The sequence below is a fragment of the Lytechinus variegatus genome, chromosome 11 (assembly GCF_018143015.1).
Source record: "Lytechinus variegatus isolate NC3 chromosome 11, Lvar_3.0, whole genome shotgun sequence".
NCBI classification, from domain to species: domain Eukaryota; kingdom Metazoa; phylum Echinodermata; class Echinoidea; order Temnopleuroida; family Toxopneustidae; genus Lytechinus; species Lytechinus variegatus.
The window spans coordinates 18,921,526-19,065,704 of NC_054750.1; the positions used below are offsets into that span (position 1 = coordinate 18,921,526).

General features: G+C 35.4%; 4 protein-coding genes across 6 annotated transcripts; 2 read left to right on the plus strand and 2 right to left on the minus strand.

The window, feature by feature from the left end:
* The first annotated feature begins 13,667 nt into the window (after positions 1-13,667).
* LOC121423743 (thioredoxin-1-like) lies at positions 13,668-30,289 on the plus strand. The gene is made up of 5 exons (XM_041619222.1): positions 13,668-13,826; positions 19,235-19,333; positions 20,871-20,930; positions 24,226-24,291; positions 28,018-30,289. Exons 1-5 carry the CDS (start codon positions 13,797-13,799, stop codon positions 28,081-28,083), a joined length of 321 nt encoding a protein of 106 aa, XP_041475156.1. The 5' UTR covers positions 13,668-13,796; the 3' UTR covers positions 28,084-30,289.
* A 10,039-nt stretch (positions 30,290-40,328) lies between these two features.
* Positions 40,329-93,878, minus strand: LOC121423618 (thioredoxin-like). Its single transcript, XM_041619004.1, has 5 exons — positions 93,702-93,878; positions 63,744-63,848; positions 63,272-63,340; positions 62,415-62,480; positions 40,329-41,681 (listed from the first exon to the last, which is right to left on the minus strand). The coding sequence occupies exons 1-5, from the start codon at positions 93,753-93,755 to the stop codon at positions 41,619-41,621; spliced, it is 357 nt and encodes a 118-aa protein (XP_041474938.1). The 5' UTR covers positions 93,756-93,878; the 3' UTR covers positions 40,329-41,618.
* Positions 48,315-54,732, minus strand: LOC121423617 (putative protein TPRXL). 3 transcript variants are annotated; one of them, XM_041619003.1, is made up of 3 exons: positions 54,655-54,732; positions 51,997-52,585; positions 48,315-48,592 (listed from the first exon to the last, which is right to left on the minus strand). In XM_041619003.1, the coding sequence occupies exons 2-3, from the start codon at positions 52,472-52,474 to the stop codon at positions 48,510-48,512; spliced, it is 561 nt and encodes a 186-aa protein (XP_041474937.1). In that variant the 5' UTR covers positions 52,475-52,585; positions 54,655-54,732; the 3' UTR covers positions 48,315-48,509. The 3 variants fall into 3 exon arrangements, 1 of the variants encoding a protein (XP_041474937.1); XR_005971299.1 differs by lacking the exon at positions 48,315-48,592 and having other exon boundaries at positions 51,172-52,568; positions 54,655-54,731; XR_005971300.1 differs by lacking the exons at positions 48,315-48,592; positions 54,655-54,732 and adding an exon at positions 52,754-53,021 and having other exon boundaries at positions 51,172-52,585.
* Positions 93,879-113,133: 19,255 nt separating the features above from the next.
* Positions 113,134-116,636, plus strand: LOC121424526. The gene is made up of 2 exons (XM_041620240.1): positions 113,134-113,449; positions 115,079-116,636. Exon 2 carries the CDS (start codon positions 115,135-115,137, stop codon positions 115,924-115,926), a length of 792 nt encoding a protein of 263 aa, XP_041476174.1. The 5' UTR covers positions 113,134-113,449; positions 115,079-115,134; the 3' UTR covers positions 115,927-116,636.
* The last annotated feature ends 27,543 nt before the right edge of the window (positions 116,637-144,179 follow it).

Here is a 144,179-nt window from a genome sequence, read left to right on the forward strand (position 1 = left end):
GAAACTGCATTCTTGAAAATATCTTGCTTTTATGTTTCCATACATCTCCTTTTGAAAAGTTTTGAGGTGTAAGAAATAAATTGTGTGTACCTGTGGTGCTATATTTCATCATTATAAGAATGATAATGGAATGTTGATTAATGTTTATTTTTAAAGCAATTAAAAACACAGTAATTAAAAGCTGGTTCTTGCCTTCTAATCTCTCTATACTTTCTTTAAATTGATATAATCCATGAATAGATTTAAACCATTCTTGAAAAATTGATAGAGAGATAGTAATTTTTTTTTAAATGGTAAAGAACATGAATGAAAGGAATAGCCAAGTATTAATGAATAGATAGGTAATGAATGTGCAAATAGATTAATGAATAGAGAAATAAAGAAATAGGTAACACTTTAAGGCTTGAAGTTCAACTAGTGATCTCAATAATACTTTCAGGGTTATTATTATTTTATGGTTGATTTATTTATATTATTTGAAAGAAATTGAATAAAAATGTTGAATTTCAGTTTTATAGCTAAATCATTTCAGTAATTGATGTGTTGGCTCAGTTGGTAGAGCGTCTGTCTCACAACCGGGAGGTCGGGGGTTCAAAGCCCCGCTGCGTCAGACCAAAAGACGTTAAAAGGTGGGAGTTGCTGCTACCCTGTTTAGCATTCAACAATTAAAGGGATAGAGCCTCGTTGATCTATAAAATAATAAAATATGGATTTTAAGATTTTTTTTTTTTTATAAAAGGGGATCTGTATGTCAAAGGCCAATTGCCATATTTATTTGAAATAATGATAATAATACAGGGTATTTGTATGGTGCACATATCCAACTTGTTAGCTGCTCAAGGCGCTCCTATATTTCTTTTCCTTTTATCAGAGAACAATATGGTTTTATATGTTTTATTTGTTAAGGATATATTATATCATTGTTTTTACTTTGTTTTGCCTCTGAAATAAGGTGAATGTGATTATGAAATTGACATGTGACTAATTTTTTTTTTTTTGTTAATGCTTTGTCAATACCTTGATACAATAGAGGCTTATTTTCCATTACCTCATTGACACAATGGACTGCTATGCTGCGACATACTTTTCCAAGCATGTCCGATGTTTTGGTATTGGTTCAGCGATTCACTTTACGCTTTAAACAGGCTTAATGTGTGTCGTGCGACAGAACCCCTCACCGTCATTTTAATTTTAAGTGAAAAGAAAAGAAGGAAATCATTCATTTTCTGTACTGAATAATGTGTCAATGAATATAACAGTATACTCCAGAGTCTTACCAGATATGTTGCATCATTCTTGCATTAAAGCATCTTGCCCCTATCTTGTATGTATGCAACTCTAAAGAACAATGTTGGTGAATAATTTGATATTCATTTGTATTATAGATTTTTGTTCAGTATTGTTCAGTCTTCCCAATTTTGTTAAGCAATTCTTTTACCTTTTTACATAGCACTATGGTTTTGTGATGTTATGTTTGTCTGTTAACAAAATATCAAGACCATTTCATTGTATTTGTTTTGTTTTTGATGTTGCAAAACCTTTTACCCGGTTCTGGATTCACAGAAAGAGCTCTGTAATTTAAATATCATTGTGCAATTTTTTTTTAAAAACATAATTTAAATATTCCTTTTCTAAACCAAATGCTGCTTTTCCTTTCCAACAAAACATTCAGAACGATGTTATTTTTTGTTTGTTTGATTCTCAGTGATACCATATTCTGAGTATAAGACCTTTATCATCGGTATCAGTGTCGCAGGAAATTTGAGCACATTAATGATTGGATGGGTAGGTCGTAAAGCACTAGCAAAGACAGAATCTGGCCTCTTATGTATCTATAAACAATGCAGTTGCTGTGATCTGACCTTTGTTTGATTTTACAGGCACATTCTCTGCTTTTATTATGCTATGTGGTGTGTGCTTGTAGATGAGAAGCAAGGAATTTGAATAGCTTACTGTAGTTGCTCTGATGCAGTTAAAACTTTTTTAATGCCCAGTTGACACTTGCACGCATAGTGGATCACGCATAGTTTGTGGACGTCGTGAATGTTTTCGGGGCGATGCGGCACTGATTTAGGCAAGTCATCACATGCCGTTAATTGTCCCGCACTAGCCAGCCTGCATCGATGCGGCAAGTGTTAACGGGTCAATAGGCTTCATTCAAGACCCACCTGTGAATTGAAGTGTCACATGGGGTCTGTACCTGCAGACTAACTTGACTTCACCTTGTACATGGCCATGCGTTTTGAGTTGGGCCCATTTCCGTTACAACTCAAATTTTCCTCCAAAATCGCACCATTTTATACAATTGTATTTTTTTCTTATATTTGACAACCTATACCCATAAAAGTATATATATTCTGAAAGGAAATTGTCTGAGGAATTCAAAAATGCAATCAGAAAAGGCATAGGGTAATGTCATAAAAAGTTAAAGGTCAAAATATGTGGAAAACTGTGAAAAAAACATACTTCCCAATAAATCTGAGAATCAGATAAACTTTACACCCTATAGGGAAATAACATGCATATTTCAACTCTTTAGAATGAGACCTTTCCAGTGATATATAACTTGTTGGGGATAACTCTACCAAAATAACTGGGCGCAACCCTCTTTTAAGACCAAATTTCACATCACAATTTTTCGGGTAAATATGTATCAATGCTTGATTTACCCCTAAAATATTGATTAGTCTTGCCTTTAGTTGCATAAATACACTTGCAAACACTAACCAGTATATTATGATATATTTACTGTGGTTATTATGAATAAAACATGATTTCATTTGACTCAAATGGTGGGATTTTTCACCTCTTGGCTCAAAGACCGGTGGACCACAGGTTGACAACTGAGTCAGGTTTAACATATAGATATAAGAAAAATGTGAATGCACAATGAAAAGTTCTCATTACTGCTTTAGCTTATTTAAACTTAGTGTGAACAAAAACAACTAACATCATATGAATACATCCATACACCTTGCAAAAATACTTTGATTATGTTATTTTAGAGTTTTATATTTTAATATACCCTCTTGCTCAACATTCTGCAGGACATGGTCTCTTGGTACTGGGTCAATTGAATGTCAATGCACAGAACATATTCTATGGGTACATTTGCCTCTGTAATAGTTTTATCTTTGTGCCAGTTTCATTCTCAAGTACTTTTTTGTTTAGTTTTTTTTATAATTTGGAAAAATATTCTCTGAACACTTTTGTACCAGCCAAGTATGTGTCATCTACTGATTTATAGACGCAGTGTGATGTAACATTAAGAAAAAAAGAGTAAATGGCATCAGATGAGGGCTTTATTGCAACAAACAAGTTTTCATCAATTAAAATTGCATAAAAGGTGTATTTGCTATATGTTATAACCAGAATAATCTGAAGATTAGGACACATCAAAGTTATCACTATCAGTCTACGTTGTCAATATTGAAACCATGGGGTCATAATTATTCAAACAATAAATTGATTTATCTCTGGAAAGCCTTTAATTAGTTTGTGCTTTTCTTTTTTTAATTTTTGCAGCTTCTAAATTTTATTGAAGGTGTAACCCACAAGTATATTTTATCTCTCCTCATTTCCTATACATCAGACAGTCACAATTTCAATCATGTTAATTTCATGATTTACATCAATTAATTATACTAATTAGCTTAATTAGGTATCCTTTAAACTTAAAAGTTCAAATTTGACCCACTTATGATTGAAGAATAAGCCAGTGAGCCCAAAAACTATTACATATTCAGGTACTGTGATGTTACACATTTAGTTTCTTAATGAAATGAAAATTTATGCTCCCCTCGTCTACCACCATGCAAAAATGGCCAATTGATGTTACATAATTGCCAATTACTGGTAAATGAAGTAATCTCAAGTATTTCTTTTTCTTTCAAGTAATTGGTATAAAGATTCCCTTTAATATGATACCAAATATACCCATGTAGCACATGTATTTCAAGTTTTATACCATTAATTATTTTTTGCTTGTCGTGCAAATGTAACGATACCACCTATTTGCGGGCCCAACATAAAACGCATGGCCACATATGTACTGAATGTAAGAGTGGAGTGTCCTTATGTATCCCTTCCCCTCCAGTCATTTATGTGCTCAAAGTATTCCTTTTCCACTGATTAGTACATACCTTGTTTATTGTATTCAATTTTCTGTTTTGTTTTTGAAATATATCTTTTGTTATGTTACTTGGAAAATCTAGTATTTCTTTCTTAAATCGCATGTACTTACAGCAGGGTAGAAATGATTTATTGTGTATTTGTAACACCCAAGTGTATGGTGTCGTTTTTTTATTAACACTGAAGTGTTAACAGTAAAGTGACCTTAATGATAGCCCATTCGAGTTCAAAGTAGAGTGCTGACTTCCTTGTTATTAGTATTTAAAACCAAGATGAATAATCAATGGCCAGTTTTGTAAAGTATCAGCGCTCCTCTTTCTGTCTGGTCAATATTTATTTATATCTGAAGTTACCTATAATGTTGAGTTCTGGGCTTGGTGACAAGTAACTAGTGACAAATTTGCTTGATGCATGCACAGTTTTAGTCTTTTTTTAGACAAAAACAAATATTTTAGATATACTGTTCATAGAATGAAGTTATCTTCTATTAACACTTCCCATTAAAATTGAAAAGATTGTGACTTACATGTTAAGGGATATACAGTACAAGTACTGTAGTTTCCCGTATCATAGGGCATTTGTAAATGGTATATAATGTCCACCTCCCACCCTAAACCTCCTCTCTTCTGCTCCCCTCCCTGTCTCCATCCCCCTTCCCATCCTCCCTCCCTCCCTCCTGCTCCCCTCCACTCCTCCATTTCCCCTCACCATCTCATTCAATCCAATGAAATTAAAATGTAATTAATGTCTATATCTATTGCTTATGAATGCTATGAAGTAAAAACTTTGTAAATAGGATATATAGAAGACGTCTGTATATTTGTAAATAAGACAAACATTTTATATGGAAACTGGATTACAATACAAGAGTTTGTCTGGTATTCCTTTAATTTGTGATCAAATCATTTACTTTCATATCGAAAGTTGTTGAATTCATGTGCAATTTATGAGGCAAGACTTTGGTTGAAAATTATCGCAATTTATTCTTTGTCTGTCAAATAATTTCTCTTATTTCTCAAATTCATGTCGCCTTAATGTTGGTTATCATCAGGGAAATGTTCTATTTCTTTCAAAAGCCTTCAAATCAATCTGAAGTCATTGAAATCTATTTAATTGAAATCCAAACCCAAGAAGAAAATCAATCTGAGAAGAAAGAGTAAAGTGAAAAGAGCAACTTAAAACTAGTTTCATCAAAATCAGTTGTAAAATAAGAGAGTTATTGCCATTTGAGAAGTCTCACTGTACTATAAAATATAGGTTGAAATCTAAAAATTTGTGTACACAACAAATGGAGAGTGGTCAATGAAACCAGCCATTTTTAAGTATGTTTGCCAATTTTGACCATCCCTTTACCAAGTGTTGCAAGTATTTTCAAACTTCCATTACTCTCTTATTTTACAATCGATTTAGATTGAATTTTTGATATTTTTTTGCCCTTCTGATATTACTCTTTCCAGTTAGATCGCCTCTCATCTTAGGTTTTGGTTTTCTTTAATGATTTTTATTGGTGATAATTCATTCACAAGAATCAAGTTACAATTAATTGAATATTTAACTTTAATTTGAATGCATATTTGTTAGAATTGTATTGAAGATCTACAAAAACAAAGGTTGTGCAGAAATTGAACAGAGCTTTCTACAGAAAGCTTTGCATAAAATTACATTCCAACTACACCATAAATGACACAACTGTACAGAAATGGATGGGATCCTGAATATACACAGGATTTTTTTTTTCCTTAGGAGCAAAGAAATGCTCAAAGATAAATTCAACCAAGAGAGTGAAGCAAGTGAGCTTAATTTTAGGTCATGTTCATGTTTTGTATTCTTACATTCAGACTGAAGGATCTGATACAGTGGAATTTTGTGAAAAATTTTAATAGAAGAATGTAGTTGGGCTTTTTTTTTTTGGGGGGGGGGCAAAAGGTCCCACTCTGCCTAGCCCCTCCGCCTCCCATGTCATGAACAAGTTTAGGTAGTTTGATTATTAATTCTCTCCCTATTTTAAAGTGTTGGTAGTCCTGATAGTAGTAGGTTACACTTCGCAATTCCAAAGGTTCGTAATTCCGAAACACGTAAATTGCCTATACCTCGATGTTCGTTAATCTGAAAACGTAGAAGGGTTCGTTAATCCGAAAACAAAATAAGGTTCGATGTTCCGAAGGTTCATTAGTCCGAAAACGAAATAAGGTTCGTTAATCATTACGTTTTCAGACTAACGAACCTTCGGAATGATGAACCTTATTTCGTTTACGGATTGACGAACCTTATTTTGTTTTCGGATTAACGAACCTTATTTCGTTTTCGGATTAACGAACCTTCGGAAATACGATCCTTGGGAATAAACGAACCTTGGGAATAACGAACCTTCGGAATTACGAATGTATGCAAAAAAGTCTACCATTACATATTTTACATATTAATTTTTTGTCTCACCTGCGAAGCAGAGTGAGACTATAGGCGCCGCTTTTCCGACGGCGGCGGCGTCAACATCAAATCTTAACCTGAGGTTAAGTTTTAGAAATGAAGTCATAACTTAGAAAGTATATGGACCTAGTTAATAAAACTTGGCCATAAGGTTAATCAAGTATTACTGAACATCCTATTAGAGTTTCATGTCACATGACCAAGGTCAAAGGTCATTTAGGGTCAATGAACTTAGACCATGTTGGAGGGATCAACATCGAAATCTTAACCTGAGGTTAAGTTTTTGAAATGTCATCATAACTTAGAAAATATATGGACCTAGTTCATGAAACTTGGACATAAGGTTAATCAAGTATCACTGAACATCCTGCACGAGTTTCACGTCACATGACCAAGGTCAAAGGTCATTTAGGGTCAATGAACTTTGGTCGAATTGCGGATATCTGTTGAATTCCCATCATAACTTTGAAAGTTTATGGATCTGACTCATGAAACTTGGACATAAAAGTAATCAAGCATCACTGAACATTTTGTGCAAGTTTCAGGTCTCATGATTAAGGTCAAAGGTCATTTAGGGTCAATGAACTTTGGCCGAATTGGGGGTATCTGTTGAATTACCATCATAACTTTGAAAGTTTATTGGTCTAGTTCATTAAACTTGGATATTATAGTAATCAAGTATCTCTGAACATCCTGTGCGCATTTCAGGTCACATGACCAAGGTCAAAGGTCAATGAACTTTGGCCGAACTGGGTGTATCTGTTGAATTACCATCATAACTTTGAAAGTTTATGGATCTGATTCATGAAACTTGTACATAAGAGTAATCAAGTATCACTGAACATCCTGTGCGAGTTTCAGGTCACATGATCAAGGTCACAGGTCACATGATCAAGGTCACAGGTCATGTAAGGTCAATGAACTTTGGCCATGTTGGGTTTTTTTGTTGAATAACCATCATATCTCTGTAAGTTTATTGGTCTAGTTCATAAAAAGTGGACATAATAACCATGTATCACTGAACATCTTGTGCGAGTTAGAGTAGTATTCAAAGTCAGCACTGCTGCTATATTGAACCGCGTGGTGCAGGTGAGACGGCCAGAGGCATTCCACTTGTTTGTTATGTATGCCCTACTTTGCCAATTCACTCAGTATTATCACAAAAGGTGTTGGACTGTGGATGAGGGAGAGACTCACAGTCTCGTGTATTTAACTGATCAAAGTATAATTTAAATTTAATTTAACATTTCTTTTTAGTGTAGAGAGTAATCATGTAGTGATCATAGACGGGGGGTGGGGGGGGGGACAGGTCCCCCCTAAATTTTTAGTTGATAACCTTTTTTTTTTTTGCTTGTCAATTTTGTTTCATGTGCCCCCCCCCTAAATTCTGGTGGACCCCCTTCAAATGTGTCTTGTCTCCCCTAAAATTTAGGTTGACAACTTTTTTTGGGGGGGCTTGTCAAATTTGTTTACATGTGTCCATCACAAAAATTTCAGGTAGACCCCCTCTAATTTGGGGGGCTTCCGCTGCCAATGGTAGCGATTCATGATTTTCATGAATCTATCTGAAATGGTGTTAGATTTTCTTGGGGCCCATTTCTGACAGAGTCACAATCAAATGCCCCTCCCAAAAGTCAAAAAGCAACTTCATTTTGAACCAATCAGAAGCAGACATTTAGGACTTGCGCTTAATTCGAGTCTTTTCTGCAATGGGTTCCAGGATCACTGAGAAACCATTCACTTTAGAAGGTTTGTGACATCACATCAGGGCCCCGTCTTCCAAAGAGTTATGATTTATCTGATCAATCGTAACTATGGAAATCCATCATTGTCATAATTTTTTATACGAAAAATATGCACAATGACCTTTGTATGTAAAGAGAAGTGCAGTGAATTTTCAAGAAAACAATGAATGCATGAATTTACATCATAGCTAGAAATATTTTGAACAAACATGCACAATAGATGTTGACGTTGCTGGCCGTCCATAGTTGCGATTGACCGGATCAATCGTAACTCTTTGTAAGACGGGGCCCAGGTGTTCACGTCGGGTCCGGCGATCGCATAACCCAACCATTTGAGAGAAGGGCCCCCGTAAATCCTGAAACGCCAGGTCCAGTTTACCCTATGTTTTGTAGCAGTATTATAGCAAAACAATCCGATGGTTGGGTAAACTGGATCCAACGATGTGGGAATTTAGGGGGCCCATTTGTCCATTGGTCTGGTATACGTGATTGCCAGACCTGATGCAACAGCCTGATGGGATGACACCAGCCCTTATAAAAGCACCTACCCCAGACTTCACTTTGGACTTAAACCCATAGAACACACCCTTAGAAATTGAAGTTTCAATCAAGGTATTTTTTAACTTCATGTCATGCTCTGTGAATGGAGCTTTACTTTCCTACTATTGTTTGCATATTCAATTGGGGGGGGGGAATCTGAAAGTTTAGCACTGCTTTGCAAGATGATATGCATGATACATTCATGATATGCCTGCTATGCCTCAGACCAACAAATGTACATTTAAGTCATGTAAAATTAATTGAAATGAATATTCGCCAGGAAGGAGAGGTTGATTACAGTGTATGTAATTAGGCACTTCATGTTTAGGGCCTGTGATGCTTCAAGGAGGGGGGGGGGGGTAAAATCTTGAAATCCTACATCTGGGCTTCAAAATTGATGGTGTTAACAGGCAAAAACCTCAACTATTATCTGCTGCACCTGTAGAGTACTCCCCATGGAGAGGAGGAAGCAGGCAAGAGTGATTGAATCACAGACCCAGATGATAGTGATTAGTTTGTCGTTAGCCCCTTTAAATACCTTTATTATCATAATTAATATTATTGTTAAATAATGTGTAATTACTAAAAATGATTTGAGAAAAGGGTGACTGTTTGCTAATACTGTACTGTAATGTTGAAAATGATACAGTATATGAATGTAATTTGTGCAGAATGCATGATGATTAAAATACATCAAATGCTGAATTTATATTCTTCGTTGTATTAGGCTTGCATTTATTTTAGCGTGTCATCACATTTGTGCTGAAGAAGGAGAAGGGTTTGTGGAGCTGGAGGGGATGTTTGTGGTAAGAAAAATGTTAAGGAAGTTAAAGAAAACATATATCTTCTAAGCTAGAATGCACATTTTCTTTTATCCGTGTAACTTGTATAATTTTTATCAATTTTTATTTTATTTTTTCTTCCGCATTTATCAGTGTTCACATCATTTGTATGATACCTTTTTATTACATAACAAACATGAGTATATTGATGACTGTTTTTTTTTTATTCAATTTAATTCAATTTGGTTTATTGTTAAACCGTCCAGAGACTGACATATACAAAGCTTATAGAATATAGAAAAAATGAAATGAATATATACTTGCAAATAAACAAAATACAATCGAATGGGTATTATAAAATTTATGAAAAAGATGACATAAGACTGTTGCATTAAAGGAGTACATACTTGCACATCATTAAATAAAAGGAGAAATACAAATTTAGGCTATAAAAATAAAAAGTGAAAGCAAAAAGGCTGTGAAATAGGCGGTAGTTGTAGTGTGCACTGGTATGATAGAGTGGACAATTAAAAATGATAATATATTTCATTGTAATGAAAAACAATTCTAAATCGGCAGAAATAAATTGGTAACCCTAAGATAATTGAAGAGAAAACAACATTACACAGTGAAGTGCCCCCTCACTAAAATAATATTAACAAAATAAATGTGAATTAATAATTGAATGGATAATGAATGAATGAACAAATAAATAAATGAAATTATATGAATAAATATATTGGATATACTGTATGAATAAAATAGATTAAAAAAAACTGATCTATTGATTTTGCCAAGTTACCACTTAGATAAAAGAAAATACTGCATCAGAATATATTTTGAATGATTATAGATATGTCGGATTTGGCCGTCATAAGACATGGCGGTGGTGTTGGTTTTGGTATTAAAAAAAATTGATTTTGTGAACAGATGTGATCCTAATATTTTTTGTGATAGCTGCTTTATTGAAATTCCTAAGCTGGGTAGAAACCTAATAATTGGAGTATTGTATAGACCCCCTGAAAAATCCATCAATTAATTTATTATTTTATTATCTTTTTATGGAATATGAGGTATTGTCCTCAAAATTAATACACAATTATTTAAGTAATAGAAAGCAATGTGTTCTCTATAATACATGTCATTCTGAGTTCAAAAAGTATCAATATGTGCACCGCAGGGTTCAATCATTGGTCCTCTTCTTTTCCTTATGTATTCATCTCTGTTCTAATTTATTAAAATTTGTTATTTTTGCTGACGACAAATATATTTTCTAGCCACAATGACATAGGTTATTACAACAAAATATGAATATTGAACTTAATAAAGTAGGCCCTGTAGGAATGGTTCTCTGTTAATAATTTAGCTTTGAATATTCAGAAAACAAATTTTATGATCATCAGTAGAAAAAATGTATATATAAAATCTGTTAAATAATATGTTAATGATATTGAAGTAGAAAGGGTGGACAGTGTAAAATTTCTTGGAATTTACATTGATGATAATTTAAAATGGAAAAGTCATGTTAACAAGATAAACTCCTTCATTTCTAGAAATAGGTGTTTTAAATCGATTACGCAATTCTGTCCCACAAAATATTTGCTTAATGCTTTATAACACTTTGATATTATATCTCAGTTATGAAATTATTGTTTGGGGCATGTGGGTGTCGATCGGTATTCTTGGTTGGGGGATGATTAACACAAATGTTCTTGTGGATGGGGATATTTCAACATTACCCCCACTAAAATCACAAGTTAGGACATTTGGGAGTGGTTGATATGCATGGTGTTCTTGGAAATTCCTTCATTGTTGTAGTGTACTATACTTGTATAATTTTTTTTGAAAATTCAATTTGTGTTACAAGTAAGCCTATTCTAAACTCATACCGAGAAGAAAATGACAAAAATTGACTGGACCATGTACATAGTGATCTGTTTATTGAGCATGATGTATATACAGGGGCGTCGATCCATTTTTCAGATGGGGGGGGGGCAAAATTATGATACAACGTTCCAAAGGCGCTCAATCACAATATATATATATATATATATATACATATATAAAACTCATGAGAAAGAGACACATATCTCACCTTCACCAACAATGCGAGCGCGAAGCACGAGCTAAATTTTTTTAGTATGTCATGAAAACAGGAAAAATGTACCTGTTTAGGTTTGTTTGTAGTAACTCATGAGGAGGGTCGATACATGTATCTCACTAGAGAGCGAGCTGAAATTTCTTTATATTCTGACCTGAAAGCTTGATATTCTAAGCATTTTTGGTACCAATGATTAAGATGGGTATCTAGAAGAACAATAGAAGCGAGCGCGAGCTGAAAATTTTGATATTTTAATCTGGAAAAAATGACACTTTAATGGAAGATATATATCCAACAAAAGATTATTGCAAAATCAAAGATCTTTTGAGGTTTAGAATATTGAAAACGGGACATTATATTCACCTATATAATCATGAAAAGTATGGGTTTTTGGTACATGATGCAAGCGCGAAGCGCGAGCTGAAAATTTTTATATTCCAATCTGAAAAGCAGACATTTTGAGCACGATTTTAAATCAAAATCGTGTTGGTATCTCAATCTCGCTTGCTGATTTCAGTGTAGCATTACAATCTTACTTTATTTTTTAGTTGCACATGCGGAATTATTGGGGGGGGGGGGCAAAACGATATGTTTGCCCCCAATATTTTCATTGGTGGGGTGACCGCCCCCAACCCCCCCCCACCCAGGATCGACGCCTCTGTGTATACAACTTCTCTCTTAAATCTAACCTGACTGGCAATATCTTTATTCTTCTGCAGATTCGGACCAATTAAGACTAGCACAAATTACAACCTGTGTGGCTTCTTGTGCGCCATCGGGCTTACCGTCATTCCTTTATTTATCTTGCCACCCTCTTACTCCCGTTTATTTTTCCACCCTTTTGAGTTAATGATTTATTTAAATTAATTTATTCACCACTGGTGGGATGGAACACCCTATCAACAAAAGTTGATTTTCGTTTGGGTCCTTGTGTTAAGAAATATCAGATACATAAACATATCATTCTTTTTCATCTTGAGCCTCCACCCATCTGTTTCATAGTCCTGAAAAAGAATGTTTTTATTTAATAACAATATACACAAATTGCGAGGGAAACAAACTGATTGATGGCTTACTATAATCATCATGATCAAACTTTTCATTTTTTCATCATCATTATTATAATTTTTCTACCCTAAATTATTGGGGGGGGGGTGATAATACAGGCCATCCCCCCCACTTGAAATATTGGGGGGATATATCCCCCCATCCCCCCCCCCCCCCCCCCCCCCGTGATCGACACCCATGGTTTGGGGGTCTTCAAATAAATATTTATTAGAAAGAACTTTAATTTTACGGTATCTTATTCTGGTTTCAGAGCCCACACTGCTCCACACTTCTTTAAGTTTAAACGATTGCCTGTGTATGAATTATATAGTTACAGTCTTGGTATCTTCATGTATTTTATACTACAAAAACATTATTTCCAATAAATTTTGATTCTCTAATTTGTAAAAATTCTGATATTCACAATTATACTATAAGAAAATCGGATTACTGTGTTTCATGTGGAAAATTATCCCTATCCCGAAAGTCAATAATTCATAATTGTCCTGTAGCTGGAACAGTCTCCCTGAAGATGGAAAAAGTTCATTATCCCTTAATGTATAAACATAAAACATTTCTTCTACAAAAACTTTAATTTCCTAGACTAAGTTACCTCAATCATTTTTTTTCCCTCATCTTTCGCTGCAAAACTCAAACTTTTATTGACAAAAATTTGGATTATGTTGTAAGTTTTGAAGTTTTACAGGGCAGTTATATTCCTTGCTGTACATACGGTACTCCAGGCTGTAATCAAACGAACTACAACCTAATGGAGGGGCATTTTTTTTCAATTTATATGAGTAAAAAGTAGACTGTCTTGAACAAAAAATATATATATATATTTTGTTCAAGACAGTCTGGAAGATTGGTCCTGTACGTCGCCCTCTACGTGCGTCTATTTCGTGCATCGCATGCATGCGGAAATTCTTGTTCGATCGATCGAGGGTGCTGAATTCGTCTCGTCTTTAATATTTTTGTAAATTCATTATCGTTAGGATTACAACTAGACACATTTCTTCCATCATGGGCGAGGTTAAACAAATTGAGAGCGTGGTATGTATAACACTGTCATACTTCCTTCCAACTAGGATGGATACAAAAAATTATTTCGGCTAGACTAGAGCCGAGCTCAGTCGGACAGCCACAGCTTCACTGCAGCTCGGCAGAATTCAGACTTCAGAACAACGTGACGCCGCTGCGTGGCCGTGCGTGGGGCCTTTCCGTTGCCGGTGTAGGCCCTAGCCTGAATTAGAAATCTGATCTGGGGGTGTTTTCCAGGGTGACCAGACGTCCCGTATTTCCCGGGATCCTGCCCGGGATTGTCCCGTATTTTGCTTGTTTGTTCCGGCGTCCCGACAAACCCTTCCCGGGATGCCTATTTGTCCCGTATTTCAGAATATTGGCAAGCAGGAGCTAACAAAATGTATGATGGTGGGCCCCAAGTCTGCGCACCTAACGATTTGAGTTAAGATTTAAAGTGAATTTCTTTTTATTTCACAAAATCTTTCAGTTGATAATGTTCCTTAAATCATAATGAGTTAGTGTGCCAAATATCTCATAAAAATTTGAAAGAAATATATGATTTTCCTGGAAAAACCCTCGGGCTGTCATTTCCAGATTGAAAAAAAAATGGTACCCCATGTCTGCGCACTCATTCACTTTGCACACGTTTCGGGGATTTTGATGACAAAGGCTACATTTTGAGGCTTTCGAATGAAATGCCCTGAATTCATTATTTTTCCACCATTTTGAGTCGGATTTTTTTATGAATACCCGTCTATGTATTGCATGTGTAAAGTTCGTGCTCATTGCGTATCTTTTTTTACTAGAATCGCGCAGATACGCGGGTGCGCAGACTTGGGAGACCGCGCAGACATGGGGGAACTGACCATACCAAATATCAAAGTGACGAATTTTCATCAAAATAACCAACAGATGACGAAGCAGAGACAACAATAAAATCGATAAATAAATTTTGCAAGTTCTGCGGTGATTTTCTTGCTAACCCAATACATCGCAAACGAACTGGCCTCCTGCCATCATGTGGCAGGCTACTACTATAGCTAGGCATGTAGCCAGGATCGGAGCAGATTCTCTCCACCAAACATGCCAAAATAATAAAATAAATCGGCAGGAAATTTGTATGACTATATTATTGGTTCTCAGATTACTGATTTGGAGATGTAATCTCGGAGGAACAAGTTATTTAGTTTTCATAACTAGATCTAGTTTCAGCTTTCGTTTTGAGTCTTGTTGTGGATGATGCCGCGATGTTTCATCTAATTTTTAAGTAAAAAAAATCACTATTATTCATTTCTAAAATATTTTTTTTTTATTTTAAAGATTTATTTGAAAAACACCAAATATTATTACGATTTTTGTTATATGATTGGCTTTTTTTGCTTGAAGTTTGAACTTTTTCCTCTTTCTTTTTTTTCTATCCTTCCCGCTTGCCAGTTTTTGTTCCATCTATCTCTATTTCGTCTTTGTCTTTCCTGATCCTTTCTCTCTGTTTATTTTTCTTTCTTTCCTCCTTTTTCTTACCCGTCTTCTTTATCAAAATTCCCTTTTTTATATTCTTTCTTTCTTAAAACTTTCCCCCCCCTCCCTTCCTCTCATTTTTCTTTTAATTCTTTCTCTTCTTCCATTATGTTTTCATTCCCTCCTCACTTCAATTCTTTCTCCCTTTCCTCCTTTCTTTAATTCTTCATTTTCCTTTTTTTCTAATTCTTTCCCTTATTCTTCCTCTCCCTAGAGCTCCCTCCCTTAATTTCTTCCTTCCCTCCTCCCTTACTGCTTTCCTTCTTTTCTTTCAAAGAATGAAGGAAACATTTTTCTTTCCTCCTCCTTTTTCTTACTTTTTTTCTTTCTCTCCTTTTTATAGTCTTTCACACATTGTATTCTTCTTCCATTCCTTTCTTTTTCTTTCTTTCTGTATTCAATTCAAATAATGACGGAAACATTTTTCTCTCTTTTATTCTTTCTTTCATCCTTTTATTCTAACTTTCTTTTATTCTTTTTTTTATTTTTGCCTTCATTTTCCCCTTAATTTTTTCTTACTTTCTTCTCAATTCATCTCTTTTCTTTCGTCTTTTCTTCATTCTTTCGTTCACCCTCCCTTCCAATTCTTTATAATTTTTCACAGGTGTAACACTGTGTAGCCTTCTTTGTTGATCTTTTTTGTCGATTGTCCCGTATTTCATTTTCTGGTCTGGTCACCCTGGAGTTTTCTGAAAATTGTTTTTAGAGAAATAGACCTAGACCTACTCTTGTTAGGGTGTCTGAATTGAAACTACACTGAAAAGCGTCATCATATGATAAAAATTTAAAAGTGACACTGACAGACATTGACAGAGTCAGAGGCGCTGGTCATGCATGCTGGTCCCAAAATTCCGGGGCGGGGGGTGGGGGGTGCAGTAATATTGCAGTACACGCGTGACCAGGGAATTTCAAAACACCCCCTAATTTCTAAATGTGTTTTTCTGTGTGCAAAATAAGTTTTTCGCTGGCTTTATTGACACATTTTGGCCCCTAAACAAACAAGACTGTCGCCAAAATTTGACCTCAGGGGAAAAGCTTGGCCTGGGGAAAAAATATACCCTAAACACGTTTGGCTAGTCTTTTAAAAATGCTTTGGGTAAAAACGCGTGTACACCCAAATTATGTTTGACCCCATGATTGACCATTGACCAGCATGACCAGATACCCTTAACTAGTCCATGTGCAGACCTCGTCCAAAACTGAAAAAACACCCCTTTAAACATGTTTTTTGGTCACGCGTGTGTACAGCAAGGCTCGACATTAGCCGTGGCCCGGGGCAGCCAGAAATTCACCTCAGGCAACCATTATTGAAAAAATGTTAAGTTTTGGTGGCCTGATTTGGGCAACCAATAATTTTCAAAATAGCGCAATATATTTGACTGCCCCCCCCCCCCCCGGCCAAAATTGGGATCCCGGCCCGGAGCAAGGGGGGGGGGTTAGCTTTAAGGACTCCATGATGATATTTAAAAATTTTTGACATATACTTCTTCATCCTGGAGCCTTGAAACTCTTTCCATACATGCGTAAGGGAGACCTACGCACCAGGATGGATTTCCCTAGGTCAGGAAATACTGGGGGAGATCTGTTTGTACGGGTGGATTTTATTGATCTTTGAACCTTCAAACGCCTTTGTATGAAGGGATAAAAATTATTTCACTATGAATGGCAAAAATGAGAGGTTTCTCACCAGACCAATCTTGTGTAGATCTCTTGATCCGTTTGTCAACAAAGCAAATACAGGAATAGGCCTGACCCTTGAACCGTTTCGTTATGACGTACCTTCGATTAGCGATGTTACAAAATGCCGTTTTTAAGAACTTTGTATACCACAGATAAAAATTATTTAACAAATACTAAAATTTGATATGTGATTATAGATTATTAAATATATTATAATGATTTATGATTACATATTTTAATTTAAATCAATTTTATGAATTGGAGAAGGTTACATCTAGACCTGATATAGATCTAGAACATATGATAGGGGAGTGGAAGCCTGAGAAAACCTTGTTTAGGTGTTTATTTTACAAGTTACATGTTAAGGAGATGTTTGGAAATCATTTTGCCACGCGTGTGTACAATACATTTGTCTGCCCCCCCCCCCACCTCGAAACCTCTGAAAACTGAGACAGTCCCTGTAAACTGGGACAATTCCAATTTTCTGACTAGCGCCTCTAATTGTTACTAATAAAATGGGCTGATTTTAAGGGAGAATGGCACAATTTAGGGGGCAAATTCAAACTGAACAGCGAAAAAATGTGATCTGACTCCTTGATTTTTAACTCATTTAAGATTTAAGATGTAATGTTAGGCCTATGCCCTATGGAAAGTGATAATTCAGGGTCTTTTGATGCTATTAAAGCAAGGATAGGTTTCATATAGGATCATTGGATATGCATGTTGCAAACCCTTATTTTTTAGTGTTGAGATTGCCATTTTTGCGTTTAGGCTGTCTAACGATTTAACTAGGCCTAGATTAGTTAGGACCACAACATTTAGAAAGCTCTTAATTTGTCATTAAAAAAAAACACACATAGATATCGTGCATTACTACTATGCAGACCTTGCACATCCAACATCCTGTGACATGAGATATGATGATCGACCAGTATCAAGTTCCAGCGTCTGCTAGTCAAAAGGGACGCTCATAAATACAGCTTCTTCCCTTGAACTACCAAAGATTGGAATGAGTTAAACATCGACACAACATTGATAACCTCATTGGGCTCTTTCAAATCCAAAGTCACTCAAAAACCTAGCAAGTGACCTGCTTACTTGGTGATCTCACACACATCAATAAAGTTGGCGGACTACAGCAAGTCTGCATTTATGCCGACTTAACCCAAGACAAGACAAGCAACACCAACACTGTTGAGGCTTGTGTTTGGATTGACCTCATAAGATATTGCATGTATGTTTTTCCTGCTGTTCATGTTGGTGCTTGTGCATGTGAATGGCATCTGGTGAAATGAGTATGATGCTGGCGTTAGTGATCTGTGTGTACATGTAATTTCCCTATTTATCAACATTAATCCTCATGGTTTGTAAAGATGAATCTTTACGGAAAAACTACCTTAAATTATCACATTAAGAAAGATATGTTCAAATCAGGAGAGCTCTGTACATTTTATTGAGCAATAATATTTACATACTTGGATTTTTGTAGTGATTTTAGCCGAGGTTGCATTCTGTTGCAGATGGTTTGCAGCGCAGTGCAGAATCGTGACATTGTTATCAATATTGAGCCTGTATTTCTCAACACAGTATCCATGTTTAGATTTTTGGTTCAGCAGACTTTTTCATGCTCTAACATCGACACCTACACCGAACTTAAAACCACCTGTTCACTGCTACCACCCTGCCTGTGGGGTATCTACAGATAGGACTATGGTATGCCAAAGTTGTACAGAGCACACACTTTAAAAAATCATTAAAATATCAGTTTTGTAACCAAAATTACTAATTTCCATACAGTTGCAATTTATTTTTCATTAGTAACTTGGGAATAATTTTTGTATTCACCAGAGCGCTCAAAAACTTGAATTTTTGGCATATTTTTGTGTACGCCCTCTATTGGTGGAAAGTAATATGGCAAGAAAATTTTCATTTTTTGATCTCTATTTTTAATCAAGAAAAAAATGATTTAAAGAATCAAATTTAAATAAGAGCCAAGATGTATCAATGATAGGTGTAATAAAAACTGTCAGTGTAAAAAAATCAAGCATTTGCCCCAAAGAAAAAGAGAAAATAAGCCAAACATTGCCACCCTTATTTTGCCACACATGGAGATATAATTGAGAACAAGGTTATATCATAACCTTGTTCATTGAATGAGTGCTTAAAACCACCCATTGTACATGTACACATTGTGCATCTAAATAAAGCAAACCTATTTATTTATCTATTTTTTTTTACAGGAGGACTGTGCCTCTTTCTTGGAACACAATAGCTTAGCGGTTATAGATTTCTATGCAGATTGGTGTGGACCTTGTAAGATGATTGCACCAAAGGTTAAGGTAAGCTCAGGAAAAAAAATACAGAGGAGGAACAAGCGATTTGGCTCTCGTCTGCTCTGGGATAGCTCTTGCAGCTGCCTAAAACTGCTATAGGGGCAGTTCCACGGGTACGGAGTGACATTCAGAAACAAGTTTTTAGCATTCAAACAAAAATATCACCCATATTTGAATAGTTATTTGCAAAGAAATGGTACCTAACGTTAGCTGCTGAAACCCAATTTTCAAATTGATAACATGTTATTTTGATCCACTGAATTAATGATATATGAATATTCATACTCGTGGTTACCGAGTGACGTAAAATGGACATGCATATTTGAGGAGAAAATATATTGCTCAAACTCTGTGAACTTTAAATGGCTATCACAATGTTGAGTTATTGATTGGATTCTATGTTGTTCTAGCTTTAATATGCTGCATATCATTAAAAAATTTGTGAATTTTTTTCATTAATTACAACTTACATGTAAAACATGAACCCATACCCGGTTACAGAGTGACATCTGAAATATTCAGACACGCAATGTAAAATGAACTTAATTTTCTTTTGATATGATGTAAAACGATGACCTGCAGATTAAGGCCTGGTCACACTGCCCGAGCGTTGTTGGAGCGGTCGTGGAGCTGGGAGAAAAAAAATCATCACCGCTCGCTACCGTTCACCATTTTCGATTTTGATTGGATTTTTTTTTTCCGATTTTTGTTTTCAATTTTTTCCCCAATTTTGTGAGCAAAATTCAACCCTCTCTCCCTACCGCTCCAACAACGCTCGGGCGGTGTGACCAGGCCTTTATCCAAAAGAAAATTTTACAAAACAAGCAATAGTTTTTTTCTGTTATTTGAAATTAAGTACAAAACAATATCTAGTCCCATGTATAGAATTTTTTGTATGGTTTCGGTTCTCCTATTTAAGGAGATGCATAAGAAAAAAATTGTTGCTAATAGTGTTCCCCCTTTGTATTATTGAAATCCCATGTGAGTTTTAATAGAAAAATATGATCCAGATTTGAAATGGAGTCAATAAAAGTTTTTGGATAATGTTCACTTTTGCTTGGAATTGCCCATAGACATTACAACTGATCGTCTGCACTTGGGCTGCTTTTATTACCTGGTGCTGTGTTAATTGTGATTAGTCAAAATTACATGTTAATCACGCTTTGAGGTTAAGGCGTTAACCCCAGCTAATCAAATATTATGGGGTTAAGAAAGACAGTGTGAAACCCCCCCCCCCAAAAAAAAAAGATAGTATGGGGTTAAAGATATTCCAGGGTTAAGAATAGTTTTGGCTTAAGGAAATGGAGTGTGAAAAGCATGTAAGATCCTCCCATTGGTGATGCAGCTCGGATCTGTGATGTCATAGTTTTCAGCAAACATTGCTATTTGTTTCACTATATACTCTCCAGGTGTTTATAGTTCTTTATCTAGAGAAAGATTGGCAGATACACCGGAGTCCTACATGTTGTCCAAACTTTGGGTGGAAAGAGGCGGACAAAGATATTCATTACTGATTTTCCTTTCGTCTTTGTATTTTATACAGGAACTTGCACTTGCAAATGCTAGTGTGAAATTTGGCAAAGTGAATGTAGATGATGCAGAGGTAAGTACATGCCCGACTTCATACATTGTAGAATGTATTAAGAACAAATACATTGTAGGGGAGAGTGGGGTCCTGGGTTAAATAAGGCCCCTAGTTACATGTAGTTTTAAGCGTATTGCTCAAGTATACCAGTGCCAAATGGATTGTGTGGTATTTGAGACAGTTCTTTTGCACAGATTTTTAGCATAGACAGTGTGTCATAGCCTAATGCACATGGCCAGGAGGAGCACAAACCTTGTAGCACCTCGAAATAAGAATTTCAAAAATAGCATCACTACTCGGAGACGAGTATTGTACTCACCCAGTGTATTGAAGAACAAGTCCACCCCAGGAAAAATGTTGATTTTGATAAATTTATAGAGAAAAATCAAACGAGCATAATGCTGAAAATTCATCAAAATTGGAAGTAAAATAAGAAAGTTATGACATTTTAAACTTTTGCTTTAACTTCACAAAACAGTGATATTGATAATATTGATAATCATAATAAGATGGGGGGGGGGGCTCATTCAGCCCCCCCCCTCCTTTACATTTTTCATGATAAATCTGCCACGCAAATTTTTTTGATCGTGTTGCCCTCTGACTATTTACTTTCAAGTCTCATGCAACTTTTGAGACCGTTATTGTGACCCCTGCTACATTTACACTACATTTCGTAAGTGCATGCAGACCCAAAATTGCTCATAAATTATGTGAATTCATGTACAAATCCAATGCAAATAGTGCTTTAAACGAATATTCATAAATGTTTCATTATTTTTCCTTTTACCAATCAATTATTTCATCTATTGAATGGATAAATTACAGTCCCAGACAATTTCCATTGAAAAAATACTAAAGACAACTAGTTGAAAACAAAGAAATACAAGTAAATTTAGAAAACAATAAAATACATTAGAAGATAATGTGATGTACGATATTTTTTTAAAGTACATTTTATCAAATTTCTATAAAGAGTCTGTGAACCAAAAAGTAGCATTTTGTTTTTTATTGTCTGGATTCATTGTGTACAGATTTGACAATAGGGACCAACTTGACTCATATACATGTAGTAATGCTAATTCCACATCTTAAAACAGAATTTAATCTTAGTTCACTTGACAATAAGGAGAAAATTACATTAATTTGTTGCTTTTAAATAGAACTCTCATGTATTACATTCAATGGGCCTGTGTATTTTTTTTTTTTACTGAATTAAGTGGTTCAAATGTTAGTGATTTTTTTTTTCTCGAGAATTTTAGAAATAATGAGGTACTGAACAGTACATCATTTTTTTTTTATTTATGCATGAGGGTTATGTTTAGAATAACTCACTAAAGAGTTGGACAAACTTGGATTGTGTTTTGAATTTGAAAAGAGGTAGTGTTTACATGTACTCTATCAAAACTTTCGAAATTCAGTTTGTTAAAAAAATTGTATGAAAGTTTGAAAATCTGCAGTTTTCTGATAAATAGTGTCCAAATTTCTACAAAGTACTAGTAAAGGAATTCTTTCTCCCCACTCACACTTGAGCTATGATCTTCATCTCTCTACCGGTATTTATATTTTTATTTCCTCACTTTCTCCATCTATTTATCCTTGGCTACTACATGTATATTGTTATTATTCTTTAGTATTGTGTACATGTACATGTAGATCAACAGGATTGTATTGTATCTACATTATTTACATATTTGGATTATGAATCATACTGATATAATTACAAGTATCTTCATACTTTCTATCACTTGGTGGTTTTTGTCTTACCTGCAAAGCAGAGTGAGACTACATGTACATGTATAGGTGCCGACAACGGCGGCGTCAACATCAAATCTTAACCTGAGGTTAAGTTTTTGAAATGACATCATAACTTAGAAAGTATATGGACCTAGTTCATGAAACTTGGCCATAAGGTTAATCAAGTATTACTGAACATCCTATTAGAGTTTCATGTCACATGACCAAGGTCAAAGGTCATTTAGGGTCAATGAACTTTGACCATGTTGGAGGAATCAACATCAAAATCTTAACCTGAGGTTAAGTTTTTGAAATGTCATCATAACTTGGAAAATATATGGACCTAGTTCATGAAACTTGGACATAAGGTTAATCAAGTATCACTGAACATCCTGCATGAGTTTTATGTCAAATGACCAAGGTCAAAGGTCATTTAGGGTCAATGAACTTTGGCCGAATTGGGGGTATCTGTTGAATTCCCATCATAACTTTGAAAGTTTATGGATCTGATTCATGAAACTTGGACATAATAGTAATCAAGCATCACTGAACATTTTGTGCAAGTTTCAGGTCTCATGATTAAGGTCAAAGGTTATTAAGGGTCAATGAACTTTGGCCGAATTGGGGGTATCTGTTGAATTATCATAATAACTTTGAAAGTTTATTGGTCTACATGTAGTTCGTTAAACTTGGACATTTGAGTAATCAAGTATCACTGAACATCCTGTGCGCATTTCAGGTCACATGACCAAGGTCAAAGGTCAATGAACTTTGGCCGAATTGGGTGTATCTGTTGAATTACATGTACCATCATAACTTTGAAAGTTTATGGTTCTGATTTATAAAACTTGGACATAAGAGTAATCAAGCATCACTGAACATTTTGTGCAAGTTTCAGGTCTCATGATTAAGGTCAAAGGTTATTAAGGGTCAATGAACTTTGGCCGAATTGGGGGTATCTGTTGAATTACCATAATAACTTTGAAAGTTTATTGGTCTAGTTCGTTAAACTTGGACATTTGAGTAATCAAGTATCACTGAACATCCTGTGCGCATTTCAGGTCACATGACCAAGGTCAAAGGTCAATGAACTTTGGCCGAATTGGGTGTATCTGTTGAATTACATGTACCATCATAACTTTGAAAGTTTATGGTTCTGATTTATGAAACTTGGACATAAGAGTAATCAAGTATCACTGAACATCCTGTGCGAGTTTCAGGTCACATGATCAAGGTCAAAGGTCATGTAAGGTCAATGAACTTTGGCCATGTTGGGGTTTTTTGTTGAATAACCATCATTTCTCTGTAAGTTTATTGGTCTAGTTCATAAAAAGTGGACAGAAGAGTAACCATGTATCACTGAACATCTTGTGCGTGTTAGAGTAGTTTTCAAAGTCAGCACTGCTGCTATATTGAACTGCGTGATGCAGGTGAGACGGCCAGAGGCATTCCACTTGTTATCTTAAGAGAATCTGCAATTTGAATTAGCCAAGATTAAGCTGTCATGAATAATTGTTTAAAATATTACTTTTGATTCAAATGATTGATTTTTTTTTTATGCATTTTAATTTTTGTGCAGGAAGTAGCCCAAAAGTATGAAGTCAGTGCCATGCCTACATTTATATTGTTCAAGGATGGAAAGAAGGTGAGTGAATGTTGTGATACTGCTTTTGCTGCAAGGTGTGGTAAATACTGCGGGCTGTATTTTTTTATCATGTGTGGGTGCGTCGTCTATTGAGCTGGGACTAAAACCCGGGTACCCAGGTCCAGCCCGGAAGCCTCGGGTACCCGGGTATAAAAATCAATACCCGATACCCGAAAATTGCTCACCAGTATAATACATTTGATTTGTATTGCGTAGTGTAAGACATGATTGTAACTCATCACAAAAGTACACAAGTCTCATTTTGAATCTCACCAATTACCCTCGAAATATCCATAAATATACTAGATTTTCAAGTGATGATAATGTGACTGAGATCGTTCGATCGTCGCCATGTTTCTTTTGCAGCGCAGTGACGTCATCCAGCCACTGTGACGCAAGCCAGTTTATGAATAAAAATATAGTAAGCATGCGCATTGCAAGCCTCAGCCCCACGCAGTATTCTGTCAAAACAAGTCTGCAATACTCTGTCACCTCGTACAAAAATCGACCTAGAATTCTACTTTCCTTTATTTCATATGAATTATGAGGGATATTCTCAGAGGATCTGTTTTCTCACCGATACCACGCAGGTAAGCAAATTTTTATTACTTCTTGCTTTTCCGTCAAAATCTTACGAAGTAGCGACGATATTGCATCGTGTTTGTGAGTTTGTAGAATCTATCGCTACATGAACAAAGTCAATTGATTTCCGGGTTTCGGAGCATACAAGGCGCCAGCTAATCACGTTCTTGATACCATTTTCAGTTCATCATAAACCGAAAATGGTAACATGATCGTGGTTGGCTGGCGCATTTGATGCTCCGAAACCCGGCCGGAAATCATTTGACTTTGTTCACGTAGCGATAGATTCTAAAAACTCACGAACACGATGTAATATCGACGCGAATTCGTAAGATTTTGACAGAAAAGCAAAAAGTAATAAAAATTTGCTTACCTGTGCGGTATCGGTGAGAAAACAGATCCTCTGAGATTACCTTTTATAATTCACATGAAATATAGAAACGTGGAATTCTAGGTCGATTTTGGTACGAGGTGACAGAGAATTGCAGACTTGTTTCCATGGAATACTGCGTGGGGCACGGGAGGCTTGCAATGCGCATGCTTACTATGTTTTCATTCATAAATTGGCTTGCATCACATTGGCTTGATGACGTCACCTGTGGGGGTTTTCCACCAGTCATATTTCGAGCGACATGATATTCGGGTACCCGCCCGAAAAATTACCACGGGTACCCGAAGAGAAAAAACCCGAAAGTCCCGGGCCTAGTCGTCTAGTGGTTCTTACCCGACTTTCAAACAGAGGGTCGTGGGTTCGAATCCTAGCCACGGTGTGTTTTCCTTCAGCAAGAAATTTAGCAGTTCCGAGGTAACGGAGTGACTTTAGCATTTTAAAAAATATATTTGAATCGTTATTTGCAAAGAAATGGTACCTGACAGTACATGTAGTATCTGAAACCCACTTCTAAAAATTTATAACACTTGTTTCAGTGATCCACTTCATTGATTAGATATGAATATTCATAAACATGGTTAAAGAGTGACAGAGTTTGGACATGCATTTTTTAGTTTAAAACATATTGCTCAAACTCTGAAGTTCGTCTGAACTTTAAATGTTCATCATGAGTTTGAGTTATTGATTGGATTCTCTTATGTTCTAGACTTCTAGAAGCTCTGTAATATGCTGCATTACATCCAAAAATTGTTTTGTTAATTGCGACCTTAAACATAAACCCATACCTGGTTACGGAGTGATGGTTACAGAGTGACATCTGAAAGATCCACACACAGGCCATGTAAAATGAACTTATATTTGAAAATTTTCTTTTTTTCTGATGTAAAATTATGACCTTCAGATTATCCAAAAGAAAATTTTACAAAACAAGCAATAGTTTTTTTTATGTAAAAAAATAAATATGTAGTCCCATGTATAGAATTTTTGGTTTGGTTTGGATTCTTCTCTAAGGAGATTCATAAAAAAAAATTGTGGCTAATTATGTGCCCCTTTTGTATTTATGAAATTCCATATGAGTTTTGAACATGAAATTTGATCCAAATGTGAAATAGAGCCAATATAATTTTTTTTAGAAATGTGCACTTTTGCTTGGAATTGTTCATTTGTCTACACTGTCCTGCACTTGACCTAGGTGAAGTGAATGGGTACCCAGCAGGATGAATTCCTTGAATGTACGAGTGCTGAAAGGCAGCTCGAGCTAAAGCCGGGGTAATAATAAGAATAATATAATGCGCCTCGGAATAGATTATTATTATTATCATGTTGGCTTTATAGGATTGCCATAGAGTAATAATGTAGGTTTAAGGATATAGCTTGGGGTAGGGTCTGGCGTTACAATGACGTTTGAAGGTTTCAATTAAAATAGCACAGCAAATATCACGGGACAAAAGTGATGGGACCGAATATATAAAGCTCACAGCACGCTAGACGATTCCATAGCCACCAGACTTAAAAAAAAAATCACATTTTACATGTACATTAATCATGAAAATTCATACAAGTTAAAAATCATCCAATTTGAAACTCGAAGCGATGCTTAGAATATTTAAACATCTGCAATATTGCAAGCCTTGTTGTTGGTGTTGTTGTGGCCTAAATCGGCATCAAATGATAACCAATGGCAAGATTGCTATGTTAATACTATGTTATGATCTGGCATCAGATTTGCTCTAATTTGTACAGAGAGACTCGCAACAGATTGGAAATTTGACCTTCGTATTCGTATCACTATTCGGAACATTAATCGTTTTAATTTCATTAGATTTTTTTGGTCGGAATGCTAATTTCAAATGCTATGACGATTTTTGTTGGATATGCGTTTCATCCCCCATGTATTTAAGTGTTCCGATTAGCACTGCAGAGTTTAATTATGATTGAAATAGAGATAAAATGTAGCAATTTTATTGCATTTTATTATTAAAAGCAAAAACATTTTACATTCATTTGTCTGAATATATGTGTTGTTGGTCTACAGGAATGTATGTACCTGTAGTAGAAAAAGGAAATATGTGCACCCCCAGAAAAAAAAATTATAAAAACTGAGGTGATTGAACTGCATTCATTGGAGTGTGTGTACTGTAAATATAATATATACTTTTTGTTTGGATGTACATGTAATGCATATTGTACATAAGTTACTAAATAACTTTTTAAGTACTATAAAGTACAAGATTGTCTTCAATGTTATAACTGCATTGTTATAGATTTGTTATACATTGTACATGTACATAGCCCATGTGGTATTAGGGTGTGTTTAATGTTGGCTTCAATTTTTTTTTATAGCAACATGAATCATGATTGAAAACATGACTACAAAATGCAGATATAATGAGAAACAAAGGATGTGTTCGATGTCCTACATTCATTGCGTAAAAAGTAAACGTCTTTCAAATCATGATTCGGAGGAAAATTAAAAAGTTGAAAAGATTCCTTTTTTTCGTCAGATTTTATAACCTTTTAGTATCGGAATAAGACATTGAACCATTCTCATTGCACGTTTAACTACATGTAGTTTCCACGATAAGATAGTTTCCGGGCAATAATGAGAATGGGGTCTTTGACTGTTTTAATAGGAAAGTAGACCAATTATATGAACCATATTTGTACAGTACAACCAGGGTTATGGGTTAATGCTAGATGTCTTGAATATAATTTTTTGTATTTTTGTTTTTACGTTTTCATTGACTCTGCAGTTCGATACCATAGTAGGAGCAAACGAGGCAAAACTGAGGGAAGGAGTTGAAAAACTCCTTAAATAGCTGGATCCCAGATCATAGACCGTGCTGCAACACACGTTCAATTTGCCTTTCCTTTCACGTGAAGCCATGTGTTTTTTCTATCTCCCCAATTTCATGGAGTCCTTGTCGTCAAATGGTCTAAGCTACATAAAGCCGACTGATGATTGTGGCCGCAAATAAGTACGTTTTAATCTGCTTCAAGTCCAGAAAATGTATGATCTTGTAGTATCTTCTACATGTAATTTAGAAAAAAAATAGATTGAACATAATAATGGTAGACTTCAAGAAGGTTTTTGACATTTGTTGCTTCTATTTATGAGTAAGGGACTCGAGTTGTTTGTGTGATTTGTCTTATTATTTTCTGGAAGCACAAGTGATAGCTGGCATCCTTCTCATGCACTTTGTGATGAGTCACCTTCATAAAATAGTGGAGTTTGACAGAGGTTCGCACTATGTGAGGTCTCTCTCACAATTGCATCTCGAAAAGTAATCAGTGACAAATCACACAGTCACCATATCTCGTCCCTGTAACTTGGCATATATTTAACTTAAATTGTACTTTCATCTTTTATAGTGTGATTTCCTGTCACTTGTTGTGAGATGTGTATTTGACTTGTTTCGTACATTTACGTTTTCTCATGCATCCCCCCTCCCCTTCATTAATCCACTCACAATACATGTATAACAAAAACATCGATAAAATACGATTTTGAAAATGAACAATATTAAAGTGCCTTTTGAGTCGCTTGATTGATTTTAGTTGCATTGTTGTTCATGAATAAGTTTTGCTTTCATGTAGGAAAAATAAAATTTCATTTTCTGGAATGTAAATTTGAGAGCCTAGTATAAATCAAGATGGGTAATTATTTTCTTCACTCAGCATGACTTTAATAGTCTTTATCATGTTGTTTTAAGAGTGATGAGGCATACAGTTTATATCCTTGGTTAATAAAGTCCTGGGGCTGATTGCACGAAAGGATCTTTCCAAGGACCGTCTTTCGTGTCGCCCATCTTTTATGATACGCTATAAGCGGGGGTGTTTCTGAAATTTATGATAAGAATACGATTCGTTAGCTTGCTTTTAAATCAAATTTTATACAATTTCATGATAAATCACATCATCTTATAAACAAATATTTCGTTTATTTTAACGGACGAATGAAATATGTTTGCAGATGATTTATTTAAAATGCGTTTCACATGGCGCATCATAAAAGATGGGCGACACGAAAGACGGTCCTTGCAAAGACCCTTTCGTGCAATTGGTCCCAGCGCACAAGGGTCTTACTATTAAATTCTTTTCCATTGCATTGAGTGAGCAGCATTACACACACAAATTGTGCAGCTGTACCGTAATTGAGTAAATTTTATTGAAGCTATCTCAGGTTATGATGTAATAATGAAAAAGACAGAAACTTAGTGACTACATGTCTATTCTGTTTCTCTCTTGTATTTTTGTTTTTGTTTTGTTTTGACGTGTATTTCAATGTGTGATATCTTTTGACTCACAAGACCCTCAATTTTTTCCATTTTCATTCTAACATGTAGAATGCAGCATTGATCTATATACAGGGATTTGATACCAGCATTACCTACATGTATGAAAAAAGGACATGTCCAAAGGATGTTCTATCCAGTTCATTTTCCAAAATCTTTATTGCTGATTGTGTATCACAATTTATTGATAAAATAACAAATTGTTCATATAAACTTTTAATAAAGAGGTGAAGTACATAAAAAGTGAAATAGCTAGAAATCTTCATAAAACCATTGTCAGATTTGTATATCATTTTTACTGTTATAGTAATCTGATCTACAGTGTATATCTCCATATCAAATGCAGTTAATATTTATATTATTACATGTATAGCCAATATAAAAAGAATAGAACTATTCAGTAGCAACTTTACACATTTGTGCCATCCACAAAATCAATGTTTGTAACAATCCTCGATAAAAGTCCTTGTGAATTTGGCATTAATTTATTGTAATTATGTTTTGTACATGTAACTTTCGTTTTGATATCCTATTCCTAACATTGCAAATCACAAGCCAAATTTCATATTTCAATTGCTTTCAAATAGTGTGTTGGTGATTTTGTTTAGATTCACGCGATGTTCTATTTTTTTATATGTCACTTGATTATCTATTCCAGTGAATGATCCTCTCAAACATGAAAAATGGGATTTGTTGTGAGTGTAGTAAATGTAGGCAATTTCTAACATAACACATTATGCAGTTTCTTCTGGCTATCATTTCCGAGTACTGTAGAAATTTTAAAAATGATTTTTTTTTTTTTACTCTAGTTTGAGTTTCCCTTTGACATACATGTACATGTACTCGTACATGCACAAGGGGGGGGGGGGTTAATTGTAAACTCCATTCATGACGGGAGAGAGGGAGAGAGGCATTGTACAAACATCTAGAAGAGAGAGGGGGGGGGGAGAGAAAATGAAAAGAATAGGGTCAAGGTACATGGATATTGATGAGTGAAAAAAGGGGAAATTAAGAGACAGAGATCTATTGAAAGAGGGATAGGAAAAGAAATAGGGACACAAGGAGCAAGAGATAAGCATGAGAGAGAGAGACACCCCGCCCCAATTACTCATGATACAGTACTTATATTTATTTGTAAATTATTTTTAAAGTAGAAATATATGAATTGAAACATGAGAGAAAGGGGGCAAGAGAAAGAGTGTCAAGGTTGCATACATGCTTCCCATTATCGGGCCAGTATTCGATGTTATTGAAATCATTTCCAAACACCCCCTAAACGAGTTTTTCTCTGTGTGCAAAATAATCTCAGGCTTTATTTACACATTTTGGCCCCCAAACGAGTTGTCGCCAGGATATGACCCTGGGGAAAAAGCTTGGGGGAAAAAACCATACCCTAAACACATTTTGCTAGTATTGAAAAAAAGCTTTGAAAAATAACATACCCTAAATACGTTTGACCCTGGGATTGGCCATTGACCAGTCTTTCAAAACCACCATTTTTTTAAATCAGTGTTTTTGATAACAATGAGTGCACACGTGGCCCGCATCCAAAACTAAAAAAACACCCTTAAATGCATTTTTTTGTCACATGTGTGTACAGCAATATAATAGACTGCCCCCCCCCCCCCCCCGGGTTAAATCATGATTTTGTTCATTTTCTTTCAATAAAATACTGATTGTAACCCCCATAAAAATGTGCATTATGATCCATATTTCTTTAAGTACTCTGTTATTGGGGAAGCAAAAAAAAAGAAAATCAAGCACAAATCCTTTGATCAAATACATATAATTGCAGTTGATTTGCATTCAGTTGTAACTCAACTCTCTTACATATGCTCATTATACTTGATTAGCAATTGATGGAACGTTACTTGCAAGACCCCTGTTAAGATAAATATATATACAAATAAGAGTGGAAGAGAAGAATAAGAGGGGGAGGGGAGAAATATGGATGAAAGAGGATGGGGTATTAGAAAATGGGATGGTTCAACACAGGCGAGTTAAAGGTAAATGCCAGTTGTGGTAACGATATCAAAATGAGTTCGTACAGAATCCAATGAAATGACCACAAAAGTGTCTGTTTGTATAAATAAAAAATATGTGCCAAAGGACTCTGGAAGAAATTGTGTAATTGCAGATAAATTAGCAAATAAGCACAGGATTCAGGTCAAGTGTCGGGCCGATATTCAAAGCAATAATAATACACTGTCCCAAGTGCGCTTATCTGTGTTGGTGATCTTCAGTGTGAACATTTTTCAGCGTAGATTTCAAGATTTCACAAAGTTCAGTTTATGTAACTGTACCAGATCTAGATCCTTGATGATATACTGACAATTAAGCCTGGTTTTACAGACTTTCTCATGAAATCAAGTGTTTACTGCAACTACTGGCATTTCTCTTTAAGCTACATGTATAGGGAGGAGTGGTCTAGTTTGCATCTATGTACATACAATATTTTCACAGTATCCTATAAAGAGAAAATATCAAGCAAAAGAAATTTGGCGAAATATAATTTTGCCCTTGAGAAAATATACATAGGAACTCGTGTTATTAACTGCACCAATTTTATCACTGAAACATACATCTCCATCAACAGAGCAGATAACTGCAATGATAAACAAAAAACAAACGTTTTCTCTATTGACATTCTATAAATATTTTATTCCTTTTACAAGTGCAAAACCACAACTATCCAGCACCGGTGCTCAAAAGGTTCAGACATATATATTTTTCAAAATACACGCAAAATACATAGATATACTGTATGCATACAGTATACTTCTCCATTACGGTTAGCATACCATCAATTTAAATTTATCAACTTAAGCATTGCTCCAAGTATTGCACTATACACATCTAATTGCTAACATCTGTAAGTTTCCATGGCAGAGAATGATCAATGCTGCCTCTTTACAGTACATCAAGTATTGTTTCTTGGGCACAGGTTTGCTCATAAAAAAACATACCGCCCAAATTGGTCTTTTCACAGTTTGTTCTTCAGATGGATCAAGAAGTGTCTTGTGGGAACGTCTGATTAGGGTGGTCCACATGCCCAAGCTAGAAAGAATACATGGTCTACCCAGAGCCTTCTTTACTCCATTTTGTAATCAAAATACTCTTTGATATATATACTTAAACTACGAGAAAGGGATAATACAATCTAAGAAAATATTGTTGCTTTAAAAATATTCTCCAAATTGATTTCTCTTAAAATCCATAACCTTTGATAAAAAGAAACAAGAATATATATCCGGAAAAAATACACATATTCCCCTTAGTCCCATGAACACATTTTGACGTAGTCCTCTGACACATATGCACAAAATCTTTGTAATTACAACCAATGTAAAATTTAATTCATGTTTTTTTTTTTCATTCTTAAAAGAAAAAGAATTCATCATTTGATAACAAGAATATTTTTGATGTCATAAACTTCTTACTTTGGGATTTCAAATTCTGACTTTGAACCTTTACCCACAATACAAAAGAATGCCCCGGGGGGGGGGGGGGGCAGTCAAATGTATTGCTGCACACACGCGCGGCCAAATTATTTCCAAACAACCCCTAAACAAGTTTTTCTCTGTGTGCAAAATAACCCCCTAAACACGTTTGGCTAGTAGTCTTAAAAAAAAGCTTTTGGAAAATAAAACACCCTAAATACGTTTGACCCTGCGATTGACCATTGACCAGTCTTTCAAAACTACCCCTTTTTTCAAAATCTGTGTTTTTGATACCCTTAACAAGTGCAAGTGCAGCCCGCATCCAAAACTGAAAAAAAAACCACCCCTTTAAATGCGTTTTTTGTTCACGCGTGCGTGTGTACATTAACATATTAGACCCCCCCCCCCAGAAAGAATGCATCCAAAATACCATGAATGTTATTGATACATGGAGAAATGGAATGGAAAATTTGGGTCAAAACAAGCCACTTCAACCATCCGGGCTGAAATCTGCATACTATAACATATGGCACAATCTGTCAATGCATCCTACCTTGGGAAACTTTAAAGATAAATTCCAGTTCTGGTAACGATCTCAAAATGACTTTTTACAGAATCTAATATAATGACCACCCAAGTGTCTGTTTGTATGAATAAAAAATATGTGCCAAAGAATTCTGGAAGAAATTGTGTAATTGCTGAGAAATAAGCGCGGATTCGGTCACTTCCGTCGGGTCTTTATTCCAGCAATAATAATACACTGTCCCACGTGTGCCTATCTGTGTTGGTGATCTTCAGTGTGAACATTTTTCAGCGTAGATTTCAAGATTTCACAAAGTTCAGTTTATGTAATTGCACCAGATCTAGATCCTCGATGATATACTGACAATTAAGACTGATTTTACAGACTTTCTCATGAAATCGGTGTTTACTGCAACTACTGGCATTTCTCTTTAAAGGGGTATTCAACCCTAAAATTGAATTCTATCTGAGGAAAATTCCCCCACTTCAAATTGGTTTTAATTAAAGCAGAAACAAAATAATATAGGAGAGAATCATATTAAAGTTTAACAGAATCCATCAAAGATAGAGGCTAATTTTTTTTACATGACATGTACAAGTCAGCAGCTCACCCATAGATGATTTCATCTTTTGTCATAAATTGAAAATTATTTCACATTCAATCAATTACGTAAGTTCATATATGTTTATTCCTTGCTAAGAAATATCAGGGGTGTGAGTGGTCACAAATAAAAAGATCTGGGAAAAAAGCTCAAGAGTGTTGAAAAACTCCCATAGTTTTTGTACAGAAGAAAGCCCAAAATAAGCTGAAATTAAGCTAAAAATCAAAACAAACAAAAAATGAAATCAGCTAAAAATCTGAAAACTCACACCCCTGAAATATATCCAATCACAATGGGTGATTTTAAGTTCGGTGTTGGCCTTGGTGTTGGTGTTAGTGTTGAAATTTCAATTGCTTCCCCTAGCTCCAAAACTTATTCAGAGTTTGTAAAACTGATCCAGATCACATTATTGACATCTCAACAACTAGTGAGTGACTTTTCGGGACCATCCTCATTATATGTTTGGTGTTATGATCGTGTAAAAATTGACCCAACACCAACACCAAAAGGTCAACACTGAACTTGAAATCACCCAAGGAATCATTAAGAGAGGAGGAGCTACTTGCATGTGACATCACAAAATATTATATTATGCATGATTATTAAAGTTGAGGTATGGGCCTGTGAGCCCTGTATGCGTGAAGCGTTTTTTTACTTTCAAAGTACTATCCAAAGTAGGAAAAGTAGCTATTGCAGCAAAGTATAGCCTCATGAGGTGGAAATAGTCTGTATCCGTTGCATAATAATACATAACTTGACAATGGCCAAATCGGTTCAGGATTCAGTAGGCACCTTTACTGGTAAATAATCACTATACAGGAAACAGTCGGAATGAACTTTATTTCCTTGTGGCTTTTTGAGTAATCCGAACTAGCATGCCATGTTTTTAAACAGACACAAAAAAATCCAAATTTAATCGGATGAGGCTCATGCATGAGATCACAAATTTCTTTCTTGTTTATACATATAAATAGATATTTTCTAAGCTTTTTTTCATACCAATTAAAACTACTTTACTACTAAATATATAGAAGCAAGACAAAGGCAAAATTTGAAACAATATGTACAGTTTGCTCAAGTATCTACTTGAATAATATACAAATAGAGACAAAATATTGATACCCATTTTAGATTAAATATAGCTTGCCCTTGGCCTTTTGATGTATCCTCACTGTGATACACCTACACATCATATGAAGCTAATTAATACATCCTTTTTGCCTGCAGTGATAGTGCGAAAGGGGCAGGGTATCACATATGATATATAATATTAGGTGTATACTGAACATACACAGCAAAAACTGTGGTGTTAACCGGTGTACATAGAGGACCACACCAGTTATTTTACACCGGTGTTAAATTGGTGGTGTTAGTTTTACACCTATAGGTGTTATTAAAACATCTACGGTTGTTACATTTACACTCTTTGGTGTTATGAACAATCTCTAGGGTGTTATTTTAACACCCCAGGGTGTGGTCCTCTATTAACACCAATTGGTGTCAGTTTTAACACCACAGTTTTTACAGTGTAGAAATACAAAGTTCTACTGAGTAATTAGTATACATGTATATCTATATAATACTGACATAGTGTATACATGTAGTTCCAGTCAAATCTAACCTTGTCAGCATCCATATAAGTACATTGATATTCACCAGAAACCATTAATGAAATGTCAGATGACACAGGTATAGCTTTGTGAAGGTAGGCTACACGTAGTTTGACATTGCATTTAATTAGTTTCCAATCAATATTCTCGCGGCCATAACACTGGTCACAAGCGAGCTATAGCAACTGATGAAAAACAAAAAAATAGCAGAAATCCGAGACAAAGAAATTGTCTTGAGGATTTATTCAAATAGTTTAATTGGTGAGAGATATCATTAAAATCATCTGTGCAACTGTTTGATTATTAAAATTTGCATACCTATATTTTTGGGTTACTTTGGATTAATTTCATGATTCGCTGTGCTTTTAACAAAAATGGTGCGGGCATAAAACTGAATAGAATGTAATTTTAAAGGAAGTGAAAGTGAATGTATTCCACTTAAATCGTTCAGTATCCGACAAAGCAATATCTTCTTTTTCTTTTTGATATAAACAGTTCTAAATTTAGAAGTAACACAAATTTGAAATTATGAACACAATATTTAAGCATGATTTTGAAACATATTCCAAGCTAGTTCACTATCAGAGAGGGGGGGGGGGCTCTCCTCCAGTCTTAGAAAATAAATGAATATAACAAGAATTCTCTTCTCCCATCAAATGAAAGAATCAACAGGCATATTAACAAAAATAATCCAAGAAATTACCATTTTGTAAGACAGTTATGACAATTATTGAAGAGAAAAGAAAGCCTCCAATGTCAATATTTCATTCTGTTATCAACTGCATGAAAAGAGCTGTTACCTGCTGCATATGTATTACTTTGGATGGTGTATCTTACAATTCAAAAATATTCTCTCCAGTAAAAATAACCTCAAAACTGGTATATTTGACCACCATGCACTCACTGCTTACCATTAACGGCTAACCTTAGGCAAACAAAATTATGCTGGGAGATACCCTTCATTTTGATTACTCTTGCACAATTATCGGATCTACCGTGTCATACATGCTCAGCACTAGCACTAGCACTGCCAATGCAGTAAGCTTAGATAACTAACAATTACACTTCTCATCAGTGGATGCATGCAGACAATGATGCAGTTGAAAAATCAATCAATCATAATAGCGGTTGCAGCTAAGGAAAAGGAAAAGACTATTAGATATCGGCAATCAATCGCTTCGCTTCACTAGTAGAGCGCATGCATGGCTCCAATATTCCTCTCAAATGGGATTCTTAATGAGCAACCTGTAAATGAGTATGAGAGGTGTGTTTGTGTTGTGGGGGGCTTTACTTATATTTCCTTTCCATTTTCCAGGCTTGCAGCCAATTACAAAGTACAAGGTCTATTCTTGAATACTTGATGTTGGGATCTGTAACATGTTGGCTTATTGCTAATTGATGGAGGGCCTGCATCAGATGTGTTCATGACATGCAATCCCGGGGGGGGGGGCACTCGACCAAAAAAGTGGTAGGGGTGTGCCGCGGGCGAGACAAAAAACGGGGGCCCCGGAGCGGGCTTATTGTAAAAAGGAGGGTCCTCGGAACGGGCTTCGGAACTACAATTTTGTGAAAACGGGGGTCCTTGGAACGGATCGCAAGCAAATGAGTATGTGCATTGTGCACCCCTATGGAATGGGCAAGCGTGCATGATGCAGCTAGCGCGGCCTCCGCCGGGTGCGCTCGCACAGAGACGATGGTCGGACAGCGCTCGGCGGCCGCTTTTCACCAAAATCGCAGCAGATCAATGCGACCGGAACGGCGTAACGAAAAATATGCGAAGCTTTGGAGCGGATTTCTGTCTTATTTTTTTCTCGATAAGAAGAAAATGGTATGCCTTGGAGCGGCTTTCTTTGTTCTTTTCTCAATAAGACAAAAATGCTATGCCTTGGAACGGAAATTTGAGTGTAAAAATGGGGGTCCCCTCCGCGGCACATACCCACTATGCATTATATACTGAGTGCCCCCCCCCGGGCATGCAATAGAGATGGAGAAGAGTCAATGGGAGAAATACAAAGATGAGTAGAAGCTAAAGAGAGAGGGAGAGAGAGATGGGAAGAAAGAGGAAATGGAGAGTAATGGACTGATACTAGGCCTATACTCATCCAAATAAATCATTAATATTCATAGGGAATTGGATGGCCTTGAGTGGGATGCATAGAAATATTGTACGAGCTGAAAAACAACATTGGATGAGTCGGAGACAAATCCAGTATTGTTCTTCAGCGAGTAACAATGTTTCTAAGCATCCCATGAAAATTGGCCATCCTATATCATCATTATCATTTATACCCCTTTCATAAACCCATCCTCCAATTATCCGCCTAAGAGTAATGCGGATAATTCAATAAAAATTGCATTCACAAACTCCGAAAATAATCCACACTATTTTTTTACGAGCGCCCGACCTGAAAAAGGCGGATAATTGTCATGGCAACTGCACATGCCCCCTCCGATGGGGTTGCGTTGGAAAAATGTGACCTTGTGACCGCACCATGGCAATTATCCACATTACTTTGAAAATGCGTTCATAAAGTAAAAATCTGGTCCAGATGATGCTATTATACGGATAATAGCAGCATCAAAATAATGCGGATAACTTTGGTCCTCCTCTGATTTTACGACCAAATTATGCGGCTATTATCCGCATAATTGGGTTTATGAAAGGGGTATAGATACCCCCAAGTTAAACATGAATTAATAAAGTAAAAACAAAAGCTTTTACTCGGCATTTTATGTCAATCCTGTAAATCATGAGCATGGCAACTGATTATTGTCATTAAAAAAAAAGAGATCTATGTAAAGATGCACTAGCGTATAGTGCAAGTGCATTTCAATTCAATAAATTGCCACACCTGGCACCTAATATACAATCCAATTTGGTTGTAACGTAACAATAGCTCATGTGCACAATAAATCATTAACCAATGATAATCTTGTAGGCAGGGCAAAATATTAATTTGAATCCAATATGGAAAATATTGGATGGTTTACATAAGCATACACGTTAAAAATCAGTTTTAATATTTTGTCTCTTTGACACAACCTCGCACGACGTCGAAAAATATCTGCGCCTCTAAAACACTATACATCTAAATAATAATACATTATAGCTAGGCTAATGAATATTGCACTATCCGAAAATATCTATTAATTAATAACCACCCACAAATCTTTATTTAATACTATGGAACAACAGGAAAATCTCAGTCTTGACTGTCAGCTACACGACTTTCATGTATACAGTTGGCAAAGTATATTGAAATGCCATCTCCTGCACGCAGCAGCAACCTCTGACAATAAAAAAGTAGTATTATTTACCAATCATTTGTTGTATAAGTTCACTGATCGTAAAATAAAGTCACAATGTAATATTACTTGTAAAATCAAATGTTTAGGGATGTCTTTCTCAAATTAATGACGTGAATGATTTTAAAAACAACTATTGAAATCGAGGCAAACTTGCCCCAATTTCTGATATATAAGATCATTTAACTTGTAAGATTTTGATTGGCAGATTGTAGATTACATGAAAAATTACACAGGACATACTTCTCTGAAATGTACACATAAGATAGAATACAAGAATATGAAATAGACACACAAATATTTTCTATCCCGCTAATCTGTAAACAATATGCAAGTCATTCACAAGGCACAATGACTTGCATTTTTCATTAGAAGGTAGACCTACAAGTATATATAACAATTTTTTTTTCTTATTCTTCTTTCTTGTTATACTAAATTTAATCTATTTAATTTCTCAATACAATTTTCACATTCATAATAAGGGCTTGGAGTTTTGAGAAGGGAGAATCTGTGATTTCAGGCAAGTTTCATTAGCTCTTGTACTTCATCTGTCTCAGAATCTAAATGCAATGCAATATTCTCTACACTTCCTCCATGAGAAGAGAATAAACAGAGCAGTCTACCGCCCTCTTCTGACAATTTACCATACAATGTCTTAGAGAGTCATGAGCTTTATATTTTAATCTCCTCATTCCTGGTTAATATTCCACACACCTTTTAAGACTTTTTAAAGTCAAGAAATAATGATAAGTTTCAGGTTTTCATTATTAGGATTTTCTTTTTAGGATATAAGTAACTTTATAGCAGGCATACTAGATTTGAATAATTGTTATCATCAATAACTTTGAAAACTATTCATACATTACAAATAATGTATGGAAGATCATCCCTTAGATTCAGAGTCTACTGTATGTTAAACCCAACGGCCCCTAGATGTAAATCTAAAGATGGCAGCCACACACTACACTTACCTACTTTCTCCCAGCACCAGTAAGCACCAATTCCAACCAAAAAAAAAAGAAGAAAAAAACCCCCCAAATCATTGTGAGCATGCAAGGCAAGGGGTGGGTGGATACGGGAAGGGGGCAGTTTCCCACTCAAAGCTCCCAAAACTTCCTTAATGATAGTATGAATTATTTCACACTAACTATATTGAGTCCAATTCAGGGGAAAAAAACAGGTGGCTTGCGGTATGGTGAGCGTCCTGCATTATAAAAGAAGCCCCACACCCTCCAGGCTATACACCTGTCTAAAAAGTCCACAAATTAAAAAAAACCCCCCCCAAAACAATAGCATATTGTTTTCAAATAAAAATGTAGATACATGCAAATGATACAAATGAAACCAAATATATACAATACACCAGTCAGGATACACTATTTTCCTTTAAGGAAATAAAAGTAGTCTGCATCAATCAGCTAACATGATCAAAATGTATACCGTGCAAATATATATCACCATGTTTTCAATTCTAATAATACATTTTAATTTCACTCAAAAGGGCATGGGCCTTGTTTATGATTCCAATAATTTTAACTATGGAAAGCCAAAAGAGCTTCATCTAGATACCAATTTATACTTTTAAAAAATTACTTAAGATACCTCCTCGATGAAGAATTGACATTCACAGCTTTCCAAAGTAAACACTGATTGAATTGATCACAGTTATTTGTATTGCAGGGCCCAGGCCAGAAAATCCTGAAATTTAATGATCAAAGATCATAACATAGAAACATGGATAAATAGCAAGTCATTTTGCTTTTTACCAGAGTAAAAAATCAGCATTTCTCAGGCTGCAAAAAAAAAATTTTTACAAGCTTTTAAAAAGTGGGCAGTGCTCACTCAAGCATAATATTCTGTCAACAACTGACATACTGACATCTAATATGTGAAAAAAAATCATCCCCATGTTTTTAATTCTTATTTTTCGAAAGACTTTTTCATCAAAGTGTAAACTTTTTTATTGATATGCACTGTATAATGAAAAAGGAATTCCCTGAAAACAACTGATTCAGTTGACAACTTCAAAACAGCCCTTAAACCTACTTATTCAAATTGCACCTGAGCTCCATAAAGAGAACTTGTCGACACATCGTTTTGTCTTCTTTATTTTTGAAGCGTTTAGAGACGTATTCATCATGTTTTATACGCTATATAAAAACTGACTATTATTATTATTAATAAAAATATGCAATGTCACCAGGTTTGAAGCATACTACAACAAGGTACATGTAGGGTGGCACAAATTTTGTTTATAATTGTTCGTGCAGAACTAATGTACATGAAGCATTCATTCAACAGTACTGATATAATGTATAGTATTTATACTAATTTATGTTTATCGAGTTATTAAAAGCATCTACATCGCAATCTAGATGCCATTTAAATTGCTCTCTCAACATGTGTTACAGCATATAATGACCAGTCAGTGTGCCCTATTTCTAAAAAAAAAAAAACATTTAACTCACAATCCGTGCATTGATATTGGAATACACACTAGCCCAAAAATATCACTTATACATGTATATTCTATACTTCTCACAAAAAAATAGATGTCATCATCAACTGTGTTGACATGGTTACTTGTGTTTTGTGATGTATTCTCTCAGCCTTCCCTTGCAGGAACCAGAAAAGTAGTCAATCTGAGAGAGAGAAAAAAGACAAAATATGGGTACATTAGTTATAAACAAGTAGTATTCCACATAGACACTGTTTTGCCTGCAAAATTCATATAGTGTTCATATAAACTTGGGTTATTTTCACCCGGTCTAGGTAAGCAGTGTTTCTACTTCTCAGATAGATAACTCAAGGGCTCATTTGGCAACTATTAACTTAATCTCATTGCCATTTGGTGTACAGGGCTCCACACTAACCCATTTTTTCTACTGGTCCAACCTATTCATGTCGGACCAGTAGATACCCAGTTTTTCAAATTTTTACTGGTCCGAACCTAAAATCTACTGGTCCCAAAAAGTAAAGAAAACATTTAAAAAAAGGCGCAAGTTTATTTTTCTAGCCTTTCGTGTCCCCCCCCCCCCCCCCCCCCGTAAAACGAAGGACAAAAAGAAAGCAAGACAGAAACGAAGAGAGTAAGAAAGAAAGAAAGAAGGAAAGAAGGAAGGAAAGTCAGAAAGAAAGGATGGAAGGAAAGAAGGAAGGAAGGAAAGAAAGAAGGAAGGAAGGAAAGAAGTAAGGAAAGAAGGAAGGAAAGAAGGACAGTAAGAAAGAAAGAAAGGATGGAAGGAAGGAAAGTAAGAAAGAAAGGATGGAAGGAAGGAGGGAGGAAGGAAGGAGGGAGGAAAGAAGGGAGGAAAGAAGGAAGGAAAGAAGGAAGGAAAGTAAGAAAGGATGGAAGGAAGGAAAGGAGGAAGGAAGGAAGGAAAGAAGGAAGGAAAGAAAGAAGGAAGGAAAGTCAGAAAGAAAGGATGGAAGGAAGGAAGAAAAGAAGGAAGAAAGGATGGAAGGAAAGAAGGGAGGAAAGAAGGAAGGAAAGAAGGAAGGAAAGTAAGAAAGGATGGAAGGAAGGAAAGGAGGAAGGAAAGAAGGAAGGAAAGAAAGAAGGAAGGAAAGTCAGAAAGAAAGGATGGAAGGAAGGAAGAAAAGAAGGAAGGAAGAAAGGATGGAAGGAAAGAAGGAAGGAAGGAAAGTAAGAAAGAAAGAAAGGATGGAAGGAAGGAGGGAGGAAGGAAGGGAGGAAAGAAGGGAGGAAAGAAGGAAGGAAAGTAAGAAAAAAGAAAGGATGGAAGGAAGGAAAGAAGGGAGGAAAGGAGGAAGGAAGGAAGGAAGGAAAGAAGGAAGGAAAGAAGGAAGGAAGGAAAGAAGGAAGGAAAGAAGGAAGGAAGGAAAGAAGGAAGGAAAGAAGGAAGGAAAGAAGGATGGAAATAAGGAAGGAAAGAAGGAAGGAAAGAAGGAAGGAAGGAAAGAAAGGATGGAAGGGAGGAAAGAAGGGAGGAAAGAAGGAAGGAAAGAAGGAAGGAAAGTAAGAAAGGATGGAAGGAAAGAAGGAATGAAAGAAGGAAGGAAAGGAGGAAGGAAGGAAAGAAATAGAGAAAAAAAAATAAAAGAAAGATTGAAAAGAAAGAAGGAAAGACAAGTGGAATGCCTCTGGCCGTCTCACCTGCATCACGCGGTTCAATATAGCAGCAGTGCTGACTTTGCATACTACTCTAACTCGCACAAGATGTTCAGTGATACATGGTTACTCTTATGTCCTCTTTTTATGAAAGGCCCCATGTCACAATGGAAATTGACAGAAGTTGCCTTAAATTGACAAAATTGACAAAGATTGCGCAACATTATGCAAAGTTGACATGCAAGTTTAGGCAACTTTGCATTTGCTTGGGCAACTTTGCGCCATTTCCGGCAATTTTGCGCCCATTTCTGGCAATTTTGCGCAACTTCCGGCAATTTTGCGCAACCTTGCGCCATTTCCGGCAATTTTGCGCAACCTTGCGCCATTTCCGGCAATTTTGCGCCCATTTCTGGCAATTTTCCGCAACTTCCGGCAATTTTGTGCCCATTTCTGACAATTTTCCGCAACTTCCGGCAATTTTGCGCAACTTTGCGCCATGTCCAGCAATTTTACGCAACTTCGCGCCATTTTCCGGCATTTTTGTGCAATTTTGCGCCATTTCGGGCAATTTTGCGCAACTTTGCACCATTTCAGGCAATTTTGTACAACTTTGCGCCATTTCCAGCAATTTTGTGCAACTTAGCACATTTTCAGGAAACTTTGGAAAAGTTTGCACAACTTAAGGGAACTTTGCACAACTTAATGTAATTTAGAGAAACTTGGTGCATCTATGAGAAAGTTTTTGAAACTCTGTGCAATATCAAACATTTTTTAGCAATTTTTAGCACCTGCACACAATACAATGCCACTTTGAGCAGGTTTTCAAAATATATATATATTGACTTTTGGTGCCTGCTCTCTTTCATTCGTCTCAAAATCTTATCTTGGCATATGATTTCAAATATCAGGACTTTATAATAATACTATTGCATCATTCCTGTGGTCATGCACTTCTGCCAAACAATCACATAGTTGAACATCATCTTTGAAACTCTGTATTCATACATGTACTTCAGTCACAGAGTATGAGGACACCAAGAATGGTGCAATGTCAGATGTGCATGTATATAAAAGATTTCTTTAAATTTTTTTTATTAATTTTTTAATCCTCTAGCCCTCTATAATATTTTGTTCATATCTAAAGGGATCATGGAGAAAATATTAACATTCATGTGGTGCCAAAATCTCCATATATGCAATACGGTAAAGTGGGGGATGATGCTGTGGAACGGATCACCCACCTTTTAAATTCTTTGGGAGATAATTACATGGAACTCTAGCATTAACTAATTAAATATACTATCGCAAATCTAACGATGACATGCAATGCCAGGAGTATTTTATGTGGTACTAGTGAACAAAATAAAAAGACCTGCTTGCAAAAATATTTTGTAATGGAAGAAACAATTTATTATACTTAAAAATGTGATACATGTGATATGACTGCTGGATTTTGTTTACTACCCTTCCTCTAACTGTATTGAACAGTTCGTCGGCATTGTCTCTTAATGACATAAACCAGTTTTGGCAAAATTGATCATGAAGTATAGTGGGGGGGGGGGTCAGGAAAAAGCATTTATCATAGTGAGATATAACTTCCATAATTACACACATTAAGAAGATTTTTGTGGCACTGAAAATGGAGAATTAAATATTGCTGACTTAGAAGGAACTTTTGTCCTGTGGCCATTTTCACCATTAACACTTGTGTAATAAAACACTCGCCATGAGTCCCTTAAACTATGTGCTTCCTTTAACTTAATCATGGTTAAGAGATTCCCTTAAGGGTACAGGATGCTTTCTTTGTAGCGCAGCTACAAAAAGATAATTTTCATGGTTTAGAATAGGAGATTAATGACAAATAAACCCTGAATGCTTTTCTTGGTCATGGAATACAAGTCGTACATTTTGTACACTTTACATGTAAATAATTTCTTAATGTATTGTGGTTTTTTAGTTATGTGTCATTTTATGAAGATGTTCCATTTCAACTCTTTTTACATCATAATTGAAGAACCACAAGACCCACAAAATTGTAACTGGATATTTGGATTCAGCATCACACCTGATTTAAAATCTTTACAAATTTCACTATAGCCGATTAGGACTCGCAAGTTACGACGAACGACCAAATCTCCTATGTCAAAAGGTCCTGTAGCCTTAAGTTTACCTCAAATTTAATTTTTTTCCATTGTCTTAAGTTATAATAAGCATATTTAGAGCTGGATTTTGCTGTAAACCCAACTAAAATTATTTGAGTTACTGTTGTAATGGTATGGCCAATTTAGTGCAGCTGAAAATAACAAAATACAAAGGGATTTGAACACTGTAACTGGCTATATCTCAAAATCAACACATCTGACAAATTACTGAATTCATTTGATCACATCACCTATTAATGCCTTTATAACCTAAATAAATAGTACAAATGAGTTATTACTGTAAACAGGTACAGGCATGTGACAAATATTGAAACACTTTTGCATTATATCCTAAATTTTCCAGTAGGGATTAACGCACAAAATCTAGTTTAGATCATTAAATCCCCACTCATGTACTTCAGGGTAGGGAAAACAAAACAAACAAAAAAACATTCCAAAGCTTGTATGTCCCACAGAATTCAAAACTGGCATTGAACTAGTTGTGAATGACCCTAAAGGTCGAATATTGATTCATATGTAGAGTACAAATGCCACTTTTAGGTGCTTTTGGACATAACTTTTTATTATATATATATATACAGTGCATCCCAAAAAGAACTATACACTTTTGAAATGGCTACCAAATAAAGGTAATAAGATTCTTGGGTAAAATGTTTATATTTATATAAAGCTCATATCCTTAACTATCATTATGACACCAAAAATTCTGAAAAAAACGCATGCTTCAGTGAGTAATGCCCACTTTTGTAAAGGACACAAAAATTACCCTGCGCAGGAATTCACTATTCATTTTGCACGTGGTTATGAAACGCCATGAAGGAGTCAAAATTAATGATGGAATAAATCAGCAAACAGAGTCAAAAATAAACCAAGAGTTAAAAAAACAATCAATATTATGCAAAAATGTAATATTTTACTGTTTTGTTTTCATATCATTGATTTTTGCCTGTACTTCAATTTATTTTTGTCTTTGTTGGCCGATTGATTCCATCATTAATTTTGACTTATCATGGCGTTCCATAACAAGGTGCAAAATGAATAGTGAATTCCTGCGCAGGGTAATTTTTGTGTCCTATACAAAAGTGGGCATTACTCACTGAAGCATGCGTTATTTTTGGAATTTTTTGTATCATATTGATAGTTGAGGATATGAGCTTTATATATTTATAAATTTTTTCCCCAATAATCATATATATTCCTATTTGGTAGCTATTTAAAAAGTGTATAGATCTTTTTGGGACGCACTGTATATATATATATATATATATATACACCTATAATACATAAGATTATTGTTCACTGGTCATATTTACTATCAATCTCACAAACTTGTCACAGGGAAAAAGTTACTAAGCTGAAATGATAGTGCCCTTTTTCTCTTTTTTATTTATTCATTTTCCAACACATGGGCTGGATAGCCCTCTTCAGCCTAGCGGCTGTTCTTCTGAGGGGTCCAGAAATGATAGAACAATTTTTCCCTGTGCATGTTACCATGGCACACGACACTTATGCTTGAAGGGACAGTTGACACTAGAGATGAGTTCATGACACATCAGTCTATCATCACCAACTTTGCATTGACACGTTGAATGGCGGACTAGAAATTCCATACAGCCAAAGATTTATAAACATTTAACAATTAAATTTGAAGTGGGTATGTGCAGGAATACATTTCAGTAAGTTAAGTTTCATTTACTCATTCCAGAAAAATACAGCAATAAATTTCCTAAATAAAATAAATACTAAATCGTTGTGCGATGAAACACCTGTATATTGCAATCCTTTAATTAGCACTATAATCTGTCGCAACAAGGCTTGGCAGTGATGTCAGTGTGTGCTTTATTGCACACAGCTACAAATTACAAGCGTTCACACAATGCACTTGTGCATAATTATATGCGTGTGTTTAAGGATATCGCCTAGATTCACGCAAATATAACTGTCTTTTATTCCAGATTGGGTGGTTTGCTTCCGTTTGTACGTGATCAAATCATTAGCAGGTTCAATCAATGTATTCAAATTGAGCACCCAAAGCAGATAAGGTGACACTTGTATGTATTGAAGGTTAAAGATTGTTTTGCTTGCCTGTGTGCTTAGAAAGAAACATTGGGTGCTTCTCCAAACAATGGTCCCACAAACTCTTAAGCAAGTTTGCTTCATCACGTGCATGTTAGCATTTGTAAACTATTCATGGAAGTTGTAGATAAAATGGCGAGACCCTTTCCTCTGTCACAGTTGTCCCACTTTTATGAATAGCCTGTTGGCAAATCTAAGATCCTTGGTCATACTCATCCACATTGTGAGTCACTTCATTGTGCTGCCACTCAATCATTAAATCTGATAAGTTATAAATGGAGTTTTTAAAGACCCATCTCTTGGCTTTCTTGCTAATTAACAGAATGGTGTTTACTGTGAAATACACTAAATGTGTCCATTCTCAACATCATTAAAATTCACACTGATGTTGAATATGCTGATGCCAATTCTTCTTTCCTGAAATCAGTAAGAGTAGCACTTCAAGTTCAAAGGAAGGAAGGGAGGGATAGATTTCATGCTCTAATGCTTGCACAGTGACGTCAGTCCATTCAAATTATGTGAACATGACATCACTATGCTTGCTGCACTAAAGCATGAATAATGATAACATGGTGATGGTAGACACAAATTGTGTCTGAGTAGATCACATGGTGAGGGTAGACACTGATTTTGGGTGTTTAATAACTACATTTGTTTGATTTTATGTCTATGATTAATACCATTCTCTTGTTTGCTGTTTTCTTTTCAATGATCGAGGGATGAGTGTTTAATAGTTACATTTATAAAATATAAAGTTCAATTTTATGAGTTACACAGCTCTCTGTTAAATGTCCAATTTCAATTGTGACTTTCATTCATTGTTATCTTCTGCTTCACCTTCATTATGTTCTTCACTTGCTTCACCTTCATTATGTTCTTCACTTGCTTCACCTTCATTATGTTCTTCACTTGCTTCACCTTCATTATGTTCTTCACTTGCTTCGCCTTCATTATGTTCTTCACTTGCTTCGCCTTTATTATGTTCTTCACTTGGTTCGCCTTCATTATGTTCTTCACTTGGTTCGCTTTCATTATGTTCTTCACCTCCTTCGCCTTCATTATGTTCTCCTGGCGTGCCTTTTTCATTCTGCCCTGTTTGTACCTCTCTCTCTCCACCTTCCATATCTTCCACTCTGTCTTCATCAGTAAAATTGTAAATGTCATTCTGATCCTGCAGGTTGCCAGTTACTACTGCAGGCAACTCTGTATATACTGACCTGCATGCTGTATCTGGGCTGCGTATCTGCAATGTGGTAGAAAAATAGATGCGATATTAAAACAGAGTACATTAAAATAAAAGTTTGCCATTGTGACATTTACCTTGCTTCTCCCCATTCCAGAAAAATAACAAAAACATTTATACCATAAATAGGCCTACATGACACATGTCTCTCCCCCAATAATTCAATTAGCAGTTATTGGGAATAAAACTTGACATTTCAAATGTCATCAATTTCTAGGTGTTTTTGCACACTGGAACCAGCTGCAAGACTTGGAACGAGACATAATTTCAATTATGTTTGTTGTTGTTGTTGGTTTTATTTTCCAATGTTATAAAAAATAATGATAAAAATCCGGCCAACCCTATTGGACAACGCTGGATCCGCCCCTGTATAATACTCGGGATGCTTACAATATAATTACTGTTATCAGTGGTAGATATGAACACACCTAACTTATTCTGGGGTCTCCTCCCCCTGACCCGTCCCCACCACTGTGCTTCTTGTGCTTCAGAAATTTTGAAAATGAATAAAACCATAATGTCCATAGGAGAAATCTATAAGAGTATAAGATTGGGCCTCCAAATACACATGAGCAAATAGAACATTGATTCTTGCCAAACGAAATAAGCTAGTGCGGGCATGGTAGCAGTTAACTCATTCGGTACAAAGTGACCACATCTTGTGATTTGGCCCACTGACAGCCTTACATTAGAAGAAAGAGTAAATACCACACAAATGCCCAATTTTATTGGTGCATCAGTACCCTTCGTTCACGGAAAAGGAAAAAAATCACTAAAATCCTAAAGTTGGCAACGTGATAGAAATATCCGAATTGCTCTTTTCCCACGCAAATTGGGGGAAAAAATAAACTTTTAAAGACATTCCTGAAACCTCAACTTAAAAAGGAAAAAAAAATGCAGCAAAGCTAAGCAACTAATCAATTGTCACGAATGAGAGTATTCAATGTATATGATAAAGATTTGTTCTCTTATCGTATCCCATGAAATCCGTTTTGTTTGCCTGCGCTCTTAAAAGCCACAAGAACGTAAAGACATGGGTGGCGTAAAGACATTTTATGGCTTTTTTGCCGAGAACCAGCTCTAAATTTACGCATGTACACGAAAAGGAAATAAAAAAATGTATATACCACGCTAAATAGAACTGGGTCATTTTTTAATCATGCCCCTTTTGGATGTATTGAGTACATTCCTTCAGCGCCTTCATCCCGGGGGGTTACATATATCTGATAATCATCAAGCATTTTGAAAAGGATGATTATACCTTTGATAACTATGTCTTGCACCAGTCTTCGCACTCATTCAAGATGCCATTTTAAGATCAGCGTTCATAGCTCCACTCAAACAGCATCCCAAATCTTAAGATAGAAGACAATATTTATGATAACAAGACGTTTAATGGCTTTTTTTGCAGAGGACCAGCTCTCAATTTACCCAAGTACACAAAAAGGAAACCAAACAGTGTATTATACCACGCTAAATAGAACTGGGTCATTTTTTAATCATGTCCCTTTTGGATGTATTGAGTACATTCCTTCAGCCCAGGTCAATTTCCTGTATGTCACCGCAAAAGGAATGTATGATAGAAATTAACAGCTGTACTCTCTCAATTAAATATTCTATCAGGAATTGATAATTATCTTCAGATTTGGATTCTTGTCAGATTTGGATTCTTGTACACGAAAATGAAACCAAACAGTGTGTATATACCATGCTAAATAGAACTGGGTCATATTCTCAATCATGCCCCTTTTGGCTGTATCGAGTATATTCCTTCAGCCAAGGTCAATATCCTGTAAGTCTGTTACCGCGAAAGGAATGTATGTTAGAAATTAACACCTGTACTCTCTCAATATAATACTCTATCAGACTATCAGGAATTGTTAATTTCTCAGATTTTGATTTTTTTAAATTTCTAATGTCCCTTTGACCAGAGTGAATTTGTATACGCTATTTTCAAAATCTGAGCTTAAGGCAAGGAACAGAGAATTCTGCGGGATTAAGGATTATGAAGCATGAAATTTCACACAGCTTTTCATAAGGGAAGGTTACTATCTGATAATCATCAAGCGTTTTGAAAAGGATGATTATACCTTTGATAACTATGTCTTGCACCAGTCTTCGCACTCATTCAAGATGCCATTTTAAGATCAGCGTTCATAGCTCCACTCAAACAGCATCCCAAATCTTAAGATAGAAGACGATATTTATGATAACAAGACGTTTAATGGCTTTTTTTGCAGAGGACCAGCTCTCAATTTACCCAAGTACACAAAAAAGGAAACCAAACAGTGTATTATACCATGCTAAATAGAACTGGGTCATTTTTTAATCATGCCCCTTTTGGCTGTATTTGAGTACATTCCTTCAGTCAAGGTCAATTTCCTGTAAGTATGTTACCGCGATTGGAATGTATACATGCCTGTACTCTCTCAATTTAATACTCAATCAGGAATCATTAATTTTTCAAATTTGGATTCTTAAAAAAAAAAATGTCCTTTTGACCCGAGTGAAATTGCATACTTCACTTCTCTAACTTCAAAATCTGAGCTTATAGGCAAAGAACAGAACATAATGGGGGTTAGCATTTTAGCAATTAATAAGTCTAATAATTGTTTTTTAAAAATCATATTTTCTGACCAAACTAAAGGATTAAGAATCATGGAATTACACACCGCTTTCTATATTGGAAGATTACATGTAACTGATGAACATCAAGTATTTTGAAAGGGATGATAATACATGTACCTTTTATCTTCTTGCATACATCTTCGCACTCATTCAAAATCCCATTTTAAGATAAGCGTTTATATACATGTAACTACACTATTACAGTGTCCCAAATTCAAAGAAAAAAAAATGATAACAGGATGTTCGCTGTCACATGATTTTGATATCAAGGCATCAAGAACATCTTTCAAATTCTAACCTGGTCTACTGTAAGACCAACTACAGTAGATAATCACCAGCCCAATAGAATACTGTAGGCCTACAAATGCAATAGGCTAAAGCCTAATTCATCTATGGTCAGTGCTCAAGATAGCCGGTATTGCATCAGTTTGCTCTAGTTTTGCAGTATTGCTGTAAAATAGGCTACTACATTTATAGACATATTCAACATCCCAGACCAATTAAATTTAGCCCCTTATACATGTACTTGCCTTAAGCAATCAATGTTGTTTATTTCACATCAAGTACCAATCAATTTAAACTTCCACCCCCCTCTCCATGCTCTATAACATTTAGGCGTCTTTTGATTAGAGTAAACTGTTTATATAACAGTCTGTACTCATTCCACTTTGTGAAAAGACAGTCATTTAGCACTTTCCTTGGAATACTTCTTCTTAAAAGTGCAACTGTTGAAGATGATGACATTGATGATGATGATAGCAGTGCTGATGACTTACATGTAGATGTATTTGACAATGATGGTAGCAGTGCTGATGACTTTGACGTATTTGACGACGATGCTAGCAGTGCTGATGACTTAGATGTATTTGACGATGATGGTAGCAGCGCTGATGACTTCAACGTACTTGACGACGATGGTAGCAGTGCTGATGAATTCGACGTATTTGATGATGGCAGCAGTGCTGATGAATTTGACATATTTGATGATGGTAGCAGTGCTGATGATGACTTTGACGATGATGGTAGCAGTGCTGATGATGACTTTGACTTTGGCGGCGTACAGAATAAAGGGGTGTGTTTTTCAGTCATTTTGGTTTGGATGCAATGGCTGTTATCTTCATTAGCTGGGCTATCAATTTTCATGTGACTCATTTGGGTATCATCCAAATCATTCCCAGCTAATTTTGTTTCTCTCATTGCTGATCTTCTTCTTTTCAAATATGCCCTTCTTGCTTCTTTTCTGTGCTTACCCATGAAGTTGTAAATGGACAGTAACTGCAGGCTATTCAATATGACATCTGGAGATGAAGTAACTAAAGCTGTTTTCTCCTTCTCTCAGTTCCATCATCTGTAACAGAAACATTTCTGAAACAGAACATGCACAATTAATAAACTAATTGATGAATTTCAAATTTTGATTTGCTTATAAGTTTGAACACAGCTAATTTTTCTTTGAAAATCATGTAAAAGATAGATTGAGTTTTCTTATTGTTCTAATAATAATAATATTTGATATTTGAATAGCGCACATACCGGTATCCATCATTATGATGCTCAAGGCGCTACAATATTACCCCAGCTAAGCTAGGCGTCATAAGCGCTCACAGCATTGAAGGAATTCATTCCTACACCCATTTACACCTGGGTGGAGAGTTGCAAACGTAGATTCATGTTTTGCCAATGGACATTACTTAGTGCTGCGGTGGGATTTGAACCCTGAACCTCGTGGTTCATAGTCCGGGGAGGTGGGATTGATCCACAACACCTAGATATATTCTCTGTAGAGGTTTTTCTCTGTAAGCAAGTACAACCCAACAAAAAGTGGAATTGTATGAACAAAGAAAACTCAAACAAGCATACATGTTGATTATTTCATCAAAATCGTACGTGAAAGGAGAAAGTTTAGAAAATTTCATATATTTTCACAAATCTGTCGTGCACAACATGGGTGATAGGCAAATGGTCGAGACAGCCGATGATATCACACACTCACTATTTCTTTTGTTTGTTATTATATAAAATATAGAATATATCAATTTTAGCACTTTTGACAATAAGGAAGGTTTTTTTGATGTTGCAAAAATTGATTTTCCAAATGTTCAGGGAGGTATCAAACCTAATTGTTTAAAGTTTTATGAGAAAAGAAATATGATATTCCATATTTCATACAATAAACTACAAAAGAGATAGTGACGTCATCGGACCCCCTCAATTCTAAACTGACCAGAATGTGGACATATAGGTCTAAGTGTTTTGTGGAATTAAGCAAGACTTTAAACTGTCATAACTTTATCATTTTACATCCTATTTGATGTAATTTTCAGCATTGTCCTTTACATAAAACAGGCCCTTCACCGAGCAGCTCACAGATTCGATCGAAATTTGATGAACTTCGCCAAATTCGCGCATGCGCCCAACAGTGCACGTTCAATCGGCCGATTGAGACTTGTACCTGCGCTGTTGGGCGCATGCGCGAATTTGGCGAAGTTCATCAAATTTCGATCGAATCTGTTTTCTTTGCGCACGCGCCCTTGTCTCGATCTCTCTCTCAATCGGTAATCTGCCATTTTGTAGGCCCTATAGAATTTTGAAAGATGGAGTGGTAGGATGGGGGGTCGGGTGTCCGGACACTTTATCTTTTTGAAGCCTTCTTTTTTGTCTATGGAATTACACTAAAAATATGAATTTATTACTTGTAATCATTATCGATTTTGTTCTTTATAATATTTCCTAACATTTTGTACTAAAAATTGATGAAACTTCGCTTGTACATTTTTCCAAATGACATTCTTAGTAAAATTGATCGTCCGGACACACAACCCGTCCGGATACACAACAACTGGGTATGCCGCGACAGAACTTATCGGGTTTTTTTAGGTTCGAGCCTTTGACCCGATGTCTGGATGCTGTCCTTAGTAAGACCATCATCCATATACATGTAAGTGCTTAATTTATGTTTCCACCTTTTACTTGACTCGTATTGATAAAATACCCCTGTTACGGTCGGAGTGTGAATGAGCGATGGGCTGGGCTCTGGCTAGTCCACGTCCTGGACGATTTTTACTGATTGGGCACCATAACCAACACACACACGCCCGGGCCCGCGCCCTCCACTGATTCACTTACCCCCAGTGATTCACCTTACCCACTGATTCACTTTCCCCGAATATGACTATTCAGGGTGTGTGTATGCGTGTACTGTTATGGGGTTGAAGTGTGCTGGGTGTTTGGTAGTCGTGTCGTACAAAATAACAACAGTCCAGGAGGTGGACTAGGCTCCGGCCCGCGAAGCGGGCCGGAGCTCCCTGGGTTACATAGGGTCTAACTAAAATTATAAAGCCAATACTCTATACCGGTCTGGGCCCCTAAGGCTGAGATGTAGATCTAGCCCATTTACAGCCTTTGATGATTAAATAATGTCAAACAAAACTTACCGAAATAAAGTCAATGCAGCTCATTTCAGGTCTCTGATAATGCATTCAAAGCCCAGCTCTAGAATTGTTTCCTGCGATTTGAAGGTGTGTTTTCGTAAAGCTGTCCGCGGTTGACGTAACCCAACAGGGCTCCGCCGCGAAGCTTCGCGGCGGAGCCCTGTAGGGTTACGGTTGACGGTGAACACGCACGCATGTACTCGAGCAGTTGCGATGCATGTTTAATTGTGCACGATTACGTTAATGCACACGTGCAAAGCTTTGCATTGCAACTTCGCACAAGTGTTTTCAATGGTGCAGCTAGAATTCAAGTTTTAATTCATTTTGGGGTAGGGAGCAGAAAGTGGAATTTTGTGAGAAGTTAATGGAACTTAGTACAATTTTATGTGACTTTGTGAACCTTTGCGCAATTTTGCATAACTTTGTGAAAAGTTAATGTAACTTTGCATTGGCGGCGGAAGCAAAAAATTTTAGGAGGGGACAACCAAAAATTTTTTGACAAGCAAAAAAAAAAAGGTTCTCAACCCAAAAATTTAGGGGGGACGTAGGAAAATAAATTGACAAGCAAAAAAAAAAAAAAAAAAAAAAAAAAAAAAAAGGTCATTAACAAAAAATGTAGGGGGGGGGGGGGGACCGTCCCTCCGTCCCCCCCCCCCGCTTCCGCCGCCTATGTAACTTTGTACAACTTTGCGCAATTTTTTGCAACTTTGTGAGAAGGTCATGCAACTTTGTACAACTTTGCACATTTTTGTGCAACTTCGTGAGAAGTTTATGCAACTTTGTACAACTTTACGCAATTTTTGCAACTTTGTGACAAATTTGTACAATTTTGCGCAATTTAGTGCAACTTTGAGAAAAGTTTGTGCAACTTTGTACAATTTTGCGCAATTTAGTGCAACTTTGAGAAAAGTTTGTGCAACTTTGTACAATTTTGCGCAATTTAGTGCAACTTTGAGAAAAGTTTGTGCAACTTAGTACAATTTTGCGCAATTTAGTGCAACTTTGAGAAAAGTTTGTGCAACTTTGTACAATTTTGCGCAATTTTGTGCAACTTTGTGAAAAGTTTATGCAACTTTGTACAACTTTGCGCAATTTTGAGCAACTTTGTGAAAAGTTTACGCAATTTTGTACAATTTTGTGCAACTTTGGTCAATTTTGTCGATTTTTGGCAACTTTTGTCAATTTCCACTGTGACATGGGGCCTTATGAACTAGACCAATAAACTTACAGAGATATGATGGTTATTCAACAAAAAACCCCAACATGGCCAAAGTTCATTGACCTTACATGACCTTTGACCTTGATCATGTGACCTGAAACTGGAACAGGATGTTCAGTGATACTTGATTACTCTTATGTACAAGTTTCATGAATCAGATCCATAAACTTTCAAAGTTATGATGGTAATTCAACAGATACACCCAATTCGGCTAAAGTTCATTGACCTTTGACCTTGGACATGTGACCTGAAACACGCACAGGATGTTCAGTGATACTTGGTTACTCTAATGTCCAAGTTTAACGAACTAGACCAATAAACTTTCAAAGTTATGATGGTAATTCAACAGATACCCCCGATTCGGCCAAAGTTCATTGACCCTAAATGACCTTTGACCTTAATCATGAGACCTGAAACTTGCACAAAATGTTCAGTGATGCTTGATTACTATTATGTCCAAGTTTCATGAATCAGATCCATAAACTTTCAAAGTTATGATGGGAATTCAACAGATATCCCCAATTCGGCCAAAGTTCATTGACCCTAAATGACCTTTGACCTTGATCATGTGACCTGAAACTTGCACAAAATGTTCAGTGATGCTTGATTACTATTATGTCCAAGTTTCATGAATCAGATCCATAAACTTTCAAAGTTATGATGGGAATTCAACAGATATCCCCAATTCGTCCAAAGTTCATTGACCCTAAATGACCTTTGACCTTGGTCATGTGACGTGAAACTCATGCAGGATGTTCATTGATACTTGATTAACCTTATGTCCAAGTTTCATGAACTAGGTCCATATATTTTCTAAGTTATGATGACATTTCAAAAACTTAACCTCAGGTTAAGATTTCGATGTTGATTCCTCCAACATGGTCTAAGTTCATTGACCCTAAATGACCTCTGACCTTGGTCATGTGACATGAAACTTTAATAGGATGTTCAGTAATACTTGATTAACCTTATGGCCAAGTTTTATTAACTAGGTCCATATACTTTCTAAGTTATGATGTCATTTCAAAAACTTAACCTCAGGTTAAGATTTGATGTTGACGCCGCCGCCGCCGTCGCCGTCGGAAAAGCGGCGCCTATAGTCTCACTTTGCTTCGCAGGTGAGACAAAAACAGGAAGAAAACAGAGGAAGAAAGCTAAAACTATTATCATAAATAATTTGTTTCTTTTTTGGCTCAATTAAAATAGCTACGAAAGAAAGTCAGAAACCAAGTGTATCAACACACACATAAATGCATATGTGGGGCTATATGTATTCAGACGATACCACCCGAGACCCGATCTGTTTGAACCAAACAGAAGTGAAAATTTACCCTTTTACTGCTTACAGATGACAGAGTTACTCCAATTTTTAGGAAATATGGACATTATAAGAGCCTTTCATAAGTATGAACCGTGAATTTTGACAGTTCTGTGAGAGATTTCTGCCAGAGTTTAGCCAGGCTTCGTTCGTGCGGCCAGTGGAGAATTCACCATGTGGATTGTGTGGCCGACTACATGTACACTGTACGCATGCTGTATAGTACTCTAGTAACACGTGCGATTCATTCTGTGTGTATTCTGTGTGTGAATTGCAGAATTGAACGGGGGGAAATGGTTTGCTGTGAATTTGACCATTTCTGGAAAAGTTATTGGCCCAACAATGGTTTTTATTACTGGTCATGTCGGACCCTTAAATCTTGCTATTTTTGGAAAAATTACTGGCCCGACAATGATATTTTTTACTGGTCATGTCGGACCAGTAAATCTTCCAATTTCTGAAAATCTACTGGCCCAACAGCGATTTTTACTGGTCTGGGACCGTCGGACCGCCGCTAGTGTCGAGCCCTGCATTTGGTGTATAGGGCCTACTGCATTTGGTGTATAGGGCCTACTACAATTGGTCTAATACCAACTTTGCCACTTTGCCACTCTTGACCCAGGTGCTAAATGGGATGTGACAGTCATTGTAGCTTGTCCGGTACTGTGTGTGCCTCACCAGCGACCGACTGGAATACTCCCCAGGGAGTGGAGGATGTGCACACATTGTGTGTGGGAATGACTGATTGAATCTGATGACAGGGGTAATGATATATCTGTTAAGTGCTTAGACACGTTGCGATGTATTAAGCGCTAACCATATAATTATTATAATTCTTAACTTTGGCTTATATCCAAAGATTTTTTTATTGACCTCTTATAGAATTGTACCCAGTTATTACGGTACAAAATATCATGAAACTGCATTTCCGATGAATAATGATTTTGAATTGATCATGAAAAGACAAACTAGTTGTAGACGAACTTGAGCTTACAGACCATATGGAATCTGACTAAATGCACAGAACAAGAAGTTACAGTCAACAGAAGAATATACCTTGATATAATTTAGTATAGTATAATTTTGTCACACAGGTAAGATAAAAATCAACGATTGTGACCGGTCATCCCCAAACCACCAATAACTTGCCAGTGAAGGTTTTCTATAAATAGCCAAAATATTTTAAATTGTTTTGTTTTCAAAAAATAAAAATTAGAATATTGGCTTTATTGGCAAAAATTAGAATATTGCCTCTTTCCCCATCTGTGTGTCATAAATATGTGTATTCAAGGAATCTAAAGAAAATGAATATAAGCGATTTTAAGAACGATTTAAGCGATGTATGTTGGCAAGATGTTCTTTCTGAAACAGACGCTAATATTGCCTACGAAATTTGGTCACGTAAATTTTGTTCAGTTTTGAATAAACAAGCACCTCTTAGGAAAAAAAGAGTGCGACAAAAAGAAACTCCATGGATAAATAGTGACATATTGACCAAGATAAAGGAAAGGAATGAAATAAAAAACCGTGCTAAATCTTCGAAATCTGACAGTGACTGGATATTATACAGAAAACTTAGAAATACTGTCACAGATATGATACGAAAGGCAAAAAAGCAATATATTTCAGAGATAATTTTGATCAACAAAGGGAATTGTTCTGCTATGTGGAAATCTTTACGATGTATGCTTCCTCATAAAAAACACAAGAAGTTAATTCAGAAACTGTCTTTTAATGGTAAAGATATTTTGGGATTTAAGGAAATTGCCACACGCTTAAATGATCACTTCGTTGACCTGGCAGCTAAACGCAAAGAAAGGTTTACCTTCGAAGACAATATGGATCAATACTTAAACAAAGCATCAACCACTTTCAGTTTTAAGCCGATCTCAAGTCGAGATGTTAAAAAACACATCAATGAAATTGCAAGTAATAAGGCCACTGGCCTGGATCAAATTCCAGCACATGTAATTAAAGAAGGTATTGACTACATCATTGCGCCATTGACACATATTGTCAATACTTCTCTGTCCACAGGGAGGATTCCTGATGCATGGAAAAGGGCTCGTGTAACGCCAATCTTCAAAAGTGGTGACAATACTAATCCGTCAAACTATAGACCAATCTCAGTACTCCCGGTTTTGTCTAAAGTCTTAGAAAAGATTGTGTTTAATCAAGTGTATAACTACCTGTCAAACAATAGTTTGCTTGATCCATGCCAGCATGGTTTTCGTCCAGGCCACTCAACAACCACTGCCTTGTTAAATATTACTGATGATTTTGCTAACAAAATTGATCAAGGTTACGTTATTGGTATGGTCACTATAGACCTGGAGAAGGCATTTGATTTAATATCGTCTGAATTACTGTTAAAGAAATTATTTTACTTTGGATTTGATCAGGATGCAGTAAAATGGTTTCGCAATTATTTGTATGGTAGGCAGCAATCAACGGTTGTCAATGGTAATATGTCAGGTTTTCGTACTGTTGAAAGCGGAGTGCCTCAGGGGAGTATCCTAGGCCCCCTCCTCTTTATAATCACTCTAAATGATTTGGTCAGATCTGTAGAACAATGCTCCCTCTCTTTATATGCAGACGACACATGCATTTACTTTGCATCTAAAGAGCCCAGAAATTTAGAAATGACTATTAATAGAGATTTGAAGTTAATTTCTAAATGGTTTTCTAATACTGAACTATCAATTAACATCGATAAGTGTCAATTAATGTTATTAGGATCTAAAGCAAAACTCCGTCTATTTGATAATATAAAAATACAAATGCAAAATTACGAATTGCAAAGGGTAAGCCAATGTAAATATCTTGGTGTAATAATAGACAGCTCCCTAACCTGGACCCCCCAAATTGACAGTGTTCGGAAGAAAGTTTTACAGACATTTTATTCTTTAAAACGCATTCGATGTTATATACCCCAAAACACAGCTCTTATGTTGTATAAGGCTTTAATCCAACCGATATTTGACTATTGTTGTACAATCTGGAGAAATGGCAATAAAAGCCAACTAAATCGTCTCCAAGTTCTACAAAACAGGGCACTGAAATCTGTATTAGAAGTAAACAGTAGATTTAGTACAGCGAATATATATGCCATTTTAAAGGTTGATCAACTCAACAAGAGATGGAACAATCAGTCAATTTTCACCATTTTTAAATTGGTCAATAATCTAGCTCCATCTATCCTTTGTTCTCGAATCACACTTAAATCACGAAAATATCTTTTAAGAAACATAGACCGACAAATTCAATTACCGAAGCCTCATTCTAATTATCTAAAGAACAGTCCCATTTATTCAGCTTCTAAATTATTCAATAACTTACCCGCAACAACCCGATTAGAAAAAAACCCGGCTACATTTGCACGTCTCATATCACTTTCTTAATTTAATTCTCCACCCCGATTCACCCTTGATGATACCGCATTATATATCTTCATTTTTTATGTTTAATTTTGACATAACTTTGTATATTATTTTCGTCTATTTATTTTTCATTTTTGTTTACTCCAATTTTACTTTTGCCAATTGTATTTTACCTATGCTTTGATATATTTTTGTTTTTCGTTTTTATTTGTGTATGCTTGTTTTATGTTAATATTATTTGTTATTATCATTTGTCCACGGCCTTGCTGAAAAGCAGCTTCTAGCTGAAAGCAGGCTTTTTAACCATGATTAAATAAATAAAATACAATACAAAAAAACCTGAGGGTACTTCGTCTTCTGCATACAAGAATTTGTAATTGTAAAGTTGAATAAAAGATACAACAGTCTCTTCAGGTGTGTACGCAGGGGGGGGGGTACAGGGGTTTAACCCCCCCCCCCTTCAGATGTTTTTGAAAACTTTTTTGCTTGTCAAATTTTCATCAGGTGAAAACCCCCTTCTTCTTGAACGCCAAATAGGGTTGCAGCAAATCCCATCTTTTAATGTCTTTTAGGTCTGACACGGCCGGGTTTGAACCCCCGACCTCCTGGTTGTGAGACAGACGCTCTACCAACTGAGCCAATTTGACAGGTTATACTTTAACGCCTAGGATGTGCAGTTTGTGGGTGACTTACAGGGGAAGTTCACCCTGACAAAAAGTTTATTGTAAAAATAGCAGAAAAAAATAATAAAAATATTGCCGAAGGTTTGAGAAAAATTCATCAAATAATTAAAAAGTTATTAGAATTTAAATTATTTGATTTGTGACGTCATTTGCGAGCAGCATCCCTACATAGCGAACGGTAAAAAAATCAATGAAATGTCATTTTCTCAGAAAATTGATAATTGTTTTCACTGTACTTTTGTATATCAATAGACAAATCATTTAACACCCGATCATTAATAGAAAACAAAATTAAGTCATCAGGAACCACACAAAATTTGAAATTCATCCATTTGATATTACATAACACATGGGGCAGCTGCTAGTTTATGACGTCACAAATCCAAAACTTCGAACTCTAATAACTTTCTTACTCTAACAGATTTTCCTCAAACCTTCACCAATATTTTTTACTATTTTTTCTGCTATTTTTACAACAAATTTTTCTTCAGGGTAAACTTCCCCTTTAAATTATTTTTGGCTTTGGGTGTGACAGGTCATAAAGTGAACCCTTATTGCACTTGCAAACATATGCTGTAAAAATGCGGTTTAAGTTTGTTTTAGCCTCCAATCCTAACAACAAGTTGTTAAAACTTTTACACAAATGTTAATAATTTTTGACATTGTTTAAACTTCTCTTGACATTGTTAAAACTTTTTAAAAGGACGTGTTAAAACTTGAAACAACAGTTGTTTGACTGACAGGCTTAAGCAATGCATGCTTAAGCAAATTTTACAGTGCAATGCACATGTGCCAAATTTTCATTTATATTTTTTTTTGGGGGGGGGGGGGGTGTTGTTGTTTTCCCCAATTTATTGCAGATATCTAGTGCCTAAATTGGGAAACACTCATAAATGTACAAAATCTGAATAAAATTTGAAATAATGCAAGAAAAAGGATTTAGTAATAACAAGTTAAAGGCAACTTCATATTTACAGCCAAATAAAATAAGCCCTCAGCTGCAAAGCTTAGAAATTCATTGTAAAACAACCTTTTAAGACTGATTGCTTGGAATATAATGCATAATAAATGGTATGATCACTCATTTATAAAGCTATGTGTTAAATGGGACATTGGATACACCTTCCGAAATATCCATAAATAAGATTTTATCAACATCATACCTTTTCTTGGTCTCTGAAGAAGCAGAATGTTGGCATACACTGGACTTCACATTCTTCTGCTATTTCCTGGAAAATAAATTAAAAAAGGAAAGAACAATATGTCACAAAAGATTTCAGAACGAGGCTTAAAACTATCATACTAAATGGGTTTTTTTTATTTGAAACATTGATTTGTAAAAATATAAACACACCATATTTGTCAAAACCCAAAATCATCCCCTCACTTTAAACAAGTGATTTTTATGATTTTTGGCAATTTTTGACACTCTGCCCGTAAAAACATCCCGTTTCCAGCCCCCCCCCCATGTATGCTGTCCTTTCTTCAACAGCAGTGACCCCCTGGGTAGTACGCTAGCTGAAAAATTTCCTGATGTACTAGGACAAACATACGCTGCAAAAACTCTGATGTTGATTTACCACTAGCCACTGGCGTACCTAGAGCTTATTAGGTCTTCAACCCCCCAAAAGGATTTCTTACCAAGTCCCCTGGATCAGTTGTTGTGACTCGTCAGGGGGGGGGGGGCAGGGATATGTCCCCTGCATGAGTTGTGACTCTTCAGGGGGAGCAGTCTGCCCCCACCCCTTAGGTATGCTAGTGCCACTAGCCCGAAATCTATAAAAATCCACACCAGTTTGGTTTTGGTCTAACACCAATTAGTATCAAAACTGCATCGGTTTGATTCCAAACTGGTGTTGTTTCAATACTTCTCTGGTGTGGACATTTATAGATACAGCTGTTTATGCAGTGAATCAGTATGTAACACTCAGCTTCATGGACCCTCCACCCCCCCCCCCCCCACACCTGTAAAATAGAGCAACATTGATTACCATCACAATTAGTTGGGTGGTATACTTACTGACACTTCGTCGACATCACATTTACAGAACACAACATCGACAGAGAAATCCGGATCTTTCGAAACAGACTGCATAAAAATAAATAAAATGATATCAGTGATAATGTTCCCGTATTAGAAATACCTCTTTTTAAATCAGGCAGTTATTCCAATCTCTTTTGACAAAACCCATGTATCTATCCAATATCATACAAATGAATTTATTTTAAGATAACTGCAGTGGATTCCAATCTAATATGAGTATGAGCTTGTGTGAAAGCAATAATCAATTAACTAAATGATATGAATACATAAATTGGACAAAAAAGGAAAAAATACTTTTCAAATTCGATACCATGTATGCTGTATGGTATTTTTCCACTCATCATTACAAAGCAAATATATCCGACAATTCCATATTGCTAATTATGTAATAACATGTTCAATCACTCTATGGTAAAGATATTTAAAAGTGACCAAATCTCATTCTTACTTTAAACTCCGGGAGTGCAGAACGACATGGCCCACACCAAAGTGCGCTGAAGTATATTACAACCAGTTTGTTTGCAGAGGTTGAGAGTACATTGTCAAACTCTTGCTATAAAATAAGAGTGAAGAGAGAAAGAATAAGTTGAACACAAGTCCATCTTCAACAAACAGATGGTTTGATAAAAAGAGAAAAATCAAACGAGCATAACATTAAAAATTTCATAAAAATTAGTTGGAAAATAAAGTTATGACATTTCAAGCTTTCGCTTCATTTCACAAAGAGTTTTATTCACATCCTGGTCAAATAAGATGACCAATGACATCATCCACTATTTCTTTTGTATCTCATTACATAAAATATGAATCATTCTAATTTTCTCCTCATTGTCATGTGAAACAATGAAAGTTTATTCTTCCCTGAACATGTGGAAATTACCATTGTTTTAACATTCTGTGGTTCAAACAAGAGGTCCTTGTTGTAAAATAAGAATTGAAATTATAATTCAAACAATAATTGAATAAAAAATAGTGAGTGGGAGACATCATCGATTCTCTCATTTGCATATCATTGAGTTGTGCATGGAACTATTTTGTGAAAAATAAGCTAAACTTAAAAATGTCAATTTATTCCACTTCTTTTCATATTTCTCTTTTGATTCAAATCAACTTTCTTCTGGGGTGAACTTGACCATTAATAGAAATATTTTTATTTTCTTCTCTTTTTGGTGGCACATAATTATATTTTGGGAACTAGAGTTTCCACAAAGCCGAGGGTCCAAAGTCTTTTTCCTTCAGCCAGATATCAGAAATGGCTAGTAACGTCTTCCAAAGTAAAGGAGGATAATTCATCTTAATGCAACAGTGCCATCTATTGACCTAAGACGGTGTATGTGTGTATTAAAGGGGAAGTTCACCCTGAAGAAAACTTTGTTGTAAAAATAGCAGAAAAAATAGTAAAGAATATTGGTGAAGGTTTGAGGTAAAACCGTTAAAGAGTAAGAAAGTTATTAGAGTTCAAAGTTTTGGATTTGTGACGTCATAAACGAGCAGCTGCCCCATGTGTTATGTAATATAAAATGCAAGAGTTTCAAATTTTGTATGGTTCCTGATGGCTTAATTTTGTTTTTTATTCATGATTGGGTGTGAAATGATTTGTCTATTGATATACAAAAGGTACAGTGAAAACCATTTTCAATTTTCAGAGAAAATTACATTTCATTGATTTTTTACCATTCGCTATGTAGGAATGCTGCTCGCATATGACGTCACAAATCGAATGATTAAAATTCTAATAACTTTTTAATCATTTGATGAATTTTTCTCAAATCTTCGGCAATTTTTCAATGATTTTTTCTGCTATTTTCACAATTAACTTTTTGTCAGGGTGAACTTCCCCTTTAACAGTGCTGTGCTTCTTCTTTACAAATTTAGGTATTGTGGTGTGTGCGTGTAATCCGAATGGGGGGGGGGTAATAACATATAGGGGGAGCACGACATGGGAGGGGGGTGACCAACCTCCCCCGCCCCCCAAGATTTTTCAGGTAGGCCTAGTATAATTATAAAACATAGTAACGTTAGATACAAAGAAAAGGAGGGAGAAAAAAAAGGAGTCGAAGAAAGGGAGATGTGGGTCATGTAACTCTCTATATTTTTTTTATTTACAGTGTAAGATAAAAGAATATTGTTGGTTGTCTCAATATGCCCTCCCCATCCCATTATGTCCTAGTTATTTGAGTGTCTGTCAGTCTAATGGGGGGGGGGTTGTACTTATACGTAATCACTCAGGTTTACAGCCTACAGGGATATCACTTTTTACAATACAGTGGTGGAAAAAAACTCTTAGCAACAAAATATGAATTCCCATCATATGAATGTGCTTTTATTTCCATTTTTAATTCCAAACCCGGGTATCTACAGAAGCAGAAATGAATTATGAATTCCTCCACAATAAACTCATCAATTACTTCCATACACTTTAATTCTTGAATGCATTTCATGAAAATACATATTTTAATGAACTTGCTGTGTTCTAAGTACACATCACACAATAGCAGGCCTGTGGTTAACTGCGGAATATGAGACCTAAGTAGGGCACGCAGGCTTTTTATACCGCAGTCGCCTGGTTATTAATGCTTGAAAAGGGAATTAACTTACCCCGGAGCTAGATCAAAATTACATTACAGTGACGTTCACCATTCCAATACTGGAGAGTAATGTACATATATATAAGAGCTAACATGCATGGAGAAGATGCTTGTCAAAATTGAATTGAATTGAATTTATTTTCATACTTCACAAGATAACAAAATAATAACATAATACAAGAAATACATTTGATTACATAGAAAATACAAAGATAATGGCAGTAAATAAAGTGAAATATGAAGGAACCTGCATGAAAAGCAGAGCTTGTAATGTCTGCAGGTTCCTTAAAGTAATTATGAAGTTCGTAAGATCAGACACTAAAGAAAAAATTAGACTACAAAGGAAAAGCCAAAGATTAGCGCAAAATCACGGGGTAAAGAATTAGAGGAAAAGTGGACAATGTGAAATATAGGAGGGGAATGAGCAAAGAATGAAAAAAAAAAAACTATACATCATACCTTTAAAAAGGTACAAATCAAATACATTATATATATTCAGCCAGTGCGTCTTAACGGTGTCCATAACTGGACAAAAGAAATGATTTCAGTTTACATTTAAACATACTTAGGGATAAACAGCTATTTCGTTTGGAAGATTATTCCAAAGCCTTGGTCCTTCGAATACAATTGTTCTTTGAGCAAATAACGTACGAGTACGTACAAAATGGCAACAAAAGCATTCAAGGATTCCTTCAAATGAAATATTCACATTCAACAAATGAAGTTTACTTCCATTAAATTTTATCTGTTGGCTGAAAGAGGCACAATGAAGTTTGATGCCATGTTATGATATTGATGGAGACGATTGACTTAATGGTAACAAGTAAAATGTAGTAGGCCTAACAGACAATATCACAATCTAAAATCCAAATTATCTTTGTCCAAAATAGTACACATATAGAGTATTATCAGTATAATATGGAATCCTCTCCGCCACTAGATGTATAATGAAATGTTGACAATTAACATTGAATTTCCAGAATTTCCCATGAAATTAGAGTTTACCGCAAGAATTTTCATAATTTATCTTTCTTCTTCTTATTATTATTTGTTTTGGCATCATCTGTGCCTGGGAAGCAAAAAGTTGAACTGAAACACTATGACCCACGGGTCTCTCTTCCTGATATAACAGTACTGATTGAGGGAGTGCAGGTGGACCACTACACCAGGTTGCACGGGCCTAATCACTAGTGGCAGGCCATAGATATTCATTCGAGCCAACCCATTGCTATTTTTTTTATTTTGATATGGCTGATTGACAAAGTGTATGCATATGATTGTCCATCTAACACTGATTCTATTTTTGGTAATTACTGAACTTCCTTTTCCCAAATTGGGAAGAAATATCCCCAATTTTGGACTATATTTTGACTGGCAGAAGGATTAGGGCTATTTTGCTGTTTGAGTGATGAATCTGCTCTCCCCGACGATGTCTTCAAACACGCCAATTTATTTTTAAAATGAGCCGGTCGACGGACCCTTTTCTGGTCAGATATGGATTGCCAGATATATATCCTATCCACTGGTAGTAAACATTCGACCCCCGAATTTCATCCTTATTTTTTATGAATTTTTTAAAGTGCCAATTTAACACATGAGTCTATGGGGAATGAATTAGGCCTGTGATACTACCAGGATTTCCCTCTATTCTTATATCAACATTGCAGTGGGTTCTTAACGCGCAAAGGTGTTGACCATACTCTACATGGAGCCTCCATTTAACAGCCTATCCGAGGGACGGAGTGCTTTCCATAGCATGCATACTGTGGAACAGGGGATAGACATAAATTTACACACAATGCATGCTTCAGTCATCCGCCCAGGGTGGACTTGAACTTATGACCTTTTAAGTGTCATTTTATGTCATAGAAAACAGTTTTGAGACGATCAACATTAGATCTGAAATAACTGGCCTTATAAACTACATATTCAGAGTTCTTTTTTTCAAAAAACCCTACCTTTTATGTCACTATATTAGAGACCAACAAACTGTAGTCAGGTATCTGAATTAGATATAGTTTTTAATCTGTTTGTGTTTCATGCATTTTTTAACAATGTGACTGAGAAATTTCCATACACAATTGTTTATCATTAATTAAGTAAGAATTCTAAGGAGATCTAACCCTTTGTGGGGTGAAAGATTTTTGTCTACATTATGAAAAGTAATACTGGCCTAATATTTGAAGTTTTCAAAACTGTAAAAAAATATGTACTTTCACTTTTGATTTGTTAAAGATAAATTCCAGTTTTGGTAACAATCTCAAAATGACTTTTTACAGAATCTAATATAATGACCATCCAAGTGTCTGTTTGTATGAATAAGAAATATGTGCCAAAAGATTCTGGAAGAAATTGTGTAATTGCTGAGAAATAAGCAAAATAAGCGCGGATTCAGTCACTTCCGTCGGGTCTTTATTCCAGCAATAATAATACACCGTCCCACATGTGCCTATCTGTGTTGGTGATCTTCAGTGTGAATGTTTTTCAGCGTAGATTTCAAGATTTCACAAAGTTCGGTTTATGTAACTGTACCAGTTCTAGATCCTCGATGATATTCTGACAATTAAGCCTGGTTTTACAGACTTTCTCATGAAATCAGTATTAACTGCAAATACTGGCATTTCTCTTTAATTAGAGCTATAAAAATTCTCCATGACATGTATACCAATACACAAAATATCAGCTTTTTCAAGACTTGTACTAAGAAAGAATGATATTACTTTTCATGAGCACATAAAAATCAAATTTTACTAATTTACCTTCAAATTGCTCAGAACATATTGAGGAATCCCCATATCCTGTTTTACTTGGACACACTATACACACGAATCAATGCATCACATCTACAGAGCTGTCAATTTGATTCAACAAATTGATCTCGAGGGGGATCAGGACAAATGCCAAACATAATTTTGAAAAGCCTTGGTTCATATTGTATTATGCCTCCCCTACCCATCATACAAAGATGTTCTTATTTTCAACTCTTGAGTTTAAAGTTCTTGGTTCATATTGTATTATCCCTCTCCTACCCATCATACAAAGATGTTCTTATTTTCAACTCTTGAGTTTAAAGTTCTTGCATACTTTCAATTTTGATTTGTTAATTAGAGCTATAAAAATTCTCCATGACATGTATACCAATACACAAAATATCATCTTTTTCAAGATTTGTACTAACAAAGAATGATAATACTTTTCATGAGCACATGAAAAAGGAAAAAACCTCTATATCAAACTTTACTATTAAATTCAACTACAAATTGCTTAGAAAATATTGAGGAATCCCCATATATTGGACACAATACACACAAGAATCTATGCATCACATATAGCTGTCAGATTGATTCAACAAATTGATCTCGAGGGGGATCAGGATAAATGCCAAACATAATTTGGAAAAGCCTTGGTTCATATTGTCTTATTTCTCCCCGACCATGCCTACCCAACATACACAAATACCCTTTTTAGACAGGCCAAAATTTCCTTAACCCCGTACTATTGGTGGGGCTAAATGGCAATTTAGCCCCACCTATAGTACGGGGTTAAGCTTAGCCCACTTTCGTTTTACACAGCGTTTTTGCAAAGTGGGCTAACCCCACCTATAGTACGGGATTATTTGGCCCTGCAAAAAAGCAGGGTTATCCCACCAATTGCGGTGCTAAGAGCAATAGTACGGGGTTAAGATCGCATGTGTAAAACGAAAGTGGGCTAAGCTTAACCCCGTACTATAGGTGGGGCTAAATGGCAATTTGGCCCTACCTATAGTACGGGGAGCGTGTGTAAAAAGTGTACGAGTGAAGCACTTGTACTACGAATGATCGACAAAAACCACTAGTCCGGGGTTAGCGAGTTTCGTGTGTAAAAAGCAAGCATTCCTTATCCGGGGTTAGCAATAACAATTTGGCATGTGTGAAAAGGAAAAAAAATAGTACGGGGTTAAGGATAGTACGGGGTTAGCGATAGTCTGGGGTTAAGAAAATCCTGTGTAAAAAGGGCAAAAGATGTTCTTATTTTCAACCCTTGAGTTTAAAGTTCTTGGTTTATATTGTATTATCTCTCTCCTACCCAGCATACAAAGATGTTCTTATTTTCAATCCTTGAGTTTAAAGTTCTTGGTTTATATTGTATTATCTCTCTCCTACCCAACATACAAAGATGTTCTTATTTTCAACCCTTGAGTTTAAAGTTCTTGGTTTATATTGTATTATCTCTCTCCTACCCAACATACAAAGATGTTCTTATTTTCAACTCTTGAGTTTAAAGTTCTTGGTTCATATTGTATTATCTCTCTCCTACCCAACATACAAAGATGTTCTTATTTTCAACCCTTGAGTTTAAAGTTCTTGGTTTATATTGTATTATCTCTCTCCTACCCAGCATACAAAGATGTTCTTATTTTCAACCCTTGAGTTTAAAGTTCTTGGTTTATATTGTATTATCTCTCCCCTACCCAACATACAAAGATGTTCTTATTTTCAACCCTTGAGTTTAAAGTTCTTGGTTTATTATCTCTCTCCTACCCAACATACAAAGATGTTCTTATTTTCAACCCTTGAGTTTAAAGTTCTTGGTTCATATTGTATTATCTCTCTCCTACCCAACATACAAAGATGTTCTTATTTTCAACCCTTGAGTTTAAAGTTCTTGGTTCATATTGTATTATCTCTCTCCTACCCAACATACAAAGATGTTCTTATTTTCAACCCTTGAGTTTAAAGTTCTTGGTTTATTATCTCTCTCCTACCCAACATACAAAGATGTTCTTATTTTCAACCCTTGAGTTTAAAGTTCTTGGTTTATATTGTATTATGTCTCTCCTACCCAGCATACAAAGATGTTATTATTTTCAACCCTTGAGTTTAAAGTTCTTGGTTCATATTGTATTATCTCTCTCCTACCCAGCATACAAAGATGTTCTTATTTTCAACCCTTGAGTTTAAAGTTCTTGGTTCATATTGTATTATCTCTCTCCTACCCAACATACAAAGATGTTCTTATTTTCAACCCTTGAGTTTAAAGTTCTTGGTTTATATTGTATTATCTCTCCCCTACCCAACATACAAAGATGTTCTTATTTTCAACCCTTGAGTTCAAAGTTCTTGGTTCATATTGTATTATCTCTCTCCTACCCAACATACAAAGATGTTCTTATTTTCAACCCTTGAGTTTAAAGTTCTTGGTTCATATTGTATTATCTCTCTCCTACCCAGCATACAAAGATGTTCTTATTTTCAACCCTTGAGTTTAAAGTTCTTGGTTCATATTGTATTATCTCTCTCCTACCCAACATACAAAGATGTTCTTATTTTCAACCCTTGAGTTTAAAGTTCTTGGTTTATTATCTCTCTCCTACCCAACATACAAAGATGTTCTTATTTTCAACCCTTGAGTTTAAAGTTCTTGGTTTATATTGTATTATCTCTCTCCTACCCAGCATACAAAGATGTTCTTATTTTCAATCCTTGAGTTTAAAGTTCTTGGTTTATATTGTATTATCTCTCTCCTACCCAGCATACAAAGATGTTCTTATTTTCAACCCTTGAGTTTAAAGTTCTTGGTTTATATTGTATTATCTCTCTCCTACCCAGCATACAAAGATGTTCTTATTTTCAACCCTTGAGTTTAAAGTTCTTGGTTTATATTGTATTATCTCTCTCCTACCCAACATACAAAGATGTTCTTATTTTCAACTCTTGAGTTTAAAGTTCTTGGTTCATATTGTATTATCTCTCTCCTACCCAACATACAAAGATGTTCTTATTTTCAACCCTTGAGTTTAAAGTTCTTGGTTTATATTGTATTATCTCTCTCCTACCCAGCATACAAAGATGTTCTTATTTTCAACCCTTGAGTTTAAAGTTCTTGGTTTATATTGTATTATCTCTCCCCTACCCAACATACAAAGATGTTCTTATTTTCAACCCTTGAGTTTAAAGTTCTTGGTTTATTATCTCTCTCCTACCCAACATACAAAGATGTTCTTATTTTCAACCCTTGAGTTTAAAGTTCTTGGTTCATATTGTATTATCTCTCTCCTACCCAGCATACAAAGATGTTATTATTTTCAACCCTTGAGTTTAAAGTTCTTGGTTCATATTGTATTATCTCTCTCCTACCCAACATACAAAGATGTTCTTATTTTCAACCCTTGAGTTTAAAGTTCTTGGTTTATTATCTCTCTCCTACCCAACATACAAAGATGTTCTTATTTTCAACCCTTGAGTTTAAAGTTCTTGGTTTATATTGTATTATCTCTCTCCTACCCAACATACAAAGATGCTATTATTTTCAACCCTTGAGTTTAAAGTTCTTGGTTCATATTGTATTATCTCTCTCCTACCCAGCATACAAAGATGTTCTTATTTTCAACCCTTGAGTTTAAAGTTCTTGGTTCATATTGTATTATCTCTCTCCTACCCATCATACAAAGATGTTCTTATTTTCAACCCTTGAGTTTAAAGTTCTTGGTTTATATTGTATTATCTCTCCCCTACCCAACATACAAAGATGTTCTTATTTTCAACTCTTGAGTTTGAAGTTCTTGATTCATATTGTATTATCTCTCTCCTACCCAACATACAAAGATGTTCTTATTTTCAACCCTTGAGTTTAAAGTTCTTGGTTCATATTGTATTATCTCTCTCCTACCCAACATACAAAGATGTTCTTATTTTCAACCCTTGAGTTTAAAGTTCTTGGTTCATATTGTATTATCTCTCTCCTACCCAGCATACAAAGATGTTCTTATTTTCAACCCTTGAGTTTAAAGTTCTTGGTTCATATTGTATTATCTCTCTCCTACCCAACATACAAAGATGTTCTTATTTTCAATCCTTGAGTTTAAAGTTCTTGGTTTATTATCTCTCTCCTACCCAACATACACAAAGATGTTCTTATTTTCAACCCTTGAGTTTAAAGTTCTTGGTTTATATTGTATTATCTCTCCCCTACCCAACATACAAAGATGTTCTTATTTTCAACCCTTGAGTTTAAAGTTCTTGGTTTATTATCTCTCTCCTACCCAACATACAAAGATGTTCTTATTTTCAACCCTTGAGTTTAAAGTTCTTGGTTTATATTGTATTATCTCTCCCCTACCCAACATACAAAGATGTTCTTATTTTCAACCCTTGAGTTTAAAGTTCTTGGTTTATATTGTATTATCTCTCTCCTACCCAACATACAAAGATGTTCTTATTTTCAACCCTTGAATTTAAATTTCTTGGTTCATATCGGATTATCTCTTCCCTACCCAACATACAAAGATGTTATTTTCAACCCTTGAGTTTAAAGTTCTTGGTTTATTTTCTCTTCCCTACCCAGCATACAAAGATGTTCTTATTTTCAATCCTTGAGTTTAAAGTTCTTGGTTCATATCGGATTATCTCTTCCCTACCCAACATACAAAGATGTTATTTTCAACTCTTGAGTTTAAAGTTCTTGGTTCATATCGGATTATCTCTTCCCTACCCAACATACAAAGATGTTATTTTCAACCCTTGAGTTTAAAGTTCTTGGTTTATTTTCTCTTCCCTACCCAACATACAAAGATGTTCTTATTTTCAACCCTTCAGTTTAAAGTTCTTGGTTTATATTGTATTATCTCTCTCCTACCCAGCATACAAAGATGTTCTTATTTTCAACCCTTGAGTTTAAATTTTTGGTTCATATTGTATGATCTCTCTCCTACCCAGTGGCGTAACTACGGGGGGGCATGGGGGGCACGTGCCCCCCCAATCGGCTGGCCAAAAAAAAAAAAAAAAACTGGAGAAAAGGGAGAAAAAGAGGGAGAAGAAAGAAACGTAGTGGGAAAGAAGAATTTATTGTACATTATAATGTTATATTATATTATATGTTGTGTTATATTACAGAATTATTTTTTTTCATAACTTTATGAAACATAATGTGCTCAGGGCCTATTTGTTCATTATTCCTGGTACTAGCATTGCCTGTTTAACGAGATATACATGTACAATCATGTTGTACCAAAACGTCCTGTTTTCAAGTCAATATGCACCAAATATATATCATCGCACTTCGAGTTATTATTGTTTTATGTAGTGACATTTGCTTCTTTTCATGACTACTTAAAGTGATAGCCCCATTTTAAGGTCTACATATAAAAAAATCGTGTTCGTGCTTACGTTCGAATTAGTGGATTGATGAGATAATGTCTGCTCTTCATGAATTCCTGAAATCGGTCCTTAAAATGTCTCTTTTTGTAATGTAAATATAAAAAAATTTCAGCTCGCGCTTCGCGCTCGCATCATTTGTTTAGTGAAATACGTATGGTCATAGTCGATTCCTACAAACAAGCCTTAGAATGCCCCTCTTCAGATCTGAATTTCCTATATTTTCAGCTCGCACTTTGCGCTACTGAGATGCGTATGATAATCATGATTACTATGACTATAAAAAGCTCTTCATGTGTTTGAATGTGATTCTAACAAAATCAGCAATCGCTTGGCACTCGCATTGGAGGACTATGGTGAGATATGTATACTCTTAATGGATTCAAAAAAAGAAAGTCCTTAAAATGTCCCTGTTTGGGGTCAATGTATACAAAATTTTCAGCTCGCGCTTCGTGCTCGCATTATTTTGTACGTGAAATACGTATGGTCTCCATAAATTCCTACAAACAAGCCTTAAAATGCTTCTCTTCAGGTCTGAATTTCCTAAATTTTTAGCTCGCGCTTCGCGCTCGCAACATTTGATTAGTGAGATGCGTATTTTAATCATGATAACAATGACTACAAAAGGTGTTTCATGTTTTCTAACAAAATCAGCAAGTGCTTGGCACTCAAATTAGATGAGTATGGTGAGATATGTATTCTCTTATTTGATTTCTAAAAATAGTCCTTAAACTGTCTCTGTTTGGGGTCAATAAATACAAAAAATTTCAGCTCGCGCTTCGCGCTCGCATTGTTTGTTTAGCGAGACAAATACGTATTTTTTTTTTAATTTTTATTAGATAGCTTATTTTGACCCTTTTTAGGTATGAATTTCAAAAATTTTCAGCTCGCGCTTCGCGCTCGCATCATTTGATCATTGAGATACATTACATATCCGTTTAATGGCACAGTCCTTAAAATGTCTCTATATAAGGTCAATAGGCCTAAACCTGATAATTGAGCGCGCTTTGCGCGCTCACTGAGCGACTCAATTTTTTTGCTGGTGCCCCCCCAATGCCGTGACCCACGGTACGCCACTGCTCCTACCCAACATACAAAGATGTTCTTATTTTCAACCCTTGAGTTTAAAGTTCTTGGTTTATATTGTATTATCTCTCCCCTACCCAACATACAAAGATGTTCTTATTTTCAATCCTTGAGTTTAAAGTTCTTGGTTCATATTGTTTATCTCTCTCCTACCCAACATACAAAGATGTTCTTATTTTCAACCCTTGAGTTTAAAGTTCTTGGTTTATATTGTATTATCTCTCTCCTACCCAACATACAAAGATGTTCTTATTTTCAACCCTTGAGTTTAAAGTTCTTGGTTTATATTGTATTATCTCTCTCCTACCCAACATACAAAGATGTTCTTATTTTCAACTCTTGAGTTTAAAGTTCTTGGTTCATATTGTATTATCTCTCTCCTACCCAACATACAAAGATGTTCTTATTTTCAACCCTTGAGTTTAAAGTTCTTGGTTTATATTGTATTATCTCTCTCCTACCCAGCATACAAAGATGTTCTTATTTTCAACCCTTGAGTTTAAAGTTCTTGGTTTATATTGTATTATCTCTCCCCTACCCAACATACAAAGATGTTCTTATTTTCAACCCTTGAGTTTAAAGTTCTTGGTTTATTATCTCTCTCCTACCCAACATACAAAGATGTTCTTATTTTCAACCCTTGAGTTTAAAGTTCTTGGTTCATATTGTTTATCTCTCTCCTACCCAACATACAAAGATGTTCTTATTTTCAACCCTTGAGTTTAAAGTTCTTGGTTCATATTGTATTATCTCTCTCCTACCCAGCATACAAAGATGTTCTTATTTTCAACCCTTGAGTTTAAAGTTCTTGGTTTATTATCTCTCTCCTACCCAACATACAAAGATGTTCTTATTTTCAACCCTTGAGTTTAAAGTTCTTGGTTCATATTGTATTATGTCTCTCCTACCCAGCATACAAAGATGCTATTATTTTCAACCATTGAGTTTAAAGTTCTTGGTTCATATTGTATTATCTCTCTCCTACCCAGCATACAAAGATGTTCTTATTTTCAACCCTTGAGTTTAAAGTTCTTGGTTCATATTGTATTATCTCTCTCCTACCCAACATACAAAGATGTTCTTATTTTCAACCCTTGAGTTTAAAGTTCTTGGTTTATATTGTATTATCTCTCCCCTACCCAACATACAAAGATGTTCTTATTTTCAACTCTTGAGTTTAAAGTTCTTGGTTCATATTGTATTATCTCTCTCCTACCCAACATACAAAGATGTTCTTATTTTCAACCCTTGAGTTTAAAGTTCTTGGTTCATATTGTATTATCTCTCTCCTACCCAGCATACAAAGATGTTCTTATTTTCAACCCTTGAGTTTAAAGTTCTTGGTTCATATTGTATTATCTCTCTCCTACCCAACATACAAAGATGTTCTTATTTTCAATCCTTGAGTTTAAAGTTCTTGGTTTATTATCTCTCTCCTACCCAACATACAAAGATGTTCTTATTTTCAACCCTTGAGTTTAAAGTTCTTGGTTTATATTGTATTATCTCTCTCCTACCCAGCATACAAAGATGTTCTTATTTTCAATCCTTGAGTTTAAAGTTCTTGGTTTATATTGTATTATCTCTCTCCTACCCAGCATACAAAGATGTTCTTATTTTCAACCCTTGAGTTTAAAGTTCTTGGTTTATATTGTATTATCTCTCTCCTACCCAGCATACAAAGATGTTCTTATTTTCAACCCTTGAGTTTAAAGTTCTTGGTTTATATTGTATTATCTCTCTCCTACCCAACATACAAAGATGTTCTTATTTTCAACTCTTGAGTTTAAAGTTCTTGGTTCATATTGTATTATCTCTCTCCTACCCAACATACAAAGATGTTCTTATTTTCAACCCTTGAGTTTAAAGTTCTTGGTTTATATTGTATTATCTCTCTCCTACCCAGCATACAAAGATGTTCTTATTTTCAACCCTTGAGTTTAAAGTTCTTGGTTTATATTGTATTATCTCTCCCCTACCCAACATACAAAGATGTTCTTATTTTCAACCCTTGAGTTTAAAGTTCTTGGTTTATTATCTCTCTCCTACCCAACATACAAAGATGTTCTTATTTTCAACCCTTGAGTTTAAAGTTCTTGGTTCATATTGTTTATCTCTCTCCTACCCAACATACAAAGATGTTCTTATTTTCAACCCTTGAGTTTAAAGTTCTTGGTTCATATTGTATTATCTCTCTCCTACCCAGCATACAAAGATGTTCTTATTTTCAACCCTTGAGTTTAAAGTTCTTGGTTTATTATCTCTCTCCTACCCAACATACAAAGATGTTCTTATTTTCAACCCTTGAGTTTAAAGTTCTTGGTTTATATTGTATTATGTCTCTCCTACCCAGCATACAAAGATGTTCTTATTTTCAACCCTTGAGTTTAAAGTTCTTGGTTCATATTGTATTATCTCTCTCCTACCCAGCATACAAAGATGTTCTTATTTTCAACCCTTGAGTTTAAAGTTCTTGGTTCATATTGTATTATCTCTCTCCTACCCATCATACAAAGATGTTCTTATTTTCAACCCTTGAGTTTAAAGTTCTTGGTTTATATTGTATTATCTCTCCCCTACCCAACATACAAAGATGTTCTTATTTTCAACTCTTGAGTTTAAAGTTCTTGGTTCATATTGTATTATCTCTCTCCTACCCAACATACAAAGATGTTCTTATTTTCAACCCTTGAGTTTAAAGTTCTTGGTTCATATTGTATTATCTCTCTCCTACCCAACATACAAAGATGTTCTTATTTTCAACCCTTGAGTTTAAAGTTCTTGGTTCATATTGTATTATCTCTCTCCTACCCAGCATACAAAGATGTTCTTATTTTCAACCCTTGAGTTTAAAGTTCTTGGTTCATATTGTATTATCTCTCTCCTACCCAACATACAAAGATGTTCTTATTTTCAATCCTTGAGTTTAAAGTTCTTGGTTTATTATCTCTCTCCTACCCAACATACACAAAGATGTTCTTATTTTCAACCCTTGAGTTTAAAGTTCTTGGTTTATATTGTATTATCTCTCCCCTACCCAACATACAAAGATGTTCTTATTTTCAATCCTTGAGTTTAAAGTTCTTGGTTTATTATCTCTCTCCTACCCAACATACAAAGATGTTCTTATTTTCAACCCTTGAGTTTAAAGTTCTTGGTTTATATTGTATTATCTCTCCCCTACCCAACATACAAAGATGTTCTTATTTTCAATCCTTGAGTTTAAAGTTCTTGGTTTATATTGTATTATCTCTCTCCTACCCAACATACAAAGATGTTCTTATTTTCAACCCTTGAATTTAAAGTTCTTGGTTCATATCGTATTATCTCTTCCCTACCCAACATACAAAGATGTTATTTTCAACCCTTGAGTTTAAAGTTCTTGGTTTATTTTCTCTTCCCTACCCAGCATACAAAGATGTTCTTATTTTCAATCCTTGAGTTTAAAGTTCTTGGTTCATATCGGATTATCTCTTCCCTACCCAACATACAAAGATGTTATTTTCAACTCTTGAGTTTAAAGTTCTTGGTTCATATCGGATTATCTCTTCCCTACCCAACATACAAAGATGTTATTTTCAACCCTTGAGTTTAAAGTTCTTGGTTTATTTTCTCTTCCCTACCCAACATACAAAGATGTTCTTATTTTCAACCCTTCAGTTTAAAGTTCTTGGTTTATATTGTATTATCTCTCTCCTACCCAGCATACAAAGATGTTCTTATTTTCAACCCTTGAGTTTAAATTTTTGGTTCATATTGTATGATCTCTCTCCTACCCAGTGGCGTAACTACGGGGGGGCATGGGGGGCACGTGCCCCCCCAATCGGCTGGCCAAAAAAAAAAAAACGGGAGAAAAGGGAGAAAAAGAGGGAGAAGAAAGAAACGTAGTGGGAAAGAAGAATTTATTGTACATTATAATGTTATATTATATTATATGTTGTGTTATATTACAGAATTATTTTTTTTCATAACTTTATGAAACATAATGTGCTCGGGGCCTATTTGTTCATTATTCCTGGTACTAGCATTGCCTGTTTAACGAGATATACATGTACAATCATGTTGTACCAAAACGTCCTGTTTTCAAGTCAATATGCACCAAATATATATCATCGCACTTCGAGTCATTATTGTTTCATGTAGTGACATTTGCTTCTTTTCATGACTACTTAAATTGATAGCCCCATTTTAAGGTCTACATATAAAAAAATCGTGTTCGTGCTTACGTTCGAATTAGTGGATTGATGAGATAATGTCTGCTCTTCATGAATTCCTGAAATCGGTCCTTAAAATGTCTCTTTTTGTAATGTAAATATAAAAAAATTTCAGCTCGCGCTTCGCGCTCGCATCATTTGTTTAGTGAAATACGTATGGCCATAGTCGATTCCTACAAACAAGCCTTAGAATGCCCCTCTTCAGATCTGAATTTCCTATATTTTCAGCTCGCACTTTGCGCTACTGAGATGCGTATGATAATCATGATTACTATGACTATAAAAAGCTCTTCATGTGTTTGAATGTGATTCTAACAAAATCAGCAATCGCTTGGCACTCGCATTGGAGGACTATGGTGAGATATGTATACTCTTAATGGATTCAAAAAAAGAAATAGTCCTTAAAATGTCCCTGTTTGGGGTCAATGTATACAAAATTTTCAGCTCGCGCTTCGTGCTCGCATTATTTTGTACGTGAAATACGTATGGTCTCCATAAATTCCTACAAACAAGCCTTAAAATGCTTCTCTTCAGGTCTGAATTTCCTAAATTTTTAGCTCGCGCTTCGCGCTCGCAACATTTGATTAGTGAGATGCGTATTTTAATCATGATAACAATGACTACAAAAGGTGTTTCATGTTTTCTAACAAAATCAGCAAGTGCTTGGCACTCAAATTAGATGAGTATGGTGAGATATGTATTCTCTTATTTGATTTCTAAAAATAGTCCTTAAACTGTCTCTGTTTGGGGTCAATAAATACAAAAAATTTCAGCTCGCGCTTCGCGCTCGCATTGTTTGTTTAGCGAGACAAATACGTATTTTTTTTTTAATTTTTATTAGATAGCTTATTTTGACCCTTTTTAGGTATGAATTTCAAAAATTTTCAGCTCGCGCTTCGCGCTCGCATCATTTGATCATTGAGATACATTACATATCCGTTTAATGGCACAGTCCTTAAAATGTCTCTATATAAGGTCAATAGGCCTAAACCTGATAATTGAGCGCGCTTTGCGCGCTCACTGAGCGACTCAATTTTTTTGCTGGTGCCCCCCCAATGCCGTGACCCACGGTACGCCACTGCTCCTACCCAACATACAAAGATGTTCTTATTTTCAACCCTTGAGTTTAAAGTTCTTGGTTTATATTGTATTATCTCTCCCCTACCCAACATACAAAGATGTTCTTATTTTCAATCCTTGAGTTTAAAGTTCTTGGTTCATATTGTATTATCTCTCTCCTACCCAACATACAAAGATGTTCTTATTTTCAACCCTTGAGTTTAAAGTTCTTGGTTTATATTGTATTATCTCTCTCCTACCCAACATACAAAGATGTTCTTATTTTCAACCCTTGAGTTTAAAGTTCTTGGTTCATATTGTATTATCTCTCCCCTACCCAACATACAAAGATGTTCTTATTTTCAATCCTTGAGTTTAAAGTTCTTGGTTCATATTGTATTATCTCTCTCCTACCCAACATACAAAGATGTTCTTATTTTCAATCCTTGAGTTTAAAGTTCTTGGTTTATATTGTATTATCTCTCTCCTACCCAGCATACAAAGATGTTCTTATTTTCAACCCTTGAGTTTAAAGTTCTTGGTTCATATTGTATTATCTCTCCCCCTACCCAACATACAAAAATATTCTTATTTTCAACCCTCAAATTTAAAGTTCTTTCATTAATGACAGATGATTTAGTTACAATTCGATGAAAGAGCAATTATTTACTTTGAAATTAATGGCTTTCAGATATTTCCAAATTAAAAATCATCATTTTAAAATAAGATTTCAGCGGAAACATGATTTTATAACTAAATTGCATTATTTATTTTTTGTGTTTCATTATAATGAAACACATTGTTTTATGAACCTGGGTATCTTATAAACTTATTTTTGTTTTTGATTGATTTGAATACAGATGAAATACATAAATTTTAGGCCTAGGCTAAAACTGTACATAAGAAATGTTTTTTTTTTTTACTTTTTCACATTTCACTTCTCAGTGAAATAGTATTTTGATTGAAGAATTGCAGAGACTGTACTGAACCAAAGCTGATTACAAGGTGTCAAAGATATTGGTCAAATTGTAAGACTACTAGATTATGGGATCTCCATAGCAACAAAAATACTGACCTCGTAAGATTTATTTTACTTTTTCCCCTTGCTCTCTTTCCTTCTCTCATTTTTGCTCTCTCTTTCACTTTCTTATAATCAAACTCCCAAAATATCTCTCTCTGTTCCCCATCTTTCAATCCAGTTTATAGTAACTGATAACTTCATGCCTATAAAAAAAAATCAATTTATTGCTTTTAATGGTACAACAATGCACACTTGTCTTGATTTAACATTTAAAAAGATACAAATACGTGGAGGAGCCGTGGTGTAGTGGTTCTGACTCTCGCCTTGTAAACAGAGGGTCGTGTGTTCGAATCCCACCGCGGTCTGGCGTCCTTTGGCAAGGCGTTAATCCACACTTTGCCACTCTCGACCCAGGTGCTAAATGGGTACCCGGTAGGATGTGAAAGTCATTGTAGCTTGTCCAGTATTGTGTGCGCCTCACAGGCGACGGACTGGAATACTCCCCAGGGAGTGGAGGATGTGCACACATTGTGTGCGGGAATGACTGATTGAATCCGATGACCGGGGTAATAATATATCTGTAAAGCGCTTAGAAACGTCGTTCCGATGGATTAAGCGCTATATAAAAGCGGATTATTATTATTATTATTACAAATTAAAATCCTTGTCTATCTTGTTCACTTCTCCATTATTTGAATATTATTCATACCAAACTGTTCTTCATAGAAGACCATCAACTTGAATACACATGTCAGAAAATACCTATTCAGAAATTATATAAAAAAGTAGTGAAAAAATGGTATTATATACAGCATTTCCCCAGGGTATTAAGCATTAAGCTGCTGAAAGTATTGGAAACAACGATGACAATAGATTATGGATTTTTGACAGACATCTCAATATCAACATCCATCGTTAAATCCTTCAATCTCCTTGTTGGCCAAAATATAGCAAGAACAAACAAAAATATTGACAGTTTAAAAGCATTCATTAGGATAAGGATGATGAGTTTCGAATATGTGATATGGAACTCAATGCTAGAATAAAAGAGATAGCCTAGATATGAAATACAATAATTCCATCGATAAATTGAAGGTTGATACAAATAATTTTTATAACAGAGCAATTGGAAAGCGGTATTAGTACTGTTTTATGATATTACCAAGTTGGCTTTGACTCAACAGAGCTCATAATTTTGAAGGAAAAAGCCAAACAGAAACTACATGCAACTTCTCTTTAATATTTTGATGCTTCTATAGTTATGTACAAAATGAGTTTTATTTGCCTGTTATAAGAATGTATTTCTGAATGAATTTTCTGTAGAAAGAATGTGCATTTTATAAATACTTTAGATGTAGGTTTGTGATTTTTTCATGTTATTATTGTTTACCTAACTATTCAAGTGAAACCTTTTTGTACATAGTGTAAACCATGCCCATTGTTCCATGTCCACTAGCATACTGTACAAAACAATCTTATTCAGAATTATGACATCAGTACTGAATGCCATAACGTCTCAGCTTCTCCTTCCCATCAATGAGATCAGATGATCCTTGCACGCAACTGTTCGGTAACCATGGCAACTGCATCCTTGCTATCACACTCCCAGCAGGCCAATGACATGCGAGTGCATACATCGCATGCCTTCTTTGAAATCCACAAACACAGTCTAAGCCAGGGTACACAGCGTACAAAGGGTGTGCAAAAAAAGCAAGGCGCTGGAATCTTAGCAGGGCAAATAAAACTGTAGAGAAAACTAGATTTTTCCAAGGAGTAAATATGCTTTCAAGAAGAAGAGAATTAATTGAAACTATTAAAGCACCGGAATGTGAGCACTTTCATTATATTTTTATCGATTCTATTCTAATATCTAAAAGCACTGGGTAAATGTTAGTCTGCATGTACAAATGAAAATATTACACCCCAAAGCTTGACTCACTCCTGCTTTCTTCCCACTTCTCGACCCCCCCCCCATCCTCTCTCCCTCTCCTGCCTACTGATCTTCTCCGTCCTCCAGACGTCCTTCAAAAAGGATCTGGATAGTATATTATACCTCCTCCCTCCATATGGGTACTTCTTCTCCCATTCCAGTACCCCCATCTCTCCCTCCTTCCAATTTTACCCCCCCCCCCCCACCCTCACCCCTAAATGCAGCTCCCCATACCAATGCCCTTCAATGTCTACCTAGTTTAATCTTCCAATCTATTTTTTCATTTCATCTTTTATCCCCTTCTACCTTTGACTCTCTCAGGCCGTGTTTATGCTTCCACTTTTCAGGCCAGAATCAGCGTTTCCAAACGTGATTAGTCCAAAACATGGTTGCGTCCATGCTTACTTTCATTTAAACGCTGTTTCAAAACGCCAATCGTAAACTCACAAAAAAGGTGCGTTTGTAAACGTCGTTTGACCAGAATCAGGTTTTCTGGGGAAGTGTAAACAGAACCATAATCGTAAACGTGTTTAAATGACGTCATTTGGTACATGCTTCCCATGAGATGAAAATCCGGGGGCAAATACAGTCGCATTGCTCCATGTTATCTCCACGTAATAACAACACTCGGAAAAAAACTTTCGAACAAGGGTGCGCCCAATTTGACCTCGCTTTCCTGCGAAGCCAGCTGGAGATCTTGATTTCGCCTCTGAAAAGTTCAGCATAAACAGCACTCCCAGAACCACGTTTACGATCGGCGTTTTGAATCGGCGTCCTCGCAATGGAAGCATAAACACACCCTCACTCACTCCCTCCCTCTCTCTCTCTGTGTCTACCTTTCACCTCATAACCATCCCCTTCTCACTATTCCTCCATTCTAGGTTTCACAGCAAACTCTACACCGTAATAAATTACAGATTACAGTATCCCTGTGGGTATTTCATGCCTAATGAGCACATTATGGGCATAAATCCTATTTTTTCAGATAGTGCAAAGACTTTCATTTCATCTAAAACATTTGTGATATTGTTGATTATTTATTCCTTATATGGCCAGAAGCAAACTTTTTTTATTAGATATTAAAGGTCAAGTCCAACCCAGAAAAATGCTGACTTGAATAAATAAAGAAAAATCAAACTAGCATAGTGCTTAAAATTTCATCAAAATCAGATGTAAAATAAGAAAGTTATGACATTTTAAAGTTTGCTTATTTTTCACAAAACAGTGATATGCACAACTAGGTGAGTCAGTTGATGATGTCCAGCACTCACTATTTCTTTTGTTTTTAATTGTTTGAATTATGCAATATTTCATTTTTGTATAGATTTGACAAAAAGGACCAACATGACTGAAACATATAGTAGTAAACAATGCTAATTCCACATGTTCAGGGAGGAATTAATTGTTGTATCACTTGACAATAGGAGAAAATTAAAATATTTCATGTAATAAAATACAAAAGAAATAGTGAGTGGATGTCATAGTCTCCTCATTTGCATACCAGCCAGGATGTGCATATAACTGTTTTGTAAAATAAAGCAAAACTTTAAAATATCATAACTTTCTTATTTTACATCTGATTTTGGAGAAATTTTCAGTGTTATGCTTGTTTAATTTTTTTTTTTCAAACCAACATTTTGTTGGGGTGTAATTGTCCTTTAAATAAAACACCAATATGTTCCATTCCTCCCTCACTTTGTCACTTCACCCCCTCACATTTCACCCCTCTCCCTCTCCCTCTGATTTTCATACCTATCCAAACCCCTCAAGCCTAGATCACAGAGACCAGGAAATATCCAACGACAGCCATGCACACTCGATCATTCCACTTCCATGGAGCTATAGATAAATTACTCCTCCAAAATGGATTATTGGTGAGGTACGCCCTCCTCTAAATGCTGCAGAGTACGATCCTTAATCACATTACACGTTACATCAACCCCCTCTCCCATGCCCTTGTCATCTATCCCCCCCCCCTCTTGAGTAGAAACCCTTCAGATGCACCCAAGGCGTGATTTACAAGCTCTTTTGTGCGATACCATGATAATTAAATTTCATAAGGAGGTACAAAGGGTGGGCTGCTGATGTAGAGAGCTGCATTATGCACAGCCTCCGTTCCTTTAATGCAATTTCAAGTGTGTAGGATCCTCTACAGTTTTCTTTCAAAGATAATGTGATACTTTAAAACAAAAAATATGGCAGACCAAGCAGAGACTCCATGATAGAACACTATTACAGTGTTTACATGTGATCGGCTTTTGCATCGGCTCGCGGTTCTGAGCCATGAGCCGATGCAGCATCGGCTTTTTCATAGCATGTAAACGCGAGTAACTTGCATCGGCTCTCGGTTCAGAATCGGCAATTTTGCACCACCAAAGTAGTAGGTTCAGAACCGCGAGCCGATGCAGAATCAGCTTTTTTACTATGTGTAAACAGAAAGCTGATTCTGCATCGGCAATTGGTGCACATTTCATTTACTTTACCATTGTGACGTAATTGTAAGCGCACGGATCCAGCATTGTCTTTATTATGACGTATATTGTTGGTGTGCGCATCATTTCAGGTTTTTGCATCGGCTCGCGGTTCATAACCACGAGCTGTAACAGCGTGTAAACCCAGTGCAAAATAAACCAAAAGCCAATTCTGCATCGGCTTTTGGTTCTATACCAAAAGCCAATCAAGTGTGAACACGGCATAGATGTATGCATACTTGGATGGGCTTCACTTTACAGATTTCAAAAATTCTATACACTACAAAAGGAGTAAGTGGTGAATTTCATTTGTCCACATGGAAATAGACAAGTAGAAGGAAATTACTGAGTGAAATTGAAAAGTCTGGCTATCTGATTAATGGTGTGGATTTACAGAGCACACATACCATCCAAAAGAAACAGGTATAGGTATAGGTATGGTAATTCGAAAAAAAAGAAAAGATATAATAACCTAAATTATTTCTATCAGTGACTTCATATCTTCAATAGATAAGCCTAAACTATCCCCACTCCCAAACAGCATCAAAAAATATTAATGCTAGAAACATGTATGCTGAAAGTAAGATGTATATGTACAGTATAAACATTGTTAAATTCACACCTACATTCTCATATACTACTACTACTTCTTCTACTACTACTACTACAAACTACTGCTACTACTACTACTACTACTACTACTACTACTACTACTACTACTACTACTACTACTACTACTAACTACTACTACTACTACTAATAACAATAATGATGATAATCATGATTTTATGATTAATGATAATAATAACGATGATATGATAATAATAATGATACTAGTACTACTACTAATAATAATAATACATAACCTCTAATCTACCTGGGGTATTTTGCAAGGGAACGCTTACCCTTCTCCATTCTCTATCTGTAATATCTGTACACTCTGGTGTAAAGATCGGGGCTTTGGAGGAACTGACCCCCCCCCCCTCCCCCCCAAGATCCACGGCAAAGAAAAAGGAAAAAAAGTGAAATGTGATGCAATGAGATTTTCATTGTAAAATGGTCAAAATTATTGCTCACTCTTTGACGGTCTAGAAATTTGGACCCACATGCCATGCCAGGTAGACCCCCTAAAAATGTTTGGCTCATTATGCCACTGTTTGCTTGCCATGAATTTCTTCACAGCAATGGTGCGATTACCCTTGGCATTTATAGGATTACAACAACATTACTTCCAGGGCCTAAAATGATTTTATCAATTTATATCCTCATACTGATAGGATTACCTATATTCCACTAAAAGCGGTCTGGGAAATGGGATGGTATGAAGAGGGATGGGGGGGTGGGTGGACAGGGTGGGCAAATGAGATTCAGTAACATATTTGGCCAAGGAATAGTTTTGAAAGTGTGGGTGGGGGGGCGCAAGGAACTGGGGGCTGAGCTTAAAGTCGGGGGGGGGGGTGGTCTGACCATTAAAAAATCACTATCAGATGGTCATTTGTAGTCATATATCAAGGCATGGTAACTGTAGCGCATATATCATGTTATTTCCCTAATCCTTATCCTAATCGAGATCAAGAAAACTTCAAAATTTAGGATAAACAGGAGAGACAATAGAAATATTTGTTGGGGAATATGTCGTGCAAACTCAAGTGAAGACCCTTGTTTTTTCGCTTAATTTTTCCTGACAGTCATAAACAACAATTGATTATAAGAGAATACCTCTTAATTTTTTTCTGTACAAATGCCCCTCCCCCTTAGGAAAATCCTGGATCTGCCCCTGCTGCTAGTGAATGTCTCATATTCACATAGAGATCATTTAAACGGTAGAAGATTCTTGCAGGGCTTTTCGAGGAGGGCAGACACAGATCTCACCCTATACAGAGGCAGTGCCAGGGTATTTTGAAATGGGGTTGGGGTGGGGGAACCTGAAGACAGCCTTGTTTTCCCCAATCAATATACAGCTGCATGACCAATAGCTATCTTTTTAATGCTCTTTTTCTTGCACTTCTCTTGCTGCTCAATTTCTTCAATCAATTTGTTTCCTCTTTCTCTTATTTTTTCTTTTTTTTCACCACCGGGGGGGGGGGTGCCCATCTTTATCTACACAGCTGAGGGAAAGCTCAATTTTGGCCCAAGATCCTCCGGCTTTACCATCTAATACCCTTGATTAAAAATAATATAAACCTGTAATCCTGTTTTCATCTCTGCCTATGATTAATACTGGCCTTCTTATTGTAAATGCAATTTGTGTTCACACATTACAAAAAACATATATGCATGATTCCTCCTGTCCTTTTGACATAAGCTGGTTCATACAAGTTCATGAATAATAAAAATCACAAAACTGCAACTTTGACAAAAATCATCACCCATTTTGGAGTATTTCATGTTCAAGCGTAAATTTCAAGAACTACTAAAAAAAGTAAAAAAAACTGTCATCCATTCACCAAATGACAAAATTATCACTCATTTTGGAGTATTTCATGTTCAAGCGTAAATTTCAAGAACTACTAAAAAAAGTAAAAAAACTGTCATCCATTCACCAAATGACAAAATTCATTGCACAATCAAACTGAGCAACCCTCATCTACAAACACAGCTACAGAATAATCAACAATGCTGCTCTGCAGAAGAAAAAAAAAACATCCAGACTGTTTATGTCATTTTTCTCACCTCAAAGTCAAATTAATTCAGCAGCAGAAGTAATCGATGTCTGAAGATTTCTGCCAAGTGCAATCAGGGAAATTAATTGTCTGCTAGAAAAGGGGAAGACAAGGCAGCTTCATCTCTAAGATGTTGAGAATGGATTTGACTTATTTCAATCTTGTTAGTAGTCTCTCTTTCTACCATTTTTTCATTAGAAACAAGTAGTTTACAATGGGCCTTGTTTATCCTCACTCTCAGCCCTCTGTTGTCTTCATTCAGTCTATAATTTATTCTGTCTATTATTTTTAGAAATTTTTTTGAGAAATGGATTCGACTTATTTTAATCTTGTTAGTAGTCTCTCTTTCTACCATTTTTTCATTAGAAACAAGTAGTTTACAATGGGCCTTGTTTATCCTCACTCTCAGCCCTCTGTTGTCTTCATTCAGTCTATAATTTATTATGTTTATTATTTTTAGAAATTTTTTTGAGAAATGGATTCGACTTATTTTAATCTTGTTAGTAGTCTCTCTTTCTACCATTTTTTCATTAGAAACAAGTAGTTTACAATGGGCCTTGTTTATCCTCACTCTCAGCCCTCTGTTGTCTTCATTCAGTCTATAATTTATTATGTTTATTATTTTTAGAAATTTTTTTGAGAAATGGATTTGACTTATTTCAATCTTGTTAGTAGTCTCTCTTTCTACCATTTTTTCATTAGAAACAAGTAGTTTACAATGGGCCTTGTTTATCTTTCACTCTCAGCCCTCTGTTGTCTTCATTCAGTCTATAATTTATTCTGTCTATTATTTTTAGAAATTATTTTGAGAAATGGATTCGACTTATTTCAATCTTAATAGTAGTCTCTCTAATACTCTTTCTACCATTTTTTTCATTAGAAACAAGTAGTTTACAATGGGCCTTGTTTATCTTTCACTCTCAGCCCTCTGTTGTCTTCATTCAGTCTATAATTTATTCTGTCTATTATTTTTAGAAATTATTTTGAGAAATGGATTCGACTTATTTCAATCTTAATAGTAATCTCTCTAATACTCTTTCTACCATTTTTTTTTCATTAGAAACAAGTAGTTTACAATGGGGCTTGTTTATCTTTCACTCTCAGCCCTCTGTTGTCTTTATTCAGTCTATTATTTTCCCTCTTATTCCTAATGTGTGTGGGGGGATGTAAATTATATACACATGAGTGATAATTAGAGTAGAATATATAAAGATAATAGAAGTTAGTTTTCAGTTGTGATTTTAATTTGAATGTTTAAGTTGATGAAAGTTGGCATAATTCTTCCTTTCTCTCTATATACGTCACTGACACACCCCTATCTCTTTGTTTTTTTTCCATCAAACTATCTTCTTCCTCTCTTTCTTTATCTTTAAACTCTCTCTCTCTCTATCTATTCAACATTTATGACTTCACTAGTAAGCATATATCTCTGAATATAATCATAAAATCCGTAAAATGCAATTTTAACAAATCATGATATATGAAAATATTTGTTTTCATAGCGATGAAATATATGTTCACTTTGAGATAAACTAAAGATCTATTTCATTCAAATGACAAATGGGAGACCGCTCACAGGTAACACCACAAAATTAGAGGAGAGCTGATCGGTCTAAAATCTTTGGACTATCTCGGAGCTGGAAAGAACTAGGGTTGATGATGAACTCCTAACCCTGACCCTTTCTTGTGATGAATGTTCATTGGTGATTGTGCATAAGAAAGACTCACCAGTCATTCTTAAAGTTGCTATTAACTTACGAACAGCTTTATGAAACAGTCTCCTGACAGACATAATTCATGCTGTGGCACTGGCCAGCTATTAAGGGACATATACAGGACCCGGTATCATAAAGCTTAGCGACTGATCATGGGGCTGTATTTTACAACTTATCCTACACAATAGTCAATGCAATCAATCATAGAAATCGGCCCTTTAAGAACAATCGCTAAGTGTTGTGATACAGTGCCCTGGTCATGAAAACAGCTGTGCATGTAACAGTATGTGTTCTGATCGAAGAGGCCTGAACAGATTATCAGTCAGGGGCAGATCCAGGATTTTCCCAAAATAGGGGCATTTTTGTACAGAAAAAAAATAAATAAAGGGTCTTCACTCCCAATTAACGGCGATTTATGTCAGGAAAAATTTTATAAAAAAGGATCCTCAATTGCGTATGCATGGGGGTGGGAGGTAACATGACTCAATGTTTAAATCAAATGTTCACTTCAAAACTGGTGGCCCTTCTCACACAGTAAAACTAAAAACGCTGTTTAAAATTTTTATACTTTGAAAAGCTTTTCACTCTATGTACATTACTGTATATTTAAAGGACAAGTCCACCCCAACAAAAACTTGATTTGAATAAAATGAGAAAAATTCAACAAGCATAACACTGAAAATTTCATCAAAATCAGATGTAAAATAAGAAAGTTATGGCATTTTAAAGTGTCACTTCATTTCACAAAACAGTTATAAGCACATCTCGGTCGGTATGCAAATGAGGAACTGATGACATCACTCATTCACTATTTCTTTTGTATTTTATTATATGAAATATGAAATTTTTATTTTCTCATCATCGTCATGTGAAATGAAGTTTCATTCCTCCCTGAACACGTGGAATTCCATTATTTTAACATTTTGTGCTTCAGGCAAGGAGGTCCCAATCATCAAATTCGTAAAAATTGAAATATTGTATAATTCAAACAATAAAAAACAAAAGAAATAGTGAGTGAGTGACATCATCGACTCTCTCATTTGGATATAACTGGCTCGTTCATATAACTATTTTGTTAAAAACAAGCGAAACTTTGAAATGTCATAACTTTATTTTACATCCGATTTTGATGAAATTTTCAGCATTGTGCTTGTCTGATTTTTCTCTATTGATTCAAATCAACATTTTTCTGAGGTGGACTTGACCTTTAAACAGTTCAAACAAGTGTTTAAAATCTTAAACAACAAAGTTTAACTTTTAATATTTAATAATAAATGGATTAAGCATGGTTGTTAATCAACTACTGCAAGGTTCATATAGGCTACTGCAATAAGCATTGTATAAAATTTTAAACATTTTACTGATCAAAGAAGGGCAAGCAATAATTATGAAAGAATGGCACATCCCCCCATTCCTTTGCTTGCATTCACAATAAACACAGTCTTCAATTATGATCACTTGTTTTTTTAACAACCCTTCTCTCATTTCTTAGCAACCACCATTCATATCCTAAGTATTCCAATCACAATGAACTGATGCTAAAATATCCTGGTCATATGTTTTTATTTCAACTGATATCAAGGACAGTAGGCCTACATAATCTGATATTCCTTTCATAAACCCAATTATGCAGCTAATAGCAGCATAATTTGGTCGTGAATCGAAGGAGGACCAAAGTTATCCTCATTATTTTGATGCTGCAATTATCCGCATAATAGCAGCATCGGGACCAGATTTTGCCTTTATGAACGCATTTCAATTCATTTCAATTGCCAAGGTGCGGTCACAAGGTCACCCTTTTCCAATGCAACCGCATCGGAGGGGGTGTGTGCGGTTGCCATGACGATTATCCACCTTTTTCAGGACGGGCGCTTGTAAAAATAGTGCGGATTATTTTCGCAGTTTGTAAACGCAATTTTTATTGAATTATCCGCATTACTCTTAGGCGGCTAATTGGAGGATGGGTTTATGAAAGGGGTATGAATCTCTCATACAGTAAATCCCTTTTAATCGAATATTTCCATTCTGAATAATCTACTTTCTGTGCAACCTTGAACTGCAATGCTAAAAATCCTTCACAGGTGTTTATAATCAAATGAAACATCATGAGAATCAAATTGCAAGGGCAAACTAGGTTATGTTCAAAGATTTACATGGGGAAAGTAATTTACCTCCCCCTCTTTCTTGAACAAAATTTGTGTTTAGAGTGGTGGACGTAGCCAGATTTAATTATAGAGAGGGCGGCATTAAAGTGCACGCCAACACTTACACTAGCCTACAGAGTGTTTTCCCTAGCACTAAACAGGGCTTAAAATGGGCCAGGCAAAAGTTCAATGAAATAATAAATCAATAGTATTAATGATAACAATGAGAGTCATTAACTCATTATAATGACAATAATGATAATGATAATAATATCTAAATGATTAATAATAATAATAATATCAAATGAAAATTTATTAACAATCACAATAATGTTGATGATGATGATGATAAAAATGACGACGATGATGATGATGATGGTGGTGTCATGTATTACCAAGGATAGCCACTTCTTTTCCAAAAACTCTTCTACCAGCAGGTCATGCTTAACAATATTTTAAAGATAATTGTCTAAGTTTTTAAAACTTAGGAAATCACTAAAAACTTAGGTTTCATTAAAAAATTATCATAAACTAATATTTTAATCATAATATTATATTATATTTACTTGAGGCCTAGCTATTGACCTACATTTCATACCTTCATTGAATTTCATAAGACAGCCCCATATGATATATATTATCCTTACTAAGCCTATATAGGCCGAATAATATCCTCCTCCTCCTGCTCATTATCACCACCACCACCATCACTATCATCAGCCTCATAATTCATCATCATCATAATTATCATCTTTATATTTTCTATTAAATTATCATCATTTTTGTTTTGTTTCACAACTCAGTGTTGCTCTTTCAATCTCAAGGGCTATCAGAAGGAATTGTAAAACTTTATACTACTAGCGCAGCTCACCATAAGGCATAAGTCATAAGAAACACTACTCACTAGCAGACATGTTAATCAACAATAGTCTTGGAACAAACTCTTTCAATAACTGTCAACAGCAAGGAAGGCGAAAAATAAATAAGTCCAACACACGCGCTGATCTCCAAGTCAGATAGGTAAATTACCATAATTTCAAAACCGGTCTTGCTTCCCAATTCATTCGTTACAGCGCGACGCCCAAGAAGTACGCCGAGATACTTATACCATGGTCACATTTGTTCTACGGCGGCCGTACGGCGAGTCAAAAACAGCCGTTTTAACATTTCTGTACCAGCTAAACATAGGTGGTTTGAATAAAAATGTATAAAACGGCTGTTTTCGACTCGCCGTACGGCCGCCGTAGAGCAAATGTGACCATGGTATTAGTACACTGCAGACGACGATGCGACGCAGGTGGATACATGATTTGAATTGACAAGGGTTGTGGGGGTTCTTGATCTATTTCTCAAATGAGAAAGTAAGATTTTGAAGATACTTACCCGATTGTGGAGACAAATAAAAGAATCAGCAGTTTGATGCGGGGTTTGAGTCATGTTTGCCCAAAGAAACTTGATAAATTCTCAAATGTCGAGGTTAGATGAAAACCCACTCGCGATTGTGTTTCTGTCTATATGCCGATGCGATCTTGTGTGTGAGATAGGAGAATGCAATGCGAGCGAGAGATGTTGTGGTTTCGATTTCTTAGAGAATCTTGTGGGGGGAATCCTCAATAATCAATAAGACTGTGTGTTCGTTGCCTTGTTCTATCTTTTTGAGGTGGCGCTATACAACATTATGATAAAGCCGAGCTTGCTGACTGTGTTTTGTGAAGATGAAACATTCAATCCAGTATAGAGCCGAGGGAAGTGGATCAGGAGAAAAGTTTGAAGATGATTTTCAACACCATCTACCCTTCCTTCTATTTTAGGATTAGGCTAAAATTAGGCTCATTCACTAGTCTCGCGGCGAAGGCTGGAGTGAAGAAGGGGGAGGGGGGACTCACCCGGGGACTCTCCACCCCCCACTAGCCTCGATATCACTTTACAAGAATGTTGATTTATATTCTAAATTTCTAACCATCCCACTTCTAAGTAGGCCTACATAAAAATTCAAAAAGTTAAGAATATAAACAATCTCGATTTCTTTTCCAACAATAACATTTGGAAAATCATAATTTTCATATTCTCAAACTAATTAGTTCGCAATTCATCATGAGATTTTTTGAGAGAGAGAGATTTCAAAACATAACTGCAGGGCCAGGGGCCTCTAGGATTTTTTTTTTTTGGGGGGGGGGTAAATTTCATTGTTGTACTTTTATAAATTTCTCAACTAAAATAGGGGGAAAATCCATAATGAAAAAGAAATACACGTAGGTCTACTTTGTCTATAATTTCTGACAAGCAATCAAGAAATTAAAAAAAAAATCGTCACCCCAACCAACCAGCCCCTAACATTTTATCGAATATTATTATGTAATGATTTTGAATAAAATATTTTTTCTGTTAGAACTAAACATTGGATGTGAATTTGATTCACGCTTTAGAAATCCGTATTTAAACTTAATTGACTTTGTTTTGATAGAGCAAAACTAGGATTCTTAACCATTATCCCCCTTTAATTTAAACAAACATTCATAATTTCCGAACCAATGCGAGTTTTTAAATATATTTTACATGAACGTGTAGGTAATTTTACAAGCTACCCTCTGAGTAAATGTTATGGACGTATTTTATGTCATGCTTAAGTGAGCACCGCCAGAAGGCAAAATTGTCACTTTTCAAAAGTCACAAGCCAAATATCATTGATTTTGATTTTATTGGAACGAATTCCACATTCTCATCATGAAAAAATATAGTAGTCAGAAGGCTTGTAAAAGGTACTTTCTAAAAGACGATACAAGTTTTTTTGCTGACTTTCACAGTTGAATAAACACAAGCTAAAATTTGCTATAATTTGATTTTTACACATTTCTATCGATAAAAATGATCTCGTATGATGACAATTATTTTTGGGAAGAGAACAATATTTATCGTTTCACGGATCAATGAACATTTAAAGAAAGAAAAAAATACGAATTACAATAGGCAAGTATCGTTTCATTTTGGTAACTAAAATTATATCTTTTTCAACTTTTTTCGTTATGTTTATGACCAATTAACATGCTTCAATGATTCAAACGCGTTTAATCAAACATTCACGCTTGACTGAATTATGTGATTAGCTCGATTTCTTTCTTACGTTATCTTTTACGTTACTGGAAAAAATGCAAATGCTTACTATGGATATCTGTCACAAACCCCCTTGCATAGTTCAATTGATTTTTTTTAATGAAAATCCTGATGTCTATTCAGTGAGCACACAATATTCGAAAATTATGCAAATGACGGTTTAAGGCATTATAGCCCCACTCTGTGCCGTATCGAATAATTATTTTAGTAAGCACGCCTTTTGGATAGAGTTAATCTGAAGCCTTGTGCGAAGTTTCATGAAAAAACTGTTTGGCAGAAGTAACGAAAACCGTCTATCAAACAAACCCTCATTTCATTTTTGTTACAATTTTGACTTCCTCTCTCATAGACACTGTGTACACTATGGGTGCATAATTATGTTTAAGAATAAGTGACCCCTTATTCAATATAGAGGAACTTTTTTTCAAGGCTGTCTTTAACAATGTCATTTGGCAGTTATGTTTATCAACCTATGGGTAGAATTCCATGCAAAAAATGAAATCGATATGTTTATTTATGGATGAGTAAGCATGTATCGAAATGGGAAAAGGGGCATTTCCAATGTCACAGACTCATTTTGAGGGGTAATAAAGTGAATAATGGCGGCAAATTTGGTTTCAAAATTGACTTTAATTGCTGTTGATTTTATCATCCATCATTTCTATCATCACACACTTTTCGAACTTTAAACATTTTCATGGTTGAGCGAGCACATTCGAAAACTTGGGAATGAATACTCTTTATACTGCATAAATGTATTCTTTTCCTAACAATTTCTCAGGATCAGTTGAATCTATGAACAAATCAGTGGTGGATCCAGAATTCTAAAATGGGGAGGAGAACCTTTGCCCAACTTAGTATTTACCCAATCTGAAAAACGACTCTTGTGACTTTCAAAACGTATGGTCATATTGTATTCAATCTTTGATAACTCATGCATGACTCAACTGATCAGTCTCATTTGTTGCTATATATGAGTGAAGAAATCACCTATTACGAAATATACTTTTTTTTTTATTATTCCGTTCAAAAGTTACAGCAATTTGATTTCTTTAGGTAACATAATTCTAGGTCTAAGCCTTCCCATTTAACGGGATGGCGAGTGGAAAATTTATATGAGTGCCTCACCAAAGTGTATATAAGTTTTTTGCGTATACTGCAAGAATTCGCCAAGAGGTCATGCCTATTAAATTGTATTCGTAGACGTTCAGCGATTGATCGAAAGCTGCGAATTACGTACGTGGTATAGCGCCATCCACGCTGTCAAATCGCAAACATTTTTATTAGGCCACGATAAATTATGATGTAATCATGTGAATTAAAAATCTTTAATCCACTCATGCAGCTAATTTTTGTTTCTCCTACCTCAGACAGTTTCAAGAGGTATTAAATTATTATTACTAACTGCTGGGGCAATCTCCACCTGAAGATAATGACGACGACGACGATGATGACGATGATGGTGGTGGTGTGATGATGATGAAGATTATAATGATAATGATGACGATGATGATGATGGTAATATATTTTCCCCTTATCCAAAAATATTGTTTCGCTCCTACATAGACTTATGAACACACTGCATACTGTATTTCAACGCATTTTTTTCTTCGAATTTTAATCGGTAGCATAAGGCTAAACAGTGTAGAAAAAAAACTACCCATGATCTGGCAAACAAGATTTGAATTATAAGAAATGATTAACGCTATAAAACGCTATCTTTTGACGACAAAGCTGGTCTATATGAGTCCAGAGGCAACACTGTACCCGCCTAAATATACCAGGAGTGATATCCAAGAGATGCAGAATCATTGTGATAATGGTTTCAATAGAGACTACATCATAATGTATTACCAGTGCAAACCCGTACGTCCCAGCTACGTCGTTGGAATTTTAAAAAAAAAATGCCTCGGACTGAGCGCCAACTTCGTTTTTGTGCATGTTAGATCCGTGTCGAAAAATGTGAAATCGTCCCATGAATGCTAGGTCCGCTCCACGTCCTAGCTAAGTTCATGTTGCGTTGGTGGTGTTTCCACTAAGTTTATTGTGCGCGCAGACGTGTTCCATGCGGCGTCGAAACGGTTACCGCTCACACGGTCCGAGCAAATTGCGACACGTTGTACCTAGCTATGTCTCCGTCACGTGAAAATGGGCCTTAATGATCCTGCAGGTCTACACCTTTTCATTTCAGGTCAGATAGGTAACTTCCCAGTAGACATGAACAAAAGTTGTTGCTACGTTCTTTCAGCGTGCTCTATACGTCTACGCTACGTAGATGGAGCTGTTCGTGGGTCATAAGAAGGTCCTTGCTGCGTCATTACTCCGCACTGTTCAGACGGCGTTCTCACTACTTGGACTTTGGACATATTCAGAGATATTATATTTATTTGGAGATTATGCAGACTATGCCACGTCAGTAACAATTCTCGCTAGCGCACAGTTCGCTGTAGTAGTTCACACTGCGTCATAGCCATTTTTCTTTGATACAGCGAGAAGTTCTGCATGGACGTTGTGTTGTTGTATTATGGGGGTAGTAGAGGCGGCGCGCAGATGAGAGCACACGGATTTTTTTTTAATTTGAAGTTATGAATGATTTACATGGCTTTAGGTTTTTCACAATTACTTTGATCCTAAATAAGTTTAAATCCATTTTAATGCGTATTTTTGACTCACCTCTTTTGTATAACTTTACTATCCAATTGGCAATCACATTTTGAATAGTCTTATGAAATGTTCAACGGTGTGCGTTTCTCTACCGACAAAGAAGATCATTGTTGCCCGATGCATCATTCACAAAGGTGGACTAAAGTTATACCCGGGGTATAAAACGCGTCATTTGACGTCATTTTAATCCATGGACTAAAGTTAGTACCTAGGTACTAACTTTTGCGATTCACAAAGGTGGACTAAAGTTATACCGGGTATAACTCAGCCGTGGACTAACTTTAGCACCCGGGTATAAAGTTAGTCCATGGAATAGTAAGTCCACCGTTTGTGAATAGCGCGGTGGACTAACTTTATACCCCGGTATTAGCTAACCCCCGACTAAATTTAACCCCGGTATAACTTTAGTCCACCTTTGTGAATTCGGGCCATTGTTTCCAGATGCATCATTTGCCCGCGCAAAGATGATAAAGGAGCCAAAAATAGACGTATACCAGGGTCCAGTGATGCAGAAATATGATGGTGATATTTACAGACTACATCGAATGCAAAAGCGGAAATATAAAGTAAGAATATCATTAAAGTGTGAAAATGATTGAACAGCGGATAGCGATAATGATATCGTGAAACTTACTGGTGATTTTGCACTTAAAACAGTTCAAAGTACTTTTTGTACGTTTTTCCGTTGTGTTGCATGCAGATGAGAGAACAAGAAGGAGAGAGAGGGGGGGGGGGGGGAGGGAGAGGGAGAGGGGGGGGGGAGGGAGGGAGAGGGGGGGGGGGGGGGGGGGGAGGGAGAGGGGGGGGGGGGCTGGTGTTCAATTCAATTTTTATTAATTTCTATTCAAATTCAAAATTCAAATTGTTGTTGGCTCACCAATACAGATTGAAAAACAGAGACCGTGAAACCGGGTGCTGGGAGATCGTGGGTTCAGCGCCCTACTTTTTAAATGGTAAAAATAAAAATTGCCATCTGATTTTTTTTCATGGTCATTCCCCCCCCCCCCCACACACACACACACTTTAAAACCGTACAAAACTGTAAATGGAAAGGGGTGAACGTGGCTCGGGTAAACATACAAAAAAGCAAAATAATCGGTGATTCACAAGTGGGAATTAAGATAAGCTACATGAGTTCTTACATGTGTGGTAATATGTTTTTCATTCTTCTATTTTCTTCCTCTAAAATCCCTTTTAACCTCCCCCCCATATTAGAAATCAGAACGGCGCCCTTCCTTATAGCCGTTTTGATGACGCCCCTGTGTAAAGGTTTTACAAAATATTGTCAACCAAACCATGAAAAGCATGAAGGATTTTTCCATTCTTAGAACTCATCAATATTTATCGTATTAATTACACTTATGGCCATGGCTATTAAAAGTACACGTAGTAAGGGTCTTTATCATTTTTATGCGGGCTTTGGATATGAGTGCCAACTCAGATTTCTGAAAATAGTTAAGCTTCTTTAAAAATGACATAGTATTTCTCTTTTAAAAACGATATCTTTTTAAATATTCTATTCAATCATCCATTATTTCCTTCGTTCTTGCACTGATCCAATAGCTCATTTTTGTTTTAAATGCATGAACACTGTATATTGGTGCTAATATGTGATCACAAAAGTGTTTGATTTGATCATTGATATTTTATCAACTGATTTCGTCAGTTGCTGCGCTGTGGTCATCACACACTTAAACATCTTATTCATGCATGGTTTATATTCTATCATAAATCTTAATATAACATGATCATCATCATAAATTCAACTTCCTGTTTGCTTTGCTAGTGGTATAATCTGCCAATCAAATTAATCCTCAATCAAAGGCGAGGCTCCAGGTGGGGGGGGGGCACCTTGGGATTGCGCTCCCCCCGCCCCCTTCATACGTTATCACTCTGTGGAAGTTATTTTCTTTCACAATTTTGAATCCAAGTATTTAAACAGTACTAGGTGCCATACTAATTCAGTCCACTATTAAGTAACAAGATTACATAAACACGTACACTGTGAAGCGTGGACAGACTGTTTGGTAGTGTAATCTGTCTAGTAATAGGATAAAGCATTATTGGTAGGCCTATACCATTATACCTCCATACCCATGGAGTAAGTCCATTGTATGCACTGACGGATCCAAGGGGGGGGGGCACATCCGGCTCGTGCCCCTCCCCCTTTGAGAACCATAATCAACATTTTTAATGTAAATATGCCATTTTGACCCAAATTGCCCCCATTTTGAAAGCGAGGTCCTCTTTTTCCTTATAATTTTTTTGCGCACGAAATTACCATAAATTTGAAATGGACCCCCCCCCTTTATTATTCTGCGCACGAAATGACATTAAATTTGAGATGACAAACTTTTATTTTTCGGGTTTTTTTTTTTGCTTTTCACTTAAATTTTTGGTGAAAACCTTTTGTTTTGCTTGTCAAATGTTCATCGGGACAATATGACCCCCCTGGAAAATCCAGGAACCAGGAATTCATTAGCTCCTTGCCGAGCTATGCCCTCTTCATTTTTCACCCATGTCTTGATGATGATCACATCCATCCAGCGCACATTCGTTATAAAACAAACATCATTAATGGTCTACTGCGCATGCGCATTGGCCAGCCGCTATTTTATATGCAAATTCTGAAGCATGGATTCACCGGTACTTTTCCATATACATAATGCGTTGTACAGATTCAATCAACCGATTCGCCTCTTTCGATTTATTTATTTTTTTCCTCTCTAATACACTTTTCATTCCAACATTTTTCAATTCCATAGCCAGATTATCTTCTTTTTCTTTTTCCGCCGTGGACTTCGTTTCACCTACCCACCTATTCCTCTCTCTCCCCTTCTCTTTCTCTATTTTTCCCTACCCTCTCCACTGTCTGTCGTTCTGTCTGTCCATTGGCGGCCATTGGAAGCCAAATATTTTAGGAGGACCACCAATATTTTTTGACAAGCAAAAATTGTAGGGGTAAAAAATTGACAAATAAAAAAAAGAGGGAAAAAATGAAATAAAAGGTTATCAACAAAAAATTTAGGGGGGATCGTCACCCCACCTCAAGTTTAGGGGGGGACACGCCCCCCTCCCCGCTTCCGCCGCCTATGTGTCTGTCTGTCTATCTGTGTATCTGTCTCCCTATCTGTCTGCCCCCCTTCTCTCTAAACAAACGTTAATAACTTTCAGTCTCGATAAAGACAAGCTTATTATTATTTTGAGATGTTAAAAATAGAATTAAATGATGGCATTAATGGAGACATCAATCTCCATGCATATTACAGCCCTGTAATCCAATGCAAGGAGTTTTGTTGGTATGGCCTGTATTTGAACTAAAGACATTAATTTAAAATTCACTCGTGGAAAAAAAATACTTAGCTAAACATTTATTCCCTAAAAGTAAATGAATTGATTTTCATTAATTATTTGATAAATGAATGAATGAGTAACTTCCTTAATTTTTAAAATTAATTAATTAATTGATCAGTCATTTAAGAAATAATCAAATTAATTTACTTCGAAGAAATAAATAAACACTTGCATGTGTAAAGAGTAAACGCTTGTACCAGTAATTCATATTGTATTTCCATTCATCTAAAGTACAGTATGATGAAAACAGAATTCAGATAAAATTTATTGCTCTAAGGCATAGATATGGAGCGTTGTGGCCCAGTGGATTATAGTCTTTGGACTTTGAAACAGAGGGTCGTGGGTTCGAATCCCAGCCATGGCGTAACTTCCTTCAGCACGAAACTGATCCACAGTGTGCTGCACTCAACCCAGGTGAGGTACATGGGTACCGGTAGGAAGTAATTCCTTAAAAAGTTGTGTGCGCTATGAACGCCTAGCTTAGCAGGGTAATATAGGAGCGTCTTGAGCACCTAACAAGGTGGATATGTGCGCAATATTATTATCATTTATTATATCACGAGGGGAATCGAACCGTGTGTGTTAGCAGTCCGGCAGATATCGACTGCTCAGGCTAGCTGCGTTCATATCAAGATGATTTGCGCCATCTCCGTCACAAGTGTTATAGTAATTATAAAAATTCTATTATTACCATGATCTGGTAACCATGGAGCTTTTTTTCTGCATGTGTTCGTTTATTCATTTATCTATTTATGTATTAATTAATTAATTAATTAATTAATCAATTAATTTATTTATTTATTCATTCATTCATTTATGCATCTTATTATTTGTTTTTTTATTTATTTATCTTTATTTATTCATCTATTTACTTATTTATTTATTTATCTTATTTCCAGGCAAAGGGTAACAAGAAGGCAAAATGCTGAAAATTTAATGGAAGTCTCATAGCAAATCGCGAAGTTATTAAATTTAAAAGTTTAGCAATATAGTTTGAAAACTGATATATTTATGCATGTCGTAATGAATATTCATTAGGTGGACTGAGGATGTCACATCGCCACTTTGCTTTTTCTTATGTTATTACACGATATCATAATTGTTTCATTTTTTTACATGTGTGAATTATTTTATGTCACCCTTATAATGAAATAAGGTGCAGCAATCTAACGCACTAAATCAGTTGTCAATCCATTTTTTTTTGTTTCAGTTCTTACTAGAAAAAAAATGAATACATCCAATTTCACACAATAAACTATAAAAGAACAAGTGAGGGATATGACATAGGTTTGATCATAAAATATTCATAAAGTAATGTATCACAAAATTATATTTCAATTTTAAAGGTCAAAAGGTTCGCTCGCTCGCTTTTTCAAAAGTTTTGCCCAATTCGTCATGGTTGACCCTTCGATATTGTTGGCTCATTCTGACCGTTGATAAGATGTTTTGTGTTTGTGATACAGATATAGGCCCATTAATAGTAAATTTCAGTCATGTTTTTGTTTCGATTTGCAAAAAAAAATAAAGAGCTTTTCGCAAGAGTAAAGGCAAAGGCATGTATATTTCCAAATACCTTTTTACAACAGATTCTAGAGTAATACATGATTTTAAAAAATGGAATTCGCTATTTTTGTTTTATTTTGCATAACATAATCGAGTATGTGCCCATTTTATAGATAGGATTCGGAGATACCATGTATTTTTTTTGCATTTCATTTGTACTAACTTTGATTTTTTGTTTACCTTTGCGATTCACGAAGAGACTAATTTTGCGGAATAGTATGGAGTTAGCTTGTTTATAAAGCAAAGCCATCCTGTGTTGCTTTCAATGCTTGTTCATACACGGCAAAGAACATTATGCACACAGTCGAGTAGAATGTGCGTCATCTTACGTCATGGGGTGCCTCGAAAACCGCACTCCTCGGACTCCGAGAATAACATGGTTGCTATGGAAACGCTCGGAGGATGAAGATGGGGTGTAATTTGTGGATGAAATCCACACCTAAATGTTTCATCTTGGATATGGATGGGGGGATGTTTAGGCACGTCTGGGAGTGCAGACGACATATGAAAATAAGAAATCGTCATCGGATTAGCGCCTTGAGTATCTGTAAAGGGATTAAATTGATTACTGGGATTTAGAAGATGGATAGTCTTCTTGCCTTATTTAATCCAAACAGACTAAATCTCACCGTCTCTCGGGACGGTTAGAGGACAATTCAAAATCCTCCAGGGATTGTGAAAAGTGCTTTGAATTTCTTCATTTTCAGCCAAAACCAAATTGTATTCATTTAAAAAAAAATTGGACACATCAATTCCTTTTAATATTATGATTCTTTGCAAAGTAAAGTAAACTATACAGTGGCGTAATGAGCCCCAAATTTTGAGGCAAACTTTATATAAAGCTGCTGGCAAGCGAAGCGAGCGAGCAAAAATTTCGACACTTTAATTACAAAAATCCAATTGTGTGTAAGATTTGACATATTCAGAAAATTAAGAAAATAATTTCACATTTCCCCGTTCTCTCTTTCCTTTTTTTTTCTTGGTCGTATTTTTTTTTTTGGGGGGGGGGAGGGGAGAGCACCTCCTACTTCCCATCTGTTCGACACTGATAATTTATTTAAATATTTATTAGATATATATTTTATTTAAACCGTGTCTGACAGTGGGGATCCTGATAAACGGCCTGCCCGACCATTCTTTAAAAATCTGCATTATCAAAATGATAGTGGGGAGGGGGGGGGGGGGGACATCGAGAGCCTGTAAATAAACAGATAAAGACAGTATATTCAATCCAAGGTATTGTGACAACTGGTCCATGGTTTCCCAAAATAGGCCTAAAATTGATCACTTTGGCAAGATGCCAGTCGGATGCGGTATCCGTGGTTTAGTAAAACACGTTTATGAAATTCATGATATAGGCCACTGAGGCATATTAACAATTCAACAAAAACAATAACAACAATCCCATATCATCAACAACAACACGAAAACACCAACGGAACAAACAACCGCACTGTAATGGTATTACTACCAATTATTAGGTGTTACATTTATATTTACTACTTTTACAGTGTCCGAAAATAAATCTTAAATTGTATTTTGAACTATCCCAATGTAAACTAAAAAGAGATTGACTTCGAGGTGATACAATGATTTTCTAAAGAACATAATTTTTTATGCAAAAATAAGCGCGAAAACAAAAACCCCCAAGAGCAACAACCAATCAAAAAAAAAAATATGCCGGGGGGGGGGCTACTATTTTTTAATATCTGTGTTCGGACTTATTCAAGGGTTCATAAGAATTTTCATTATTGGAATTAAACACACCAAATGTGTTTTTTTTTTTTGCGGTGCGCCATTTTATGAATGCTGAATGTAAGGATGCTACCCCCCTCCTGGTTCCCATGCACCTACTTTATGATGGTTCGAGGGGATCAAGGGAAAGCCGGGAGGGGGGGTGGTGGAGGTATGTATGTAGGTGTGCGTTGGTGTGTGTGGGTGTGTGTGTGTCTGTGCGTGTGGTGGGAGATGTGATTGAGTGTGGGTTTGTGCGCGTGTATGCATGGTATGTATTGAGATGAAGATTGAAATGTGAAAGAACACAATATCATGATTAGTGGCTGGCTGGCATGATGTATATAAACAATATTACACAACCATGTTTACCAATGTGACATATAATTATAAAGAACACATTTTTTCTTACCATACGATCGTTATAAAATGGATGTTATAAAACAGTTATGAAGCAATATCTAAAATAAAAATAAAAAACAAGGCTCCCGTGTATGTATCAGAAAAGTTTTTAATCAGATGTAAATAGAAATGATTAGTATTTTTTCACATGGCCCACTTGCCCCACCTCCGGCATCAAATTTTACATTGCTCCCGATCAGGGCCCTTGGAACGATTTTTTTTTTTAAATAGAGGATGCTGATGTGAAAGAAAAAATTGAAATGCAAATAAAAAAAGTTTTCACTAAAAAATGAAGGTGATTTTGGTATTCAGGGAAAAATTGATGAGCCCCCCCCCCCAAAAAAAAAAAAAAAAACGGTTTCGACTACATCCCTTTCTGATTTCTAGGGCCATGCTCCTGAAATTGCTGAAACACTTAACGTGGTTATTTACTCTATAATGATTTTAGGGCGATGGCATTCACGGGCGGTGTGTGTGCGCTATATTGTAATTCAGAAGAAGCGCCCCCAATCTAGTGATGGATAAAAGCTACGTAATTATGTAAAGGACTTTAGCTGTGTGTGTGGGGGGGGGGAGGGGGTTGGGGGTGTCAAATTTTATTCCATATAAATGACGTCTTTTCTAATAATCCGGGGAACGAAATATATCTTGTTTTTGCTAAATAACTATAAAACAAACAAATATCCACGTTGTATGTTCTCCTCTCACAATCTTGACAATATTGATGAATATGGATCAACACCCGCCTATGTTTACTGAATATTTATTTTTTCCAACAAAACTTACAAACGAAACACCACTCGCAAGAATATTTTGTATCAGAAGATTTTCGTCTTATGAAGATATGAAAGTAGTATAAAGGCATTATCTTCTCCCCCTGGCCTGACCGACTGTCATCAACTCGCTGGCGCTACACGTTGCATGCAGTCATTCGTTGTTTTTTATTCTTTATTCATTTCTCTTTATTTAATACTTTCTTTCTTTGTTCATTCCTTTCTTTCTTTCTTTCTTTAGATGTTAGTAAATACTCTGGCATATAGACTTTACGACTTGCAGTTCTCCGAGACATCGTCCTAAGTAGTACTGATTTATCAATGCCCTTCATTGTCATCATTCTAACATGTCTAAGGGGGGGGGGGGGGTAAAAGATAAAAGAGGAATGGGAAATGAACGAAAAGAAGAAGGGGAAGTAAAATAAAGGAAAATACGAAAATGAAGAAGAAGAAGAAAAAGCAGAAGATAAATAGTGATCATTACGATAAAAAACCACAGCAACAGAAAAATATGATAAACATGAAGCGAAATAACCAGATATATTTTCTCAAATGACTCTTGCGCTCAGACATGCGTCTATCACGTATTTCCAAAATGTAAACAATCGAGCCCCTCGATTTAACAGAAAGTGTAATGCTCCTCTTGGCTATGTGCCAACATTTGCAAATTTAATTCAAAACACGAGTTCCCTTCCAGGCGGGAAACATCCCCACAGACTGGAAATCTTGACGTGATGAACATTGCATCGCTTTAAAGCTATCAACATCACTATAGACATTCAACAAAATACTTTTTGCATGACTTTAGTTTTAGGAAAACAATTTCAGACATAGCCTATAGAAAACTTTGACAAAGACATTGAAATAAAAATTTCAGGAACTTTTTAGGGCTGATTCCATTTTGTACACTCTTAAAACAAATCAGTCAAGCTGACTATATACTATTAGTCAGCTGGGTGCAGCTGATATGACAATCACTAATAGTCACATTTCTGACATTTATATTCTAGTCAGAAATAACTATGTTCCAGTAAAATACGATAATAGTCAAATGACTAGAATAACAGTTGCACCCAGCTGCCCCTATTAACTAGTCAATTTTTACTGATTTGTTTTTTAAGTGCATGTAGTGCATTCTAGTAATTTCTTAACTTTTGCGAGTGGGCGAATCGAGCAAGCCAAAATCGATATTTTCAAAACAAATATCAAATTAATAATGAAGCAGATTTGAGCGGTTTTATTTTGTAAAAAGAAAATGCATAAGGAAATTCGATATCCATATGTTTGTAGCATCAGCAGCAGCAACTGCAGATGTATAACACTATACTACCTTTATATCGATGTGTTATGATTCAATCTTTCATTATTATTATCATTATTGAAGAAGGTAAGCACATCTTTTAGCTTAGCATAATGTAAAATGCCCATATGACACAATAAATGGAATAAATCATGTTAGATTGGGGCAAATAATCTAGCATTTTATATTCCTGCACTGTAAAAACTGTGCTGTTAAAACCGACACCAATTGGTGTTAATAGAGAATCACACCCTGAGGTGTCAAAATAACACCCTAGAGATTTAACATAACACCAGAGTGTAAATGTAACAACCATAGGTGTTGTATTAACACCTATAGGTGTAAAACTAACACCACCAATTGAACACCGGTGTAAAATAACCAGTGTGGTCCTCTATGTACACCGGTTAACACCACAGTTTTTGCTGTGTGTCAGTTGTAATGTCAGGTTTCATTGTTAAACACCCCCCCCCCTCGTCACACCGACGAAACCAACCATACAATTCGGTCTCGAATTTGCTCCGACTGCATCGAGCTTCCCCGATGTGACTCCGGCATATCCACGTCGCGATTGAAACATTGAAACGAAACAGTTTTCAAAGTAAGTTTGTGTGTGAGGGTGTGTGTGTGAAGATGGGGAGGCTAAAAATGAATAAAATCACAAATCCGAGGCCACGTATAAAATGTACATTCAATTATAAAATTTAGCTTAAGATAAATAAATAAATGAATAAATAAATAGATAAATGAATAAATGAATAAATAAATAAATAAATAGATAAATAAATAAATAATTAAATAAATAAATAAATAAATAAATAAATAAATGAATAAATTCACATTAATTCATTCAAGAGCGATCGTTGTGGATCGGGCTATGTGTATGGATATCAGACTATTCCAACAGACATGGGAACGTGTTTTATTTAATCTGAAGATCCTCGTTTAAATCACCCTAATCGATGCGATTGAAAGAGAACACGTGATTACGATAGAAGAGCCGCGCCAACATCCAGTCACGTGCCTGTATAATACAGCGTTCCTCAGATTGCATTTACCATGTTTACTCCTAAAGGATCAACTCACCATAATAATCGACTAGAATTATTTCAAAAGTAATGTTAGATAATTCGTTCGTTATTGGGTATAAAAGCATCAAAACAGGAATGATGGCAATGATGATAATAATAACGATAATAATGATAATAATAATAACAATAATGATAATAATAATAATAATAACAATAATAATAATGATGATGATGATGATGATGTCATGTAAATGATGGACCTGGATGTGCCTGAAGTACATGTACATTCAATTTTATTCATTTCTAACCACATCACCAAAAATACAGTCAAATTTCTTTGCAAAGAGACTTTGATTACAGTCATTACAACTCTGCAAGCAAGACGTCTGCCTCGATTCTCTCTTAACTTATGGGATAAAAAACTGTGAAATATCCCTTTATAATAAACAAAATAATCAAACCACAAATTATTTTAAAATACACTCGGCTAACTAAATATGGAATAGGAAAAAAATGATCATTACTTCTAAAATTTGGTTATATTTTCATTGTTCAGTGTAAGGTTTGCAGTATAATAACTGCATCGGCCATGGCTGTAATGGGCTTGGAAATCAATAAAATAGCTTGGACCTTAACGGAGGAAATACGTCAGAGAGGGGCTTAATCCACCGAATGTATAACATTCCCGCACATTCATAGTATCTAGGTCGATCACTTTAAATCCATTGGGCGATTTAACGGACAGGCGTGGACAAAATTCAATCGGCAGCCTCTTTACTTGGCAATCGTCCAGACACTCGCACGGCATGAGAGAGGAAATCAATGATGGGGGCTTCTAGGGGAGCGGGAGGGGGCATATGGGGTATCGAAGAGGGAAGAAGGGGATTGGTGTTTACTTGAAAGGTGGAGGGCAGTGGCGCATGAAGGCAAAACAATATGCACTGCATACAAAATTAAATTTTGTGATTTTATTGTGTATGCAGAGCATAGTGAGCGAATCGAGCGAGCCAACATCGATTTTTTAAAGATTTGCAATAGATGATACTATAGGATGAAGTGGTTTTGTTTTTAAAAGGTAATTGCATTAAAAATTTTGATGTCCATGGTTGTACTTGCAGCATCAGAAGCACAAACTCTATAACATATCACTACTGCGTTTATATATCTTTCAATCTTTCTTATTATTGAAGAAGGTAGGTTTTTTTCAACTTAGCATAACATCGTGTAAAATACCAATATGATATCAATAATTAGAATGCTCCATGTTGAACCTATCACGTTGGCCAAACAACACAAAATCAATAATCTCCGACAACCCATGAATCATGTTAATAGTTTCATATCTATAGAAGATTGCACATCGATTGTGATACAGACATTATATATATATATATATATATATATATATATATATATATATATATATATATATATATATAATTGAATATATGAATGTGAAAAATTAAAAATTATACATATACAACAGCTTTGGCAATTTTTGTATTTAAATATGTTGTGAAAGAAATGAATGAAGAAAACAATGGTTCACAGCAAAAACTGTGGTGTTAACCGGTGTACATAGAGGACCACACCAGTTATTTTGCACCGGTGTTAAATTGGTGGTGTTAGTTTTACACCTATAGGCGTTATTACAACACCTTTTGTTGTTACATTTACACTCTTTGGTGTTATGTTTAATCTCTAGGGTGTAATTTTAACACCTCAGGGTGCGGTCCTCTATTAACACCAATTGGTGTCAGTTTTAACACTGCAGTTTTTACAGTGTTGGTGTAGCTTAAATTGTATTGTGGTGTCAAAAATCTGTTTATCTGACGGTCAATCGGATTGGGGTCGCCCTAGCCACTAACCCGTCTCTGTGGTCAAGTGGTTAAGGCGTTCAAAGCTGGGAGCCCGGATTCGATTCCCGGCAGAGACATTTTTTCGACATCACCAATTTTTCCAAAAGGGCAGATAGCTCAGGGAACCTTGATTTTAGCTATGCCTACCATTGTTGTTTTTTCATTCATTTCTTTCACAAAGAGAGAGATGTGTTCAAGCCCCGATGATGATCATTAGAATTATCGATTTTCATCTAAAAATTCGTGATTTCACAAGATAAGTTTATTTCAATGTACCAGATCTAGATCTGTGATAATATTGTGGCAATTAACCTTGATTTTAATGACTTTCTCATGAAATAATTGTTTGCTGCAACTACTCTCTTTTACCTTTAAAATGGTCGAAAGCTTTGCTCTTTAAAGGCCAAGTCCATCTCAGAAACATGTTGATTTGATTTCATAAAGAAAAAAGAAGAAGAAAGTAATGACATTTTAATGTTTTGCTTATTTTTCACAAAAGATTTAGGCCTATGTGCACAACTAAGTGCTATCTAAATGAGAAAGTTGATGATGTTCCTCACGATTTCTTTTGTTTTCTATTGTTTTAATTATACAATATTTCATTTTTTTCCGATTTGACAATAATGACCAACTTGACTGAACCACAAAATGTTTAAATAATTGTATTCCACATGTTCAGGAGGAATAGAACTTCGTTTCACATGATAATGAGAAGGAAGTTGAAATATTTCATATTTCACAAAAATACAAAAAAGAAAATAGTGATTGGGCAATTTCATCAGTTCTCTTACAGACCGGGATGTGCATATAAATGTTTTATAAAATTAGGCGAAACTTTAAATTGGCACAACTTTCTTATTTTACACCCGATTTCGATGAAGTTTTAAGTGTTGTGCTTGTTTAAGTTTCCCTTTTATTCAAATTAAATTCTTGTTGGGGTGGACTTGTACTTTATATGGCGAGTGAGCCATACTTGCTATACGTCCCGCAGGCCGCAGCTCGCCGCAGCCTCTTTCTTTCTCGTCGCTTTCTATCATACTGCACCCAATATATCTGGCCGAAGCATTTTCTCGTTATACACACATTCTTATGCGTACCATGTATCATTCTCATGCCACCGTCGCTTATCGATTTTACATCATCTGATCTAACAGATTGGAATGCATGTCTGGTAACCACAGGGGGGGGAGTGGTGGTGAAGTGGTACTGACTGTCACCTTGTAAAAAGAGGGTCGTGTGTTCGAATTACGCGGTCTAGCGTCTTTTGGCAAGGCGTTAATGTACACTTTGCACTCTCGATCCAGGTGCATAAATGGGTACCCGGTAGGATTAGAAATTCATAGCTTGTCCAGTATTGTGTGCGCCTCCCGGCGACTGACTGGAATACTCCCCAGGGAGTGGAGATGTGTATACATTGTGTGTGGGAATTACTGGTTGAATCCGATGACCTGGGCTAATATATCTGGAAAGCGCCCAGACAAGTCGTTCCGAGGTATTAGACGAGCGGCTACGGATTATTATTATTATTATTATTATCATTATTATTATAATTGTTAGTGTTGCTGCTGCTGCTGTTGTTGTTGTTGTTGTTGTTATTATTATTATTATAAGGGGGCAACCTCTCCTATGACTTTTCAAGTTGTGAAAAACAAAACAAAAATGAGAGGAAGCAGAAGAAAGGGGGAAGAGCATTAAAAGAGAGGTGTGTGCTGTGGAAATCTACAGCACCCGTAGATTCTATTTGGAAAATACAAGACGTCGCCTTTCCGGTCGTCTTGCCCCACTCCCCTCCTATCAATATAACCTGTCGTTACCTTTAAAGGCCTTGGGTATCCACAGTTGAGTGACGAATGGACATTGATAAAAGAGAGGAAACAACCTTCAATAGAGATACCAGGATATATGCACAATGTCTGCACCTGCACAGGACCAACAGATGAGCGGTAAAAGCATTAAATCTAGGAAGGCGGGCACCACCAGTGGCGTACAATAATATGAACCAAAAGATTTTTAGGGAGGGGCTCGCCGCCCACCCCACTCCCAAAATAAATGATAATGATAATAATATCAATGAAATGAAAAATGAAAAATATGAGCAAAATTAACATAAAATAAAATAAAAACATATTTGATTTACCTTTTTGAAATACCTTATTTTATTTTAGATTTTGACAAATTTATAATTTTTAGAATATAATATTTCATTTTCACCTTTCTTGTCTTTCCCTTTGTCCTTTCTCCTTTTTTTGTTCATGGTTTTTTTTTTTTTGGGGGGGAGGGAGTGCCCTCAAATTACCCCCGTTTCTACATTAGTTGACATCACTATAGTCGATAGGGTTGTAACATATCGCTTGTGTAGCTAAGGTGACAAGATATTTTAAGCTTGCTTTGTAATCCATCAAGTATAGTCAGAATCTCATCGTTCAAATGAGGCCATACACGTCCTACAATATCAAAGTACGGCTATCCGGTTTACACAAAAGGACAAAGTAAAAAACGAGTAGAAAAGGTATAATTGCTGTACAACCTGGGTAACTAAACTGAACACTTAGTATTCTTTAAGATTTCAAACTAACCTTAAAACCTTCAATGTCAACCAATGAAATATTATTATTGAGCATGCTGTTTTGATTATAAAATAAACTTCTAGAAACGAAATTGCTTGATCAATTCATAATGTTGAGGTTGTATAAAAGAATTGTTTACTGCGTAATCAGCCATCCTTATTTTTTCTCTCTCCCCAAAGCCCCCTTTTCAAGGATATGTCTTTCGAGAAGTTAGAAACATCTATAAGCTATAGATTTGAGACGTCATCTTTAAAACGGTAAATTGCCAATTCGTCTACTGCCAGATCATCCATTCCCCACATGGTCTAGCGCCATTCCGTCCATCATCACTTCGTCCAACAACCATTTTGGTCCAATAACTATTTGTTCCTATCACCATTTCTTTTATGACCATTTCGTCTCATAACCAGTTGGTCTAATTTCAATCATTTGGTCTAATTAATTGATATCGATTGATAGAGGTTGGAGAGGTCGGACGTGTTTTACAAGTGCTCTGACATTTTGTGCAATTTTACCGTGTTTCCTGACATTTTGTGAAAACGTTTTATATGGTTGCATCAGAAACTGGATAGTGAATATCAAGGATATACTCATTTTTCATTTGGATTATTTATTTGGATACTATCAAACATTTTTAACTTGAAATTTTGATCATTTTGGAGAAGAAAGTGTCAATAGACTTCTAAAACTAGCATCATTTACGCGTCATTGCCTAGCAACTCATCATTAAACGCATACTGGCTTGGATCGAACGCATCACTGGTATCTCTTTGGTATATCTTGGAACAGTTTTGAATTATAATAACCGCTTTTCGAAAGCTCGGAAAAAACAAATAAGTCAAGCACAAAAAGCATTGTTCAGTTTACGTTCCAAATCAATAAAGTTGAGTTTACCAGTTGATATTGAATTAGAATTGTTTGAAAAATTGGTACTTCCGATTTTGTTATATGGAAGTGAGTTGTGGGGTCTTGAAAGTAATCTTCAAGATGTTGAAATGTTTCAAAGTCGTTATTATAAACGTCTTCTTCATGTGAGTAAATTTACTGCAAATTGCATGACATATGGAGAGGTCGGTAAACACAGTATCAAGAAACTAATTGAGTGCAGAATGTTAAACTTTTGGATTAAAATAATCGAGAGCAAAACATCAAAATTGTCCCATACTGTTTACGATATTCTGAAAATAATGTTTGATCTGAATATATATCAAAACCCGTGGCTAGTAAAAATAAAAAATACATTGGATAAATTAGGCTTGTCTTACCTTTGGTTTGATAATCAGCCAATAAATCCACGGTGGTTCAAAGCAACAATTAAAACACGATTGGACGATATATACTCTCAAAATTGGCATGCTGAAATGTTTTCTAATTCACTGTGCTTAAACTATCGCATTTTCAAAGAAAATTGCAGTTGTGAATTATCTCTTCTAAAATTGCCTTTCAAATACAGAATTACTTTAACAAGATTCCGGTGTGGAAACCACCGTCTGCCAATAACATCTGGTAGATTTGCAAATATTGAGCGATCACAGAGAATATGCACTATATGTAATACATCAAAGCTGGGTGATGAATTTCATTATTTGTTCGAGTGCCCTGCATTTCTTACAGCAAGAAAGAAATATATTGATGGTTCCTATACAAGCCGTCCAAATGCATTGAAAATGTTTAAGCTTTTCAATTCTTCCAAAATGTCAACATTAATAAATTTATCAAAATTTTGTAGCATTATAATGGATAAGTTTAATAAATAAACAAATAAAATATTTATGTTAACATTTTCTATTTGAAAACACGTTCATGTATATATGTAAATAAACAATAATTAGGTAAAGGATAAATTAAATTTTAATTCTCTCTAATTTCTTAAAATAAATTTTTATCAAGTTTTATGCCAAAGTCCAATATAATTATATATATAACCACGTTAAATACACATATCGGTGCCTTTGCATTGCAGTTCCAACTTTTTCAATTCTATAACACGCATTCATTCGTATTTATTTATTATCATTGTTAGTACTGTTTCTTTTAAAAATTCTTGTTATTACAATCATTTGTCTTTTGTTCTTTTCTTTTTTCTCTCTCTCTTCCCCTTTTGTTTTTCCTTCTTTTCCTATTTTGTCTCTCCTCCTTCTCTCACCAATTGATTTAGAGACACATCATTCCTTTTACTTTTACGTCTCTAAAGTAATTTCATGTAGTATTTATTCAATTACTCTGTAACATGTGATTGTATATATTTGTAAATACTTTGTAAATATAATTGAAATGATTTTGAATATGTTATGTTCTATATGATAATATCCCCAATACCCGAATTAGGGTGACATGGGTAAATAAATCATTGTCATTGTCATTGTCATAAATCATTGTCATTGTCATTGTCATTGTCATTGCGCAACCATTCTTTGTGCGCTTAATTCTGATTGTTTCATGTAATTGTGACGTCACGATGTCTGGGAAGAGAAAGTCGTCGAAAAACAACTCTGGTGATAATGAAGAGACGAATGAAAACTATCTTCTATCACTGATCAAGAATGAGCTAGGGAAACTTTCCAATTCCTTGAATGCTAAGTTGACCGTCTTGGAGCAGTCAATCGACAGTATACGAGAGGGACAAAGTAGCATTGTCAACTCGCTGTCGTTCCTCAACGAGAAATTTGAGGAAATGAAGTTGAAGGCCGAGAAGATAGAAAAGGAAAACAGAGAACTGAAGGAACAAAACATCTGTCTTCAGAAGAGATTCAGTGAGTTGACCTTCCAGCTTAACGAACTTGACCAGTACCACAGAAGAGTCAACTTGGAGGTGGCAGGTGTACCAGAACGACAGGGCGAGGTTCCTGAAAGGATCGTACTTAATATCGCGAAACACATCAGCCCTGAGCTTGCAGCATCCGACTTCGATGTGGTTCATCGGCTGGGTTCCAAACGCCAAGCTGATAACAAAGCCCGCCCAATCATCGTGCGATTCACCACAAGACGAGCTCGGAACATCATGTATGATGGGAGAAGGAAGCTGAAGACTCTCTCCACAAAGGATCTTGGATACAACAGCGATGGCAAGATCTACCTCAATGAAAACCTGATCGCTTCCACTAAGGAGCTAATGAAAGATATCAACAAGGCCCGCCGAGATGCCGGATACAAGTTCCTGTGGACCCAGAATGGCCGAATCTATGTAAGGAAGGATGAGAAGTGTCAACCCATCATCATTCATTCCAGAGAGGACTTTTCTAAGCTGTAGAAGGACTATCCATGTTTTTCCATTTTCCAGTATTCTTTTTTATTTCTTATGAAATTCACGTCACAAAACTTTTCGCATCGATCAATATTTGTGTTATTTTCCGTGGTATATTTTGCATTCTTTCACTGCCCTTTCAATAATGTTTCAATACCAGACATTTCATGGAGGTCATTTTACTTATTTTTGTGTGCAAATATTCTTCATCGACCGTTAATAATTGTATCAAATAATCTTTATTTTGTTAACTATTACAACTGCAGTATTTTTCAAACTCGAATTTGGGGTCATGACGGTATCAAATCTAAAATATGCTTTATATGCTCAGCTTACAAAGATTTTGATTTAGAATGGCAATATATTCTATTTCATAATGGTGGATAATATGCGTGATTTCCCATTTTATCATCTGAATAATGATGATTTCTTATTACTAAATCATCCAAGTCAGGATAAAAGCAACACTATCTCAAATCATCATACTCCATTTGATAGATTTTCTACTGATATTCTTACAAATAATTTTGATGAACTTCAAGTTGAATTCGATATTCATGATAAAGCATACAATCTTTCCTCTTCTCCATATTATACAGAAAATTCATTCAAAGACTATGCTAAATTGATTGGAGAAGATGATGTTTTTATTTTGCATTTGAATATAAGAAGCGCTAACCAAAACTTCGAGAAATTACGATTATTATTAGAAAATACACAGTCTCTTGACCAGTAATCACTCTGCAACAAACGATTTCCTTGAATTAATGTTAACTTCTACTTTTTTGCCGATTATTTCTAGACCAACCGTATTACTGATCATTCTGCTACGCTTATAGATAATATATTTTGTAACTCTCACCCTCTTCCGAAAGCTGGCATTGTAACGACAGACATATCCGATCATTTTCTTATTTTTACCCATATCCAAACAATGCAATCACTCGCAAAAATGGAAAAGAAATATAGGATCTGTCGCAACTTTAGTGACAAAAATATTGAACGCCTCCAAGAAGATTTAAGCTCTGTTGATTGGTCTGACGTTTATAACTCGAAAGAGAATGTCGATGACTCATTTGACATATTTTTGAAATATTTCAATGATTGCTTAGATTCTTGTGTTCCTTTAAAGAAATATCGAAATTACGACTATAAACGTGTTCCAAAACTACCATGGGTTTCAAAAATGATATTAAGGTCTATCAATCGGAAAAATAATCTGTATGTTTCTTATATATCAAATCCAAATGATGTTTCACGGAATAGATACACGTCTTATAAAAATACCTTAACAACTACTCTCCGAATAGCAAAAAAGAGGTTTTATTCAGAAAAATTACAATCATATAAAAACGACCTTAAAAATACATGGAAAACAATAAATGGGGCTCTAAACAAAATTAACAAATCTAGTGCTGTTAATAAATTATGTGTAGATGGAAATATGGTTGAAGATACTCATTCTATAGCAAATGAATTTAATTCATATTTCTCTCAAATTGGACCAAAATTAGCTGGAAATATTATCCCTGTAGAAAATTCGTTTAAGGACTTTTTGGACAAACAAAATGATAATTCAATATTTCTTACTCCAGTTCATAGAGAAGAATTACTTGAGATTGTATTTAATTTGAAAGCAGGAAAGACACCCGGATATGATGGCATTACAAATAAAGTATTGAAAAACATTATACATTCTCTTGCTGATCCCCTGCTTCATATATTTAATTTATCATTGCAGCTTGGCCAGGTCCCAAAGAAGATGAAAATAGCTAAAGTTATACCCATTTTCAAGAAGGGGGACCAATTAATTACTAGTAATTATCGCCCAATATCTTTGTTAACTTCGTTCTCAAAAATTCTTGAAAGGATCATTTATAAAAGGACAGTTGCTTTCCTTAAGAAATATAGTATTATATGTGATAATCAATTTGGTTTTAGAGAAAAACATAATACAACTCATGCTATATTGACATTAATAAATAAAATATCTACTTCTTTTGATAATTCTGATCATACTGTAGGATTATTCATTGACTTCTCAAAAGCGTTTGACACAATAGATCATGAAATACTGTTATGTAAGCTATCAAATTACGGTATCAGAGGGACAGCTTTACAATGGTTTAGGAGTTATCTTACTGATAGAATTCAGTTTGTTACAGTAAATGAATCAGAATCTCCAACAAGGCCAGTTTCCTGTGGAATTCCACAAGGTAGTATTCTTGGCCCCTTGTTATTTATACTTTATGTTAATGATATGAAAAATTCATCTCATGTTCTTTCATTTATTCTCTTTGCTGATGATTCCAATATTTTCTATACACACCATGATCCACATGTACTTGTGAGCACTATGAATACAGAATTTAAAAAAGTAACAAACTGGATTAAAGCCAACAAATTGTCACTGAATCTGCAAAAAACTAATTATATGCTTTTTAGTCATTCATTGAAACATCTACCGCATCAAATAATTTTAGATAATACTGATATCAAAGAAGTGCAAACAACAAAATTTTTAGGTCTTACTATTGATAACAAGCTTACGTGGAATGCTCATATCAACAATACTTGCAAAACTGTGTCAAGAAATATTGGAGTCATCAATAAGCTTAAATACGTTCTACCAGCACAGGCGCTATCCATGTTGTATTGTGCATTAATTCTACCATATCTTAATTATGGAATTCTGGCATGGGGTAATGCCTCTCAAACGAGACTTAATAAAGTCTTGCTACTTCAGAAAAAAGTACTGAGAATAATATGCAATATGTCCTTTAGAGCTCATACGGATGAATTGTTTCGTCAGAAACGTATCCTTAAAATCAATGACCTGTACCGCTTGCAACTATTCCAATTCATGTATCAGCTAGATAGAAATAGTGTACCTAATGTCCTACAAAAGAAATTTATGAGAAACAATACTTTACATTCATATAATACGAGACAATCAAATGACTATCACTTACCTAAAAGTAAAACAGTATTTTCTAGCAAAACTGTATTTTTCACAGGACCAAAACTCTGGAATTCTCTGGACAGTGAAATGAAAGAGGCAGCTAGTCTTATACGATTTAAATTACTCATCAAAAAATTTCTCCTGAATTCTTATTGATTCAATCTAATATTTGTGAACGTCATACTTATCCACGGTAGTATTGATTATTTTGTAAAGTCAATATTTAATTTTGTATATAGTGTAAATACATTTGTGTTACAGTGTTTATATCTATACAATTTTATAAAATTTTGCTGATTATTTTACTCTATTTGTATCATTTTACCCTTGTATAAAGTTTTTATAGGGGGTCTACATTTTACAAGCTCTGCTTTTTAGTAGGCCCCTCCACTTTTTTAATTTCATTGCTACGTTTCAATCCTGCATATGTTATGCATTTTTTTTCATTGTAAACATGATTACGAAATGTACTTTGATGATTGTGGAATATGAATATATCAATAAATAAATAAAAATAAATAAAATAAATAACTTAGTCCAATCAGACCGAACGATATAAGGACTTATGGACCAACTAGTAATTAGACGATATATGGTGGGTGGACGAAATGACAATTAGACCATGTGGATAGCGGACGAACTGATGGTAGACCAAAATGATAGTAGACGAGTTCGTCATTGGAAAAATTGGTAGTAGACCAATTGAAAATAAACCTTTAATACTATGTCTGAGGTTGAGGATTTGGCAGCTTTTCGTCACTACGGTTTCTCCTTAGCTATAAATGAGGGCCTCTCGGATAATGCTACACTCACACCCGCCAAACCGACTCCAGACCGATCAAAAATATTACGTCATTTCGGATGGCATATAACCGGTCAATTTGGCGTCGCTTTCGTGGATGTGACTGAACACGCTGAAGGAAAATGTGGCAGACTGTCAAAACATTCACAGACACAGCATCTATATAGTATTACCGATATAAAACCCATTCCTCTTACGCATGGGAATATGCTTACCTCATCCTGTGTCCTCATTCTGTGTAACTCTATAGGGTTTTTTCTTAAAGTAATACTCAAACACCCTCGTTGTGTAACATATTTTAACTTTCTCTCTCTCTCTTTCTTTCTTTAGTTCATATCTTCCTATCTTTTTTTCTTTATTTCTTTTTATTTCTTTCATTAATCCTTCCTTTCTACTTGTTATTTTTTCTCTCTTTCTTTTTATTTCTTTCCTTCTTCCTTCCTTTCCACTTGTTTATTTTTTCTTAATTCGTTTATTTTTTTATTCATTTCTTTCTCCTTTTCTTTCTTGATTTTTTCTGCTTTTCTTTTTTCGTTTCTTTCTTTCTTCCTTTCTTTCTTCCTTCCTTTCTTCATTTCTTTCTTTCTTTTTTTTCCTTTTTTCTTTCTTTCTTTCTCCCTTCCTTTCGTTTTTTTTTCTTTATGTTTTTCCTATTTTTACTTTTTTCTTTACTGTTTTTTTTTTCGTTCGTTCTTTCTCTTTTTCTGTTGATTTTTTTGTCATTCTTTTTTTTTTCTAAATCATATTTCTTGCTTCTTCCCTTTTTCTTGAGTTGGTTTTTTTCTACTCTTCCTCCATTATTTCCATCCTTCCCCTCCTCCTCCTCGTTCCCTCTTTATTCTTCATTTTCTTTTTTTCATTTTGTCTTTCCTCTCTCCCCCTTCTTCATCCTTACGTGCCATTTCCCAAATACTTCATTATCAGGCCCCACTTCTAATTTCAATGGACGTGGAATAAAATATTTTTAACTGTGCATCCACGAATAATTACCTTCCACTCCAATATTCGTAAATCTCCTCCCCCCTTTTTTTTTGGGGGGTGTAAATCTTTATTTCTTTCCCTTACTATCGAAAGTAAAAAATAAACATCTTTATTTTCGGCGCGTCAATATTATAAATATTATGATCAGGGGCGGAAATTTCCCATAAAAGGTGGGAGGGGGACAAGGGGCTTGAAAATCTGACAAGCAAAAAAAATAACAAAAAAGGTTATCACCCGAAATTTAATGTCATTTCGACGAATATAAATTTGACAAGCAAAAAAAAAGGTTATTATCCCAAAAGTCCCAAAAGTAAGGTCATTTCGTCCTAAAATACATGTTTTATCTCGATTTTGAATGATGTATTTTTACCATCATAAAATACCAAAAATAGTAGGAGGGACATTTGATATTGTGCCCCCTACTATTTTGAGTATGGGGGACACCTCCCCCCTCCCCTGTCCCCCCTGGGATTTCCGCCCTCCTCCTAAAGTTTTGGGTGTTGTGACGGGAGTATAGAGCCAAAACAAACTCCTTGCATTGTCTGTGCATTGGATATTTAATAATGCAGTGAATTCCACTCGTCACAGATGTGCCCCCAGCGAAGGTTATTAAGGTTCGCAATTTGCTCTACATCTATTTTGAGATTTTCGCATTAGTGTTTAACCAGAGTGACGCACAGAACACAGAATGGCGTAAGGTGCTGGGAAATTGTCGGGGGTATTCTGTTTCAGTTGTATAAACAATCATTTTAGAACCTCTTTTTCCATGTTCTCTTTATGTGTATGTCTCTTCCTTTATGTTTGTATGTCTGTATGTGTGTCTCATTCTCTGTTTCTCACTCTCATTCTCTCACATTATTTTTTTCTGGATTCTAATCACGCCGGCGCGCTCTTACATGTGTGATGGAGGGGGGTTGGGTGAGGCTGAAGTCCCAAATCATATACTATTGTCATCATCATGATCTTCATTAAATTTCTGGCAGAATTAACATATACGCATTTTATATTCTTTATTAGAACTAAGCTAGGGATTTTTTTTCTCTTTTACAAAATAACCTTTTAGTCTTTTCGCTAGTTTGCCGCATTCACTCGCCGTCTTTGGGGTCATGTAAAAAAATATTGCGCCTGTTATTTTTCATTAAAAACTCTTTATGTGCTTCGCTCTCCTCTGCTCACCCGAGCTCTCTCTTTCTCTCTCTTCTATGTCTCATTGAGTCCTTTCAAACTAATATCCATTTACGTCAGAGATGAAATGGAGTAAATGGCTTTCAAATTAATATTTGAAGAAAACAACGAGTGAGCTTGGTAATATACAGCGAGTACATCACTTTGTTTATTCTTCGGTCCATGTAGAGGTATTATATGAAAAGTATATATATATATTGTTGTTTTTTTTTCATTCATAAACAGTAAATTTTTGGGTTGTAATTTCATAAGAAGTAAAAGAAAAAGGTTCTTACGTTCAGACCATAGGCTAAGGTTATATTCTTAACCCAGGACGAATAAGATTCGTGCCAAAATGCCAAGAGAGCTCAAATACAGTTCCCATGCTTCTTGAAAGATGTTATGGATCATATTCTTTGGAAATGTTACCTTGAGTAAATTAAACACCTATATTTCCAAGTTTTCCCACACCCATCATCCGCTCTCGTTCTGTTTAACGTCAATTAGATCATTCATATGAATAAAATTAATTGAAAAAAAAACTATAAAAAAGTTGATAGTTAAAATGAAAATGAGTGCAATGCAATGACAAGAAACATACAAAAAAGTACGAAAGGGCAACAAGGAATGAAGTACTAGATAACAAACACCCTTCTTATTAAATAAATATCAAATTACTTGAAAGATATTTTGAATAACAGCAAAAAATATATATCAATTTTAATTTGCTATATCCGTCACATTAGTCAAATTATAATCCATTAGTACAACCGTGAGGTAGACAGGTAGATTGGATGTCTCAAGTCAATTATAGATTTGAATTCCTGGCGGGCTCCTGTGATGGATCCGTGTACGTCTTCGCCAAGCAAATATACAGCATTGTGACGTCATGAGACCGTACATGGGATATAAAGTATTATATGTACTGGTAGTATAGTCTAGACTGTACAGACGTAGACGGATTATGATAAGTGTAATTAAGAAGGTTATTTATACAGTTGAGGGTATCACTTTGGTTATGAATATTAAAAAATAAGAACGAAGACGATAGATACTACAGAATAGCATCAATCTATTTTCGGAGCATAGGGTACAATCATTCCATTTTAAATAAAAATGCTATACGTCTCACTTTTCATTCCCGAACCCTTTGTGGTCTGCGAGATGGAGTCTAATTTAGATTTTTAATCAAGCCCCGATCTTCGTCACTAATGCTTCAGCTGTGATTTCGGAAGATGGAAGATGATGTATACACCCTCTGCATTCCCGAGCCCCACCGGATGTTTTGTCTATAAGGACACTAGTCTCACCTGAACGCCTGAATTTTCTGCAGATCACGGAACACCATATTCCCCGTGTACCCCTAAATGATTCGATCCTTCTTGTTAGATAAATAAAATCATAAAATTAACATCATTGCTCTTTTTCTTTTGTATTCTTCAATGTAGTTGTCCGCTTCCCATTTCATGATCATTATTTCGTAAAAGTGACTGGTTCACAGAGACTACAATTTGCCAGACCATTATAACGCCACAAATCATGTCCAAGCTTAGCTGCCCGGTGGAAGTGGACGGCCCAGTAATAACGTCAGCAATCCGCCTCGGGTGTTGTTCCACCCGTTATCTTCAGTAGATGATGACGTAGTGTGTGGCTAACTGCACCATTTATTATACACATGTCAAATAACGCTCTCTGATCGCATGCTTGGTATTTCAGTAATTTGATTACGGGTGGTCAGAGCACGATATTACATCAACCCCCGTGTCAAATTCCTCGCCTAAATAGCCGAATGGGTTTCTGATGCCTTCCAAAATTGAACGGTAAATACATGGGACTATAGACAAACGCTCATGTGTCAATATTAATAGCTTTCCTGTCTGGCAATGCGCCAATTTAAAGATAGCTCTGTAGACATGGTAGAATATAGACCAAGAGCATTAGGCCAAAATGTGCTTAAGAAAGGAAATTTCAGGTAACAAGCTGATTTTTTTCATTTTGGGCGCCATCCTGGAGTACGGAAAACTCTCAAGGAAGTTAATATGAGGACTTTTAGTACGTTATACTAAGCATTATTCCTGGGGCCCTTTGCATAAAACTTTTTACCTGAGAAAACTCGGGTAAAAACTGAAAGCTAAGGTTAGTCTGACTGCTGCCATTGACTTAAACACAGGGCAAAAACTTCGGTAAACACAACCTGAGTTTTCTCAGGTAAAAAGTTTTATGCAACGAGCCCCTGATCTATCCTGAAAAAAAAATCAACAGAAATTCCCATGTTAACCCCAATGTTCTTGGTCTAATAATGCGCTTTTAAAAATAGCAGTGTTTCAACATTTAAGAACAATATATAAGAATGTAAAAAAAGCTTTAACATCTATAACTGGAAACCATAAAAAAGATATTATAAAATATCTTATTTTTTGGATTCCACATTGAATTTTCAGAAACCCTTCAGAATCAATATGCCTTCTTTATCAATATTCTCACCTTGTAATACAGCAGAATATTCAATACTTCATAGACCTACGCAGCGGCCTTCCTTAGGAAGGGGGATATTTCAGCCTCGAAAAAAATTGACAAGCAAAAAAAAAAGGTCTTCAGGTTAAAAGAAAAAGGGGGACACACGCGTCTGTTTTCAATGCATTACAAATGGATCAGTTGTGACTCGTCACGGGGGCAGGGGTACGTCCCCTGCATGAGTTGTGACTCGTCAGGGGGCAGTCTGCCCCTCCTCCCCCCCCCTTAGGTATGCTAGCCGAGGTGAATCATGCAGAAAAAAAATAAGCGTTCCATTGCACCGCTCAAATGCGCTAACATTATCTTCAAAGGATATTTTTTTTAATTATGAAAATAATGATTTACAATAAGCTATGCGGAGAATTTCTAGTTTAAGTATTAACAATTTCCAATTGAACGTTTGCAGGGCCCACTGATCCGGATGAACATTTTTCAAAACTGAAGTGGCTACACAGGTTAGACGTTATTATTATCAATATTATTGATATTATTATTCGGAGATTTAAAAAAATGTCGCAGAAAGTTTTCAAAATGTTTTCAGGAATATTGTAGGCAAGGAATACGCCCATGTCCCTATTCAAGGCATCGCTGATCAAACAATACGTTCACACTTCCTTTTTTGTGGTTGAATCATTTTTCTGTTTTCAAATCATAAATTTCCTCAAACTCCCTTTGAAAATTTAATCGATCTGATTTTTACATGAGGAAAATCATGCTTACAAAATTTTCGTTGACTTTGCTCGCTTACAAAATTTTAAGAAACTTACAAACGCTTTACCCATGCAGTGGATTAGGCCTACCTCGCCAACTTTGTTAGGAGAATATATATATATATATATATATATATATATATATATATATATATATATATATATATATATATATATATATTCACCCTTATCGGAGGTGTCGAACCCCGTTTACTCAACTATACTCGGATTTTGCCTTATAAATAAGTTTTTTTTCAGTTTTGTCGTCATAAATATTATGTTAAATAACACCAAATAGATTTTCCAAAATTGTATTCTTATTACAACTAAGATGATAGAGATAGATAAAAACTTCTATTCCGTAACTATGCAAATACTGTTTCTATCAGCCGTAAAAGCATACTATATACAAAGTGACCTTCACAACAGCGTGGCGCCGCGGCGACTAGTCACGTGATGGAAAAACCGTCACATGACTGTACCCGTACTTTTTATCCGAGGTGAAGAGGCATGCATATACGGAAATGAGAAAGAGATGTGAGAGAAGGGGAGAGGGAGGGAAGGAGATGGATTGGAGGGAGAGCACGAAATATAGAGAAATAAGCCGGGGAGAGATTGAATAAAGTAGCTCAGTGTTGATTACCCCCTTCAATCCCAATCTCTAGATATCTTTCCTTCTTTATTCCTATCTCTCTCTCCCTCTCTCTCCATATCTCTCTCTCTAATACCTTTAAAATTTTGCATTTTTATTCATTTCTTCTTTATTTATTTTAATTTCAATTCATTTTATGTTTATCATCATTAGTATTTATCTAATTTCATTTTTAGGGGGATCATCCTAAATGAGCCCATTTAATATCCCAAATGGTCTATAATAACGACATGATGTTCAAACGATAAAATGCACCGGTTTAAATAAAGTTTGTATTATAGGCTTACTGAAAAAGGCATGCACTGTATAGCAGGCCGTGCGCGGGGATGCAGTGACATTCACACACACCCCGCCCAAAAAGTTTTCCAATCATTGTCCATCACCTATTTTTTTCAAACTAACTTCCATCATCGTTTGTCATGCTTTGTTTTGTTTACATGTCCCAGATGTGTCATGACTTTTGACTGACTGCCCTCGTGTTCTCACACTTTGGCCCAGTTACAGAAATAGAACGAGTCAATTCTAATTGCAAATCTGCTGTTCACACACATTCCATTGTCGATCAATACTTTATTATTCTTTTATTCGGAATTTCTAATGGTTTCACAGAACAATACGTTTCCATTCAGGCTTATATCCTAAGTTTGTCTATATATTGTGCTTCTTCCGTTTATTTATTTTTTTTAATTTTCATTTTAAAGTACATTATCATGCGTACCTTGGTGAGAAGGCGTCATGCATTATTGTGCTTCTAAAGGGGTGAGGACGACACGGCGATGTACTTTTTCTCAAAGTTAAAAAAGAAAAAAAACACGAAAAGTTGCATCATTCAAACACTGTTTACACTTTTTTCCCTTCCTTTTCTATGTTTATGTTCATTAACTTGGGATCATCGTGAATACTGATAATCGCCCCGCCCGTGGCTTTTCCCTCCCCGTAAAGAAGAATCTGCATTCTGATGAAGGGTAAAATGGTGTCTAATGACTATCTATAGAAATTACTTGATTCAGACGTAATGGGTGGCGAGAATATAATACAATACAACAGAAAAATATATTTTATTCAATGAATTCTCCATACATTAAGATCCTTTCTTGCAAGCTGTTCCCAGTAGTATAGAGAAGCGATACCGTTGTATATAAGAAATGCAAGAAAATTTGAGAATTTATTCAATTGATTTACGGGGTGAAATATCTCGTAATATTAATGAACGCTGTTTGACTATGAAGTGAAGTAATATTCCAACGGCCATATTATAGTAATCACTTTTCAGATATTGAAATCAAGATAATTATTATTCCATCACGATTATCATATTTTCCATGGATGAATAGGATATTGATAACAATTTGATCCAAGACATAACTTTTATAAACTTATTTAAATGATGCAGCACTTACACTGAAGACGACCACGATGGCGATGATGATAATTACAATAATTAGAATGACGATAATGATGGTATAATGACGATAATAAGAATAGCAATGAATATGATGATACTGATGATAAACTTGATAATGATAATAAAAATGATCATGCTGTAGTCTTCCGTACGGTTGTTGGGAATGCCGGCATGCGAAATAGTAAACACAAAGTACCCTTTTCACATTATGTAAATAATTTGTAAATATTGCAATATCTGATGACCTGTCTCAATAAAAACTTAAACATAATTTAAAAAAAAACCGGCAAAATATCACACGAAACTCAGGAGGTGAGACTATAAAAGATATATATGGCCCGTATTCTGAAGTCGGGTTTAATGTAAACTTATGTGGTTTAAGTATGACCAGCCAATTGTTACATAATCACTAACAGTAGAATTATCATACTTTAGCTCATTCGGCTCTCAAATCATTCATATGTGTAGGAAGTATTAATAGATGATTGTCTTCACCATCGATGAATCAGGAAAGAGCACAGTAAATATAAGAAACATACAACTTAATAAAAATTTTGATACTTTTGGCTTCCCATACTTAAACCACAACTGTAAACCCGAGTTTAAGTTAAACATATGACTTCAGAATACGGGCCATAAAGTCTATCTGATGACAAAGTTTATCGGGGGATGGCGATATATTGACAAACACTTTCAGAGTAGGTATTCACAAAGAACTAATACCACATCGGAATGTAATGCTTTTATTTCTCTAAAAGCTAAGAAAAGAATGATAATGGGAAAAATGTTAGTTTCTCACAGACGATAGTCACTTCACTAATCATGCTTATTTATTATTTAACTGATATCACGTGTCCTATATCCTTGCAACCACAATCATTCTATCTTTTGACTATATACACTCTACAAACAAATCAGTCAAAAATGACTTGTATATAGGGTCAGCTGGGTGCAGTTGTTATTCTAGTCATATTTGACTATTTTCTAGTCGTATTTTACTAAAACAGAGTTATTTCTGACTAGAATATTATGTCAGAAATGTGACAAGACATCAGTTGCACCCAGCTGACTACTGGTCTAGTCAATTTGACTGAGTTGTTTTAAAGGGTGTAGTATTTGAATTGACAAGCGTTATTGAAAGGAAGAAAATTCACATTGAGAAGCTGGTGGGGTATGAGTAAATTAATTTCATGAGTCACCCCGGCAAATCAAACTCCCTCGAACATGAAAAAGGGGGCACCCCATTCAAAGGCCAATGAATGATCAACATGCATTATAAGAAGCATCGTCTCTTTTGATCAGCTCATTCACATGAACAGGCACATGTCTTACCATCAAGTTCAAGGTTAGATCATCAATCTTTCGCAGGGGCGGCTCAAGTGGGTTTTTTTTTGGTATCGAGAGAACGGTTCACTCCTAGAAGCGAGTGAATGAAACTTCACTATACAAGTGACTTTTAATTATCATTGAGTAAATTATGTTCGAAACATTTGTATGTTCACTCTAAATTTACTCCATATTGGGTGATCATTGGCGTCACTACCAAGGAGAGTAAAAAACGAGTGATAATTCACCTTTTTTGGAAAAAATATTATGAGGGAGCAAGGCGACCTAAATGTATCTTCATTTTTCCTAAATGAACATATTATAGGGATATTGTAACAAGTTCTATTTTCAAGACATCCATTAGTTTTTAATGCAAATATTTTTCCTGTCATTTAAAAAAAAAATTCTCGATCGTTTGGAATGATAGGGCGGTCGTGAGTCACTGTGCATGGTGTAGCCCTTAGGAAAATAGAAGCATATAGTTCCAGGACCAACCCTTACTTTTCCAAGCTCTTATTTATCTATTCATTTATTTATCAAACTTATTTATTCATTTATTTATCTAGTCATTTATTTATTTAATCTATTCATTTTTTATTTATTTATTTATTTATTCATTCATTCGTTGTTTTACTTTTTAAAATGAAGAACTATTGAAAAGAACACACGGTCACCTTTAATGTCCAGCCCTGTAGCGCCGTCCTGAGATTAAGATTAAATCGTTTTTTATTTTAGAAATATGAATGTATATAGCTTTACAATCAGCTCATATACAATTTTCTTTTTGTTTATCATTCATTTAAACATCGATTACTATACCCCCTGCGGCACAGCCCTTATGTTCAATGTTGAATCATGGCATTAAAAAAATACTTTTACCTTTGCAGCCCCCGCCAAAGTGAACCAGCCTGATTTGGCAGAGGGCGGAGGGGGTAAAGATGACATCCTCTAGCAAATGTCGCTTTTATCATTATTTACAAATCAACCATATCCTGTCTCAGAAGCTTGTCTGAGGTATATTAAGAGATTCGAACAGCAACTATCAGGAAAGTTGACACTTTTAAAGTGACATATTGTAAACACGACCCGAGCTCGTTCACGGAAGCATAATTTAATGAGACATTTTTAATAGGCTTGAAAAATCACTAGATTATTATGAAAAACATTGAACATGAAAGGTGAATATTGCAAATGAATAGTTATCGCTTCGGTAAGGGCACAAGCGCGCGACGGAAGGGAAATATCAAATAGTTTATTTTATTGTTATTATTTTTATAAGTGATATCGTTATCATTATTATTACTATTTCATTTTATTCACTTATTTCATTATCATTATTCTTTTTTTTTTTGGGGGGGTATATTTTCTATCACCTTTTAAGCCCGAATTGAAAGACATTAGATTAAAATGATAACCGTCCACCATCATGACCGTTTGAAAATGGATAAAACCTGTTCTAAGATTTTCATCGAATAGACCGTTGACAGCGTTGATAGATCAGGGGAGCGTTTCATCAACATTTTCGTCCGACAAGTTGTCAGATCTGACAACTTTTCTTGATAATGATTGGCTGAGAGGCAATGTAACCATAGTAACTGTCGGATAAATCAGTATTTGTCGGATAAAACGTCCGACAAGTCCCTTCATGAAACGCTCCCCAGGCAACACCATCAGCATAACAAACGATGGAAAGATTATGGACTATATTTTTTCGGCATGGTGTTTGTTACGCCGGTGTGACTACAGCTTTATACCACTGGCGGATCCGAGGGGGGGGGGCACATCCGATCCGTGACCCCCTTCCCCTTTTGAGAGACATAATTTAAATTTGTAATGTGAATATATGAATGTGAATATTTAACACAGGTGTACCACCCCCCCTTAAAATGCGAGGACCTTTTCTTTTCTTTACTTTTTTGGATATGGATAAAACCTGTTCTAAGATGTCCTATCCTTTTTTTTTTGCTTGTCCCTTTTTGGGAAAGTCCTGGATCCCGGCTCCTGCTTTTGTCATACACAGTGTAAACACGTGACAAACACAATCACACTCGGACAATCTACTAGTCACTTAGAGTCATACTGAAATAACTTGACATTACTTGCAAAATGTCTGACAGGCATGAAGAAATGTCTTAATTTAAAGCCTGCGTAACTGGGCGTTGTGGCGTGCGCCTGTAATCCAAGCTGTGGGGAAGTTACAAATTGATGCAGAGGTTCGAGGTTCGAGCCCTGGTCACGTCTTTCGGATGGTGACGTTAAAGGTCGGTCCCAGACGTAAATAATCATATCTGATTGATACACGTCTGACAAAACTCAAATACACACACATCTCCCATGATTTACGTGGCTTATCTCAAGTTGCGCCCCCCCCCCCCGTATCCATTATGGTATGTGCAAGGGTTGCGTAAAGATGGAACGTATAGAGATTCCAATGAAATTTTAATCCTTAAAAAACGAATTTCATTTATTCATTTCCGTTTTATTTTAGCAGGGTAGCCCTTTTAGTTACAAAACTGCTCTACCAAGGGGCCTTGCAAAATAAAAAAACAAATACATGTAAATATCAATTTACACACAAAACTTTAAACTATATACACAGCTACAAATATTTACTCAAGTAAAATCACATCAAATTAGAATAAAAAAAATAGAATCACATACAAGCAAAGTATTCATATTAAATTTGAATTAAATCTAAAACAACGGAAGTATGATATTTATATTAAATCACAATTAAAACTGCTTTTTAAAATTCTGAGTTAAGAGTTAGAATTCTTGATTGTTTCTTAAATATGGGAAAAGATATTACATTTTGCATTTTGCCCATAAGACAAACAAAACACGCTAAAAGGAAAAAAAGGAGATTTCATTTCGTTCATTTCCATTTTCAACAATTACAGTTTGTTTTGTACATTATGACATATGAATAACAAAAAATATTTCAAGTATCCCTGTAAAAAAATATATTCAAGATTATTACATATAAGGTTGGAAATGGAAGAGGCTGCTAAAAAGCAGAGCTTGTAGAGTACAGCCTCCTAATAAATATTATTTAATTTGATTTGATTTGATTTTATTTTATTTCTGCATTCACATCAATATCAGAATTACAAAATACATATATATACAATATTTACAAAGGTTATAACAAAATAATAACAGTCGCATAGTATAAATATTGTAAATAAATATTAACAAAAAAAGATGTGTCATATATTTTTTTCAAAACAAGATTATAAATGAATGCAGGAGACCACCATCGTGAGCGATTAGGCTTGATGATGATGGAGGCCTCATAAAAGGTACGTAATAGTTCTTCATTGATCAAGTGGGTGCTGTGCAGGTGTAGGTGCAGGTGCGGCAAAGAGCAGTTGAAATATTACGTTTAAGAGGGGGCTGCGTAAGATGTAATAATAAAACGTTTAATGTTAGCTTTCAAGGAGTAGATTGTTAAACATGATTTGATATTGTCTGGAAGATTGTTCCAAATATCGGGACCGTGATGTCGAATGGATTTGTGGGTTATTAATAATTTTGGGTTAGTGAGGTGGAGGTTTCCAGATATGCGGGTTGGGTAGGAATGGACAGACCTGTTGAATCTAAACATATTATTAAAAGACTGGGGAAGTTGATTGTTAAAATACTTAAACATGAATACAGCAATTTGAATCTTATTAATATCAAAGATTTTTAATGTTTTGAGTCTGTGAAACAATGGGTCAGTATGAGCCAAGTAATGTGAGCCTGTACATATACGGATAGCTCTTTTTTGTAGTTTAAATATAGAGTTTAGTTTAGAAGAGCCACAGTTTGCCCAAACGATATTGCAGTATGATATATATGGAAGAACTAACGAATTGTATAATAAGAATAAAGTTTTATGAGGAAGAAGGAATTTTAACTTTGAAATGATTCCAATACTTTTTGAAACGCACATTGTAACATGGTGTATGTGTTGGTTCCAAGAGAGAAATTCATCCATAATTACACCTAAAAATTTTGAATTGGTTTTCTGTTCTAAAGGCGTACCGTCAATGTTAATGTAAATCGGTGTGTTGATATTATGAGATTGATGTCTGAAATACATAAAATGTGTCTTTTTTGTATTTAAAGAAAGTTTGTTGGCCTTAAACCAGTTAGACACCTTGTACATTTCACGATTTACTACATTGTTTAATGAATTAAGGTCTTGATGAGAATAAAATATATTTGTATCGTCAGCAAATAAGACAAATGACAAAATAGAGGAGGTTTTTATAATATCATTAATATAGAGTAAAAATAAAAGAGGACCTAAAATCGACCCCTGGGGAACACCACATTGAACTAAAAGAGAATCAGAGTCATTATTATTAAAAGTGACATATTGCTTTCGATTATTCAAGTAATCTTTGAACCATAAGAGAGATTGGCCTCGTATTCCATAATGATTGAGTTTGGAGAGTAAAATATCGTGGTTAAGAGTATCAAACGCTTTACTTAAATCACAAAAAATACCAATTACGTGTTCTTTATTTGCTATGGCATTACTTATTTTGTCATAAATTTGAAGTAAAGCTGAGTCTGTTGAATAATTTTTCCTAAAACCATATTGATTCGAATTTAGAATATTGTGTTTGTTGATAAATTTGTAAAGTCTTGTGTATACTATTTTTTCTAGAATTTTTGATATTGTTGGAAGTAAAGAGATGGGACGGTAATTACTTATTTCGTGAGGATTGTCTTTCTTAAAAATTGGATTGACTTTAGCTATCTTAAATAAATCTGGGAAAACGCCTTGAGATAAGGAGTTATTAAATATGTGAGCCAAGGGGCTAGCAAGAGGGTGAATTATTTGCTTAAGTAAAAACATACTGATGCCATCAGACCCAGAAGATCTAGAATTGTGAAGGGTACGGGCAATGTTGACAATTTCAGAAGGATTTGTTGGGGTTAGAAAAAGAGACTCCTGATTTGGATCTGACAGATAATCTGTATAATGTGCATTGGGAGTATTTATTTTATTTGCTAATTCGGGTCCGATATTCGTAAAAAAAGAATTGAATGAGTTTGCATAAAGACTGGGATGAAGTATTTTAGATCCATTAAGAGTAATGTTATCATTGGGTGGGGGGTGGGTTTTTGTACCCAAGACTTCTTTAATAATTTTCCAAGTTATATTTGTATTTCCACTGGCATTATTTATTTTGTTAGTATAGTGCAATTTTCGGGATATTCGAATCAATTTAGTTAGTTTATTACGATATATTTTATATGTTTTTAAGGAATTATCAGTTGGATTGCGCAAATGGGACTTATAGAGTCGATTGCGTGTCTGTATTGACTTCAGTAGACCTTTTGTTATCCAAGGATTTTGGGGTTTATTACGTTGGGTTTTAGCTTTACCTAAAGGGATATTTTTTTCATAATAATGTTTTAATTTATTATTAAAGTGATTGTAAGCAATATTGGGATTTACTTCATGGTAAACGTCTTCCCAATCTTCTAAAAATAAGTCTTGCTTTAATAGTTCTATATTTTGTTTAGATTCTTTACGATAAAAATATTCTTTTTTGGATTTTGGGTAAGATAGTTTACATTTACAAGTTAAAAATATAGGTAGGTGGTCCGAAACTTCAGAACAGAGGATCCCTCCGATAGCTTTGCTATTATGGACGTTCGAAAAAATGTTATCAATCTGAGTTGATGAATTTAAATTAATTCTGGTGGGTTTATTAATGATAGAAAGGAAGCCAAATGAGTACATCAATTTCATGAAATTAGTTGCATTATTATTATCGGTTGAGGGCAAGAAGTTAATATTAAAATCACCGAGTAGAAAAATATGTTTGTTTTCATCCCCTATTTTATAAAGAAATTGTTCTAATTCATCATGAAAGAGGTCTGTATTTGAATTAGGGGGTCTATAAACTAATCCTATTATAATGTTTTTGGAACTAGTATTTTCGATCTCTATGAACAAAGATTCTGCATGAGATAATTTTGCATCAGAACGAACTGTGAATTTAAGATTATGTGAAATATAAAAGGCAACACCACCACCTCTTCTTTCTTTACGGTCTGTCCTTATTAAATTATAATTAGGTAGATTAAAAATATCTGGGGAATTTTCATGTAACCATGTTTCGGTTAAGCCAATTACGGAAAAGGGAAAGTTGTTTAATGAGTGTAACAGGTTAACTAAATATTCAAAGTTCTTATTTATACTTCGTATGTTTGCATGAAAAAGTGAAATATTGTCTGAAGTATTATTAAATTTGTTTTTAAATTCTTGCGGAGTGTAATATTTGCTATCTTGTGAATTCTCAATAATAATGTCTGGGGTAAAGGTATGTGACTCAGACAGGGGGGCGTGAAAATGTAAAGTACCGGAGGTTTGGAGAGAGGTCAACTGCAAGTGTGCAAGTGGTGCAGGTGATTATGTGTGTGCGTGAATGTGTGTTCATGTTTGAAAGTGGTGCTCGTGTATCAGCAATTGGAACATAATATACAAGTACAAAATGAATAAGACCCATCTTGGTCAATGATGAATAGGCAGAAGAGCAAAGCCCGACCACCAAAAAAAAATACAATAAAACAATTTCAGCAGCAATACTTAGAATTTACAAAGGGGGAATCGAGACAAGACATAATTAACAAACAAAGCCTAAATTCAGCTGTATCGAACATTTGATTATTTACAGTGGTTTCTATCGGTAAAAAATACTGTTTTGAAAGGACATGAATTGGTATGCTTGAGAGATAAATATCAAGAAAAATTAAAAGAAAGAAGGGGAAAAGGCAAACATGAAGCCAGATCCATTAACCAGAAACGATTAGGTTTCTCACATCTTAGAAAAACAAAATACTGCTAAGACAGTCATAAAACAAACAAATAAAAGTTTGTTTAAGTTTGCACTGTAGTAAATGTTGTAGTACAAAAAACAAACAAACAATTGATTTAAATAATGATAAGCACTGTCAAAGAGACTAGTGGGGACTACAAGGTCAGTGGCTGCACGAACCCGCCAACTATTGTTTAATAGAAAGTTTCATTGAGGAGTGGGAAGTGATCAGTGGTGCATAACCATGCCTGATTGAAACCTGGGGATGTGATAAAGCAAATTAATTACGTGAAATGAAGGTACAGTACAAACTTTCAGCATATCTTCACCAGCAGATCGTTTACAAGTCAAATAATGAATTTGAGTATCCACTTTGAGACAATGCTTAATTGGATAGAGACATTAAGCGTTTGGTACACAAAAGGGTTGGTGTAAATATAGGGATGAATTCGATGAGTGGCGGGAAAAAAAAATACTATATGGAAAAATGTTAAGTACATGACTAAAGATAATGGAACAACCATGTAGTTGAAAGGACATAATAATGCACAGTTTATACACTGTATTAGCGTAATCAACATACATTAAAGAACAGATTTTCACCTTCTCTCTCCCTTTCTTTTAATCAAAGGATTAAAGCAATTGAATTAACAAATTTTCGTCTAATAACAATATAAACAATAAAAGGTTGTTTTATGAATACCGTTGAAGAATGTAATTACAGTACAAGTACAAAAAGTTCACTTGCGGTATTCTGGTTGTTGCTAGCTGTACATAAACTTCATTACGTAATGATTTGTATAGGGACAGAGAACCCCAGGACCAAAATCCAGTTAAAACCAATTAGAGCAAAACCAATTGAAACCGGTTGGCCAACTGGTTTCAACAGGGAAATTGGAACAACTGGTTCCAATTGAAAACCAGTTGCCAATTGGTTCCAGTTAAAACCAATTGGGCAACTGGAACCAGTTGGCAATTGGTTTCAATTGGTTTCCAATTGGTTCCAGTTGCTCCAACCTCCCTACCGAAACCAGTTGAATCCAATTGGAGGTAACTGGTTTCAATTGGTTCCAGCTGAAACCAATTGGAGGCAACTGGTTTCAACTGGAACCAGTTGAAACCAATTGATTTCCAACTGGATCCAATTGGAACTTCCAGTTGGAATTAACTTAATTAGTTACAAATTAATTAACACTTGCACTAACTATTGCTCATGTCAACACAAAAGCAGTGTTATGCCTGTATATACCAATGTAAAGGGCATTGATAAAATACAGACTTTCATATGTACATATTTATATGGAAGATCTTCAAATATATGTATTTTTATTTGATGCAATTTGGTAACAGTTAGTGGTGTACTAATTATCTTTTAATCTATTCTAATTATAATCTATAACATTTATGAACATGGTTTTCACTGCTAAGTATTCCAAACACTTATCTTAAAAAAGTGTGGTACTTCAAATTAACAAAAATCAACAGATATATTGTAAATTATGATGAATCTCATAAAAACATTAATATGTGCACACTGGCAGAAAATATGCAAATTAACTGGTTTCAATTGGATCCAGTTGGGTAACCGGAAAATGTCCAATTGGAAACCAATTGGAAATCATTTCCAGCTACCCAACCGGATCCAGTTAGGATTTCCAGTTACCAAACTGGTTCCAGTTTTATTTACAGTTACCCAACTGGTTCCAATTAGAATTCATTTCCAGTTACCCATCTTTCCAGTTAGAAGTCATCTCCAGTTACCCGATTGGTTCCATTTAGGATTTCCAGTTACCCAACTGGTTCCAGTTAGAAATCATTTCCAGTTGGAAGTCATTTCCAGTTACCCAACTGGTTCCAGGAGAAGTTCCAGTTGCCCAACTGGTTCCAGTTAGGATTTCCAGTTACCCAACTGGTTCCAGTTAGAAATTCCAGTTGCCCAACTGGTTCCAGTTAGGATTTCCAGTTGCCCAACTGGTTCCAGTTAGGATTTCCATTATATCTTTATTTGATTTTCATCGTATAGTTAAAAAGTATAGTTGCATAGCATATAAACAAATAACAACTTGAGCATGAACCAGTTAAATTAAAAGGAAATAGGGGAAATTAAAATACAAAAAAAGGAAATAAGAAAAAGAGAGATTAAAGGTCTCCAGAATCCGGCCCCAGAACTCACAGACGGACTTCGCCGATAAACAGGAAAACGAAAGAGATGAAAAATTGTATGTGACATGATAATCATGATTGATTAAAAAAATACAAGAGTTTGAGATTTAATGGTAAAGGTGCTTAAAATGTGGCGGGTTTCTGCATTTCTATATTTCAAAAGATTTGTAGGATAAATAACAATACTCTTGACAAAACATCTAGGGCCTGTTTTTTAACGCCAGTAAAAAAGGGTTTTTAAATGCTTTAAAAAAATCTATGAAGTCCTGAAAGAACATTTATTCGGCTTTTTTATATTCAGACGTAAAAGAGACACGGTGAGCATTTTTTTGTGATCTTGATATAGATTTTTACCTGTCTCACTAAACACAGAATGCGAGCGCGAAGCGCGAGGTGAAAATTTGTATATATTGACCCAAACATGGACATTCTGAAAACTACTTTTTAAAACTTGTTAAAATCGATGAAAATCAAATAAAGATATAATGATCATTTAATCAATATTATTATAGGAGTATCGGATGCGCTAATATATATTTCTATTTTTTGTAATTATTTTGTTATCAGCCCTTGAATTTGCCCACTTTCTAGAGCTATTCCCTTAGGCTATGATTTAATATCAACCTTATACTTACTATTCCTTATTTTAGACCACTGAGAAGGAAATCGAATATATACCGATATGTAGCAATCTCTGTTGGCTCTTAAGTATCATAAAATATCATAAGAACGCGCAAAATAGTCGTCATGCATGGGGTTCGTCTCCCAAACGCTCACACATGTTCAAAACATGTGATTTCAAGTCACGTTTTCTTACCGCAAAATCACCACTGCTGTGTCCATCATGACTTTCTGTTGCCATGGAAATGGGTAAATGTCACACTGTGTTTCACGGACCTGGATGAAGGTTAGAGGATATAGAATATGACAAAATCGCAATACTGACACCACCCCATCATAATCAATGTTATTGTAATTCTTTCTATATAGTAAACCAAAATCATCTTCATCATCAATCAAGATAATCATCATCATCATCATCATCTCATTATCATCTCATCATCATCTCATCATCATCATCATCTCATCATCATCATCATCATCAACATCATCCCATCATCATTATCATCATCATTCTTTCCTCTCTTTCATTTACTATTTCGAGCTGATATAGATTCAACAAAGAAATGATTCTATTTTTTTGGGGGGGAGCCAATTAACAAGGCGACGATAGTCAAAACTGACTAGTTTGCCTATTCAAAATAACAACAACAAAAACCGATAATTTCATCGAATAAAACGCAATAGTTTTGATCGGTATGAGTAGGTTGCGTTGACGTGATTGTATCTTGCCACTTTCTTTTGGTAGACACAGTCTATATGCTTGCACATTTATTTAAAAAAGGGATCTTATACAAGCCATAATTCTGTTTGTTTACAAGCGCATGCTAAATAATGTTTAACACCGTCGACTCCATAGGACTTGATTAAAGTAATGTAATATCATTAAAATGATCTTTTTCACATACCAATAGTGGCTTGAAGAAAAATAATTAATTGACATTATAAAAAAAATGAGGGGACTAGATATGGAGAAATGGGCAAAATCTATTTTTTTTTAAATGCAAGCGAGACATTTTTATTACAAAAATCAAATTTTGTGATAAGTTTTGACAATTAAAAAAAGGTAATTGCATGTTTCACCGTTTTCACTTTCATTTAATTTTTTTTCCTTGGTGGTGGAAAACGTCGGGGGTGGGGGCAGGCGCCCCCAAGTCTACAGGACGAAGTACAATATTTTCATAACACTTCTTTCTTCCTTTTCTTTTGCCTCCCCTTCCTAGTTTTTTTCATCATTTTTAATTACTTGAAATTTTAGAGGGGTAGTTGCCGCCCCTGCCTCCGCTGCATAATCATGGAACATGATCCTGAATGAACATGCTTTCACCCCGACCTTGGATACAAGGGATTCATTCTGTTCACGGCATATATCACCTGCGCATCACTCTATTAGCAAGCTCAAAACAAATAAATGGAAAATTACTAGTACAAAAGTCACTCTGTTTGCTTTTTTATCTATCTCTCTCTTTCTCTCCCTTCTCTCTTCTGGGTCCCGTAACACAAAGGTTGGCGATTAATCGTACGTGTAATTTTTACGATTGATTGTACATTGTAGTCAATGGAATCAATCGTAGAAAAATGTTCTACGATCATTGCTGAGCTTTGTGTTACAGGCGCCTGAATAGAGATACCAGAACTCACGCTTATGTGAGAAATATATGGGTTTGCTATTTATAATAGATAGATCTGTCCTTGTGAATACTCGTTGCCAATGCACTTTTTTTGTTTCAGACGTCACGAAATCCTTGTAATTTGACCTACAACTACAGCGCAACGTATAAATGTTTACGGGCATATACATATAGTAAACAATAATAAACAATTTGATAATAATAATAAACCTTTGAGTGTTATTTAGTAAAATTGAGCTACAACTGTAGTATTGTTTTTTTAAATAAATTTTGGAAATTATTATGTGCCGAGTAGCATTGCACTTAGCCTATAGACTGACTATACATACCCACAGGTAACATGAATTGAGTATTTAATTTATACAATACTCAATGTGATATTTATTTTCCGATTTTGAAAATTACACAAATCATGTATAAAAATCAAAGATCAGGTTAAGATGAAATTCATTTGATCTTATCTGCTTATTGTTGCATCTTATCTATAATTTTCTTTATCATCCCCTCCCCTTTTCTTCCTCTCTCTCGTATCACGTCTTCTGTTTATCTAGCGCAACTATGAATCTTCAGATTTCTATCTATCACTTTTTTAAATCTATTTTGTCTAGCTAGTATCCGTATTTTACGATCCACTTAACAGCAATTATACTATCCGTCTGTTGTCTTTTCCTCTATTCTTTTTCTGATAACAATCAGTAAATTTGCGCGGGGTTTTTCAGCATTATACGTTCTTATTATTATTCAAGCTCTGGATGATAGCAGTTACAGAAAGGATTGCATGTTGCATGAAGGATAAAAGTTCAAGGCATTAATTGTCAATTGCGTGATGAATGAATCCACTCATTATGACGACCTCCATTTTCCCGCCTTTTTCTTAATTGAGTGATTACGATTCATAATTCTCAATCTATTGTTCCAATTATTTGTTCTTTCCTTTTCTCTCTCGTGTCCATTCTGTTTTTATTTTTTGTCAAGAGTTTGTTATAGCTCTCACGTAGCATGTGTTATACTTAGCCATGGTTACCGCCCCCCCCCCCTCCATCCCTAGCGTAATGAGTAAAAAAAATGACATATGGCGTACGGGGACTGTCTACATGTAGTAATCGCAAGGAAGAGGAGCAAGCGAACCGACATAACCTTTTAATCTAACTTTGTGATATCATGGAGTGTATAGGCGTGATATACAAGTTATACCTTGGTCACATACGGCGGCCGTACGGCGAGTCGAAAACAGCCGTTTTAACATTTTTTGGACCAGCTACACATAAATGGTTTGAATAAAAATGAATAAAACGACTGTTTTCGACTCGCCGTAAGGCCGCCGTAGAGCAAATGTGACCAATTAAGGTATAACGTTTTTTTTTACCCCAACAAACTTTAGTAACTCTATATAATTCTATCATTGTGCCTCACTTAATTTATTGTAATGTTGCGTGGGGGAACACTTACAGTAATCATTTAAACAAACTACTGATCATTCAAAAGAAAGTCACCAGACTCATTACATTATTCGAATTACAGAAGTCCTAGCGTTCCTTTATTTCTGCAGCTCAATATTCTCCCTCTTGATGATTTAGTATCCTTAAACTGTTTAATATTCATGTACAAATCACAAGTTACTGAAAACTGTCCATTTTTAATAGTGCTTTTGTTGTTAACTCCAACATTCATTCGTACAATACACGTCAGAGAAATCTGGAATAGTTTACCGCAAAGCATAAGATTTGAGAGCTTGCAAAATGTCTTAAATTAATCTTTTGTTTACTTTCTAGTTTATCATTGTAAATATATTTGTATTGTTTTTTTTGTATGTTTGTTTTTATCATCAATATTTTTGCTACAATGTTTTATCATTTTATATCTTATCTTATATTATTTTTGTTTTGTCTGTATGTTTTATCATCAATATTTTGCTATAATGTTTTATATATATATATTTTGTCTGTATGTTTTATCATCAATATTTTTCTAAAATGTTTTATATATCTTCCTCTGTTTTTCAAGTTCTTATTAATCTCATCAAGGGCCCCTTTCACAAGCTCTGCTTCTATGGGGTCCCAAACCTTTCATATTATATTCTCTTTGCCAACCTTTGTACTGAATATTTGTATTATATCACTTGATTGGTTTGAATAAACTTATATCACTTATCTCACTTATTATCATGTCAGAATATCCAGAATATAATTCAATATTTTACCCACCCCCTTCTTTTTTATTCTCCGTCGTGAAACTTGTTTGGGGATCGAGGTGCAGTGTCCCCACCCCCCAAAAAAAAGATACTCCCCAAGATGCGTTAGATTTGGCAAGATTTACCTAGTGTTAATTGCATAGAATGGTAGAGATAGGGGAGGGGTTGGCCTTGTGCAGGGTCCCCACCCCCCCCCCCAAAAAATAAAAAAAAAAAATCAACCACCAAGAAAACAAAGAAAGTGAAATATTATGTAATTTCTAAAAATATTTTGTCAAGATCTATCACAAAATTAGGAATAATTAAAAAAATGTCCCTACATACAGCATGTTGCCCCCCCCCCCCCCATTGCTTTTACCTCAATACATAACTTCCTTGTCTGATCCACAATAGGGTATCTCGCTCCTTTTTGGATAATTACGTATACATGCTTGTTTATGCTGATCCTAGCCCCCCCCCCCCCCTCTCCATTTTTAACTCGCCCCCGCGGTACAACTCCATGTTCTTCTATCATGTCTATCCCGCGGGGCCACTCAACTTTATTGCTGTACACACGCGCGACCCCCCCCCCAAAAAAAAAAAAAAAAAAAAAAACTTAAAAGGTGTACTTTTTACCGTTCATGGCACATCACGTGCGTAACGCGTTTAGGTTGTCAAAAAGGCTATGGTTGTGGCGGGGGGGGGGGGTAATATTACGGGTTATACTTGTTAAGGGGGCAAATCATTTGTCAAAACGCACGCTAATATACTTGAATAAGATTTTAACCAAATGATAAATCTTATTTACGGTGGGTTTGGAAAAGCTTTGGTCGCGCGATATAAATATGTGATAATTATTGAGCCGATGTTTTGTAGTATGCGAGCCAATAATATGCTGGGTTATGTTCTCCATGATGCTACAACTATAAGCAGGTTAATACATGTACATTCAATGCGATTTGGGATAGGTGGCAAGCTAGCATGGGTGACGAAAACAGATAATATCCATGCATTTTTAATACAGTGATATCAAATAGATAAAAACATAACCGGCTTATAGACTTCGGAGGGGGCTGGTAGCACGGGTCCCGATCTCCCCCCCCCAAAAAAAAAAAAGCTATACAAATGAATAAAATTGATAAAAGTGGATGTAAAGGTTCGTTACAATGTGGCTCTTGTATGGCTAACAACAGCGAACGCCAAAGCCAACTTCCTATACTTTTATCTCAAAATGATGTTGACAAGAATAAGATGAATACTGACACTTGAGTGACACAAACAGAAGACAAGATTAGAATAACGCTCTTCCTTTTTAGCCTAGTCATCGGATTAAACACAGCTATAATTAGTAGACTCATGGTTTGCCACGTGACCTTCGATGTTCTGTCCTTTTTTTACCGTTTGGCAAGTTCTTGTGCTTTTTTCACCACGGTCAACTTCTTTTAAGGTTAAGATCTACATTAAGTTGTTTCCAAGGATGAACACACGAATACATATATTTTGTTTTCGGAAGCTGTGAATCTTTTTAAATTTTTGTTTATCTTAGTTTATTTATCACCAGGAGCTGGACATAGAGGAACAGAAGATCCTGCGTCCAGGATTGAACCTTAACATGCTTATGTAACCTTATGTATGATTATGTAAGCAATCGTTTGTAATGTTCAATGTTTTATTCATTCTGTATTATAATCTAATTATTTGAGCTTTATCATTGATTACTATATTATTATCATGAGGGGGCATTGAAAAGGGCCGGGAGTATTTTGTCTGACAATCTTGAAATGTGTATTCTGTATGCCAATGTAATTTGCAAGGTCATGTTAATATTGGAATTCAAATTGATTTGCCCTATCCCCATGCACCCCCCCCCCCTCCATCAACATCGTATACCTTCTTGGGTCTACCGATATTCATCTGCCCATTTCACTTTAAATCTTCTTCCGGGCGGTGGCAGGGGCGACCGCCCAAGAGAGAGAGGGAGAGAAGAAACAAGATAAAGGAAGAAAGGAATAAAGAAGGGTAAACCCAAAATCAAGGAAGAAAATAGGTATGATTTTTAATGTCATCTGTGAGAAAGAGAGAGAGAGATAGGGGGGGGGGGGGAGGAAGAAGATCAAGGACAAAAAAAAATAAAGTAGAGACACCATTCCCCCCCCCCCCGAAAAACCCACAAAAAAATCAAGGAGAAAGACTGACTTTTTAATGTCATTTGTAAGAAAATGAGCCCCATTTTCTTTCTAAAATTAGTCCGTTTTCCGGTATAAAGGAAATGATCAACTTTATGTTACAGCGGAAAAGATATGGCTTCCTCAGCGATGTACTATATTTATTCAC

Bases quoted from the DNA above. Each gene is read 5' to 3' on its own strand.
- LOC121423743 (XM_041619222.1), top strand. From the start codon at position 13,797: ATGGGCGAGGTTAAACAAATTGAGAGCGTG. The intron at 13,827-19,234 runs GTATGTATAACA...TTTTTTTTACAG, and splicing joins TTAAACAAATTGAGAGCGTG to GAGGACTGTGCCTCTTTCTT. The intron at 19,334-20,870 runs GTAAGCTCAGGA...TATTTTATACAG, and splicing joins TGATTGCACCAAAGGTTAAG to GAACTTGCACTTGCAAATGC.
- LOC121423617 (XM_041619003.1), bottom strand. From the start codon at position 52,474: ATGGGTAAGCACAGAAAAGAAGCAAGAAGGGCATATTTGAAAAGAAGA. The intron at 48,593-51,996 runs GTAAGTCATCAG...ACCACATTGCAG, and splicing joins ATTGTCAAATACATCTACAT to ATACGCAGCCCAGATACAGC.
- LOC121423618 (XM_041619004.1), bottom strand. From the start codon at position 93,755: ATGACTCAAACCCCGCATCAAACTGCTGATTCTTTTATTTGTCTCCAC. The intron at 63,849-93,701 runs GTAAGTATCTTC...CTTATTTTATAG, and splicing joins TTATTTGTCTCCACAATCGG to CAAGAGTTTGACAATGTACT. The intron at 63,341-63,743 runs GTAAGAATGAGA...ATTTTTATGCAG, and splicing joins CTGCACTCCCGGAGTTTAAA to TCTGTTTCGAAAGATCCGGA.
- LOC121424526 (XM_041620240.1), top strand. From the start codon at position 115,135: ATGTCTGGGAAGAGAAAGTCGTCGAAAAACAACTCTGGTGATAATGAA.